This window comes from Bacillus rossius, chromosome 3 (assembly GCF_032445375.1).
Source record: "Bacillus rossius redtenbacheri isolate Brsri chromosome 3, Brsri_v3, whole genome shotgun sequence".
Taxonomy (NCBI): Eukaryota; Metazoa; Arthropoda; class Insecta; order Phasmatodea; family Bacillidae; genus Bacillus; species Bacillus rossius.
The window spans coordinates 94,344,141-94,488,319 of record NC_086332.1 but is presented as its reverse complement, the minus strand read 5'-3'; the positions used below and the strand labels follow the sequence as shown (position 1 = coordinate 94,488,319).

General features: G+C 37.4%; 1 protein-coding gene across 1 annotated transcript; it reads left to right on the top strand.

The window, feature by feature from the left end:
- Positions 1-59,256: 59,256 nt before the first annotated feature.
- LOC134531038 (uncharacterized) lies at positions 59,257-137,702 on the top strand. Its single transcript, XM_063366530.1, has 5 exons — positions 59,257-59,431; positions 65,724-65,810; positions 121,690-121,836; positions 129,070-129,210; positions 134,286-137,702. Exons 1-5 carry the CDS (start codon positions 59,257-59,259, stop codon positions 134,357-134,359), a joined length of 624 nt encoding a protein of 207 aa, XP_063222600.1. The 3' UTR covers positions 134,360-137,702.
- Positions 137,703-144,179: the final 6,477 nt, after the last annotated feature.

Genomic DNA, 144,179 nt, shown 5'->3' with positions numbered 1-144,179 from the left:
GATGACATAGCAACAAACGGACCTTTGAAATATAACTTGTTTTTGGACTGTATATATGGAAAGCCTTATCCGTTCGATGACAAAGTGAAGAAGTGTGCGTTCAAGACATCGGCTGCAGTAATTTACAGTTCTAACGATGTCAAGCAAACTGTTAAACAAGGTATCCAGAAACTCTGTCAAGAAGAGGAGGACTATGTCTGTAAAGGATCTGGTTGGACTCTGTCTTGTATAAACCGATTGGAGCTAAGAATTAGTCATTTCACGCCTATGCGGACCTAAATGTTTGTAAGATTGGTAACATTCGCAGGTGATCCTGTAGTAAAATAGAAATTATGTAATAAATATTATGTTTGTAAAAGAACATGCAGTGTTTTTATTTTCTTAAACCTGTCATTTTTTAGGTATTTTTACATAAAAATTAAGATTATTTGTATCGCCCAGGGATCGAACCAAGTCTCGAATCAATCATTACTTTAATAAGCGATTTTTTCGGTGACTTTTGGAATTTTTCCCGATTTTCTAGCATTAAAATTACGGATTTTCAAGATGGTGACCGTCACGAAAAGTGCAACGGTGGTTTTAAGGATTTTGTTATTATTAAATTATTAGGTTGATTATTTTTTTTAATGATTTTTAAATTTTTTCCCGAATCTCTAGCATTAAAATTACGGATTTTCAAGATGGCGGACATGACGTCATGCTCACTGGCGATATATATGCTTTGAAAAAAAAGTGGTGGGAGTCAGTCTGCAGCAGCCACCACGGGGGGAAGGTTCGGTTGCCATTTTTATTTTTTTGCCCTCACCGGGTTCGAACCGAGGACTCCGAACTCCGTGTCGTAAAAGTATATTTTTTTATAAATAATTTATTAAAATTTTATTATTTTAATTTTTTTATAAATTTTAAAAAAATTCATTAAAATCGGATAATAAATAAAAAAGTTAAAGATGGCGACCGTAACGGAAACTGCAACGGTGACGTCATTATCCATTTTGACGTCAGAGGCTTATCGTAGGCTGTAGACATGGATGCTTAAGCCTACATATAGACATTTCTAGCTGCTGGTATTTTTAAGGAATAAAACGGGAAATTTTCCCTCGAAACGGGAAATTTTCCCTCGAAACGGGAAATTTTTCCCTCTAAAAGAGAAATTTTTAATTTGTGGAATTTTTTGAGATTTTCTGGCGGAATTTTTTTCCACAAAAATGTAAATTTTGGCGAATTTTGAGGAATTTTTGGCAATTTTTGCCCAATTTTGGCAAATTTTGATGGACAATAGTCAAGGTCAAGGTCAAAGGTCAAGTTCACAACCATCCAAGATGGCCGCCGTGACGTCAGAGATGGACGTGACGTCAGAGATGTGGCTCGGCACCTCGCACCTCGCCCCGGACCCAGTTTCCGGAGCCCCATTTACATACTACTTTCGTTGCTCAAAAAAAAACTGCATATTTTAAAATGTGTTGAAATAAACATCCGTGGGTAAGTGTACATATTTTTTATTTTCAGTCGCTCTAATCATAATACTTCTCTCTGGCAATTAAATGCTGGAGAATTATTTTCAATATATTATTATAAAAATATATTTTAAATGCATTGTCATCCAAAAAATTTAGTTTAAGGAATAAAACTAGATAAATAGCAAAACCCATCAATCCAATATTGCAGGATAAGATCCGCCTTAAAAGAAATATTTGTAACCAAGCATATATTCAAAGTTTAATCAGATCCATTTTTTTATTAATATAAATTTGTATTTTATAAAATTTGGCGCTTATCTGCTTTTACTGTTCCTCTCCTCCCCTTTCATTAATAAGGCTTTCATTAATATTGTTATCATATAGCGACAAAAAGTCACAGAAGTGTTATAATTTCATGATTACTCACATAGTAAATCACAGTATGAGAATAACTCATAGTTAATATCTCGTGACATAATCTGCGAACAAAATACTTACACAAAACAAAGCTAAATCCACTGGAATAGTCATAAATAATAGAAACGACAAGGAAGTGAAACTAATCAACATGAAGTATTAAGATTGGTCCTTGTATTCCAATCTCGGACACATGCTCATGTTCACTCGTGACTCAACTCGTACTCTAAACGTAATGACAACGGCCTCTCATTTGTTTGATTGCAGCACGCGTCCTTGTTACCCTAACAATCTATTTAGCAATGTTGCCAGTCTTCCGGGTAAGAAAATACCAAGTTGAATTTGGAAAGGTCTAATTTAGCTGTGAGTTGTCTCACAGCATGGAAATTGGTGGGTTTTATTTTTTTAAATCTAAATATATTTAAAATATTGTTTTCTGAAGGTTCGTGTGTCATGTGTCTATACGCCTACCTCTAGTTCGAAACTGTCGTGTGCGAAAACTGGTTGTGGTAAGTCGTACATGCATATATTGTACTTAATTTATATCTTACTAAAAAAAAACAAAAAAAAACAAAAAAAACAAAAAAAAAAAAAAAAAAACAATGTAGGGTTCTTTGAAATGAACGCTAAATAATACAAATGTGGTAGTCAGATTTTTGAAACAGTTTGTAACTGTTTATTTGTGAAATCCCCGCGGAGCCCGGGATATGGCAACACTGCGGCGTAGCGCGGTGAGGTGCTTGTGTTTCCCGCGCGCTGCACTGTGGGTACGGCCGGGTGGAGGGAGGGAGGGAGGGAGGGCAGCACGCGAGTCGACAATGAGGCACGGCCCGCGGTCACGGCACTGCGGGCAAGAGCGCCGGGATTGGCGGGAATGTGTGACGGGTCGTAATTACCGCCGCTTGCCCACGAGAGGAGCGCAGATGGTATCTCGCACGCGACGCGCCAGCTCAGCGGTCTGTGCCGCGCTGCGCTGGACGACTGTGCAACAGGAGCGCTCGTGAGGCGACCGGTCAGGGACAGAGTGTTTCCTCTGAAGCGACTGACACTCAGGTATGTAATTAAGTCTCAAGAGTAACATGACAATTAATAAATCACAATAACGTTATTGTTCAAAGCAAGGATGGAAAAGAAAAGAAAATATATCACAATTATTCGAGTAAATGACATAATTTACGTAACTGTGTTTCAGCAATTCCTCTGTAGATGCATTAAAAAATACTTGGTGCCATTTCGACAATAAACAGTAGTGACACACGAGAACATACGTCCACTTGTTGACGCGACCACGACCAGACTGCTCCAGGAGCAGTGAGGTCATTGTTGCATAGCACTGCCGCTGGTCACGCGCTCGGGTCGCCGGTCGCCGACGCCTAAAAGAACTACAGTATCCTGAACAGTCACCCGGTCGCTTGGTCGCTGTCGCCAGTCGCAGTCGTGTCAACGGAATCCGACCTGTACTTCCCTGAGTCGTAACTTACAAACAAGACAAACTTGTTAAAATTAAGACTGTTCTAAGTTATTTGGTTGTGATGGTTGTAAGTTACGTGATATGGCGTAATGGGTTTCTAATTTATGACAGTTATAAGTTGTGTAAATGGGCCTACGCCCGTTACGTCTATTCCCGACTCGCCGAGCGGTTCGCCTGACAGAGTCACTGAACGTGCCGCGGGAGCGAGTGCGACACAACAGTGAGACCCAGAACCAGGAATATCCTCGGTCGTGTAAACCCAGACCGCCGGAGCAGAGCACAAGGACGCCACTCACAGCATCAGGAGTCACGACGGCGCCAGAAGTGGCCAGAGCCCAGTGCAGCGACCAGAGGAGGGTGCTGAGAGACTCGCCCTGAGTCGTCACTCGCTAGGCGAGTAGCGTGACCCTCGTGTAGCACCCGGAGTCGACGCCAGAGCTGCCACCACCGTCAACACTCCGACCCGGCGCTCGCTGAACGAGTAGCTGCCCGAGGAGAGACATCGAGAGAGATACCCGGACGAGTGGACAGCCCTTCCACGTCACAATCTGCCAGCACGTCCCAAAGCACGAGTCTGCAGGAAGGGTCATCCCCGAGCCTCAGCCTAGCTCGCCCGGAACCTCCACTCGCTGGGCTCCGTGCCGCAGGGTTGGGAGACAGCGGACAGCCAGCGAGTAGCGGCGCCTGGGAGTCCCAACAGCCGCACTGTTCGGCGGCGAGTAGTGATCCGTCTTAAGTATAGTGTCACAATTCATTTGTTTGCTTTATTTTTGAGACTCCACACAGTACCATAACTTAAAGTGAAAAACTCGCAATGGAGGAAGACAATGAGAATGTCCGTCATAGGTTGCAGTTGTAAGACGATTCACTACGCCAAGAGACATTCGTTTGTTTAACCTCAATTGTATAACATTGATAAGTATGGAAAATGGTCTAATACTGATCACTGTTCATAGAGACGAAACTTCATTTCTTGTAATTAACGCAGGTCAAATTTTGTTCTCAGGATCGTTCACTGCTAACTACCAACACTTCCGAAATCCCCTATAGAAATATGTGCTTTAGTTGCAGCATAATTATTATGTCAATACGTGTTAATTTGCACTTGTATGATAAAGGCATTGGAAAGACTTACTGTTGCTGCTGACTTCCGAACCCCCGTATCCATTAAAGTGTGTTGTAATAACTTTATAACAATTGTTGTGATAATTCAAAGTTACTACGTTTCTTAGTTTTGCGTTTCTAAGTTATGTGTGGATCCCTACCTAAGGATTACTGCCTGAGTGGAGGGACTCTGGTGGTTATGGCTGCGGTCAAACTGTGCTCCAACCTGTGGCCATGTCTCATATGAGGCCACGCACGGTGAACTAGGTACGGGCGTGTAGCAAGTATATGAAGCTACAAGAATAATATTTTTACCTACAGTCTTGTCCTACATGAAACAGTTATAAACATGTCCCCCTTGCCACCATTTAGTAACAAAAATTCGCATCCACATGGATCCTTGGATGTGCATGTGTCATCCATACATGTCTTAGTCACCCGAGTCAAGTTGTATAGGGCACATTTGCCTTTCATCTAACTTCCAACAGTTAGGTACACGAAAAATTTGCATATTCTTCTGACTATAGGCTAGACTGCTGGAAGTGGGGCTGACTCCTGTGGGAGAAGGTATCTGTCGCCAGAGCTGCTGCTAGTTACAGTATCCGAGACATAATCCTACAGGTTCACATAAATTAGGTATGATGTGTCTCTACTAGCCTCTCAACAATGGCAATCCTCTGCCTCCATGCGGCACCAGTTATGTTTACCAATGAAGGTTCTGCCGCAAGATCCTCATTCTACAACTTCCTCAGTGGTCTGAAAGAAGTATCTGGTATGGAAGACGGGCATAATCAGTGAGAAAAAACAGACGATCACTGACAACTTGCCTCCCACCTAGGGGTCCCAGAGCAATACGAAGGTGGGATGAGCACCAAGTATGTTCTAACCAGGGGCTTAGTAGCTTACTGTCACAACCAATGCATTGGTTAACAAAACTGGCCACTGCTATAAGGTTATGAATTCCTACTTCCAGTAAACTGCAACATGACATCAGACACCGCGGTAAGGGTTACACCAAGAGGGATCACTAGTAATGTATTTAGGCTGGTGAACAATTTCATAAAAACTTGTGCACTTTAGAAAGCTAGCTAGGCTGATAACAACGTCACAGATTTTAAATCCTTGGTATTATGTCGCATGTGATTTGCTTTGTGGTCCGATATCAAAGTAAAGAAGTGGCAAGTGTTCATGTCTGCTTTGCTACCGCGTGATTGCGGGGAAATATTTGTACCTCTATCTATTAATAAACACCAGATAATTTTGCGCATTTATTTGGTCGCAATTAAATTTCAAAACTTTTATACTATTATTCTTAGCTAAATATCTGAATTAGAAAAGTATGCGTTTTCAGTGACTTCTAAACACAATGGAATAATTTTAATGTAACTTGTTCTTTGTCTGCTCACGTGATGTAGATGCTTCTTGCAGTAAATGTATCTTACTGGCACAGAAGTGGATCAATCGCAGAATCAGCTGAAATATTATGTGTGTGAATTTTAGACAATTACAAAACGAAACCACCTCCACTAATGCCTAAACAGCATTTACTTTGACACGCCCCATTAAAACGGAGATTCAATAATTGGCAAGTTATCAGCAAAATGAGCGAATCACATTTTGCGTACTAAATGCATCAAGTTTCTCACACATATCTCAGCCAATGGAAAAACAATAATGAGTAGAGTATAAAAAAAATTTATAATTCTAGCCTGACCCTAACGTCTGTCGACAGACACCTGCAGAATCTGCTGAGTGCACTCAAAACCTCACTGACCAAAGAGTAGGCAACAGTTAGTGAGGCACTTAGTAAAGTCCATTTGGCGGTGAAGGAAGCTGGTCATGATCTCAATGCTGACCTTCGTGGCGCAGTCGGAATGACCCCAGCTTTCAGGCCGAGGGGCTTCGGGTTCGAGTTTCGGGTAAGACATGGGCGTACCTTGTTATTGTGTAAAAATAACCTAAAACGCTTACTGCGAAATCCCAAATAAGTGCCATGTAAATAACAATAAGGTATAATTTAAAAAATCCAAATAAAATAACATGCAGCACAACACTGCACTGGCGTTTGTAAGCCCTTGGGTTTCTATCTAGTCTCTTAATTTAATATGGTTTCCCAGCATCACTGCAGGCAAATTTTGGGGTGGTTCTTGAATTTAGATCAGTTGTCGACTCATCACCAGTTTCCCTGTATTATGATAGTTACGTGTCAGTCTTTTGTGTTTTCGCCAAGGAAATGATAAAATAAAACAATTAAAAAATCAAGGTTCCACTTAATTGGGAGATGTGAATGCCAAAGAGATAAATATGCAAGGCCGATCCATCTTCAACACATTAAAATTATATTTACAATAATCATCTGTACAAGCCCACTCGTATACTATAGTCGCATAATGAATAAAAGGGTGATATGAAACAGCACAAACTAACCCTGTGAATCTTGAAAATCACTAGCCGGGCAGACACTGTATATTACAATTTTTTTTTGTAACGAGGTCTAGGGGAGAGCTCGTATGTTCGTGTTTACCCAGGCCCGAGAAACCTGCCTCAGAAGTCACTGCCCTCCCATGTTATATGTAGATAGCTGCTGACCAACAAGTGGACAATGGCTACATTGGAAATATCGTAATGTTTAGTGAGTCGCGCCATTTGAAAAATATCCTTTTATTTAATCGACCTGTGAAATATCACGGGCTTTTCCTTCCAAAACCCGGTTTTTATTTAATTTTTATTTTATTTCTGTTTAGGTGCCATCAAACAGCTTGATGTCAAGTAGTGACCAAGAACATGCGGGATGATAATGATGACGTATATGTTCATGAAATGCACCTGGAGTGAGGGTGGAAAACCACTTTGGGAGGAAACAAACCCCAGTGCAGCCAGACATGCTACTTTTTGAGTCTATTCTATCGTCGTTGTGGTGTCCAGAATTTATTTTTAGTATCGCCGCTGGCCTCGCCTGTTTGTTCGCTGCGTTTTCCAAGGTTGGTTATTGTTTTTATTCATTGTTATTGTTGCAACTATCTCGTCGTTGACAGCCCACTGCGCTCGTATCTGCTGTGATATTTTTTCTGAATAATTTATTTCATGGAATTCTGTGTACGGCCTATGCAATTAAATTAAGGTATCGGCTGATTTTAACTTGTTTTCTGTGTGTTCGCGTATTTTTCCCTCCGTTACTGAGGTTTCTTTATGATACACAGTGTAAGAAGTAATAGCGTTGGTTAAAAAAATAATACATTTTAAATCATGCTACGCATGAATAACGACGCAGTTGATACGGAGCACCACTGAACTTATTTACATTCGCATGCAATGTTCAGAACACATGTGAGAAAGGTACTTCGGTGGATAAACTGAAGTGAGTGGAATGGAGCGAAAGAAAGTGGGAAAGGTCATGCTAAATATTAGAGTGCAACAACCTGTGACCTTCATCATCGTCTACTCAAGTATGCAATCCCCGATAGCCTTCCGGTCTCTCGCACGCCAGACACACGTCCACCTTTGTAAACAAGAGTTACGTCACAGTGATCACACCATATTCACGAGCAGTGGTTTCAAACGAACATTGAGTTGGATTCATTCTTAATAGCATACCAAATCAGTATACAAACGGAGTTCCTGTCACAGGGTGCACGGTGTGTTTCAGGTGCCGGTTTCCGCTATATTTAATTGTGACATCACGGTTCCCATCTTGGATTACCTTGACCTTTGACTTTGACTTGTTGGACTAATAATCAACAATATTGGAAGTAGACAGGGAATGCAAAGACGTTAAAGAAACATCACATTTAAACATTTTATTCATGCAAAAAATAAATTCATACAATAAACAAACAATCACATAATTAATTCTGTGCCAATTACACATTGAAGGAGACTGCTCCTGCCTTCCACAGCAGTTCGCAGCAATATACACATAATGTACAAAGTTTAAACCACTACAAACTGAAACAAAAATTAACAAGTTTTAACGGTAACTTAAAATCTTGAACAAATTCTGTTTTATAATACTGAGCCCTGAGTGTATGAAACTATCTGGGATTCAGTCCAGAAAACGAAGTGAACTGCCTTTAAAAGCAAAGTCATCAATTACACTTAATATTCTAAAGTTAGCAAGCAATCTCTGAACTCTAAAATTATCACTCTTCTCTATTTACTGCCTTTTGGAAAATCTACGAGTTTGCAAAATACTCGTTTCAAATCTGATAGACGACTATTTTAAATAGTGAAGTAGCCTGGCTTCGGGGTTGTAGTCGCCTCTATAGCTAATATATCACCAACGTTTTGGTCGCTGGCGACTGCAATGACGACCAAAACGTCGGTGATATATTTGCCTTTTACGTGGCTACAACCCAGAAGCCAAGCTACTTCAGAAAATGGCTGCGAAAGCCTGCGATCTTTATTATTTTAAAATCTTGAACAAATTCTCAAGTGTTGCCGCTCCGTTCTTCAGTGTAAACAACGAGTTTCGTACTCGCTCTCCAACCATCGTGATGATGCGAATCTCCAACTCGCTGAGCTACCGAAGATTCTTCAGTACTCGCTCTGCGAACGACGTTCTAGCTGCATCGAGTTCCCACGCGACCAGAAACCGTCGTGAAGCAGCGAGTCTCCCACTCGCTCACTATCGTCGTCTCAGTAGCACTCGCTCTGCTACCGACGTTTCAGTAGTACTCGCTCAGCTAGTGCTATCAATGTTTCATGTATACTTGCTCTGCGACCGACATTCTTGCAATGGCGAGTCTTATTCTTACAGCGAATCACCCAGCGAGTAGCTAGTAGTCTGGTCGTAGTGAGAAGTGACTCGAAGAGAAACGGGCGATGTTCTGTGTAATGTTTTACTTTTTTGTTCTGATGTTCACCTGTCAGCTGCGATGACGTTAGATGTTTGTCTGCTTCTCGTCGCTGCACCTTAACCTACTGCTGATACCTGTGAAGACTTAAACTGTTTGGCACTTACACTAGGCGGGAAATTTGTACTTTTAACACAAACCATACCACGTTTCGGTGCAAATACAGCCCAGGGATAGGAAATAAACACTATGGGTGTATAAATAATTACAGACATTTACCTTTGACCTTGACCCCAACCGCCATATTGAATGAACTTGATCTTGGTTTGATTTTGGATTCAGCAATTTTGTTTTGTAGAACTTGCCACTATCTTGGAATATGAGGTTGCAGCCGCCATATTGTTTTCTAGAACATATCGCCATTTTAGATTCTGCCAACTTAATTTCAAGAACTTTCTGCCATATTGAATTATGAAATCACGTCCACCGTATTGAAAATCTATAATTATGATTCACAAAATTGAAAAAAAAAATTATGCAATAAAAATTGAATTACAATTTTAATAAAAATTTTAATTAAAAGGCTCATACCCCAAAGACCTTGGAGACCTCGGTTCTAACCAGGTGAGTGCAAAAATGGAGACAGGTTCTTTCTCCATGGAGACTACCAGCAGACAACCACTAATAGCAAGTTAAAAAAAAAAAAATATGAAAACCATTTTGAAGTTATGATGGCCATCTTGGGTCTACTTTTCGTTTTCGTCTGCTAGAGTTCTATGCTGCCATATTGGTAAATGTTTACTCGCTATAGCGCAGTAATGTCAATAATCGTATTGTCAGCTGTCGTAGCATCCACCATATTGTAAGTGATCTAGGAAACCATATTAAAAAAATGTAATTAATGTATAAATTCAGAAAAGATTCTTAAATAATCAATAAAATCACCTATTAATATTCTGATTACTCGAAAGATACTTGTCCTCTGTTCGGTTCATGGTGGAAGCATAAAAGTTTATATCAGCTAAGAACGTTACTTTTATTAAATATCACCTTAATTTCACAATTTAAAAAAAAAATCAAGTTCAAGAAATAAAAAATATCCGTTTTAACAAACAATGATCAACACATAAATTCTACACTAAAACCAAAAAATTATTAAAGTCTTTAAGCGTTTCTAGATTTCTTCAGTCTTCCTGGATTGTTAAGAATATCGTTTACATGTCTTGGCATTTTTTAGGGCTGTTATACATGATAGGCGATCACTAAATATGTAAAACTGCTGAGAGTTCTCTATTTAGTTAAAATGACAGTAGTTGGAAATGGGGGGTTCAAGCACAGGCGGAGGAGCCAGGAGCCCGCCATCTTGGATGACGTCATCGGCGGCCATCTTGGATGACGTCATCATGACCTTTGACCTTGACCTTTGACCTTGCCAATCTATGCTAATCCATGCCAATCTATGCTAATCCGTATGCCAATCTATGCCAATTCGTATGTCAATCTATGCTAATCCATATGCCAATCTATGCTAATCCATATGTTAATCCATGCTAATCCATGCTAATCCATCCGCCATTTTGTATTTCTAGAAATTTCCACCAACTTCGAATCGTGATGTCACCGTTGCACTTTTCGTCACGGCCGCCATCTTGGATTAGATTTTTTTTTTTTTCAAACTTTGAAATTCGATGTAATCATCAGCCGTCATCTTGTTTCGTCTGCTGGTGGCCGCCATCTTGTTTTCGTCTGCTGGTGGCCGCCATCTTGTTTTCGTCTGCTGGAGGCAGCCATCTTGTGATGTCATATAGTTCTGTTGGTCGCCACCAGATAGCACCAGGGATTATTTTATTTTTTTCTTTAACTAAAATATTTTCAGTGCCGAGGCTGGGATTCGATCCATGGGACGTGAAAACGTCCAGGATGTCGTGGTTACGAGGCGGTCACCTTGACCACTAGACCACGAGACCAATTGGGATATGGTGGAATAAATAATGTATATATGCTACGTACTGACGGCAAGTTTATGATAAATGGGGGGGAGGGTGTTTTTGCCTTCCTTAATGCATACCTAAGGCGCCACATTTGAAATTAAAATTATTATACAGCCGCCATCTTTAATTCCAGCACAGACTACCAGATGGCGCTAAATTCAAAAAATTAGTTGCCAAAGGTGCCACCATCTTGGTTCTCAAGTTGGCTGGTAGATGTCGCTAGTATCGCGCGCCAAATTCAAAAATTAGTTGCCAGAGGCGCCGCCATCTTGGTTCTCAAGTTGACTGGTAGATGTCGCTAGTATCGCGCGCCAAATTCAAAAATTAGTTGTCAGAGGCGCCGCCAATTTGGTTCTCAAGTTGGTTGGTAGATGGCGCCACCGTCGCCATATTTTAGTTAATATAATCGATACCAGATGACGCCACCGTCGCCATCTTTAGTTCCTAGTGTTGCTACCAGAGTGTGCCACCGTCGCCATCTTTAATTCTTAAAGTTACTGCCGGATGGCGCCAAGTGTTATGTAGTCAGTCTAGACAGGTCGGGAACGAGTCGAGACAAGTCTAGACAGTCGAGACAAGTCGGGGGACAAGACGAGACAAGTCGGTAGCCTGTATTCACCAAGTTCTCCGTTGCCGCCATCTTTAATTCATAAAGTCGCTACCAGATGGCGCCACTGTCGACCATATTTAATTCAGGGCATTGTCACCAGATGACGCCAAGTTTGAATTTAAAAACCTACAAGTGTTATGCAATGTGTAACCAGTCGAGACAAGTCGGTAGCCTGTATTCACCAAGTGCTCTGTTGCCGTCACTGCCATCCGGGTATCTGACGAGTCCTAATTAATATACTCGTACACATCCTACCTCTATGACCTCTACAAACAAACTGACCGTACCTACTCCAAAATGACATATATATTACACCCACATGCAAACATTTGATAACCATCAAGAATGCCAACATACAAAAATATATTAACCATCGCTGAAACAAATTTCCCAACATTAATTACAATAAAAAAAGTCCGGTAAGATACTGTATTTTGTCTATAATTCAATAAATGAGGATAGAGTATTAATAAAATATTGGTGTTGTGTAGAGTCTCTCTCTTCTTCTCGTAGTGGCGGAAGACATCTCGAAGGTAGTGTTAGAATTTATGTATTAAAGCAATCACTCTAGCTGAGGAGGTTAATAACTTATAGTTACAACTTTTTAAAAATACTCTGAATTTAGAATAATTTTTAATAAGAGGGACCATTAAACGGTTTTGAAATTAAAGCAAACAACTTAAATGTTAAACACATATTTATTTAAATCTTATTACAAACAGCAAGGGATAAGAAAAAACACTGATTTAAAAGAATTAAATAATGAGTAATAAAAGTACATAATATTCACACACTGCACATCATAGTGACAAAGTCAACATAACCTATTTACATAAACCAGAGACCCAATACATAAATTTTATCATAACTACAAGTTACATAGAGTAAAAACATACTCTGAAATACATAATGAAGAGAAAATTGATATAAATAACATTATACTTTGCTCAATAGTTCCAGAAGTAATGAACGCACTGCTACACGAGCAATTTAAACAGTTCTTTCATCACTAGTGTTTTCTGTGGAACATACTTGAGTGGTGTCTTCACTGATCGGACCTAGATGACTGAGATCTCGGGTTCGACTCTTGCGAGATGTAGGAAGGCGAAGCCAACGCCGGCGTTTAGGCTGGACTGCTACCGATGTAGTAGGTGCTGGCGATGTAGCACCCATCTGGGTACAGGCAGTTGATGTCTGGACTGACGAAGTCTGACCACATGCAGATGCTGGCGGTGACTGAATAGTTGAGGCACTGAATGTTGCAGAGAAATAATGTCATTTTTGCCAGTACTCACGATAACTGATGTGTGAAGCTGTGCTAGCTCTGCAAGGCTGATGCTAGTTCTACAGGTATGACTGCAAGGCTGCAGTGCTGATGTTGTCTCTAGGATGCTGAATGTCAGACTGGTTGTAACAACCTTTGGTGTCGTAGTACACACAAATTTACAATTCGTCTTCATCACTATCCCCCAAGCCACTATCCGTTCCTTCATCCACATCTTCGTTCACCTCTTGCGCTTCCTTTGCAGCCTCGATGCAGGTCATAACAGCCTGATATAAATAGGTAATAAATGCCTCTTCCTCAGGGAACTCAGCGAGAATGTTGAGGGTGGAGGATGTAAGGTGGTAATGTATATCATTAAAGTCCATACCTATGTAGTGACGTACTACCTCCATTACGAATTCCCGAACATCGTCCATCGTAACACTGTTTAAATTACAATCGCAAACACTCTCCGCTTAAACACTGGTGGAAGCCATGATGATAGGAGCGTGGTTAGAAGCAGACTACCACGTTAGCATGGAGATGTCGTCAGAGCCCCCCACACCACTGGGTGGCAGTTACGGTGACTCCAGAACTCGCTCGAAATATCCTGCACAACACATTCCAAAAACATGACGTAGCCTATGGTTGACGGCACAAACACCCTGAGTGGCTCTGTGTGTTTCCTCCTGCCCGAACACGCGCTGCTGTGAAAGCCTCTTCCCAAGCACAGACGTCACTCCCGCAGCAGACAAAACAGGCGTATGCTACAGGAGCTAGAACAATTGAATAACCAAATATATTTAGACTACCCAACTACATAAATGACATGAGATAATTCCTGTGTGATAATCGTACTTTAAATGTTGTAATGTAAGTATAAACATTTATCATTCCGAAGTACAAAAAAAAAATGTAAGTGAGGTGTTATTCACCTTTAGCGCTTCTCGATTTCTGTATCTGCTACCCACGAATTAAATTGAGACGGGAAACCCCACCATTTCACAAAAGACCGGCCATTTCTTCGTTTGAGAACTTTCTCCACCAAATATGTGTTCGGATACATCGTAGGCTGGATCTCTTCAGCATAGAAGCCACCACGAATAGGCTTGGGGTCCAAGTCTTCGAGGTAGTAGGTCCTGGGTTCCGATTCACGAACGTGTGTCACACGGAAAAGTTCAGAACTCCAATTTGCCGTGAAACCTTTCTCAAAGACACCTTTCTGCTTGGAGATTCTCACAATGTCACCAACATTAGCTTTATGCTTGCGTGTATCTTTCTTCTTCGTGTTGGTGAATACAGTCCCAAGTAGACGATCATCCTTTACATCTTTAGGCTTCATTTTCGTGGTAGAATGCACTGTGGAATTATATTCACTTATAAGTTTCGACAAAAGATCCAACCAAAAACACCTCAAAGTCTTTTACAAACATAATATTTATTACTCAATTTCTATCCTACTACAGAATCACTTGCGAAAGCCAGCAATCTTATAAACATTTAGCCCTGCATAGACGTGCAACGACTACTTCTTAGCTCCAAAATGGCTCCAAATGCTCCAAACGGCCTTCAAATGCTCCAACAGCTCCAAAAAAAGGCTCCAAATGCTTGACAGCTCCAAATGGCTCCAAATGCTCCAAACGGCTCCAAATGCTCAAAATGCCTCCAAATGGCTCCAACAGCTCCAAAAGGCTCCAAATGCTTGACAGCTCCAAATGCTGCAAATGGCTCCAAATGCTTCAAATGGCTCCAACAGCTCCAAAAGGCTCCAAATGCTTCAAAAGGCTCCAATATTTCCAAGAGCTCCATCTTCAATTGGTTCCAACTGATTAATGCTCCAAATGGCTCCAAATGCTCCAAATGGCTCCAACAGCTCCAAAAGGCTCCAAATGCTTCAAAAGGCTCCAATTGTTCCAAGAGCTCCATCTTCAATTGGTTCCAACTGATTCCAATTACTTTTCTTATCGAACTTGGCATGATTACTAACATGTCTTTATTAGTATACATTTTGACTGGCAGTGGTAACGTATTTTGCACCTTTAAGTTATAAGTTTTATTTAGAAATCAGATTTCGATAAATGGTAGATACCATTTGGAAAGAAAATATATTAATTTATCTTCAAGTTTATACACATACATTTAATTTAAGCCATTATTGTATGTAGCCAGCTTCCCTCAGTTCTTTGAGTATGAAGGATATTTCTTTAATGTTCGAATAGTTTCCTGCACAAAGCGATCCATGTAGTAGTCGTAGCCTGTCAACCAACATGTTAGGATCTTCCCATGAGGTATAATCAAACTCTTCTGCTGCGTTCATCATCCTTGCATGTTTATAATAAATATTATCTCTGGTGTCTATCGTTTTAACACCAACCTCAAGGTCACTTTCGTCATCGTGCCAGTGATTATCACAAGGAAAAATGTTTGGTGAAATATATTCTCTGGTCAATATCTAAATCATACAGTCGATTTTGTTTGTATTTATTTGATCATCCTTTTTTTAAAAAAAAAAATCAAGTATTATTAGCGAAGCCTTGTTCTTAAAACTGTCTAGACTCAGTATCGGCGACTGTCCGCGACCACAATATTCTTTCGGGAAATTAGAATTCATTTCATAAGTGAGAAGTGATCTTCCAGTTGCACATCCCATGTTCGTGTCTAGATACGGTTAGATTTCGCTGTTTAAAAATATGTTTACATTGCGTATTTGAGAGTTATCGAACATGGAGAGGCTCAATCCAGCATTCATCTGTCTTCGATCAAGAAGGCCAACGATGATGTTTCTTGATTTTTCCATAGTGAATTTGGCTAAACTATACCATTAACCCCTTGACTTTAAGGGAAGCCAGAACAAATTTCCAGGCTCTAGGATTGGAATCGTACATGAATTTTTCTTGCCATTTTCTACAATATATTTACGATTACAAAAACAGTTTCTGTCAGCTTGTGAACTTCTCATTTGTTGAACAAGGTTAGAGTTCTAACACAAACCAGAATTTTTTGTTATTTTTGTAATTTGTTTGCTTTATTTTTTATTATTTTATATATTGTTATTAAAAAATGTGATTTTTTTTAATATCGAAGAAATGTGTTTGTCAGTTTTTCTCCATGTGCTCCCGATTATTCTTGACAATATTTTGATGGTTTTCTCCGTGTGCTCCTGGTTGCTTCTGAGATACCGATCTATTCATGAAGGATTTTTTACTTAATGAGTCATGTCATTTTATTCCGATTTAAATTTAATTAATGGAATTTCTGCTACTAAATCATCACTTGTAATATTTTTATCAGGTGGATTTCAAACGGCAAAACCATTACTCAGTCATATATAATAATAAGCTCTGAGACAACGGAAAATCACTAATAAGCAAGACGAACTTCCTTCTCCTTGGTGCTTAGTGAAGCCATCCTTCTGTTGCGATCGTAAGTGAGCATCCTGCATCCAGCATAAAATAACTAAATAATATTTAACTGTAGGCAGCATGTGGTGTCATATGTTGACAGTCTATCGTGCACAAAGTCACACTCGTGAAAGGGATCGTTAAATATTATCGTGTGAACCTTTCCATTACAAAACTGTGTTTGTTTAACACCGTTTGAATTCAAGTACGCTACTTGTCTATGGCCGATAATTAATTCGCTGTAAATACTAATGTCCTCGGTTTGAACGGGGTCTAGGTTTTCCTCACCTGTGATGGTGTCTTCGTCACTTTCCAAGCCACTGTCTGAGCTGCTCCACCACGGAAGCGATAAGTCGATGAAGGCGGAACGACTCAGTGTCTGGTAAGAGGCCTGTCGTAGCCCGGCGGTTGTAGGCGAACCTCGATGTTGGTCGTGGGTGCAGGACTAGACGCAAGGTCGACGGACGGTGTGGACGCTGCGCGTGGCCTGCCGCCATTAAGGCCTAATATTACGAGTCGTAACAGCTGTCTCGTGGCCAAGTCTTCGTCACCATATTGACCTGATGACATGTTGTGAAAAATCGGCTGCTTGACGCGGGAATCGAACACGACCGGTTGTGCGAATCGATCAAGTCCGACTGTGCGCACAAAGTAAAAGTCCGACTATATGCATCTACTGAGCTGATGCAGGTATAGGTCGGTGTGTTAAACGCAGGTAACTGAAGGCTTCCCGGGTCCGGCAACCGGTATTTATACCCTAAAAAAATTAGGGGTGAATGGGGTAGGGGTGGTAATGACGGTAAAGAGAGGGAGGGAGGGGTGAATTTTTTTTCTTGAAAGGGTGGGAAAACAACTACAGTAGTAGTTGGGGGGGTTTAATTACGATACAAAAATAAAAAAAAATAATAATATTTAAAAAGGAGTGCAGTGAGGAGGGGGTAAAGGGTAGATGATATATGCTATGAAAAAATTGGTGGGGGTCAGTCTGCCAGGAGCCACCGATAAGGAAGGATCGGTCGCCATTTTTTTTGCCCTCACCGGGTTCGAACCTAGGACTCCTAGCTCCATGTCGTAAAAGTATGTTCCTTAAATAATTTTTATTTAAATTTTATTAATTGAATTTTTTATAAATTTTAAAACTTTGCATTAAAATTGGATAATAAATAAAGATTTTCAAGATGGTGGCCGTAATGGAAATTGCAACGCTGACGTCATAATTCAAAATGGCGGAAAACGAAATGCCGGATTGTTCAATAAAACAAAATGACGTCATCCAAGATGGCGGATCAAAGATGGCGGATCCATGATGGCCACTGGGGTCAAGGTCAAGGTCAAAGATCAATGTCACGGTCATCCAAGATGGCCGCCGTGACGTCACAATCCAAGATGGCGGTCGGCACCATGGCACCACCGTCTGGCGCCTGGTGCCGGACATACTATTACATACTACTATTATAGGAGGGAATAAAATATTTTAAAGTTTTTCTAGTGCCATACTATGATTTTAAATATTCATTGATCAGCGATTTAAATTATGTATTCTATAAACTATTATTTTTCCCATCAATGTCCATATTCGTAACAAAACAACAGAAAAACAGGGAAAATCAAAAGGAAACCGGCTGGTGCGGGGCCACGGGTGATCGCCCTGTAACACCCAGCACTTCATACACTCCGCAGCATCACTCCGCCCCGGTCCCCGCGCAACAGGGCATCGTGGTTGTGTCGGCACTGCAGCCGACAGTTGTGTTTCATGCCACGCAACTAAGGGCGCGGTTACACGGGACGCCGAACTACTCCAGGTGAGCAGGTTTAAGTAAACTTGTTTACAAACGCGAAAGTATAAGGTTACACGGCAGTCGGTATTACAGTGTTCAACTCCAAAACCGATTGTCTCCTTTCATCGAACGAAAGTGCTGTGGATGCTATTACTTGAGCAAGTGTGCCTCTGTTAAAGAATTACCGTCAGCATCAATTTTAAAACAATAAAACTTTTACCTGTTGATCCTTTTTTGTTGTTGTTGCAGTCGGTAAATTATTACACAAACAACTTTTGACGCCAGGAACATTCTCCGTCTTGCGTTTTTCGCAAAGGACTGCATACACTCTCAACACTCAACAGCCAGTCAGAGGCTCATGCAGAGAAGAGATGTCGTTCTAAACTACTTTGCCAACCGTTTTAGGTTGAAGGAGAAATGGTCTCGAGCGAAACGTGTTCACCTGAAGTAGTTCAGAGTCCCGTGCAACCGCTACCCTTGTTTCCTCTCGCCAGCGAACAATAAACATTCCATTTGTTCGGGACAACTGCCAAACATCCGGTCGCATGGTTCGAGTTTCATCCGCGGGAGGGCCACGAACAATCACAGTCTCGTGTCTGCCGCGGCCAAGACAGGCGGTGTGTCGGCGGATGGCGTGCGTGACGGTGTTTCATTTTTACCGCTTCCGGCCGCCGCTGCTCGGAAGCTGTTCCCCTCCGCGGCCCCTGACCGTTCCTCGTGTTTCCCGGGGCTCTTCGGCGGACTATACCGGCCGCTGCTGTTAGCTGTTATTCTCGTCCCGACCCGCCTCCTCTTCTTCCAAACAAGGTTCCCTCCTACCTTCTCCACCTTCTCCTAGTTGGCGATTACAGAGGTTAAAGGGTCGTCGTGGGACTCTCCAAACGTATGTCCACTTGTGCATACCTAGTGTTAAGCTGGGTGCTCAACTGAAAAAAAAAAACAGTAACAGTAACAGTAGGTCGTGCGCACAAGATTTGACCGCCATGTGTTCCAACCTACTTATTCATAATAACGCATAGGATGATCTGTGCATGGGAAACAGGTCGTGCGCATAGAAGGGTAATAATTAATATATTTTAGATCTGTTCAGGACGCATGGCGCGACAACCAATGTGAGTAGAGTATGAATGAAGGCATTTTGGCTGGACTAGAGAGCTGTTTATTTTTATCAGTCGTATTGTGGCAATAAATTGTCGAGATATTCCATTGCTCAGGTGTATTTCCTGCTTTAATAAATAATTAATTCTATTACTTATCAAACACAAGAAAAAATTATAATTAAAAAAATTGTAGTGGTTTAAATGGTTAGCTAAAATTTTTATATAACCCTATAGTCCTTTGCTGAAAAAACGGTGCTCACAAATTGCTGGTCAGATGTCACGAGATAATCATTTGGTAGTTAATATAGTTACTTACACTGCCAACAGATGTTGGATTCATCGCAAATTTCATTGGCTGAAATAAACAATAATATTTTAATTGTGAACAAATTTCGCACAATTTAAGTGCACAGTTGTGCGCATGGCCTGCTATGAACTTGCTTATGTTTTTTAATTGTGAACAAAGCCTTAGACTTGAACGTAATAATGGAATCTGTTGTCAGCTCTAATGTCCTTCCCGTTGTGTACAGTTGCTGATACAAAAGATCTTGAGAGGGGTGTGGAGGGGAGGGGACATAAATTGTCCAGGAAACTAAAACGAAAAAAGACAAAAATATCTGAAAAACTTGCCCTAATCGTAATGTTTGCACTGTAATAGAGTCTACCGTGCTTTATTTGGAAGCCAATTCGAAAAAAAATGCATATTTGGAAGCACATAAAAAAAGGATGAAAATTTGAAGCACAATCGATAAAAAGGAATCACATTTAGAAACACAGTCGACAAAAATGAAGCACATTCAGAAAAGGAAGTACATTAGGAAGAATGTAAACAACGTAAGCACACTTGGAAGCACATTTAAAAAGGAAGCACACTTCTAAGCACATTAAAAAGGAAGCGCATTTGGAAAAAAAAATTAAAAAAGAAAGGCATTTAACAAAAAGGACGCTAATCTGTACGAAAATTCAACTTGATATAATATGATCTCATCATCTGAGGGATACGATCTTACAAGAGGGATAGAATCTCATCAGAGGGATACATTCCCATCGGTATAATACAATTAAATCGGTAGGATACAATCTCACTAGTCGGATAAGATACTGCAGACTTGACAATGCACATACGATCATATCAGTAGGATACTATTGCCAATATAATGTAGGCTCCAACTGCCCCAACGATATTTGGCTACACGACTACAAGGCACACGGCTACGCGGCCAAAAGGCTATGTGGCTAAAGGTCCACAAGGCTCCAACTGGCTACAATAGCTTTATTTAGCAGCGAGAGTTATTTATCTCATGTCAAATAACTTGTTGCAAGTAATCCCGATTCTCGCCAACAGATGTCGCCACGAAATGTGTAGAGATACATATATTTTTTTTTAATGTGGAATGAGGAATGCTCACTCTTTCTCTTGCGATCGTGAAGACTTGTAGCCTAATGTCGTTGGAGCAGTTGGAACCTACCACATATTGGAGATAGTATTGTATTGATAGGAAATCATCCTACTGATTTGAATTTTTTTGTAAATGTTAGCACTTTTCGTTAAATGAGCGTAGTCAAATCTGTAGTATCATATCCTATTGGTGGAATCGTATCCTATACCGATGGGAACGTATCCCTCTGTTGAGATTGTATCCCTCTGTTGAGATTGTATCCCTCTGTTGAGATTGTATCCCTCTGTTGAGATTGTATCCCTCTGATTAGATTGTATCCCTATGTTGAAATCGTATCCCTCTGATGTGATCGTATCCCTCTGATAAGCGCGTATCCTTCTGAATATATTGTATCCTACCAAGTTGAATTTTCGTCCAAATGTGCGTCCTTTTCTTGAAATGCCTTTTTTTTTTTAATGTGCTTCCAATTGCGCTTATATTTTATGTGCTTCCATGTGTGCTTCCTTTTTTGAATTTGCTTTTTTTAATGTGCTTCCAAGTGTGTTTTCTTTTTCAAATGTGCTTCTAAATGGGCTTCCTTTATGACTGTCCTTCAAAATGTGCTTCCTTTTTTAATGTGCTTTAAAATGTGCTTCCTTTTTGAATGTGCTTTAAAATGTGCTTTCTTTTTGTCGATTCTGCTTTCAAATGTACTTCCATTTTGTCGATTGTGCTTATAAATATGCTTCTATATTAATGTTATTCTAGTTGTGCTTTCATTTTTAATGTGCTTCCAAATGTGCTGCCTTTTGTTCACTGTGCATCGTCAAGTCTGTATCAGGTCATGATTGGCCTCGTGGTTCGTTAATGCTTGGTCTATACACCTGACATTGGACATTTTCTGGTTGAAATGTATTCAGAGTATCGAAGAATTAGACATCTTGTTTTGGAGACCTTGGCCCACATGTCTGACATTATACATGATCTTTTTAAATGTTCGCCGAGTATCGAAAATAAGACCGCTTAGCTACTGACTGTATGTGCCAGACCACCAAATGGACATACATGTACAATCAATTAATTGTGCCGGCCCTCCGACAAGATGTTTCTGTCCAGCAACTGAATGTGCCTGACACTAACTGTAAGTGCCTCGCCAACAAGATGTGTCTGTCAACCAACTGGATGTGTTTGACCACCATATACCTGGCCACAAACTGTAAGTGTCTATCCTCCATCTGGATGCCCTGGTTATAAACTGGAAGTGCCTGGCCAAAAAAAAAAAGTATGTCCTGACCGCAAACTGGAAATACCTGGCTACCAACTGGACGTGCCTAACTTACAAGATATGCCTGGCCACAGACTGGACGTACCCTGTCACTGCCTAGACGTATCTAGCCAACAAATGGATGTGCCTAGCCACTGAATACATGTGTCTGGCCACAAACTGAATGAACCTGTCCACTGATGTTGTTCCTGGCTACTGAATAGACGTGGTTGGTCAATCGACCTTTAGGTTGAAATTCTCTGAAAAAACATGACAAGGCATACAAAGTACTCGCTTCACTTTCTCAGAAGACTGCAGAAATCTAAAAATGCTAGTAATTTGTTAGTTTTTGTATTTTTAGAATATATGTAATCAGTTTTTATTTGTAATTTTGTTGTACTATTTTTCGAATTTGTTACTACCATTGTAGTTTAAATTTAAAAAAACTTTATTTAACTTTTTTGACTCTACAGTGGATTGAACCAAGGACTTAAAATTTAAAGAATCAAGCATTAAATTAATATGACAATTTTTATTAGTTTTGTAATTTTTTCCGAATTTTATTTTAATAATTTCAGTTTTTTAAGATGGCTGCCAATATGGCAGCTGATTACTGGTAGCTGGAGGTTGAGGAGTTTAAGCCACGTTAAGATTATTGACCATTTTTTATTAAAATAAACATTTTTTCATCAATCAATTATCGAACGACAGGCATCGTTCAAATCAATCAGTATATTAATTGCTTTTTTTTTTATTTTTTCCGAAAATTTAGTTTACTAATTTTATTTCTTTTTTAAGATGGAGAAAAAAACTATTTTTGTAGACTTGACGTTAATCAAAATGACTGCGAGGTCCAGAACATAGGCAATGAGCGGCAGAATCCTCAATATTAGGAAGCCAACAGGTTCTCAAACCATGAAGCCATAGTCTCATAAGAAATACATTAGGCCAGAACATACCAAACATCACCAGATGTGAACTGTTACGAGATGCGTCCACAAAGTAGGTTTCCCTGAAGCAATTTACTGAAACAAACCCCAGTTTTATGGAAATATTTATTGCAACAGATACAAAATGTGTTCTTATCCCTCTAAGTTCGCATCCCTCTCATTAGATCATATACCTAAGTTGAGATCGTATCCCTCTGATGAGATCGTATCCCTCGTATTAGATCGTATCCCTCTGATGAGATCGTATTCCTCTGTTGAGATTGTATCATTAATGAGTTTAATGTGTGTAAAAAAATGTGCGTCCTTCTCGTTAAACGTGTTTCCAAATGTACTTCCTTTTTTTTCTTTTTTTTTCCTTGTGCTTCCCAATGTGTTACCTTTTTTAATTTGCTTCCAAATGTGTTTTTTTAATGTGGTTACAAACGTGCTTACTATTTTTAACGTGTTTCCAAATAGCTTTTTTAAAAGTGCTTCCAAATGTGCTTCCTTTTTAGAATGTGCGTAGTCAAATCTGAACTCAGAACTTATTTCTTAGTTGTTCAGCATTTCTTGATTCTGTTGTAAGCATAAAGCATTTTTGAGGGATATTGGCCCTTTAAAGACATAAAAGAAGTTCAATTATTTACTTTATTTACCCTTAATAGTTTCATTTCATACTGTAGGTCTGACAGTTCAAGACTTTGTCTTGTTTGCTTTAAATATGTCATATTTGTTAAAAACATAGAACAGGTATCAACCAAGAAAGGCTGATCTGGCCTTGTGGTTTGGAGACGTTTGGTCTATATATCTGACATTATCCATGACCTGGCTTGTGGTTCGGAGACACTTAGCCTATATGCTTGTAGTTGGCACTCTATTTTCAAAAATAAATGTGCTACGAATACAGGTTCCATTGTATGCGTAGTAATGCTGAGTAACATATTTTCTGTCTATATATAATTTTTTCGTATTGAGAGTGATAAACTCGAAGAAAGGTGAAGGGTGAATTAATTTAAATAATTATTTTAAGCTTTTATTACTCATAGTACTGAGAAAGAATCAAACCAAGTACTAAAATGAGTTTAATCAATTATTACACTAAAAGGCAAATTTATTATGATTTTTAGAATTTTTCCAAATTTCTACATTTAATTATTATAAATTTCCAAGATGGTGGCCCATATGTCTTCATCGGCTTACTGGAGACTGGTAGATGAGAAATTTAAGCCGCATTTAGGATTTTCAAATGTTTGATTAAATAAGTGTTTTTTTTTTTTTTTTGCCTAAAATAAACATTTTTGGATCGAGCAAGGATATAAACAAAGACATTAATCGATCAAATCAATTTTTAAATTAATGATATTTTTTGTAAATATTGGAATTTTTCCTGAATTTCTAGCTAAAGAATTACAGATTGTCAAAATGGTGGCCAGGATTGCCAACAAGATGGTGGGTGCCCTGGCAATAAATACTAATACACTTTAGCTGGTAAAAACTAAACCAATATGGTGGCAGCGCATTCTGGCAGACAAAAACGGGATGGTGACCTCCAGCAGACGAAAACAAGATGGCAGACCCAAGATGACTGCCATGATGTCATATTGGCTGGCATAATATCTACCTTGGCATTAGTGGTGGGGTGTCAGTCTGCTGGTGGCTTACATGTAGAAAAGATCCGCCGCCATTTTTTTCCCTTCACCAGTGCATTTTTATTAATTTTTTTTATAAATTTTAAATTTTCCCAATTTTTTATATTAATAACAGATTTTCGAGACGGCAGACGTGATGTCATAATCCAATGTGGTGGACATGACATCATCCAATATCGGTCGGGTTCATGACTTCAGGGACTATTTGGACGCTTGTCGATGGAGATTTGAAACCGCATTGGGGAATTTTCGTTCTTTTAAAGGCAAAACTATTTTAAGACATTGAGAATTTCAAATTGTTGAATTTTTTACGAGTTTTTTCATTTGTAAATTGACATTTCAATGTGGTAAAAGTTGGACACATTTGGACAAATTTTGATTTATATTTTTGGCAATTTTCGGCAAATTTTGAGGGTCAAGTTCATCCAAGATGGTGGACCAACAATACAATCCTCTGCCCAGTTCCAGCGCTCGGATGCCCTTTAATATATGAATAGCCCCAAAGTAAAAAATCTCATGGCGTTATGTCAGGTGAACGCGGAGGCCGGCGATAAAGAGCTCTGTCGTCTGGACCATTACGATCAATCCAACAATCAGGTACGTTCAACCATTCTCGTACAAAGAGATTCCTTTGTGGAGGGGGGGGGCTCCATCCTGTTGCCAAATAAAGTTTAGAGGTCCACCCTCTACTAATTGGGGAAAGAGCCATTCATTCGCGCTGTAAGCGAGAAAATCACAAAGAACCTCAAATCTACAACGCATACAGTTGATAATATTAAATTTTATAACTGGGACATTCTTTTATAGACATACTGTATAAGGTTTGCTAGCTGAGAGATGAGTGGGAAACTTTCTTTGTAGAAGAGCCCCGCACGTCCATTAGTGTGTTGGATGGTGGGGTCCTTGGCAGCTTGCCCAGATATTCTTGGCTTGTAGCACAGTTCCTCGTATTGGGTGTGGTCAGTGCTTGTGATGATTAGCTGTAGGGTTATAGGGTTAGTTTGTGTTTTTTTTTGACATTTAAGTGTTGGTTTTTAAGTTGTGGGCTTGTGGATGTTTGTGTAGTATGCTTTTTCTATATTGATGTAATTCAGAGGTTTTTAATTAGTTTACTTTTTATTTATTGTGTTGATTGAGCTTTAAATTTGGAGCCTCTCATATGTACTGCAAATAATTTCTTCAGCAAGAATTTTTTATGGTTTTTCTGATAAATGTAATCGTTCATATGTGATATACTGGAAGTATGTTAATATAATTAGAGATTTTTTTTTAAAGATTGTAATTTGGAGTTGCTACATTTCTGCACTCTACCCTGAATTAATTACTTTTCAATGCTTTGGTGGCTGTAGTGTGGAGCTAGCGAGTACTCTTTAAGGTGAGATTTTTACATATATTTTATCCCTTTCCTAGTGGGTGCTTGTACCCACTTAACTTTTTCATATTTCAAATGTGTTTACACTTAATAGAGTTCGTACTATTAATTTAATATTCCTACATCCCCTTTCCCCTCGTATCCTGCTTTTGTCTCTCGGGTTCTATATCTCTTTTTATATTCCTTTAATTTCATCTCTGCAAATATAACCTTAGGATGTCATTTTTATTCTTCCGTAGTGAATTTACTCACGTTTACTTGTTCACTATTTGGTTTTTCAGAATTTACTATGCATAATTATTGTTCCTCTCATTGTTCCTAGTACAACGACTACCAACATGACCTGTCTCTTGTGAATATTTTTTCCTAAATTACCTGCCACATTGGATATAGGTACTTACTACAGGGAAATATTGTACATTTTCTTTAATTGAATAAGGTGGTGTTCTTTGATTGTGGCATGTAAAATCAGCTAATTTTGTAATTAAAGAAAATTATTAACACCATAGCAGCTACTTTGGAAATATATCACGACTGTGTCGCACTTTGACAAATTCTGCTAGGATTTAAATTGACCCACGGTGGCATGCTCTAGCAGAAAAAGTTGGAACTATTAAAGGTGAAACTGTAATCCCTCTTAGTAGTGGTTTATAAGATATATTAAGAATGTGTCGGTCCCCTTAACTGTCATTGCTCGAATTACATATGCAATCTCTTACTAGATATATATTTTTACAATTAAATTTGACAGGTGTATTGATTGTGAGTAATTTACTGTGTTTTCTATCAGTGGACAAACCCCTCGCATTCAATATAACTATTTGGGAACATATTGATATTATTACTTGAGCTATTCATGTTTATATACTTTATTTATTTTGTTACCAAATAGCTGTGCATTTGTTCGTGTGGCTCGCATGCTTGTCTTTAGATCCCGATCGCTGACTGCTAATTATTTGATACCAACCACTGCCACACACATGAGTATTAAACTTTGAATACTTATATAAAGCAGCTACATTATTAGCTCCTACCAGCGAACTCTAGAATATACCTGTAGTTATCCATAATGGCCGACACCTGCAGTATATGCTAGGAGTAATTACCAGTTAAAAATTAGAATCAATTAAAATGGCGACCATAAAATCATGCAACATGGCCAAAATATAATCAAATAATTTTTATTAATTTAAATATTTTAGTGTTAAAATAGGATAATATTTACGGATTTTCAAGATGGCAGCCATAACGAAAATTTCAACATTCTAGAATCCAAGTTGGCGGCCTAATTAAAAGTGCAACGATGACGTCATACACATCCAATATGGCGACCGTAACGAAAAGTACAGCGTTCTATAATCCAAGATGGTGGGCGTGACTATAATTATAACGTTCTAGAATTCAAGATGGTTGCGTAACGGAAAATGCAACATTCGAAGTAAACTATTTTTTTCCGGACTTTTTTGGTCAAGAATTAAAGAATTTCAAGTTTACAGCCAAGGTCAAGGTCAAGACTTCGGCAGCTTAGGGCGACTAGATGACGGGGAATTTAAGCCGCTATGGGGAATTTACATTTTTTCTAAGGCAAATGTCTTTTGAAGCATTTAGAATTTAGAATTTTTGATTGTTTGAGGAATAAAACGAGAAATATTCCTATAAACTGGAATTTTCCCCTCTAAGTGGGAAGATTTCGAGGAATTTTGAGTCACTTTTAAGGAATTTTGAAAGTCAAGATCATCCAATATGGCCGCCGTGATGTCAAATGTTGGTCATTTACCCCATCCTAAGCCTGGAACCTGCGCCCGAATATACTTTACTATACTATACTACTCCGTGATATAAAGTCTGTCTACTTCTCTTCACTCTCTGTGTGCTTAATAAAACTCGCGGTTGCTGGCAAATTTACAGTGCTAAAAGTCATGTCTCCTAAAATGTCTATGTCGTTGCATTGAAATAATTTCTATAGTCAATTTCAACAAATTTAATACTTTTAATTGCAATTCAATTACATGTACCTATATAATACTAATTTATATTTTATAGGACAATATTCTATGGTTATCACAAAAAAATTACCTACTTGTAGGCCTATATTTGTTTATTGTGCATGAATATATTCCAAGTATACGCGAATAACTAGAATGATTATGTCTGGTAGTTTTTATGGTAAAACTATATATATATATATATATATAAAGAATATTATTAATTTTTGCACAATTTTTGTATTATTTATTGTTATACATTTTGCGCCATTTTCAGGTAGCAATGAATGAATCTAAGAAAGGTTTTGTAGCCAAAATGGATTTTTAAATTGGAAAAGGTACCCATTTCAGAAACTGGCATTTACAATACACTCAACTTTTCATAGTTAAAATCAAAATAGTATTTTATCGCTGTATAAAAAATCTTAAAACTTTATCTTCTAATAAACAACAATGATTATCAAAATTTAAATGTTCATCTGAAAATTTGAATTCGAGAAAACTCGCGAGAGTCTAGCTGAAGTGAATACTTTATTTTAAAATAAAAGTTTAAATTTAAACTGTGAATATAAGTAAATTATATTTCACATAGCGAGGATGGTCGAGTGGCCAGCGCACCAAGGCAATCCGCGGAGCCTCGGGGAGTGACGAGTAACACGTCCCTCGGTCAGGGCCGGCGCAGCCAGGTGTGCCACATTTTCTATCATTTCCATTACAAAGGTGACCACATTTGCGAATTCAAATTCTTCAAGCAGAGCTAGCTTGGGCATCATTATAAAAACATTTTCAATGCTCTGTAAAATAAACTGACAAAAGAAAACCAATGAATTTAATAAACTGAAAATTATAAAAAAGGTTACAGGAATCAATGTTCAAGAGGTACATTTGGAATTTAACTGTTGTGTTTTTTTTACTAACATTTGGATTTTTTTTTCCCTCCCTTTTGACCGCCCTTAATATGTTGTCGCCCTAGGAGGTCGTCTGAATCGCCTAATGGGTTCGCCCGCCCTGCTCTTCGTCCCTGATGAACTCGTCGACGATAACGCCTACACAACCCCGAGCAGCCAGCACACGCGCCGATGTAAGCGACCCCGCGGGCGTGCCACGGCGGCTCCCGGGAGTGTTCGCGTGGCAGTGTCCGGCTTATCAGATGCCCCGGCCCGGACCCCCCGCCCTCTTATTTGCATCGCTTCCCAGCATTTGGCGGGGCGCGGAGTTCAGTGCCACCGAAAGGTCACGCGCGCGCTGGTTCCCCCTCCCCGTCAGTTCTTGCTCCGCGGGGTCGAAGATGGACTGCACCACGATGTCGGCTATTGTTAAACACGGATGATGAACTGTTCGGCGAGTCCGAAGCGGTTGGCATTCTTAAATTGGACTTCAGTTGAAATGGTAGCTACCTAATTTACTTTCCTGGGCTAACTGGAATAAACTGTTTAAGATTCGAAGAATACGTGATTTATAAATTCTCGCAAAAAAAATTGATTATGCATGTTTCTTCTTTAAACAAATTGTAATTCCATTGTCCGGCTCGTATTAAATATTGCCATCCGTCTGCAGTGGGCGCAACTTCTCGAGTCTCTTGACAAATGTATAAGTACTTACTGAAGTTTTCTATTAATGCAAAAGTATTATTGCAATACTACTGTTACTTTAAAGTAATTGTACATGATACAGGATAACAGAAAAATGTACCTTTACAAACCTATGTACTTTTACAAACAATACTTATGTAATGTTTACAATTTTTTAATTTGTAAAGGAGGGGAGTTATAATAAGGGATCATGCTTTGCACAATACACACACAATTTGTCTGCCCTTTACCTACCACCCTTTAAACTCGACTAGTGCTTCTGAAATTACTTATTCTCCTATCCCTACACCTCCTTCACTTACAGAGTGGACGAATGACCAGGTTCTTTGTCCATGCTTGACCACAAATTGTCGATGCCAGGTAACGATTGTAACAGCGCATAGTGTCGAAAGATGAGTGTGTGTATGACAGCAGGTGAGGAAGGGTATAAAGAAGGGTAAGAATAAGTAAGTGGTAGATTTGTCCTGTGGGTATTTAATGAATGCGAGAAGAAGAAAAAAAATAATGATAATGCACTTTACAAGCCCGAAAAACAATATAGTTATCATGAATTATAGGAAATATAAACAAGAGAAAGAAGAATGATGAAGAGAGAAAGATAGTGAGACACAAATAAATTATAAGGATGAAGGAGGAACACTAAACCATAAAAAAAAATTAGTCCATTGGTTCTTTGCTTTAAATTGATAACAGTAAAGTTATCACAATAACTTACCAAAAAATGTTGATGGCCGTTTTTTGGAATTAGATTTGTGAAAATTTGGGTCTCTTTCTCTTTCATGTTAGTAGTAGTTATAACCCCGTCGCTAGATCTGCCAGTTCCTCACTCTTCCATTGCTTCGATCTAATAGTAACGTTTCAGGCCACTTTTCTTCTTGAACCTTAATTGTGACTTTTCCCCACTCAACCTTATATTTTAAATTTTATGAACGCAAAATTTTGTAAGTTTTCAGACTTTATTAAGCTGCTTGTGCCCATCTGGCAATTTTTTCTCAATTTAAAACTTTCGTAGTGTTAATCACCCAAATTAATTAATTATTTTTGTAGAATTTTACTTAGATTAATCGCATTAACATTTTATACCGATATTACAGAAAATATCTTAAAGGAAAACAAGCAAAATAAACATTACAACACAAGTATTGCGCGCTCGCCAAGACCCATTTCCCATTTACACTACTTCATAGCCTGGGAAGAACCCTCTTTCCCACCGGATAGTATTCCCTTTTCTACTTTCTCCCATGACATGCATATAATAGAGGGGGTAACCAAGCACCAAGCACCCTCCACGTTTCAACCCTCCCACAGCCTGGAATGTACTTCCTTCGCCACCAGAGTCACTTCCCTATTATCCTCCTTTGTCACACATCACGCATCAGAGAGAGGGGGTGACTAAGCACTAAGCGCCACATATCCGTTCTTCACCCCAATCACTTCCTGCAACCTGCCCTCTTCACCACTAGAGACTCTTGACTATTATCCGTCTTTTTTCCACAACACACCATGAGGGAGCGGTAACCAAACACCAAGCAGCTGTCTCCGCTCTTCACCCCTCTCATTGCCTGGGATGTGCCTTCTTCCTTTTCCATAAACTCTTCTATTTCATTCCTCTTTTCTTTCTCCAACACACAATGAGGGAGAGGTCACCAAACACCGAGCAACCATCTCCTCTCTTCGCCCTTCCCACTGCCTGGGACCTGCCCTTTTCCTCACCAGAGACTCTTCCCTAACATCCGTCTCTTTTTCACAACATGCTATGTGGAAGCGGTAACCAAGCACTAGGCATCTTTTTCCGCTATTCACACCTCTCATTGCCTGGAACCTGCCCTCCTCCCCACCGGAGAATTTTCCCTATCATCCATTTTTCCACATAAAACACCGAGGGATGGGGTCACCAAGCACACAACCCCATCTATACTCTTCACCCCTCCCACTGCCTGGGGCGTACCTTCTTCCTTGCCAAAGACTCTTTCCTATTATCCTTCTTTTTTCCAAAAAACTGAACGAAGGAGGGTGTGACTAGCATCATGTATCCGTCTCTGCTTTTTATGCCTCCCACTGCCTGGGACCTGTCCTCTTCCCCACCGCATAGTCTTTCCTATCTTCCTCCTTTTTTCCATGAGATGCAACGAGGAAAGGGGTGATCATGAACGAAGCACCCATTCTACTTTCACCCCTTCCACTGCCTTTCTCCGACGACTAGCATTGGAGGAGTGGGTATCCAAGCAATATGTCTCTGTTCGTGGAGGGCTCAGTACCTGTCGGTGAGAGAAATTCATGTTTTTTCGATGCCAAGGCGAGGAATGTAAGTAGTGTATAAATGGGCATACTGAGACAGGCGTCAGTCTGAGGAGCAAGGTGCCGACTGCCATCTTGGATGTTGATGTCATGGCAGCCATCTTGGATGACTTTGACCTGGACATATTCCCCGGATACGCCATTTTGGATCCACCATTTTGTTTTCTAGAACTTTCTGCCATATAGTAATCGAATGCTCCACTCCTTAATGTTCCAATTTTTAATACAGCTGCCATCTAGAAAATACATAATTTTTATGCTAGAAAATCGGAAAAAACTAAAATTTATTAAAAATTAATAAATACTATTTTAATAAAATATTACTTTAAAACCCCGTTGCAATTTTCGTTATGACCGGCATATTGAAAATCCATTATTATTATTATTATTATTATCCAAACAATGCGGAAAAACTTCTAAAATTTATAAAAAGATTGTTATAATTTCAATAAAAATTTACAAAATGCACTTAGATTGAGGACCTCAGTTCGAACCCAGTGATGGCAACAAAAAATTGAGACTAACCTCCCAACACTAATTCCAAGGTACATATATATTGCAGGCTAGTATGATGTAATGTCTGCCATCTTGTTATCGTCTGCTGGAGGCCACCATCTTGTTTTTGTCTGATATTGTGTGCTACCATCATGTAATTTTAATATTTTTCCACTAGAGTGCAGTATTTATTTATTAGGCCTACTGCGGTGTCTACCATCTTGAATTTTGGGTGCCATTATGAAAATCCATAATTATTTGTCTAGAAATTTGGGAAATGTTCCAAAATTCATTAAATAAATATGCAATTAATACTATGATTAAATCGATTGACTCCTATCCTTGGTTCGATCCCTGGGCGAAGTAATGAAAATTATTTTTATGAAGAATAATAATTAAAATAAATTAGATGAAAAGTCCTAAAAGCAACTTAAATTCCTCCACTATCAATCATTGATGACATATTGACCACCAAATTGAAAATTCTTAATAATTAACTTCGGGAAATATTCCAAAAATCATCAAAATTGAATCGTTAGGTTCTGTTCTTGCTTCGATCCTTGGTCAATACAAAAAGAAGGTATTTTAATTACAATTACTACAAAGGTGACAGGTTCAAAAAATAAAACACAAGTTAACTTACAAAAATTAATTTTATTGCATAAATTCTACACTACTACAAAAAACACAAGCTATTGATTTAAAAAGTACATTACCTAAACAAATTATGTTTAAGATTTATTTGCACATTAAATTTTGTGCAGTTCAAGACACTGTATGGCTGTTAGCTCCGATTTTCAAGTTTGATCAACGAAATACTTAAATAACATCTTACACACACAAATCTTTCACTGATGTTTTGTAACTTGAAAAAAATGAAAATGAATAAAAAAAATGAACGAAAAATTACAAAAACAGATTCTGCCAGCTTGTGAACTTCTCCGTTGTTGAGCAAGGATAGAGTTCTAGAACAAGCCAGAATTTTATGATTTTTATTCATTTTTTAATTTTTATTTTCATTATTATTTTTAATTTTAATCTGTGATTTTTTTCTGATATTAAGGAAAACGTGCTTTAGTTTCCTCCGTGTGCTCCTGGTTATTTCTGACAATATATTGTTTTCTCCGAGTGCCTCTGGTTAGGTATTTGTGAGAAATAGATATCTGCATGAAATATTTTTTACTTAATGAGTCATGCAATTTTATTCAGAGTTACTTTTAATTAGTGATTATCTGCTACTAAATCAGCACTTACAATAATTTTTTTATCAGGTGGAATTCAAACAAAAAATATCATTACTCAGTCCAATAATATGTGTTAAGACAGCTGAGAAACACTAAAATAAATGATGAACTTCCTTCTCCTTGGTGTAAAACGAAGCCTTCCTTCTCTTTCGATCGTTAGTGAGCATCCCGCATCCCACATAAAAGAATAAAACCTTTTTTACCTCAACACAACACGTGACGACATTATGTTGGCAATTATCGGGACTACTTGCAACAAGTTCCTTTGCATGAGATAAATGAACTCTCGCCATTGAAAGTATTCAAAGGCAGTTACAGTCAAGTAGCCTCGTAGACTTGTAGCGTCTTAGCCGGTTGAAGCCTTGAAGTCTTGTTGTCCTGAAGTGCTGTAGTCTCGTGGCTTCGTAGCCTCATAGTCTAGTAGCCAAATAGCAGCTAGGCCTAAGACGTTTTGAAGATAAATACTTTTGGCGCCATTGACTGTTGGAGCCAATGACTAATGAAGCCAATCACTGTTGGAGCTAATGACTATTGGAGCAAAAATAATGTTGGGGCCAATGACAGTTGGAGCCAATGACTGATGGAGTCAATGACTGTAGGAGCATTGGGAGCTTTGGAGCACTTGGAGCTGATGTAGCAATTGGAACCGTTGAAACTGTTGCATCAATGGGAGAATATCGAGCTTTGGAGCACTTGGAGCTGTTGGCCAATTGAAGCTGATGTAGCAATTGGAGCAGTTGGAGCTGTTGTAGCAATTGAAACATTCGGAGCTTTGGAGCACTTGAATCTGTTGGCCAGTTGGAGCAATTGGAGCATTGGAGCGTTTGAAACAAATGGTGCTTTGGAGCCTATCGCATATTCTCGAGATCGTATTCATGTGACGACTGTCTTTGGCTCCAAAAGACTTCGGCTTAAACTATCTTTGGCTACAAATAGCTTGAACTCGAACAGTATTTGGCTTCAAAGGTCTTTGCTGTAAACTGTCTTTGGCTCCAAAAGTCTTTGCTGTTAACTGTATTTTGCTCCAACTGTTATTGTCTCCAAGTGCTCAAAGTGTTCCAAAGCTCCAAATTCTTTAATGCTCCAAATGCTCTAAATCTCCAATTGCTTCAAATTCTCCAAAGCTCCAAATGCTCCAACTGATACAATTGATCCAACTGCGCTAAGTTCTCCAGTGCTCCAAAGCTCCAATGCTCTAACTGCTCCTATGCTACAATGCTACAGATGCTCCAATAGTTCCAAGTGCTCCAATCGCTCTAATGCTCCAACTGCTCCAATGCTCCAAATATTCCAAAGTCCCAAATGCTTTAACAGTTCTAAATGTTCCAACTGCTCTGATGCTACAATGCTCCAACAGCTCCGGTTCTTTAATTGCTCCAACATTTTTAAGTGCTCCAAGTTATTCAATAGATAATTGATGCATGAATAGTTCAACTACGTCGCTAACAATTTTATTGCACTGCAAATGTTATGAAGTGTTTTGTGAGTTTTCTCAACGACAGATACTCCCTACACTCCTTACTATTATCAACTCCATGCACCCGAACGTTTTCGTTTTAAATCTTACAAAAATATTCATATGTATTTAAAATTCACAATCACAAATTTTTAGAACACACTGAATGGGGTTATGAATCTGTATAGGCTTATAAATCTGTTTCGGGCTAGAATAAATTATTTTATTCTTTAAAATCCATTTTGAAAAGGTGGTATTTTTTACTTAAATAATTATTACCTTTTTAGTCATGCTTGTGTGGAATATGGCAATCGTTTCGAAACATATTGATGAGATTATGACAGAGATATTTGGCATAATTTCTTTTCACTTCATTATATCAGAAATATAAAATGGTTACACAGACACGCGAATAATTTATAAATCAATTAAATTGCTATATTACTGACAAATAAAAATACAAGCAAGCAAAAATAATTCCATAGGATTTTATTCCAATATTAAAACAAATGTTATTTATATATAATTAGCTGTTATTAATATATGTTATATACTACATATATTGTCTGTCTGTTTGTTTGTCATCCAGTTCTGACCTATGTTCTGAGATATCTTTAGCTAATCGTGAAGTTAGTTTGAAAATCAATTGTAAAATTTGTACCGAACAGATACAAACAAACAGACGGACAAGAAAACGAGTTTTTAATAAAAACTTCGTAAAAAGGACTAAATGTATAGATTATACATCTACCCGCGTTATTATTCTTAAAACATTAAAACTAATGATAAAATTAAAAAATTTAGTATGACTTATTATTACTTATTTAATTTTTTCCAGTTTGCGTTTATTCTTAATTTTATAATTATTGAAATTAATGCACATACTGCGAAATATGGAACTTTAGGCCTGCAACATCTGGACAAAGAGCATAGTCGCTGCAGAACAAAAAGATTCCGTTTTGTTGGATAAAGAAACTGTAAAAATCAGAAAGCATTACTGATTGTCTTCGGAAATAAAGGTAACGAGTGGGCATGACCCACGAGATTATGTCGTCACACTGGAGCCGGGCTGGCAGGAGGGTTTAGGTGGGCACATGTTCGACCACCGCACTACACGTGTCTCGTCACCGAGCGCTATCGGGCTGTACACGTCCAGAGGAGGTTGTGCGCTGCAAGGCTCGGCCATTAGTCGACACCGGCTCCGCTGTGGCTCTGCAGCACGCGACCAGCCTGGCTTGGCCTGGCTTGGCCTGGCTTGGCCTGGCTTGGCCTGGCTCGGCCTCTCCCCTCCCCGGGCAGATCACGTGACACACACGACACTCACCTCGTCCCCGCCCGCGCCCGGCAGACTGGCAGAGTCCGGCCAAAAATACTCCAGATTTTCCTGAGTTCCAGTTTAGTTTCAGACAGATGTGGTTATGATCTCGCGAGATTTCTCACCGCGTTGCAGAGTCGTCGAATCCAGATTTCTCAAAGCTGAGTTGAATTGTTACCACACGCACATAGGGAAAATCATTTTTCTTCGAGTTCACCGCCTTTTATACGTATTTTTGTTCCCTGTTAGGTTGGTAATATCGTCTAACAATAATATCATCATAGATTGTTCGTGGTGCATGAAATATTTTCTTCCTACAGCTAATTAATAAAGGTTTCTTTAATGAATTGTTCAAGGAATATTGACACTATTTAAGGAACTTAATATCATTTACTAATGATAATAAAGCCTGAAAAAAATTGTGAGAAAATATAACATGGGAATATTTGTTTGAAAGGTAAGATTATGTTACAATTTAGAACAAAGACGAAAATTAACTTTATTTTAACAGTTTTTATGCAGGAGTTTACATAAATATTGTCATTAATATCAATTAATTGTTTCTTCTTTAATTTTTCTTTTCGCGACGGCGCAAGCCGCATGTTCATTTATTTGGTTTTGTAAACAATACCCAAAATTATTGTCATTTAGACATTGCTGAGTTACAAAAAGATAAGAATTCAAATGCAAAAATAAATTAGTAGATTATAAAAATTAATGAAATGACCAATGACTACCTATTTGCGAATATTTTAATTTCTATTTTTGTTTCTATTTTTCTTGTTAAAACTTTTGTAGCATATACATACTTGTGTTTCTGATATTCTACTTTACAGTGCTATTTAATTTTTGATACATTTAATAGCACTAAGAAGAAGCTGACTGCAAAATGCTGATAAAATATGCAACTGGGGATAGATCTCCCATCCCAGACGAAGGCAAGGTGGCGGACATGACGTCATACCAGTTGACGATATATATACCTTGGTATTGCATGTGTGAGCAGTGCGCGAACGCTACGAAGATAGCGCCGCTACCGGACACGTTGGCCATATCACTCCGCCGGGTGTGGCAAGGTGCTTCCGCCAAACTACGCAAAAGGGTTCATGTATTTATTTCCAGGGACAGACTTAAACTTGTAACTGCTTTGAATTGCTTTTCCCATAAACACATATTGTTCAACTTGCGACTATGTCGTAAAACTGGCCGCTTCTGTTTTCCCGCGCTCTGTGCTTTTTGGCGGGAGTTAGCTTCCCCCTCCAGCCCGGCGCTGGGGAATGAGTCAGTCACCGCCGCGAGCTGACACGGGCCGGCAGCTTCCACGCTACCCGGGAGCAGCTTTTTCGCGCGCGAACGAGCATGTAAGGGGAAACGTCCGTCATGCCGACATAGTATTTCTCATCGCGCGCACGGGCAGCACAACGACAACTGTGTCATAAGTATATTGTCGGAGTGTCGTGTATTCACATTAATTGCAATCCTGACTAAACGTTAACCAACGCACAACTATACATGGTCTAGTATAATTCCCCGAACCCCTGACACTACAGTCGACTCTATTTGTGCCGTGGAAACAAAAGAAAAAGCAAGCATACAAGACGCTTGTCTTGCTTTGTTACCGTATCTCCAGATACAAGACCGAGATCGCTGCTCAGAGGAATATGACACCTATTCAAGTCAGGCGACAAGGGAGCAAGTGGCATGTCGCGTGCATCGTACAAGCTGTGACAATGGGGCTGAACATAGGGTGGACTAGCACAGAGAGGAAAGGATGAAGGGACTCAAATCAGAGACGAAAAGAGGTGCGTGCAATTTAAAAAATGCTTGTTTTATTTTAAAATCAGTTAAATTTTACTGTTGTGTCTGTCCTACAATAGCACTTAAGAAAACTGTATGTGTTCCTAGCTTATTTAGTGTGCATTCCCCACAGTAAGATCTTATTAAGTTTATTTTAGGAACACTGTAATTTAACCTCTGTGTGTGGCCAACTGTATAAGCCCCACAATAATGGGTGCCACTGTGACTAATGTGCTGCTGCTTCTGTAGTATACGTTGTGTTGGCCCCAAGTTGTGGGCTGCTGCTTCTGTAGTATACGTTGTGTTGGCCCCAAGTTGTGGTAGCCACTCTAACTAATATGTGTTCTTGCGGGGTTTTGGCGCCTATTCTCTTCGCAGTAGATATCAGGAACGCTGCTACTGGATTGACTACCAGACTGATAATCCAGCTAGCACGTCACTGCTCTGTGTTACTCTCCAGAGAGTAATTATTAAAAGGAAATTTGGTATTGTTGTGTGACTAGTGGAAATTTGCATTACTTATGTCCAGGTAATTTTTATAATTAACTGACGTTTGTTATAAATGAAATAGTAATAGCCGGAAAACATATTATTTTAATGGGTTCTTGAATATGGGCGTGAAGTTACTGTTAACATGTAATTAAGCGAGAACAACCAAAATAATATATTTTGTATGTTAACTTCTGTTCAAACCTAGGTGTCGGTAATTAGATGCAAATGACGTCACTGGAACACATTGAATACCATGCCGGGTCTAGCTATACGCTGTCGGAGGCTTGAGGCTCTCTTCCCAGGACCTCCAGGTGGTCTGCTGCTACGCTGGAACACTGGACGCTGTAAGCTGTAATTGGCAAACTACAGAAGATCTGAGGTAGCCGGGTGTCTGGCTGAAGAATCGACTACCCTCTCGTCCTAAAAAGTCTGGTTTAATTTGGATCGGTCTCACCAATCGTCGTGGCCGATCGTAGCTGGCGCTGACATCAGTCGTCCGGAACCACTACGGGACGAAACGGGACCGACGCGGAAGTTGGCACTTCAATGTCGCCGATACTCCCTATCTAAGACTTATTCAGTCTAGATACTATTCTCCCAACTCGTAGAATGGAGAATTCTAGATAGTACACGACCGCGGATGACGCGAATCTTCAATTCCTCGGGCGGCAACCAAGGCTTTGGTTCGCCCCAGCCCGAGAAACGTCTTCCCGCTGCAAGATGGCGATGGCGTCTCTCTTTTTCCTCTTTATAACTATTTACTTTCAGTCCCTAGCAACCAAGGAGCTATAGCTATCAGCAAACCGAATAAACTGCATAGTGAAATAAAACTTGGATGTTAGCGTGTAAGAGTGCTGAACTATGACCAAATGAATAAAGTTTCCAAAGAATAATGCTTAGAAGACCCTGAAGTTAAAAGTGTGTTGTCTCTGGCAATAAGATGTGTAATATCTGTTATACTTTGGTTGTCCTCTTTACAATAAAATAATTAAATACATAATATTGGCTCATGAAATATACAATTAATATTACATAATATTGGCTCATGAAATATACAATTAATGTTATAATAAAAATAATAATAATATAACTGTAAACAGTTGGACTGGTTACAACACGCATAAAACGTGTCTTTAAAAGTGTGATTTTAAAAGCATATTTTTTTTTACACATTATCTTGTGATGTTCAATTTAATTTTGAAAAATAATATTTTAATTGAATTTCTTTGTTAAATATATTATTTTTTGGTAAATCAAAAATAATTAAAATAATTAAGCAGAAGAGACTGAATTTGCAAGTAAAATAACTTAGCATTTTGGAAATTGTGATTTATGAATGATAAATTTGACATTACTGAGCCAGCAAACATTTATTGGGAAAATATTTTGAAGACTTTTTAAGTTAGTTAAAAATATGCAGTTTTGTTATAAAAATAAAAATATATAGCTATGGTAAATAAAATTAACAAGTTAATCCTTCTCGGCACAGAGCAGAGTACATCTTTATTTGCTGCATTTGAAACACACGATTCTTGCACAATAGCATCATTAACGCATGAACCGAATATATTATATTTTATCTTTGTCTCCGGTATTTCATTGGCAAGTTAAGAGTTTTTATATATATATGGAATAAATTTTGCTTGAATAATTTTAAAAGTTAGCTTTTCAAGTTTCAATTTATTAATTGGATCTACATTAATAGCTTTAATAGATGACTATCTTATATTAGACCTTAATATAAGTATACTTTGAAAAAAAATTATTTCTTCAAACTTCTTCACTCATGCTGGCTTGGCTGTATCAAACCTATCTTATGGTATCCGATTTTCACTGTGAATAGACGTGTCTTCACAACCAACCTCAGCAGCATTACAATTATCTTTGTCAAAAAAGTATTTACTGAAGATTGGGATTCAAAATTTAAATCTAATTTTCGTCTGCTGGAGATGGCCATTTCGGATCCGACATTTGGTTTTCGTCTGCTGGAGTGCGGTACCACCATATTAGTTTAATTTTTAGTGTTCTTCGTGTACTCCTGAATATTCCTATCAATATTTTGTTGGTTTTGTCCGTGTGCTCCTGATTATTCATGTCCATATTTTGTTGATTTTATCCGTGTGCTTCAGGTTATTTCTGAAAAGATTGCTGTTTGTGTTCTCCGTGTGCTCCTAATTATTCCTGTCAATATTTTGTTGGGATTTTTTTGGGAGGTTGCTCCTGGTTATTCCTAGTGAGACTTCTGGTATTCTCCGAGTGGTTTTGATTAATCCTGAGAAAACAATCCCTGCATGCAATTTTTTTTGTAATGAGAAAACCAATTTTATTTAGGGTTTCATTTACTTAGTGAATTATTGTTAACCAATCAGCGCAAACAATTTTTTTTTATTTGTGAAACTAAAAACAAAATAGTGATTCATTACTCATTCGATTACTATGCCTTGAGACAGCTAAGAATAACTTTCATGCAAGACGAGCTTCCTTCTCTTTGGTGTCTAGCGAAGCCCTCCTTATTTACGATCGTAAGTGAGCATTCCGCATCCCACATGAAAAATAAATATTTACCTCACGCAACATGTAGTGACATATGTTGTTGAAAAGCAGAACTAATTGACCAATAGTCTTTAACAATTGAAAATAACTTCTCGCTGACGAAATATTACAATTATATTTAAGTAAATGTCACAATTTAAAATTCTCATTTTGTGTCTGGTATTAGTCGCAGAAGCTAAAATGGACCCTGGTGCATTGCCTATATCTGTATCAAAAGGACAATGCTGTAGATAGTGCAGTATAGAGTTTGGCTTGAGAAAGAATGTTAGATAATACGAGAAGAATGACTCTGTAAATACCCACTTCGAAAAATGATAAGATGTGTTCGGGTAGCAAGTCGTTTACACGAAGAGAGAGAGCTTAAAAATACACGGCAGAACTTGTAAGCTAACCCCACTTTTAAATTGACGATATCGATAAAGCCACTACACTAAGGAAGAGTATGCTGCATGATGAAAATACTTTTCCTTGTCTTGAACATGATTATTTTCATTGCTCTTCTGATCTCGACAAAGAACTTAAATTGAAGGATTCTGGTGGTTTAAGGAAGACTGAAACCAATGAAAGTATCATTACCATGAAAAGTGAGAATACGTTCAAAACTATTTCGAGTGGATCCTCTGTACTTTGGATATATGACGAACACTTTAAAAGGAAGCTTGTAGACGATAAAGAAGCTTCAACGTCAACGATTTCGAATTCTTACAGTAATCCAGGTGAAGACACTGACTTCTAAGAAAGATGATGGCGACAGTGACTTTGAAGCTAGTGTCAAGACCAGCACTGTTATGAAGCACCTAAAGTGGTCAAGATCGTATTCTGTGATGAAGCCCCGAGACTAAAACGGTGGAAACGACGTGATGAAATAAATTATTTTGATCATGCTTACGATAATCACTGAGGCGATAGTGATCTCAAAAATATTAAAAACAAACATTCCAGGAAGATGACGATAGCAAAAGAGATTATTATACATCTTGGGAAGATCCTAACATACTGGTTGATCGCCTGAGACTATTGATGGCATCCATTAGTGGCGGAAATTACTAGCACCTCATTGAAGAAGACTTCATGGTCAAAGAACTGAGTAATGCTAGCTACATACAATAATGACGTTTTTTACCTGCATTTGTATAAAGTTAAAAAAAATTATATTTTAACTTCAAAAAATGTTTGTTTTATTTCTCGAAATTTTATTTGTAACTACAATTGAAATCCCCAAATACAGCTACCTTTATTTAAAATGTGTTTCTAAGTGCTTCCGTTTTTTTATGTGCTTCCAAATGTGTTTACTCTTCTTGAATGTGCTTCAAAATCTGCTTCATTTTTGTCGAATGTGATTACAATTGTGCTTTTGTTTGTCGAATGTGCTTCCTTTTTTGAATGTGCTTCAAAATGTGTTACTTTTTAGTCGAATGTACTTCCAAATGTGTTTCCTTTCTGTCGTATGTTCTACACAAATGTGCTTAGTAGTATATAATAGTATTTCCTAGATCAGGGTTCAGGGTGTGGATTAAGATTGTCGGTCCGCCATCTTGGATTTGTGACGCCACGGCGGCCAAAATTCCTCAAAATTCCTCAAAAATGACTCAAAATGACTCAAAATTTCCCGTTTTAAGAAAAAAATTCCCGTTTTCGAGGGAAAAATTCCCGTTTCTTGGGAAAATTTCCCGTTTTATTCCTCAAAAATCCCAACGGCTAGAAATGTCCTGATAGAGGCTTAAGCATCCTTAACTCAAGCCTCAGTTAAGCCTCTATCAGGATGTGACCTTGACCTTTGACCTTGACCCCGACGGCCATCTTGTATCCGCCATTTTGGATGACGTCATTTCGTTTTCTAGAAAATTCCGGCATTGTGTTATACGCCATTTTGAATTATGACGTCATCGCTGCAATTTCCGTTACGGCCGCCATCTTTAAATTTATTATCCGATTTTAATGAAAAAAAATTTTAAAATTATAAAAAATTAAATAATAAAAAATTTAATAAAATATTTAAAAAACAAACATTTACGACACGGAGCTCGAAGTCCTCGGTTCAAACCCGACGAGTGCAAAAAAAGTTAAAGATGGCGACCGATCCTTCCCCCGCGGTGGCTGCAGGCATACTGACTCCCACCACTTTTTTTTCAAAGCATATATATCGTCAGGTAGTATGACGTCATGTCCGCCATCTTGAAATTTGGACACCATCTTGAAAATCTTTATTTATTATCCGATTTTAATGAAAAAAAAAATTCCAAAATTCATCAAAAAATTAACGTATTTGAATTCTGTTTGATTATATCGATGTACGTCCTTGGTTCGATTCCCGACGAGAGTAAACAGTCGATCCTTCCTCCATGAAAGCTACCTAGACTGATCTATCACCACCAATACCAAGGTATATATCGTCAACTGGTATGACATCATGTCCGCCATCTTGTCTTCATCCACTGGAGACCAACATCTTGTTTTCATCTGCTAGAGTGTGCCGATATCATGTAGTATAATTATCTGGTCACCACACCTTTGACCTTGACCTTGAACTTTGACCTTGACCTTGAAATTTGACCTTGACCTTGAAATTTGACCTTGACCTTAAAATTTGACTTTGACCTTGAAATTTGACCTTGACCTTGAAATTTGGCCTTGACCTTGAAATTTTACTTTGTCCTAGTCGACCATCATGGATCCGACATTTTATGTTCAGTACATGCTACCAGGAGCGACCACCTGCTGGAGTAAACCATCTTGTGCGTGTACTCGTATTATAGAGTACATTTCCATCTGGTTAATTTTATTATAACCCGCTACATTGCAGTAATCATTTATTACCGAGGTGCCCCCGCCATCCTGAAATTTGGGCGACATCTTGGAATAGTGTAATTATTTAGCTAGAAATGCGGGAAAAATTCCAATAGTCTCCGAAAAAAAATCAATTAATTCACAAATTGAATCGATGGATCCCTGTCCACGGTTAGATTCTTGACCAGAGCCAGTTGTAACTAATTATTAAATAAATGTTAGGTTCTGTTTTCCATTACCTTTCGCGGAGTTTATTAATCATTCACTCTACGAAAATCAACTCAAGTCATTATACCGGACCAACGAATTAAATCAGTGCCGATTAGCCTATTATGAAAGTCTAATTTTTCAATAATCTAAATTACATATAAGCCGTTCATGTACAAAGCCACACATATAGATCAATTGCCTTCAGTCCATGAGACCGAGTCATGTCATTATCAGACGTATAGGCTAGTCATTTCAGGACCACATGACCTTCGTAATCCATCGTGACATTTTTATATATTCTAAAGGACCAAGTAACCTTGTAAATTATTCTAGTAACACCAAGAGGTGATAAACTAGTAAATATTCAATCACTACATTTTGTACTACGCGCAATCAACAAAAAAGGAAGCACCAACAACAAAAAGACAGCACCACCAACGAAAAGACAGCTCATTTGGAAGCACCGACAACGAAAAGGCAGCACCGCCAACGTAAATACATCACATTTGGAAGCACCGACAACGAAAAGACAGCAGTGACAACGAAAAGGCACCACATTTGGAAGCACCAACATCTAAAAGACAACACCGCCATCGAAAAGGCAGCCCATTTTGGAAGCACCGACAACGAAAAGGCAGCACCGCCAACGTAAATACAGCACATTTGGAAGCACCGACAACGAAAAGACAGCAGTGACAACGAAAAGACAGAACATTTGGAAGCACCGACAACGAAAAGGCACCACATTTGGAAGCACCAACATCTAAAAGACAGCACCGCCATCGAAAAGGCAGCACATTTTGGAAGTACCAACAACGAAAAGGCAGCACCGTCATCGTAAAGGCACGGACCGCAAGACCGGGTCATGTCAATATCAGACATATAGACCATGAACTCAGTACACACAGGAAAAAGGAATGTACACGCAGGAAAACAGAACGTACACGCTGGAAAACGGAATATACACACAGGAAAACGGAATTTACACTCAGGAAAACGGAACGTACACGCAGGAAAAACGGAATGTACGCGCAGGAAAACGGAAGGTACACGCAGTAAAACGGAACGTACACGCAGGAAAAACGGAACGTACACGCAGGAAAAACGGAACGTACACGCCGGAAAAACGGAACGTACACGCAGGAAAACGGAAGGTACACGCAGGAAAACGGAAGGTACACGCAGGAAAACGGAATTAACACGCAGGAAAACGGAACGTACACGCAGGAAAAACGGAAGGTACACGCAGGAAAACGGAACGTACACGCAGGAAAACGGAAGGTACACGCAGGAAAATGGAACGTACACGCAGGAAAAACGGAAGGTACACGCAGGAAAACGGAACATACACGCAGGAAAACGGAATTTACACGCAGGAAAACGGAATGTACACGCAGGAAAACGGAATTTACACGCAGGAAAACGGAACGTACACGCAGGAAAATTGGAACGTACACGCAGGAAAAACGGAACGTACACGCAGGAAAACGGAAGGTACACACAGGAAAACGGAAGGTACACGCAGTAAAACGGAACGTACACGCAGGAAAAACGGAAGGTAAACGCAGGAAAACGGAACGTACACGCAGGAAAACGGAAGGTACACGCAGGAAAACGGAAGGTACACGCAGGAAAACGGAATTTACACGCAGGAAAAACGGAAGGTACACGCAGGAAAACGGAACATACACGCAGGAAAACGGAATTTACACGCAGGAAAACGGAATGTACACGCAGGAAAACGGAATTTACACGCAGGAAAACGGAACGTACACGCAGGAAAATTGGAACGTACACGCAGGAAAAACGGAACGTACACGCAGGAAAACGGAAGGTACACACAGGAAAACGGAAGGTACACGCAGTAAAACGGAACGTACACGCAGGAAAAACAGAAGGTAAACGCAGGAAAACGGAACGTACACGCAGGAAAACGGAATTTACACGCAGGAAAACGGAATGTACACGCAGGAAAACGGAATTTACACGCAGGAAAACAGAACGTACACGCAGGAAAAACGGAACGTACACGCAGGAAAAACGGAACGTACTCGCAGGAAAACGGAAGGTACACGCAGGAAAACGGAAGGTACACGCAGTAAAACGGAACGTACACGCAGGTAAAACGGAAGGTACACGCAGGAAAACGGAACGTACACGCAGGAAAACGGAAGGTACACGCAGGAAAACGGAACGTACACGCAGGAAAAACGGAAAGTACACGCAGGAAAACGGAACGTACACGCAGGAAAACGGAATTTACACGCAGGAAAACGGAATGTACACGCAGGAAAACGGAATTTACACGCAGGAAAACGGAACGTACACGCAGGAAAAACGGAACGTACACGCAGGAAAAACGGAACGTACACGCAGGAAAACGGAACGTACACGCAGGAAAAACGGAAGGTAAACGCAGGAAAACGGAACGTACACGCAGGAAAACGGAAGGTACACGCAGGAAAACGGAAGGTACACGCAGGAAAACGGAACGTACACGCAGGAAAACGGAACGTACACGCAGGAAAACGGAACGTACACGCAGGAAAACAGATCGTACACGCAGGAAAACGGAACGTACACGCAGGAAAACGGAACGTACACGCAGGAAAACAGATCGTATACGCAGGAAAACGGAACGTACACGCAGGAAAACGGAATTTACACGCAGGAAAACAGAAAGTACACGCAGGAAAACGGAACGTACACGCAGTAAAACGGAACGTACACGCAGGAAAAACGGAACGTACACACAGGAAACGGAACGTACACGCAGGAAACGGAACATACACACAGGCTCCAATATTCATTGGCTTCAATATTCATTGGCTCCATCAGTCATTGTCACCAACAGTCTTTTGGTTCCAAAAGTCTTTTGGCTCTAAATATATTTGGCTAGAATTCTTCGAGTCTAAGAGACTATGAGGCCACATGGCTACGAGTCTAAAATTATCTAGATATTTTACGAGTTATACACGGCTTGCGAGGCTAGAGCTACGAAGCTTCTAGTTCACAAGTTTACGTGACTGCGAGGATACAGAACTACTAGTCTACATGAGTACTTGACTACGAAGCTACTCGTCTACATGGCTCCAATTGCAGCATCTGTCTTCGTCAGAATTTTCTCTCTTGCTCCAATTGCACCGCCACCATTATGTTATAAGATTACATGGATACTTGCTTACGTAGCTTCAAGTCTACGAGACTCCATTACATCATGTCTACGCGACTACGAGCCATGAGGTTACGAGACTACGTGACTACGAATCTTCAAGTTGACGAGACTGCGAGGCTACAGATCTACGAAGCCTCTAGAAAACGAGTTTACGTGTCTGCATGGATACAGGAATACAAGTCTGCATGAGTTCTTGACTACGAAGCTACTCGTCTACAAGGCTACAATTACTACATTTGTCTTCGACGGAATTTTCTCTTTTACTTCATCTGCTCCATCACCATTATGTTATAAGATTACAAGGCTACTTGCTTACGTAGCTTCAAGTCTACGAGGCTCCAATGCATCATGACTACGAGACTACGTGCCATGAGGTTACGAGACTATGCGATTGCAAGTCTTCAAGGTTACGTGATCCTGAGGCTATAGGACTACCAAGCTTCCAGAACGTATGGTTACGAGACTGCATGACTAATTGGCGGCGCGGCTACGAAACTTCATGTCTCTAACTGACTACAATAGCACTATTCAGTGGTGAGAGTTAATTTATCTCATGCAAAGGTACTTGCTGCAAGTAGTTCCGCTTTTCAACATCAGATGGCGTCACGTGTTGCTTGCAGGTAAATAATATTTATTACTTATATGCGGGATGCTCACTATCGATCGCATAAGAAGGATGGCTTCGTTAGTCTCCAAGGAGAAGGAAGTTCGTCCTTCCTGCTAGTGCTTCTCAGATTTCTCACGGTCCACCATCTTGGATTGCGACGTTACGACGACCATCTTTGATGGGTGTGACCTTGACCTTTGACCGAAACCGCAGGAATGATCGCAAGCACTCGGATTAATCATCAAAATATTGATAAGAATAATCAGGAGCACACGGAGAATACCATCACAATATTGATAAGAATAATCAGAAGCACACGGAGAAAAACGACACATGTTTTCTTTGATATCATAAAATTACAGGAAAAAAAAATTTAAAAATAAAAATAAATTAATAAAAAATTTAAAAAAATTAAAAAATACATAAACTGATTCTGCTAGCTTGTAAACTTATCATTGTTGAGCAAAGATAGAGTTTTAGTACAAGCCAGAATTTTATGTATTTTTTAATTTTTTTAAATTTTTTATTAATTTATTTTTATTTTTAAATTTTTTTTCCTGTAATTTTATGATATCAAAGAAAACATGTGTCGTTTTTCTCCGTGTGCTTCTGATTATTCTTATCAATATTGTGATGGTTTTCTCCGTGTGCTCCTGATTATTCTTATCAATATTTTGATGATTAATCCGAGTGCTTGCGAACATTCCTGCGGTTTCGGTCAAAGGTCAAGGTCACACCCATCAAAGATGGTCGTCGTAACGTCGCAATCCAAGATGGTGGACCGTGAGAAATCTGAGAAGCACTAGCAGGAAGGACGAACTTCCTTCTCCTTGGAGACTAACGAAGCCATCCTTCTTATGCGATCGACAGTGAGCATCCCGCATATAAGAAATAAATATTATTTACCTGCAAGCAACACGTGACGCCATCTGATGTTGAAAAGCGGAACTACTTGCAGCAAGTACCTTTGCATGAGATAAATTAACTCTCACCACTGAATAGTGCTATTGTAGTCAGTTAGAGACATGAAGTTTCGTAGCCGCGCCGCCAATTAGTCATGCAGTCTCGTAACCATACGTTCTGGAAGCTTGGTAGTCCTATAGCCTCAGGATCACGTAACCTTGAAGACTTGCAATCGCATAGTCTCGTAACCTCATGGCACGTAGTCTCGTAGTCATGATGCATTGGAGCCTCGTAGACTTGAAGCTACGTAAGCAAGTAGCCTTGTAATCTTATAACATAATGGTGATGGAGCAGATGTAGTAAAAGAGAAAATTCCGTCGAAGACAAATGTAGTAATTGTAGCCTTGTAGACGAGAGCTTCGTAGTCAAGAACTCATGCAGACTTGTATTCCTGTATCCATGCAGACACGTAAACTCGTTTTCTAGAGGCTTCGTAGATCTGTAGCCTCGCAGTCTCGTCAACTTGAAGATTCGTAGTCACGTAGTCTCGTAACCTCATGGCTCGTAGTCGCGTAGACATGATGTAATGGAGTCTCGTAGACTTGAAGCTACGTAAGCAAGTATCCATGTAATCTTATAACATAATGGTGGCGGTGCAGTTGGAGCAAGAGAGAAAATTCTGACGAAGACAGATGCTGCAATTGGAGCCTTGTGGACGAGTAGCTTCGTAGTCAAGTACTCATGTAGACTAGTAGTTCTGTATCCTCGCAGTCACGTAAAATTGTGAAATAGAAGCTTCGTAGCTCTAGCCTCGCAAGCCGTGTATAACTCGTAAAATATCTAGATAATTTTAGACTCGTAGCCATGTGGCCTCATAGTCTCTTAGACTCGAAGAATTCTAGCCAAATATATTTAGAGCCAAAAGACTTTTGGAACCAAAAGACTGTTGGTGACAATGACTGATGGAGCCAATGAATATTGAAGCCAATGAATATTGGAGCCTGTGCGTACGTTCCGTTTTCCTGCGTGTACGATCTGTTTTCCTGCGTGTACGTTCCGTTTTCCTGCGTGTACATTCCGTTTTCCTGCGTGTACGTTTCGTTTTCCTGCGTGTACGTTCTGTTTTCCTGCGTGTACCTTCCGTTTTCCTGCGTGTACGTTCCGTTTTTCCTGCGTGTACGTTCCGTTTTTCCTGCGTGTACGTTCCGTTTTCCTTCGTGTAAATTCCGTTTTCCTGCGTGTACATTCCGTTTTCCTGCGTGTAAATTCCATTTTCCTGCGTGTACGTTCCGTTTTCCTGCGTGTATTTTCCGTTTTTCCTGCGTGTACGTTCCGTTTTCCTGCGTGTACCTTCCGTTTTCCTGCGTGTACGTTCCGTTTTCCTGCGTTTACCTTCCGTTTTTCCTGCGTGTACGTTCCGTTTTACTGCGTGTACCTTCCGTTTTCCTGCGTGTACCTTCCGTTTTCCTGCGTGTACGTTCCGTTTTTCCTGCGTGTACGTTCCGTTTTTCCTGCGTGTACCTTCCGTTTTTCCTGCGTGTACGTTCCGTTTTACTGCGTGTACCTTCCGTTTTCCTGCGTGTACGTTCCGTTTTCCTGCGTGTAAATTCCGTTTTCCTGCGTGTACATTCCGTTTTCCTGCGTGTAAATTCAGTTTTCCTGCGTGTATGTTCCGTTTTCCTGCGTGTACCTTCCGTTTTTCCTGCGTGTACGTTCCGTTTTCCTGCGTGTACCTTCCGTTTATCCTGCGTGTACGTTCCGTTTTCCTGCGTGTAAATTCCGTTTTCCTGCGTGTACCTTCCGTTTTCCTGCGTGTACTTACCGTTTTCCTGCGTGTACGTTCCGTTTTTCCTGCGTGTACGTTCCGTTTTTCCTGCGTGTACGTTCCGTTTTTCCTGCGTGTACGTTCCGTTTTACTGCGTGTACCTTCCGTTTTCCTGCGCGTACATTCCGTTTTTCCTGCGTGTACGTTCCGTTTTCCTGAGTGTAAATTCCGTTTTCCTGTGTGTATATTCCGTTTTCCAGCGTGTACGTTCCGTTTTCCTACGTGTACATTCCTTTTTCCTGTGTGTACTGAGTTCATGGTCTATATGTCTGATATTGACATGACCCGGTCTTGCGGTCCGTGCCTTTACGATGACGGTGCTGCCTTTTCGTTGTTGGTGCTTCCAAAATGTGCTGCCTTTTCGATGGCGGTGCTGTCTTTTAGATGTTGGTGCTTCCAAATGTGGTGCCTTTTCGTTGTCGGTGCTTCCAAATGTTCTGTCTTTTCGTTGTCACTGCTGTCTTTTCGTTGTCGGTGCTTCCAAATGTGCTGTATTTACGTTGGTGGTGCTGCCTTTTCGTTGTCGGTGCTTCCAAAATGGGCTGCCTTTTCGATGGCGGTGTTGTCTTTTAGATGTTGGTGCTTCCAAATGTGGTGCCTTTTCGTTGTCACTGCTGTCTTTTCGTTGTCGGTGCTTCCAAATGTGATGTATTTACGTTGGCGGTGCTGCCTTTTCGTTGTCGGTGCTTCCAAATGAGCTGTCTTTTCGTTGGTGGTGCTGTCTTTTCGTTGTTGGTGCTTCCTTTCTTGTTGATTGCGCGTAGTACAAAATGTAGTGATTGAATATTTACTAGTTTATCACCTCTTGGTGTTACTAGAATATTTTACAAGGTTACTTGGTCCTTTAGAATGTATAAAAATGTCACGATGGATTACGAAGGTCATGTGGTCCTGAAATGACTAGCCTATACGTCTGATAATGACATGACTCGGTCTCATGGACTGAAGGCAATTGATCTATATGTGTGGTTTGTACATGAACGGCTTATATGTTATTCAGATTATTGAAAAATTAGACTTTCATAATAGGCTAATCGGCACTGATTTAATTCGTTGGTCCGGTATAATGACTTGAGTTGATTTTCGTAGAGTGAATGATTAATAAACTCCGCGAAAGGTAATGGAAAACAGAACCTAACATTTATTTAATAATTAGTTATAACTGGCTCTGGTCAAGAATCGAACCGTGGACAGGGATCCATCGATACAATTTGTGAATTAATTGATTTTTTTTTTCGGAGACTATTGGAATTTTTCCCGCATTTCTAGCTAAATAATTACACTATTCCAATATGTCGCCCAAATTTCAGGATGGCGGGGGCACCTCGGTAATAAATGATTACTGCAATGTAGCGGGTTATAATAAAATTAACCAGATGGAAATGTACTCTATAATACGAGTACACGCACAAGATGGTTTACTCCAGCAGGTGGTCGCTCCTGGTAGCATGTACTGAACATAAAATGTCGGATCCATGATGGTCGACTAGGACAAAGTAAAATTTCAAGGTCAAGGCCAAATTTCAAGGTCAAGGTCAAATTTCAAGGTCAAAGTCAAATTTTAAGGTCAAGGTCAAATTTCAAGGTCAAGGTCAAATTTCAAGGTCAAGGTCAAATTTCAAGGTCAAGGTCAAAGTTCAAGGTCAAGGTCAAAGTTCAAGGTCAAGGTCAAAGGTGTGGTGACCAGATAATTATACTTCATGATATCGGCACACTCTAGCAGATGAAAACAAGATGGTGGTCTCCAGTGGATGAAGACAAGATGGCGGACATGATGTCATACCAGTTGACGATATATACCTTGGTATTGGTGGTGATAGATCAGTCTAGGTAGCTTTCATGGAGGAAGGATCGACTGTTTACTCTCGTCGGGAATCGAACCAAGGACGTACATCGATATAATCAAACAGAATTCAAATACGTTAATTTTTTGATGAATTTTGGATTTTTTTTTTTCATTAAAATCGGATAATAAATAAAGATTTTCAAGATGGCGTCCAAATTTCAAGATGGCAGACATGACGTTAAACTACCTGACGATATATATGCTTTGAAAAAAAAGTGGTGGGAGTCAGTATGCCTGCAGACACCGCGGGGGAAGGATCGGTCGCCATCTTTAACTTTTTTTGCACTCGTCGGGTTTGAACCGAGGACTCCGAGCTCCGTGTCGTAAATGTTTGTTTTTTAAATATTTTATTAAATTTTTTATTATTTAATTTTTTATAATTTAATTTTTTATAATTTTAAAATTTTTTTTCATTAAAATCGGATAATAAATTTAAATATGGCGGCCGTAACGGAAATTGCAGCGATGACGTCATAATTCAAAATGGCGGATAACACAATGCCGGAATTTTCTAGAAAACGAAATGACATCATCCAAAATGGCGGATCCAAGATGGCCGTCGGGGTCAAGGTCAAAGGTCAAGGTCACATCCTGATAGAGGCTTAACTGAGGCTTGAGTTAAGGATGCTTAAGCCTCTATCAGGACATTTCTAGCCGTTGGGATTTTTGAGGAATAAAACGGGAAATTTTCCCTCGGAACGGGAATTTTTCCCTCGAAAACGGGAAATTTTTTCTTAAAACGGGAAATTTTGAGTCATTTTGAGTCATTTTTGAGGAATTTTGAGGAATTTTTGCCGCCGTGGCGTCACAAATCCAAGATGGCGGACCGACAATCTCAATCCACACCCTGAACCCTGATCTAGGAAATACTATTATATACTACTGTGCTTCCTTTTTTCGAATGTGCTTCCTTTTTGTTGAATGTGCTTTAAAATTTGCTTATTTTTTGTCGAAATGTGCTTCCTTTTTGTCGAATGTGCTTCACAAATGTGCTTCCTTTATTTTGTTGAATGTGCATTCTTGTCGAATAAACTTCCAAATGTGAAATTTTCCTTTTTAAAAAAAAACTTACCCTTGTAATAAGGACATTTTTAGGAATTTTGAAGATTTATTGAGGAATTTTGAGGAATTTTGAGTCCAAGATGGCCGCCGTGACGTCACAATCCAAGATGGCGGACAGGGTTTCCGCCTCCACACGCAGAACCCAGGCGCATGACCGTCAAACATAAACTACTATTAAATAGTGTAAAAGGTATGGATTTTATGAATTTTTTGTTATTTTAAAACCTTTCTTTTAACCCCTTGCAGCAATAGTTCGTTTAATCAAAAATTGTTTCACACAAAAGTTTTATATAAAAATTATAAGATTTACAAACACTTTAAACGAATTCTATGGTGTGCCAACTAACAGAGTTAGATTTGTCCTTCAACCTTGGTTTTTTTTACCCCTTGCAGTTATGGTTGGTCGTATCAAACATGTATTTAGACAAAAGTTTTTGTGTTGCTCCGACGAGTTATAATACTTTCAAACTGATGTGATATTTTCCATTTTATGAGAATTACAACGATTTTTAATTTTTCAAAAAACCTTACCCATTTCTACCCCTTTGGTTGGAATAGCCCATTAACGAACTCGACAGCATTTTTCCAAAATTAGTTGTATTGTATCAGTTTAGAAGAGATTTTGAAAAATTGTGTCAGTTATTGTGTCCACCAATTGTGATGTTTGTGTGTGTGGGGGGGGGGGGGGAGGGGGGTACTTTTTAGTTGACGATGGTTTGGGGGGTCTATAGACCACGAAACTAAAAACTATATAAAATTTTTCTTGAAAGTCGCACCATGGTAACGGCTACAATAGGTAATGTTTCTTCGAAATCTACCTAATTAATGTTTAATGAGCTTTTGTTTTTATTTTTCTCAGCAAGTCCTATGGCTTTCGGGGATAACGCCATGAAACAATAGAATGTCGTTAACTATTGACTGGGTAAGCAAAATAGTTAAAATTACTTACAAGAATCAAAACCTACAACATTATTTTGCACACTCGTAACATAGTCCTTTGTTATATTACTGGGCTTATGAAGCCACCAAAACATTCATTATTTTAACTTTGACATTTGGCTAGCCTTTCTAACATCTAGGCAAAATATTGAATTTAATGTCAAAACAAATTCTGTACAATGGGGGTACAACTGAATTGAGACCTAAACGATAAACATGTTAAAACTGTACTTTTAGTTGAATAGCGATCTACATAGGCAACTAATGTTCAAAGCTCAATTTCTTACATGATAATTTTATTTTGTGTTTTTTTTTGGAAAGTTTGCATTCCAGTAAAAACTTATCTAATGAAGCAAGGTTTTTTTTACTATATGAAATTGTGGGTTAGATCCATATTCGGGGTAACTATTCAAATGGTGTTTACACACCGTGCGAAGTTTTACTTTAAGTCGTGTCCTTTTAAACTAAAGTAACTGTCTCATTACTCAGTTATGCTTGGAGTGACACGAGACCAACTGCTCGCACTCTCTTGCGGGCTGATTATGAACACACATTTAGCGATAACACCGGTAAGCATCGCAGGTCGTGGAGATCACCACAGGAAGAGGCTGAGTGATCACGAACACAGCATTTTCCCTTAAACCCCGACCATATATGACGTTTTCACCGTATTTAACGTAACCTTTGAGCACGAACACAACATTTCGGACGGTACTTACCGCATCGGTGCTATGTTATATACCACATGTGTATATATGTTGGTGGTGTGTAACGAATAAGAGGTTAGCGATGTAATTTAATTATAATAAGAATTAAATAATGTGATATTTTAGTTGCAAGATTTTTGTTTTATCATATCTGGGTGTATTAGGAGCCAAACCTATCAACAATTAAGTATAACGTTAACAATTTTTGAGGTTAGAAACTGTTACCGCAGTTTTATCTATTTTTATGTTTGCTATTGCAAAACACAGGTATTGCAACATTGACAACACAAATTTATTTTACTTCGTGTTTAAATTAAATAATTTTCAGCAAATCACAGATAGTTTTAAGTGATTGAAACAAAAATTATATTTAAAAATGTATATGTAATTGAGAAAAGTAGTTCATTTAAAGCACACATTCAAATATTAAGTGGTTGCTTGCCTTTGACATCACTGAATTTTACCGCGGCTCATCAGTCCCGCGGGTCATAAAGAAACCGCAATAACCAAATAATACAAGTGTTTCGATAGCGCGTGGAGGATACGGCATGTCGGCGTGAGTGTTTGTAATCAACCCGCTGGACACCAGATCACTCCGCGGCTACTCGTGGGGTCTATACTGGCCGTTTACTCGCCTGGATGAGCGCTGGTCGCTTGGTCCCCACGGGAGTCCTGCGGGCGCCCTTCAGGAGGTCGCTGTCGGGTGGGCTCCGCCCCGGCTCGCTGGACGACCCTGTAGCCGCTCGCTCGGGACCCAGCTGACTCCTCTCCCCTAAGTCTCCCGGCGAGCAGCTCCTTGCGCCAGTGTTCATGTGGGTAGCTGGGACCTGCAACCAGCCACTCCCGCCTGGCTAAGTGATCGTCGGACAGACTGCCAACTCTTGAGTGGTGGATGACTCTGGGCTCTGGGAGACTGTCCTCAACCTGCCGAGGTGGGCCTGCCCCCGCCCGCGCCGCGGCACCCACCCCTCTTGCGAACACACGGCGGCCGGAGCAGTGGGCTCACGAGCTCAGACTCGGAGTCTTGGACAGTCCGCGTGGCGATCTTCACGTCTTGAATGTACACCTGTCACAATTTACCATGCACATTTGCTACACTTTCATTGTTGCTGTTGGCAGAGCATAGATTAGTGATGCAGGTTCGTGTCCTCCCAAAGACGTAATTTTGGCGTCGTGTAAGGCGAGAGCAGGCAAAATTCAGGAGTTCAGGGTTAGAGTTTCCGGCTAAGACATGGTTGTACACTTGCATTTGTCTTACGTCAACTCTTGTCAAGCAGTCAGTAAATTTGTCAAAAAAAATAATAATTTAAGGGGGGCAGGCAGTTTCAAATGAAAATTACCAACAAGCCATTATTAGAAAAAATTACAAAAAATCCTTTGTAGATAAAGTCGTCTCTTTTCCGTGACAGAGATCCAAATATTATATAATTTCAAAATATGCTATATTAAATATTAAATACAGGGCACATGGTACCTATAAGGTTCGTAATAACATTTGAAGGTAATGGAACATCAATCTTAGGTGTAACTCTAGTTATTCTAGGAACAAACAACAGAAACGAATATGTCATAAAAACGAACAGAATAAAACAAGATGGTGACTACAAGCACATGGATAAAAGATGGCCTCCAGCACCAGAGAAATTAGACCAAAAGGCGGACTTTAGAATTTCTAGAATTAAATATGGTGGCTGAAATATGTAACTTTTATTACTTTTGTATACTCATATTGACAAATAGTTTTATTGATGCCAAAATAAATAGTGTATTTCAGAACCCAACAATTTTTTAAGTTATCTTTTCTATTTATTTATTTTTTACTTTTAAGTTTGGTTTTTTGGCTTAAAAGTGAATCGTAAAGTCAAGGTGTTCTGAGAAGGAAAAAACAAAGTGTAAAAGCTTTTTAGCAGCAATATAATATACACAGAATTCTTTCCCTAGTGGGCTATTCTGTGGTAAAATAAATTTATTTATCAATCTTTAACTGATATGCTTGAAACACTACGACATAATAATAACAAGGTTCCTTGGAAATTCTAACTTATCGTTCTTTGCGTTTATTTCCAGAAAAAATACAGAGATAAAAACATCGCATGCAAAAACAAGCAAATATGCAAATATAAAAAGAAATGGAATGAAACACCAGGTTCCTATTTTCCAAATTTATTCCTCTTTTATTCTGATCAGTACGCAACTGGAACGAGTGTACACTAGGTCAAACTCTATTTTTCTGGGGTCAATGTTTCTCGCGCTGCGGTAATAAAAAAATACTTGTGTGATTTAATTGAGCCGTGATACTCATAAAATGCTTAAAATACAATACGTATGAGAATGTGCCGTATGTAACCTTACGACTATCATGTCCCGAAACAAGGTACAACGGCTCGCTTCTTGGAGTACTTCACCGAGTTCACAACCTCACGGTTCGCAGTTAAAAATGTTTTTTTCCCCCTTCATATTTGGTCACTTTTAAGCTATGCCTTCCTCCTTAATGGGGATTAAACCTTGCCATCTTTCAAATGCAAATATTTTGATATTTTGCAATAAAGTTTCCGTGCTATTTTTTTTTGTTTGCACGGCACATGACTTAGCTTTGACTACTTGTTGAAGTCCACATTGTGAACTGGTGTGTTTATTTCGATAGTTGTAGTCGCCTTTAAGAAATACTAAGTTTTTTCCTCGCGGCGCTTACTGACTAGAGCCTGTTAGTAAATTTGTAATTTCAACAAGGCATATAGGGTCTGGGAGAAATTATTTATGCATTGACATGCCAAAAACGGGGATAAATTGTTCAAAATTATAGTTATATCAAAAAGAGGGGAAAATCAAAGTTAGCGTGGCGTAATCCTTCATAACTCAGCAGATAAAAGTTCCAACGTCAACGCGTATTGATCTCAATGTGAAAGCTTGCCGAAAATAAGAATAAAAAAATAGAAAATAACCCTTCAACACGAGCATTGGCCGCTGTGAATGTTAAAGATATTTTAACGGGATTGTAGTTATGCAAACCAGTGGCGTGGTAAGGGGAGGGGGTAAATCTGCGATGAACGTCCCCTTATCGCGGGCACATTCCCAAGGACGAGCGCTATCGGCGGCTCGCCGCAGGTGGTGTGGTTACTGCCCCTGTGGGGGGGGGGGGGGGTGGCAGTTTCGGCGTCAATTACACGAGGCACGCGATCCCGCCCCGGCGGCGGGGGAGGGGGTGCTCGTGATGACGTCACGGCTCGCGTGACCGCCGCCCGGCGCCGCGACGCTAGAGCGTCTTATCTGGGAGAGAGAGAGAGAGAGAGAGAGGACTTGCGAAGAGAGGTGTCCGCCAGTTGGGTCGACCCTCGTGTAACAACGACGCATGTCCACACTTCGGGCCGACATGCGGGAATAACAAGGCCTTGTGTGGAGGCGCTCCGTGCGCGTACATGAGGCACATACATCTACGCCATATAAACAACAATAGATAAAAATTTATACGTCTGGTTGGGGATAAAGTATCTCAAATTATTGTGTCTTCAAAACTGTAATGCGATCCATTTGACCTGAACATTTCGGAACTGAATGTGACTCTCACTCAAGTCAAAAACTTCAAAAAAATGTTGCACGTCTCCAAGCGTATTCGACCGAAATAAAAACATTTGACAAGAACTCAAAAGTGATGAAAGCACGGCATGTCGGTGGAAGCACTGGAGTATGTGTTTACAACGCAGATCAGGCCGGCTCGCACGAAGACGAGGACATGAATGTCTCGCGGTTTGTCGGGAAACAGCGCATAATTGCATGCGTGCTCCCCGCTCGTGGGCTCCACAAGAAAGTGCACGGGACGTAAGGCGAGATGGGCGGATAGAGAGGAAAGGAAAGGGAAGGGGAGGGCTGCAGGTCCATATTTCACCGCGGGGGCACGCGAGCCGTGCGGGGCCCTTGTTGCGCATGCGCGGCGGGGCGAGAGGTCAAGACGGCGGCGAGGCGAGGCGAGGCCAGTTGAAGAGTCCTCGACGATGGCGGCTCCCTGGAGGCTGGTGGACGCTCCCTGGGCGTCCCTGGTCGTGCTGGCGGCGGTGGCGGCGGCGACCGCCCACGGCTCGCACACGGCGCGCCTCACCTTCGGCACCACGTTCGGCAACACCAACGTCAAGCCCAACAACTCGTACACGCCGCCCACGCGGCCCCCAGGTAGGTGCGCTGGTGGCCCGCGCGCCAGGGGCAACAGACACCGCGGGTGCTGTCCACCAGACGACTCGGACAACAAATAACGGTTCTTGAACTGAATCTCTAGGTTTGACTCATAAAATACTTGCTGTGAATTCCCTTGACAGTCGTGATTTCGGGAGAAACCTCGCACAGTAAGGACCCTACAGGAATTCCCCGAAAGATTGTTCCGAATTGATAACTACGGTAAAATCTCCAGGGTTTCCAAAACCAAAGCGTGTTGATAATTCATGGAACGACGTCCGGGGTCGCACAAAATTTTATCCTGTGCGGCGATGAACTCATTTTTTTTTTTTTTTTTTTTTTCGTACTGTGAATTTCACGAACGCAACTGGAGACTAAGCTATCTCAAGCCCGTGGTATTAAACTAGTGCGTTGCAGTAAAGACGTAAATATGCACTTGGTTCAAATCCTCGCTCACGCCATTCCTTGTAAAAACTTATCGCGAGTCAGGCTTGAGCCGGACAAACACACAAAAAGGTCTCACCGAACCAATAATTCGTCTGAAATTCGTATCGTTATATGAAAATCCAGGAACTTTAACTGTCACTTAAAGTTCACTTATTTTGTAAAGTAATTAGTTGTCAAGCTTACGTAATATTCATATATTTTCGTTATTTTCTGTCAGCTTTCGCCTTTTATGTAGATAACCTTATTGCAGATGGTTTACATTGACAACTAACCAAAACTTTAAATAAATATAACGAACATATTTATGGCTCACTTTGTAATTTCAAACAGAAGTTTTTGAAGACTTTGATACAAAAAAAGACGTCATATTCATTTCCATCGTTTAAACTGACAATGTTAAACCTTTAGTAATCTAGTTTATCGTTAAATATGATCAATTAAAAGCAGCAGGTTTTTAAAATTAAATCTCTCATGTGAATGAAAACAAACTGCATGCCCACATTTCTTTATCAGATACTCATCCGCATCCCAACTATTGTTTCAAATATTTCTTACCAACAGCCAAATTGTTTTTCTCACCACAGAAATGTAAATTTGTAGCGTAAACTAAAAAGTTCACAGAAATCACTAACACGGTTGCCGATTTCCGTCAGTGCCTTTATATTCCGAAGCTGCGCACAGGCCAAGAGACAGAATTTCCCCTAATCTTGTTTGTTTTCTTTCATATTTTCTGTGCTTAGAACCGAGACTTCTAGTATTTTCCTTTCTATTCCACAAAATAAATATTATATACAGATGGCTGTGTTCTGTTGAAGTGCCCCAATGATTCCCCATCACGTCTCACTGAGAGATATCTTCTATCAGTCAGGTAAATTTGACTAAGAATCCATAAAAATCTAAAGGTAAATGTAGAAATTACGTGGCACGGTTTTGCAGACGTATATTACTACAACGAGATTCCAGCTAGTCGTTCACTGAATCACTGTGCATAATATCGAGTAATGGCGGGGGATAGCATCACCGGACCCGACACCTCGCTCCCTGAGCACGGCGCGTTGGCGCTCAGACCACCGATATCGCACCAATCAGCGAGAACCTTTCAGGTTGGTACCGGCTGGGTCACTTGTAGGTCTGGGCGTGTGAAGGAGCTGCGCAGTAGAGACATTTTGACGTGAAACGTCTTTAAAATCACACCGAAACATACGGGTACCATAACATAAATTTGTACCGTAACGAAAAGGTCTATATCGTCTTGCCTTTAATAATTCCCTAACTATTAGTCTTAGAAACGTAAATGTGGTGTCATTATTATACGTATATAGTCAGCTCACTGATACGACCTTGAGTTTGCATCGCGGACGGGCGGGTTGGCGGTGGAAGGGGAACCGCGCGTATTGGTCACAACCGGCGCTCTCGCTCATTTCTACTCAGTGCAGCTCACGACTCAGACGTGATAGCGCGGTGATTCGTGTGTTTGTGGATAGAGTTTATTTAGATATAGCTACTTGAGCCAAAAAAAAAATAGAATTTTTTGAGAATATTCATTTGTAAAAATGTAAAGTAAGCCTATAAAAGGTATCAAAATACACTCCGCCAGCCTGAGCCCGTGCAAGAGCCAGCAGGAATATCGCTGCGGGCCAGGCACAGTGGCCGGCACAGAGACTGTCTCTGGAGCGGCGCAGAGCTGCCAGGCGCTAGTGGCCCGACCACCTCCACCGCTGCTGTGCTGCTCCAGGGGACACATCGAGGAAGATAGCACACACACATCTGTCTCAGTAGGCGGCCAATGTCTCGTTTACATTTCAGTCCATCACACCAAGAGTGACTCGCTGACATAGACGTTTCACGTTAAACTCAACCTGTTTATTAAAACTACAAGTGGTGACAGTATCTTCGAAAATATTTTTTTAATATTTTATTTTTATTTTTTACATTGCCGTAAGTGGTGTTAAATTTCCGTGGAAGGTATGTTTTTGTAGGAAGGTTTATATTTTTTAAAGGTCTTAAATGATCATAGCTAAAGCTTAAGTATGGTTACATAAATTACAAGTAAAATCGTTGTTAAAGTACTTAATTTTACGCAATTATTTTTGGGAAATTTTCACTCGTCTAGGGAATGGGAACATAAGTGAAAGTTTGAGGTTAGATCAGTTACATGCACAATAGCCTACGGATTGTCGTTTGAAGAGTTAAATACTCGGAATTTTTTTTTTCCGGATAGTGTATTTTTATATTTAGTTAATAGTAACTAAATAAAACTGTGGGTTAGGTTAGTTAGCGACACCAAAAATTTTCTAAAATCGTGAAAAACCTTGCTTTTTCTTTCTTTCTGATCTCATTCTAGAAATGTTTGTAGTTTTAAAGGACTCCGTAGCCAAAATTTAAGTAATTTTAAGAATAGTAAATTTTGATAAAAAAATTTACAGGAAAGGCTGTTAATTAAAAGTAAGAGCAATTTTAAAGATATCAATATTTAATCATTTTAATTCGTTTACCCCAAATTACCTTAGAATTCTTTACTCAGAGCTAACGGATTATTTTAAATTCCAATGGTAATTTTAAAACGCTTCTTACAGGAAAATCAGGCAATACACAATTTTAGGATTTTTTTACTAAAAAGCCTCTCTCGTCAAAAATAACCTTAATATATTATAATGTTTCGTCGCAAACTCATTTGCCCGTATGGCTGCCGTTACGCTGACATGAAGGTCTTCTTCGTTGCACTCGCGTGCTTGCTGCACAAGCGCAGTGCAGAAACTGACCCCAGCGAGAGCTGCCAGGAAACGTGCTTTGTTGGGAAAAAAAATACCGTCTGCAAGGCCCAACACCACGGATTGTTGTACCTTCATGTATACCCATTAGTCAAACAGCGTGGGGCTAAACACTGCAGTTTATAAACATTTCTACAATCTATTCACGAAGTACTTGTGATTTACCTAGCAATGCCGTCATTGCTGTTCTTACCGTCGGGACCTTAAAAAACAGTTTTAGGATACTAATTTATTTGAAACTGAAAGTTAAAATAAAAAAACTCTGTGAGATCAATTTTTTAGAAGAGAAAAATTTTTTGTTCTGTTATTTCCGATGAATAGTTTGGAAAAATACAAGAAAAATATTGTAAATTTGTATAATACATTTCTGTTGTTATTTTTTCATACATCATTTATGTTATTGAAAATTTTATGTACGAAGTCGCTATTCGCGTCTGTCCGTTTGTTTGCTGACCTCTTCTAAACTGCCAATGTATTTCAATGAGGTTTTCCCCATCATTTATCGAATTTCTTCCAAAAGGTTCGTGTGAATAATACATTCATATTAAATGTAAAGATAGGAGATCAATTTCGATGTTTTGAAATAAAGTCGCAAAGAGGCGCTTTTAGAGCGCTTAGCCTACAAGGCATAAGCTGACTTATACATGACTAATAAATCGAATGTTACAAAATTTTTTTAAAAAAAGTGAAGCCTACTAAAGCTTAGGAAAGCCTAAAAAAAAACATCTGCGTCTATTTTCTAAGGATGATTCACAGTAGTCTTTTTAATAATACAGAATTGGTTTAAATATAATGAGTTATTTGCAAAACTTTCTTGACTGACATAGTATTAATCCTTGTCCAATTCAATATGTTAGTTACGGTAGGCATTAAGTTCAGATCAAAATTAACCTTCAACTCATATCATATGCTACATATAAGTACTTATTAAATCTAAATGACTCTTCATTAGTAGAGCGCATCCCTGCGAGGCCGGGGCAGGTCGCTAGTAATGAATATTTATTGTCACGCTTGCAAAAATTGGCAAGTAATATTTAAATTTTATTGATGTTTTGTACAAGAATATTTTTATAACCATTAAAAATATAATCGAATACTGAAAAAAAATGCGACTATATTTTCTTTTATAATGCCTAATATTTTGCGCAGTTAATACTGAAAAGTCATTATGTGAACGGTTTACAAACAACTTTAACTAATGTAGATGCTGGGACAAATCACAGCATAAATGCTCGGGCAAGAATCCTAATCCATCCAGTATTACAGTGAATTTTATTTTGTAGAGATAAAGTTCCAGTCATGTAAGTGTACAAATTTGCCAATATACTTAAGTAATTTTACATGATTATTTCAATTCAATTAAAAAACAATTCACAGTGAGCTGTAACCTCCAGAAACGCGCTAGTGGTGTCACCTCTGGCTGTGAAGGTGCGTACAATCGTGAGTATCCCCGTGAGCTGGGATTTGGACCACTCGCAAGGACCGCACCTAAACAGAGACAGCTGTCCCCTCTGGCACCTCTCTAGGGAAACTATTACAACTGCAAAACTGACAATTTCTCACAACTGCGCAAGTGCGTGCTACGTGAAGTATCGCACTATGACGTGACGTTTCCACTGTGTGAGAGTGGTTTTGAATGCATTAAACGTTTTAACACGAGATCACCAAGAATAGAGTACCGTGAAATATTACATACCTGAGATATAAAATATCTGGTCTATGCGTGTTCGTTTGTTTTTAGCAGGCTGTGGATCTGTGCAGTGAAATGTTTATTAAAACCTTTAGATATATTATTAGGTATACAATTTTTGCAGTTAAGGTAGATGTACTTTAGATACCCTTGGGTTTAGGCAACTCACGTAGGAAAATTACGCACAGAGTGATTATGTGACGGTGTTTTCTTGGAGCCAGTTGTTTCGATATGTTTACCTAAGTTGTAACACATATAATATGGAATTCTACGAAGTCTGAAACTTGGCTATGATATAGTAAATTTAATACTGTCTTGTTGCCTAATCCTTTAGGATGTTTTTTCCTATGCTAAGTTTTTCTAGCCTATTTAAAAAAATGTACGCTTGTTAAAAAATACTTTAAACTTCCGGAACAATCATGCTGATTTTCTTAAAATTCAACCTCAAAACATACTTGATGGTTTAGTTTTTATGTATAGATACATGCACACAATTCAGTATTAATAATCCATTTTCACCTATTGTTATTGGGCATATGAGTTACATGCGTTTGAACAATACGTGTACTAAATGGTTCATTTAACTGATGTATAATAAAGTATTATTTATTAATTGAATGACAAAAAAGACTAGAAAAACTTACTAGCCTACATGTTACATGCTATAGTAGTAATAATAGGTAATTGTAATTTTAGTGTGTTCAAGTGATATTTGTTTTCATATGTGTAATGCATTGTTTAGATAAAATGTCCTTGACAAAGATTGACTTTACAATTTAGGAACACTGTAAAATATAAATAATTCATTTAAAGTATAATCTGAACATACGCAATAATACTTATAACTTATAAAAAATTAATACTTCTTAAAATATATTGCAAATAAGTAATTAAATTAACATCATTGTGCATGTAATTAATACTGACATCTGTAAATTTGTTAAGAATATTAAATTCTAAAATTGTTTGATATTGCACATTTAAAGCATTATATTTAAATTACATAACATATATGTGCCTTTTTACTAAAAACTTTGCACTATACGCACAGTAGATTTAATGCTTCAAATAAATCTTTTCTTGTAACAAAAAGTAAAAAAAATATATATATAAAATACACATTTTATACTATGCACCAAATTTTTGGCATGTTTTCGTAAACATTTTTCTCCTTCACTAGTTCATTGAAAGTGAATTTTTTTAAATATTTCTAGTGTACTGGCCGTAAATTCCATTCCGTTTAATTCAGTTACAACATTAAAAATAACGTACTGCTGTAGATGAGCTGAGTGTTGTTTGTAGTTGCTCTGTAATCCTGCCGGAGGGCTTGGCTCCGCGTGTGGCCGCCAACTGCCGGTGAATGTTGGTGTCTGAATGTTGGTAGTGCTAGACGCGCCGGAGGAGGCTCGCTCTTCGAGGCTCACGACGTTCGGCAGCATCAACCCCAAACCCCAGAATAGCACTAGCACCGGTAAGAGGCCGCCAGTTGGACCGTGTGGTAGTGAGTGCTTCCCGGGCGCGGCGCTGCGTGGAGGGTCGCTCCGGTGCCCTCGGGTCGCCCGCAGGAGACAGGAGGCCGCGTCACACGGAGCCCGGCACGGAACTACTGTCTCGTGCGCGCTTGCAAGGCCCACAGTTCTAACGCAGCTGACTGGCGCGTGCCCAAGGCTCGTCGAAGGTCATAAACGACCATAATCCTGCAACATTAGGTCGCAGCATGTTTGGTGAAGGAACCAACCTTCTTTTACAACCGTTTAATTATTTTGTTTCGCAATAATCCACTTTATTCCTCTATTTTTCCTTGCTTTGTACTGTCCAAAAAGTTAAGCACTCCATATAAATCTCATCTTCTGTTCTTTAAACTCTTGAAAATTCATCTACAATCTATAATTTGAGATGACAATGAGTGTGTCTTGTCACGTGTTATCACTTTCCTGCTACATTACTTATCGTGCCTCAAACCCGCGTCTTTAGTCCCTCGATCGGCGCACTTGGTCGTTGACTTTGTCCAAAACCACACGTCAAATACTAGTGATTCTCCTTCCTACTTAAGCCCTTTCTCCGCTCCATGCCGAACAACTCTCCAAGTGTAACATTTCACTGGTTCTTCGTCGTATTCATGTCCTAAACGTTAAAATGATGGACTTGATAAAGACTGCATTAGCTATGGCTATGCTTGCCTTTACACCTTATATGCATTGGATGTCTCATGATTTCACTCTGCTTTGATGTTTACTCCATGTACACTTTGCCGATTGTCTCTTATCTCACCAATCAATTCCAACTATCTTGAAGATCCTCTCTTTAGTTTTTTTTCATTTTACTCTGTTTAAAACAACCTGCGTTTTTTTCCCCTTTATATAGGTGTTACATCTACATATGTGACTATTATCAAGACTTCTACGACATACCTATCACTTTCTTTTTCCTAAACTCAAATTTGGTGCATGATATTCGTGGGGTTGCTGTACGCAATAACATACAGTCGTTCTGTAGTGCGATCATAATTATTTTCAGGAAAATTGTTGAACCATTCATCGGTTTATTTTTAGAGGATCTGGTTACAACCTTCACTCCATTATATTTAAGGTTTTTTCATTAATTCCGTAGAGATTTAATCATATTCTATAGATTTACTTTCTTTTAATCACCTATGACCCTGCAACACCGCTCTCAAGTATTTCGTGTTCTCGTTATTATCATTATTATTCTGACTCAAAATCCATCTCCAGCATCTCAATTTGGCCGAGCTTGTGGCACTCAGCTATTCTGTTTACTTATCCGATATAACTTGGATTCATTTTTAGTTTCTGACGACCTTAACCTTTGTTATAATTTCATAGTATGACGATTTCATTACTATTAGCATATATTTGTGATCATTTCCTATGACCTAGTTAACAAGACATGAATAACAGCTAAATAAAATTCACTAATTTTTTTTTATTTTTTCAATTTTGTTTTCACAACGTCACTTGCCCCGATTAATTTAAGCAAGGCGGCATTTCTTCTTCCTCAGTTTTCCTTTACCATTTCCCTGTCCTCAGAATTACGTTTGCTGCTAACGGATTCCTATCAGAATCATTGAACACTGTTTATATTTAATTATCTATATTAATTCTAAATCACCATAAGGTAGCTAGTGGTTATACGCTACAAATTATGTAATGGTTTTTATCATACGCGATAGCTGATTTTTTTTTCATTTAGAATGAATCGTACAATATATATATTTATGTCTAATGTCTTAAATTTAAAAATATATATTCATTAACGTCCCTGTATGCAGCCTCCTGTTGTTCTAACAAACATGTTGGCGCAGAGTAGGTTTAGCACACAAGTGCGACACTCGTGCCGGAGTGCTCCCTGTCTCTGGGCGACCAGCGAGGGCATGCCTTGTGGCGCTGGGTGTTTGTTCGATGTCTAGAACTCTCTGTGGTTCGCTTTCGATGTGCCGTTCAGGGTCCTGTGTATCTGTGTAGCGGGCCCTTTCGGCCGGACAATCCTGTAGCACAGGCTGGCTGGCCAGTAGCTGGCGTTCGAGCCAACACGATAGTTCCAAATAGTGTAGCTTGGTTCATGTTCGTTACTGACTGTTTTACTGTACATATTTACTTACATGTATAAATTAGTGATGATGCTTTCTTAGTGCCAAGTAAACGTTAGAGTATGCTAGTGTTTTACTTCTGCATTTGTTTCATAACTAAATAAAAGGCCGTGCTACACTTTTTTCGAGAGAGAATGGAATTTAATTTAAGTTTTCTTACGAAATATTAAAACTACCCGCTGGTAAACGTCATCGTGATACTAAATAAACAATAAATTGAGCTGTGAAAATCTTACTCCTCTAAAACGGACACTAATAAACTTTTTTTTAATGTGTTTTTGTGAAATGTCGTCATGTATTTTTGTTCATAGGCTGAAATGTTCTCTCTGGTATTTTTCGTATTGACTTGACAATCGTTTGGGTAAGTTTCTCTTTTTCAGTCGTTTTGTTGACAGACGATGCACAGTTGATGCCCAATGACCTGGAGACTCTGTCCTACTTGGGCTACAGCAGTCACAAGTTGAGTAAGTCGCGAGATGTTTTACTGACGACTTAACACACTCGACTCCCCTGCCCACACGTACAGGTGGACAAACACTGTTGTTAGCGTAGATGTCTACACCCACCGCTACCTCCTCCCACTCCTCGCCCGTTCCCGGAGTTGCTCGTGCATAGCGGCAAAGGAGACCGCCGCCCAAACCCCTCCGACTCGTCACATAGATGCACACACACACACACCCACACACTGCTTCCTCCGGCGATGCGAGCATGCAGTCAGGCAGGTCTTTGTACCAGGTATGTTTTGTGCAAGTTACATCAACGGCAACTCTGGCGCTTGAGGTTCCCCTCTTGGGTTCTGCTCTTGAGTTACATTTCGCAAGAATGGCTGGATGGTTGGTAACAGCCTAAATCCTCCAGAAGTAGATCTAAAATGTCAAAATGAGTAGCAGGCTTGTTCTCTATCATCGTAGGGACGAGAGACGGAATAGGCGTCTACATACACTCTGCGCAAGTATTTACAGAGTCACTTTCATTATCACAGATCTCTGATTCGAAATCCTCTAAACCTGACTCCTCGAAGAAAAACTGTCCTCGTGTACGTTCCTCAGAAAAATGAGATGGTAATTAGATCTAACTGTTTGGTATCATTTGGTAATAAAATAAGTGGACAACTCAACTAAAGTAGGACAATTCTCTAAAATTAATTCTAGTGTTGCCTGTAATATCCAAATTCAGAAACATTATTTCAAAATGGTTGTTGGATGGTATATTTTGGGGGGACGTTTGCTATTTGTTTATGAAACGTGCCAAATACCAGCGTCACAGCACTAATGGCAACTTACAAACTAAACTAAACGTAATATTAGTTTAAACCAAAAGTAATATTTACGCCTTACCCAATATAGCTACAAACCCAAAATCCAACGTACATAGGCCATGGACTAGCTCAGCATTCCTAGTGAAGTAAACTAAGTGTATATTTGCTTGCTATCTGGTCATATTCGTCTGCGCATAGCTTTTTAATTCAATGTATAACAAATATTGTATGAAATGAATAATGGCGAGATTAATTATTAATCATAATTAAGTTTGCGTGAGCGAATTAATAAAACACCGAGAGATAGTGGAAGAATTAATTTTTAAATATGACAGGTAAAAGTAAATCACACCCAAAAACTAAATCATAATTTGGTATAATGCAACTTATTTATTGGGATTATATTAAAACAATTGTTGCTCATAGATTATTTAGTACGTAGTGTTAAGAATCCTGAAAGAAATAATGCTTATAAACGATAATATACTTATAAAATAAATTGTTGTTATAATCTAGCTCTGATTTACGCATTTACATGTTAATCTGATAGCTGTTTATTGTGTTTATTGCAAATAATTATTCGAAGTAAGCTACAATAGCAAAAATAAGACGTAAATACCAGAATTAATCAAATATATCTAGAACATTTTAATGGGTTTCTTTGTTTTATTTTAAAAATCACTGAACTTTTGTCAGCTTCTTTTCAATATTGGCTGGAAAGTGTCCGTGGATAAAAGATCGTCTGGTAGTCCTAGATTAATCGGAAATATATAATGTAAACTGTTTATATGAAAATCGTAAACAGTACAAATGAAAATAAGGTCATAGACAATTACGTGTTGACTGTACGCCTTAACTATACTAATCATGGCAGTTTTGACTATTTCCAGCTTATTTAAAAGATTAAAAATGAAAGAGGAGTATATATTTAACACAGAAAGTGTTAAAAATTGTTGAATAAAAACAAAACAAGAGTGAAAATGCAGTAGGTTCGTTTTAATTCAATACTGATCAAAAGCTAGTGTTGATATCCACACATATCCACACGTACATTAGTTCCTAGCAAGTAATTAAAGTTATATGCATTCAATTAAACTTCTGCGTACTTCACTTGCTTGACTAGGAGATCGAGCAGATCTAATATTTGTAATTAGTAACAGCACTGGCGATAGTAAGCATCGATATCTGTGTAGGTACTTTCTAGTTGTTAAAATCTTGTCTGTGAGATAAAATCTAGCCTCGTACATTCTTTTCCGTGGCCCATTTATAACCCGAAGCACTTACGTAGCTGATCGTACAATGTTTTTATAATATTTCTATAAGCGTACAGTACAGTTACTTGAACAATGTAGGCCTGGTTAGTTATTCTGTTATGTATAGCTACAAAGAAAACTCTCTTAAAGGAACATCGTGTCAATGTGAAGATGTCCAACCAAATTTATTTTACGTTTTAACTGTGCCTGCTTCTTCATTCAAGTGTAATATAGGACGAGTGATTGGTTCGTACATGTTAGTCAAATATACTTGGCCAGATTAAACGCGAGAACCTCGTATAAGAAGTATAACTTCAAAAAGACACATATTCATACAAAAAACATACATTCAACAAAGTTGATGCACATATGGCAAGTAATTCTTTAAAAAGGACACACATTCATAAAAAAGGATGCAAATTTATCGAAAAGATACACTTTTGGACAAACATTCATCAAAAAAGGCACATTCGGATGCACATAAAACAAAAAGTACACATATTTAATTAAAAGGACATATTCGTACATACATTTGTATGCACATTCGCTGCCTAGGACACACAATTCGACGCATATCCACCATCATTATCACTGTACATATTCGTAATCACCTTCGTAAATTCACGGAAATCTTCACAATCAATCTTCGTAAATCTTCGTATATCTTCGAAACATCAAAGTACATTAACGAGCATTCACATAATTTTTATATCTCATTATAATGCATAAATAAGCATCCACATAAATCTTCTCAATTATCTTCGTAAATATCATTCATATTCGTACTCACCGCAATACATATAAAACTTCATTTTTTTTCATCATTGTACATCAATGAGCATTTATGTAAAACTCGAAAAATGTCATCAAAAATCTTCGTACATTTTGGAACTTAACATATTACATTAACGAGCATCTACATAATTCTGCACAATAATTTCAATTATCTTCATGTAGCTTCGGACAATTCATATTGCACCAAACTAGCATCCACATAATACTTCATAATTATTTCCGTAAATATTCGTACCTGTTCAATCACATCATATTACATCACAAACACTAATGTTATTCTATCTACCTTCGTTAATCTTCGTACATCTGCGTATTTACCGTATTTCATCAACGTGCGTACAAGTAAGACTTTGAATTTTCATCATCGTACATTACTATACATCTACATTATTATTTACAATTATCTTCGGAAAACTTCGTACTTCATCGAACACATCATAGTTCATCAGCATAAATCTTCGTACCCATTTTAGTAGATAAACGAGTATCTACATAAAAACTTCGATTTCTTTATCACTATACATACAAATGCATCCACGTATAATTTCACAATCAACTTTGTGAATTCATATTAAATTTCGCAATCATATTCGTAAGTCAGTGTCAAGCTTCGCTATTATTTATGTAAATCGATATAAAACTTCCCAATTATCTTTGTAAATCTATCTAAAACTTCGCAATCATCTCTTTAAATCAATGTAAAACTTCAATTTAATAATAGTAATCAACAAGCCATGTAAATCTTTGCAATCATCTTCGTACATCTATGTAAAACTTCGCAATCATATTCATTAATCTCCGTACATCTTCGAACTTATAACAGTATATTAATGTACATCCATATTAATCTTCATTATCATATTTGTAAATCTACGTAAAAATTTTCGATCACATTCGCAAATTTTCGTACATCTTTAATGTCAACAAGCATGCACATAAAGTTTCGAACTCATCGCCGTTCATCAAAATGCTTCAAACAGTTTTACAGGTCTTATATGATGATGAATTATTTTCTTCGACTAAAACTTTTTTTATATTGGCTGCTACTTCATGTTTTAAGGACATAATATACACTCAGTCATCTAATGACGCTTAGCATTCTTTCTCGAGGTTAACTCCTTCCGGAAGTGACAACACCGAGTGAACTTTCGATACCGCTGCAAGCAACGATCCATGTATTCAAATTAGTTTCTGCGACAAAAACCAGATATAAGACAACGCATTTTTGTACTTATGTCCATCTGTAGCCAACCTGGCTGCAGATGCCTGCTGTTATGCTGACGAAACATCGGTAAAAGAGGCTCAACCTCGAAAGCCAAGATAGACTCATATTCGTGACACTTGAGTACGCTGCCGATCATATTCCATGGTATCCTGCTAATCTTATTCTACTTTACCCTGTCGATCGTATCCCATCGTATCCTGTTGATCGTATCCCATTGTATCATCCCGATCTTATCCAATCATATCCTGGAGATCGTAAATATCTAATAATATCTCCCCATGGATTTTTTTGTTGGTTTACTGCCTGATTTAAATGTTGTAAGATATTATTTGGTAACATAAGTAAAACAATTCTCAAAATAAATCAAGTGCAATAAAGACAATAAAGCTAATCTTTCATAACTCGCCAGAGATGTGTAAAATTCTAACCTCAGTAACGAGCCAATTCGCGTGTTCTTGTGTTGCAGATAAACTTATAATACGAAACTCGGACACGAAATTTAACGTAGATTATTTTTAAAAAATTATGCTAAACGTGATTTTTTTTACTGTGCGAAAGTTCATCAAAAAGATCATGTTTATAATAAAAAACATCATCTTAGCCTTCTATTCACATATCTGCGTCTTTAAAAGTTTTCGGAACACTTCACTCCCAACATGGCCGTTGAAAACGCAAAACAAAACGCAAGAAAGTTGGAAGTTGAACAGTACTTGCGTTGCGTTATTGAACCTTGTGTAGTACATAAACCAGAACTTTAAAATATGGTTGTTGAATTTTTTGCATCTTGCGTTTCTTGCGTTATTGCGTCTCTTGCGTAGTTTCTAAACCCGGTGAGTGACTGCTCTGTGGCTCGATACACGAATATTGCTCGATGTCGCAGGGTTTCTAATACTGGTTACTGATGGCAGCAACAGCGTATGATTTCATTTAATTTCAAATACTTTTGTAAACTTTCTCATACTTTTGCATTTTTTTTGCCTACTTTCGCACATCACAACTCGTAATTCGCAAATATAAACTCTCAACTCTGAGATAAATAATATTTAAAAATATTCAGCAAGTGACTTCATTTAGACTTTATCAAAAGTTAAATGTTTACTAATAAACTACTTGTTAAAACTTTACATGATTACGATAATTCTTGGAAGCATATGTCAAGTCACATTTTTTTCTTTATAATTTTATTGTTATACAATTGGCACACTAACTTTCTACTATGCATATAAATCATTTATTATTTTTTGTTAGTTAATATTTTTTAAATTAATTATTTCATTTTTGATTCTTCAATACTTTCGGAACATAAGCTTTAAAATAAGATATCGTTTTATTCACATAAATGCATACGAAAGCTTTTTATATAAAAAGCATGATCTTCACTTGCATGGTTTAAACTAAACTCTATGAATACAACACTATTTTTAAGAATAAAAGTAAAGATTAAATCATCTACCATAATTTAAATTCTCTGGTTAACGTATTAAACATTAAAAGGAATGTTTAAAGATATTTATAAATTTAATCTTGTATGTAAATTGATTGCTTGATAAAATTAATATTTAAAAAATTTCAATTTTTTAATATTATTTGTTGTCACTGCTCTCAAATAAAAAGTAAAATTTTATATCAACCTTGTTTTTATACATTTTCTTTAAAATTTTGGGAAAAAATACGCTAGAATAAAAAAGCATTCGAAACATGGTATGATACTTAGATTAAAATAGATAGTATCCAGCATAAAACTGATTCCACAAAATTAGTCAATTGTGATAGAAGCATTTGCAATTTTTTGTTTAGCTAAACAAGATTTTTGTTGTATTACCAACTCTATTAAATTCTTTGGACATTATTTGTAACGTTGTGCAAGCTTAAGTGGTAGTATTAAGTGCGTATATTTTATGCAAGTTTTAATTGAAAATATTAACAAAGTCTTGAGGATTTTTCGAACAAAATTTCAATAACATTAACATTTAGCTTTCTGATTATATAAATTTTTAGCAGTTAAAAAAATATAAATTTAAGTTAGAAGTAAAAATGGAGCAGTCTGGTACAATGTATTTGTTATGGGACAACGGATTTGTGGTGGCTTCTGTGGTGGTTTGCCATTCGTGAGGAAAAGGCTATTTTCAGCTGTGCTCGCCTCTCGATGCCTATGATCTGGACCTCGGCGACCATCTTGGATGATGCCACGTCCATTTGTTTTTCTGCTATTATGAAAATTTGTTATTATTTACTTATAAATCAGGAAAATGTATAAAATTCATCAAAAAATTCACTCAATTAACTGATTGGTTAAATCGACTTCCGTCATTAGATCGATCCCTATCCGATACAAAAAATTGCTTTGAAACACTTAATTATTAGAACGTAATCAAAATCCTAAAATCGGCTTAAATTTTGCAGCAATCAGCCACCATCTTGTTACCTGTCTTGGCTGCCAACTTGAAAATCTGTAATTATATAGCTATAAATTCGGAAAATTTTTCAAAAATCCTTCCAAATCACTTATTAAAATAATGATTGATTCAATCGATTGCTGTCCTTAATTTTATCCTTGTTCGATGCAAAAATGTTAAATACTTAGGTGGAAAAAAAAACTTTTTAATAAAATAACATGAAAACTCCTAAAAGAGGATTAAATTTCTCAACTAGCAGCAACTAGGAAAATGATAAAATATTAACCACTATATTGAAAATCTGTTTTATTAAACTATAATTTCGAGAAAAAAATTCACATATTAAAATAACGATTGATTCGATTTATTGTAGTCATTTGTTCGATCATAGAGCAATACAAAAAAGTTATATAATTAAATAAAAAATCAATTTAACACAATTAGTGGCAGGTTCAAGAAAGAAAAACACAAGTTTTGTACAAATAAAAATTTATTACCTAATTTCTACAAGTACAATAAACAAGCCAATTACTAGCATTTCTCGATCTCTGCAGTCTTTCAAGAAGGCGAAGCAAGTCTTTTGCATGCCTTGACATATGTTTTCAGGGCAGTTCTACATAACAGTCGATTAATCAGATACACATAATCAGTGGCTACGTACAGTCAATTTTTGGCCACGCATGTCCTATAGTGGCCAAGCATGTCCAGTCAGTGGCTAGGCATATCCAGTCAGCATCTAGGCACATCCAGTTATTGGCTCTAGTTGGTGGTTAGGAACTTCCAGTTTCTGGTTAGGTTAACACGACAGTTTGGTAGCCAGGCACATCCGGTCGGTGACCAGGCACATCCAGTTGTTGGCTAGACACCTCAGTCTGTGGCTAGGCACGTCATATAGGTTGGACAGATACATCTAGCAGGTTGGCCAGACACAGCTAGTAATGGCCAGGCATGTCAATTTGGTGGTCAGGCAGTCAGTAACCAAGAAGTTTAATTTTTCGACATTTATAATATCTTTCAAACAGGTCATGTACAATTTCTGGCGTGTAGGTCAAGCTACCTCGAACCAAGAAGCCATCGTCGATTACAATACCCGGTATTCATTTCAGAAAAGACATCTTTGGTGTCATGTGTATAGACCAATCGTATCCAAAAGGCAAGACCTTCTTCGTAGAAACTTGTTATATATTTAAAACAATTATGTTATTTTTCAATCAAACAAATCAATTGTCTTTGAACGTCTTGCCAATTGACGTTTTCGCCTACAGTATGGGTGGGATCTATTTATGCTTCCTATAGAACCAAGATTTACTGAAAAATGTTTTTTGCATACTACACGACCAAGAGTTTTCGATCCAATAAGCACTTAGTCCTGACTAAAGACTGTACTATATACATTTTACGAAAAGGACACTCAAAAAAGAAGTACATTTGAAAGAACACTCAAGAACACTCAATAAAGGAAGCACATTGGGAAGCAAATTTGGAAGCGCACTTAAAAAAATAAATATCGTTTAAAAAACTAAAGAAGCATGCTTTTAAAGATTATCAAACTAAAAAGTTAAAAATAATTTTAAAATTTAATTTATGACAATAGTATATAAGCAATACTAGTATAAATGAGAAAAAAGCTTGAGGCGCTTTGTGCCATATTTTTTGTTTATTAAGCGCCCCATGCTTTTTTCTCATTTATACTAGTATTGCTTATATACTATTGTCATAAATTAAATTTTAAAATTATTTTTAACTTTTTAGTTTGATAATCTTTAAAAGCATGTTTCTTTAGTTTTTTAAACTATATTTATTTTTAACTTTTTAGTTTGATATTCTTTAAAAGCATGTTTTTTTAGTTTTTTAAACTATATTTATGTATAATTATCATAGGGAAATGTGTTACCGACACTACCTATTACCATCTGAGATAACTATTTGGAGTTGCAACGTCACAAAGAAATGGTAAAGTCTCTCCGAATCATTTACAGTTATATGTATGGATATAATCTTAGAATTTACTGGAAAAAAAAAAAAAAATCATTATTTTTTTCGGCGTGGCCGGGAGTAGAACCCACGATCGCTGAATCCGAAAGCTGACGTCTCAGAAGTCAATTCAATTCAAAATATTTTTATTGTACATTTTTACACTTCACAGTTATTTGACAATGGTTTACAAGACACGCCAGCACACAGTGCTCTTTTGCCTAAAAATACATGATTATTAAATACAAGTTACACTTTGCTGGTATATACAAAATTCACAGAGGTTAACAGAAAAATATAAGCGGTATATACAAAGGAAAAGTTTAAAACCTTGGGTTTTGTCTGGAGCCCCGGGGCTCTATGTTTGGGGTATGGAAGTTATTCTTCACTCATATACACTATACACATTAATTAAATTTGAGAAAAGGGAGGAAAAGATAAAAGCATACAGGTAGATAGATAACTCAATATATATACACTTAATTTCTGGCAATGTCGCTATGGGCGGCGTTCATTGGTAGTGCGTCGCACCGGCACTGTGGTGGGCGTCCGTTGCACTGCACTGATCTTCTTGACCGATGTTAAGATTCTTGAGAACTGCCCAGTCAGGGTGGCCTGCCTGGGTTCGCGCGCCTTAGACCGCTCGGCTAACGAACGTAATGAAATTGGTGGGACATTTTACAGTCATAAGCCACTCACTCTTAGTCGAAAGAGTTACAGACGGACAGACAAACAAACATACAGGTGAAGCTAATATAAAGCATGTAAAAAGGAAGCACATTTAACGAAACGATGTACATTCACACGAAATTTAAAATCGGTACGATACGATCCCATCAGTATGATACGATACTACATGCTTGACTTCGTGCATTTAACGAAATTGACAAGGCTGCATGACTACAAGGCTAATAAACTACGAGGCAACAGGACTACGATCCTACAAGATTACAGAGCTATGACACAAAAACACTACAAGGCTATAAGGCTACATGGCTACGAGGCTGCAAGCCTACCAGTGACATGGGTATTTGGCTACTAAGCTACAAGTCTACGAGAGTAAAAGGCTACATGCTATGAAACTACGAGTCTACAAGATTAAAATGTCCATGAGGCTACATGGCTACACGGCTACTTAGCTACCTAACTACGAGACTACAAGGCTACGAGTCTATGAGGCTAAGGATAACGAAACTACCAGACTACAAAGCTATGAGACTTTGAGGCTACGAGCCAACATTTTTACAAGGCTACATGAGTATCATAGCCTTGTAGCCTCTTAGTCATGTTGACTTGTAGCCTCATAGTCTCATATCTTTGTAGTCTTGTAGTTTTGTAGTCCTTATCCTCATAGTCTTGTAGTCTTGTAGCCTTGTAGCCTTGTAGCTTCGTAGCTAAGTAGCCTTATAGCCACGTAGCATCGTAGCCATTTGAACCTTGTAGGTTCGTAGTCTCGTAGCCTGTAGCCTTGTAGTCTTGTAGACTTGTAGTTTAGTAGCCAAGTTACCACGTCACTTTGTAGATTTGTAGCCTCCTAGCCATGTAGCCATATAGCCTTGTAGTCTTGTTTTGTAACTCTGTAATGTTGTTTTGTAGCTCTGTAGTCTTGTAGAATCGTAGTATTGTTTCCTCATAGTCTCTTAGCCTTTAGTCATGTAACCTTTAAGGTTTGTAGACATGTATCTTTGTAGCCAAGTAGTATTGTAGCCTCGTAGATTTGTAGTTCCGTAGCGATGTAGCCTTAGAGTCTTGTAGCAACCTATCATTGGAGTAGTTGAAGCCAAAGAGAGTTGCTGCCAAAGACAGTTGGAGCTGAGGTGTATCCTACTGACGGGGTTGTACCCTACTGAGTTTTTGTTCGTGTAAATGTACGTTATTTTCGTTAAATATGCGTAGTCAAGTATCGTCTTCTACTTATGGGATCTTATCTTACCATTTTTAAATTTCGTGTAAATGTACATCCTTTTCGTTAAGTATGCTTTCAAATTCGCTTCTGAAATTGCTTCCTTTATTGAGTGTTTTTTCAAATTTATATCTTTAATTTGAGTGTGCTTCCATATTTATGTCCTTTTCGTTAAATTTACATAGTTAAGCCTTTAGTCAGAACTAAATAATTATTGGATCAAAAACTCTTGGTCTTGTAGTAGTCAGGAATTCTTGGTCCCATAGGAGGTGTAAAACAATCTTGGTTGCTTCTTCTATAATCTTGTAATAGATTTTATCCATACTGTAGGCCAAACAATTCAATGATCTTGTCTTTACTGCTTGAAATAGGGAATTATTTGTTTTATATATATAACAAGTTTATACAAAAAAAAGTTATTGCATTTTTGATATGCTTGGTCTATACACCTGACACTGAACATGACTTTTCTGAAAAGAGTAAAGGTTGTATTCGACGAAGAAGGCCTCTTGGTTCGGGGTCGTTTTACCCGCATGCTTGACATTGTACATGGCCTGTTTGAAAGTTATTACAAGTATATAAAAATTAGTCCTCTTGGCTACTGACTGGCTGACCACCAAAAGGACATGCCTGGCCAACCTACTATCTGTGCCTGGCCAACATGCTAGATGTGTCTGTCCAACCTATATGATGTGCCTGCCCACAAACTGGATGTGCCTGGCCAACAACTGGATGTGCCTGGACAACAACTGGAAGTGTCTGGCCACCAACTAGATATGCCTTGCCACCTACTGGACGTGCGTTCTTGGCCACTGAATAGACATTCCAGGCCACCGACTGGGCATGCCTTGCCACCAACTGGATGTGTCAGGCAGACCACCCAACAGATGTGTCTGTTCAACCTATCTGATGTGCCTTGTAACTGACACGATGTGCCTGGCCACTATCCTGTCGTGTAAGCCTGATCACAAACTGGAAGTGTCTAACCACCAATTGGACATGTCTAGCCAACAACTGGACATGCCTGGTTGCTGACTGGATATGCCTGGCCACTGAAATTGATCGTATCACTATTTATGTTAAATTTATGTTATATTTAATTGCATTATCTTTTTGTATTTCTCAAGAATCGAATCCAGGATGAAAATCTATCGATTCAATGGTTATTTTAAGAGGTTAATTTTTATATTTGGAATTTTTTCGAATTTCCAGGTTAATAATTAGAAAATTTCAAGAGGGTGGTTAAATTGTTATCACCTGTTGACTAAAGGCTGGTAGATGAGGAATTTAAGCCTCTTTTAGGATGTTTCACCATATTTTCTTAAATAAGGTTTTACACTTAAAATAGACATTTTTGTATGGAGCAAGGATCAAACCAATGACGGGAATCGATCGAATCAATCATTATTTTAATAAGTAATTTTTTGGAAGGATTTTTGAAATGTTTCCCGAATTTATAACTAAATAATTACAGATTATCAAGATGGTGGTATCAATATGAGCGATAAGATGATGGATTGTAGATTCAGAATTTAAGCCAATTTTAGGGATTTGATCATGTTTTATTAAATAGTATGTGCTTTTACCAAAAAAAATTTTTGAATCGAGTGAGGAGCGAACTAAGGATGGAGATTGATTTAACTAATGAGTGAATTTATGGGGATGTTTTGGTGAATTTTAGAATTTTTCCAGAATTTCTAGTTAAATAATTACTAATTTTCAAAATAGCAGAAAAACAAAATGTGGATGTGACATCATCCAGGAAGGTTGCTGAGGTTCTGATCATAGGCATCGAGAGTCGAGCACATCCGAAAAGTGCAATGGCACGCGAATGGCAAGCGACAACCAGAAGCCACCACAAAGCCATAGTCCCATAAGAAATACATTGCACCAGAATTTTCCATTTTATACTATGTACTTCAGTTATTTGTAGTTCAATTTATGGACCATAAGGAAATTTCATTTTATTGTGAAGATAGGTTAAATTAAATTGCTAATATGTCGTGACTTCTTATACCCAAGATAAAATGCATAATTAAAAGTATAAACTAACTGTCACATTCCATAAAATAAATTCATGGTAACCAAGTTGCTCTGGGTCAGCTGATCAATCATGCGTATTCAAGCAAACAGGTGTTTTAAAATGTGCTTGAATATAAAGTAACCCTAAATTTCCACCAGCTTAATGTGACTGTATTTAAAACTCTGTAGGTTTGCAGAGAATGTGCCAAAAGAAGACGGTCTGCTGCGCGGCTCGTAGTGACGACTCGACTACGGATGACGGCTGTCCCTGGGTCGCTAGAAGGGTGCACCGGCAGGAGAGGAGAGAATAGCCCGAGAAATTGACCACCCGTCCATACCGGATATTTCCGAATTAATACAATTTCTTGGATAAATGCCATTGCAGTGTTGTTTGTCATGAGGAAACTTCTTAAATGCAAAAAAAATTAAACCAACAAAAAACAAGCCTAAATCAACTGATGCCAAACAGATAAATCCAACTATGAACCTAAACAGGTATTATTGACAGCATAACGACGGCAGAACAGACGAACACATTCAAGCATAATTAACGGACAACACAATAATAGAGGAAAATGTGCAAATATGGGCACCCTCTTTTATTATTGTCTTAAAAATACTTTATTTTGGAAAAAATTCTAGATTTTTCACTTTCATTAACAACTATAACAAACTGATTCTGAAACATTATTTGTCAATATAGAGCAAGTTTTTCCTGCAACCAACTCAGCAGCTATAAAATCAGCATCGGTGAAGATGTAGCGGTTCATAGGGTATAATCAAATTGAACCCATTTATTGCTATCTCAGCAGTTTGGGCACGAACATAGGCTTGGCCAAAAAACCTCCATAATATCGTAGGGTGTGAGAGAACACCTATTCTGTTGCAACCATACTCTTACTCCCTAGCTGTAGTACGTTTTCAGAGGCCCCATAAAAGTCTTGTCTAGGGGCAGTAATTTGTGGGTACAATGAGAAGGAAGCGTGGTTCTTTCTTGCCAAGTAAATTAAATCTGGATTACGAACATGGCTATAATGACCATCCAAGATAAGTATAACAGGCATTTGTTCAGTAGGGCATGTTCTCAATGAAGTGAACGAACCATTCTGTGAACAAATTGTTGTGAACCCATCCTGAAGGATGTGCTCTTCCAATAATTGCACCATCAGGTTTCCGTCTCATTACAGCATGAGTCATTTTTGTTCTAGGGAAAATTATCATTGGTGGAACATAATGACTCGAAGCACTCATGCTTACGATAATTGTGATTTTAGTCGCTCTTTCTGCGGATGTTAGAGCTGCAATTTGTTTTTTGCCCTTCATCCCTATCACTTTGGGGATTCTGCTCTGGACAATGGACAGGCCAGTCTCATCTACGTTATACACTCGGTCTTCTGGAAATTATTGTTTGTTGAAAGTATCTTCCAATAGATAAAAATGCAGCTACATTTTATTTATTGATACCCAAAGCTTTAGCATAGAATGTACAACAAGGTTTGCGAATTTACAGTTGATCCTTGTATCTTTCAAGAAAAAGGTCAGCCCAAGCTCGTCTTGCTTCTCTATTTTTGAAAGAGGTTGTCAAGTCATTTCTCTGGGCAAGAAAATATGGCATTCTTTTCAGGTCTGCCAAAATGCACACAAAGAATTTTTGCTCAATCACATGGAGTTAAGAAACTAACTTATTTTTGAGATCTGCATTTAAGAATGGTTTCCTTCCAAGCCTTGATTCTTGAACAGCTTGCTCAGGGGTTTTATCAAGTTTAAGATATCTCTGCAGAGAACTGCGAGGTACTCCGAACCTTCTTGCAGCACCTTTCACAGAAACCTCCTTTGCTTTCACAGCTGCGATAGCATGTATCATCTGAGATTTACCCCACTGATTCCATTTATTCTCGCATTCATATCTCTTCTTAGTCCTCGGAATTCTGCAACAACCAGAAGAAAAAAAATACTAGTAAATTTTGAAGGGAATGTCCTTATACTGCAAATATTTGTAGATCTTTCTAAGTGGATAACATGATACATAGAATGTTATACGATGTACATTACCAAATATATATTTAAATAGAACTAAAAAATGATTGGAGGTAAGAGAACTTTAAATGGTCCTTATAATTATCTGATAAAATTACCATCTCATGAAAGAAAATTTTAAAGTAGTTTTGTCTCAAAAATTAATTAAGTTTATTTTATAACTAGCTGCAGTACCCGGCGTTGCCCGGGCTGAACACAGGGTGAAGGGGTCCTTTTTCGAAATCAGATGTAGACAGTAATTGTCTTCTTGATTTGAATGTCAAGCGTACAAAATAATTTATATCACTGACAGAACCCGGTAGACGTTATTCTGCCAGTGTTTAGTTATTTACCTCTACATATCTAACGATTGGTGGTCTCTATGTAATCTAGACTCTATAAAGAACTATAGACAAAAGCTGAAAAATAAAAGATTACTATATTGAAAAGATTCCATTATCTAGCTAATGCTCGGCATGCGGTGCAATGCCTCATTCAGTTTTGTTTTGTAATATGTTTGAAGTAGTGGCACATATACAAAATCTACCCATCCATATATATATATTTTTTTCTCTATCTACATCTATATATGTATCTATGTATCACTCTATTTATCTCTCTATACCTACATATATACATATATACCTCCCACCATCTATCTCTTATCTATCACTATATAGCTCTATACATCTATATATCTCTTTATATAACTCCATTTCATTCCCTATACCTATATCTATCTCAATCTCTCTCTCAATCTCACTCTATATCAATCACTCTATCTCTGTCTCTCTTTTATATTTAATCAAATTGTTATGCGTGCGACTTATGCAACGAAAACTGACGCAGTGCCGCTATATAATATGATATAAACACATTTATTGGAAAGACTCTCGGGCTTCCTATTGTTTATGTCACACATGAACTGAAATGTCTGTGTTTATATTTTATTCAGTTCAATTCTGTGAATTATCGCTGTTTATATTTAATTCAGTTCAATTCTGTAATGTGTACGCACTCATACACCGAAAACACATGAACTACTGCTAAAATATAAATACACACATTTTTTGAAACGATTCGTGCTCCAACTATTGTTGTAACCTCTCAGAAACCTTCGTGGGCATGCGCATAACAATTCACCAAAATTTCATCGCAATCGTATGAATGGTATAGGAACGCATACGGCACAAACAAAAGATAATTCAAGACATGACAAATTCAAGGCAACTCTATCTATTGACGAAATTAAGAACTGAACTGTTATTAGCGCTGTTAGTTCGCTAGCCGCCGCGAGCTCCACTAAGCGGACTGGTCTCACCAAGGAGAAGGATATGAATTTGCCAGACCTTAATATGTATACGATCGTGTGGAAGACATTGAGAAATGAAACTCACTCACTATTTGTATGTCTATGAACTATGATTTTTTTCTGTTATAAAATTAAATTATCACACTTTCAATCCAATATGGAGGGAATTTCACATGAATATGTAGCCTATGTGTTAATCCAGGTTATAAACTATCTGTGTGCCAAATTTCATTAAAATCCGTTCAGCCGTTTTTACGTGAAAGAGTAACAAACATCCATACTTACCAACTTTCGCGTTTATAATATTAGTAGGATATAGTTGGTAGATAATGTACATAATGCAATATTTTATTCATCCAGTTATACACTAAAAATAACTAAAACTATAACTCACTGTAAGAACACTGCAGAGATGTTTACGCATTTTTAACCACGAGGGAAAGCTGGATTGGGTCGAAAACTTCTAAATACTTATTTTTCTATGTCAGTTGTGCATATCAAATTCCATCATAATCCGAATAGCTGTTTACCAACAACAAATTTATTGAAACGTTTAACATTGTTTAAAAGAACAGTTGGTGTAAATATGGGCCTCCATCTAATTGGTGGCCCGTATTTACACCAATAAAAGGTGCCCATAACTACAACACCATCAAAGAAAGATGGCCACTATCTCACATAACCTAAAGGCATGAGCGACTAATGGTATGCTTCTACAAGTAGCGTGGTATATCTGATTTCCGGATATCACTGTAAAATTATTTTCAACTTAACACATGTACATTAAAGAAAAATATTTCACATACCCTGTAAAAGATTTGCAGTCCAGAACAAACTTCAATTCGCACAATAACTGAAACTGCATCAACACTACTTGAAAGAAAGGTTGCAACTGCTCACGTCTATCAAATATCAACAAGGGGCGCCGTTATCATTCCTGGCCACCAGTCTGCAGCACCTTCCATACGCCCTTCGAGAGGGGTGCCCATATTTACACCTGTGCCCGTTTTTACACCATTTTCTATACTGTGGAAGGAATTTAGTCTTTTAAAAAATTGTACAGCACAACGAACACAGTGAGCTAACAACGACGAGACAGTTTAAACAATATCAGTAAATGCAGATAGGAAACAAAACCTTGACAACGCAGCAAATATACGACAAGCATATTAACAAACAATGCAAAAATGCAGTGGCGTATGTCTAAGAAATTGTATTAAAATAAGATTCCCGATTGCATGAATCATTTAAATAACGACGGTTATTTCCGTAGTTACAAATCCGTAAAATTATTTGCAAATAATGGTTAGAAAATCAAAGCGCATCATGGTAGTCAGAATAATTTAACTGTGGTTTATGTACTTGCGCAGACAGCGTGACTTCCTTTATAACTCTTGTAAGACAAAATGAGAGAAAACAGTTAATTACTTTTAAATATAGTTATAGATGTGACAGTATCTACCGCTGCTAAATATAATGTAGGTAATTTAGAACAGTCAATATATTATTTGAATCCTGGTGGGAAGATAGTTTAAAATTTAAACTATAAAATAAAAGTTATAAAGGGAAAATATAAAACTCCAAGGTGTAACACAAAACTGTTCAGTCCACTAAGTCTCCTGCGACCACTAAAGGTGGATAAAGCGACAGGTGGTCGGCAGATTGGGAGGACTGCTAGGAGCAAAGGGGTTCTGCCTGGGTTCCGAGCCACCCATGCGCGCTGATGACAAGGGAGTGAATGTGTGTGTGTGTTGTTCACACGTAGTGGCATCGCTGTTGGCCGAGCCGCCGAGGCTGACCGCCCGGGAGCTGTACACTTCCAAACTGTCCACCAGGGGCGGCAAGCCCGGCAGCCCAAACAATGCCACCCAGTCGCCGCCCGGTAAGACCTCCTTAACGCCAGCCACGACAACACATCCGCAGCCTCTCTCTTAAACTTACTGTCTCGCTACCTCTTTCCTTAAGGCATATCAAACAGGTTCTCCCATCACACTGCAACTGTTTTTTTTTGTTTTTTTTTTCTTTTTTTTATGTGTTAACATCTTAGCTCTCGGTATGTGACATTTGCTAAGAGTAAGTTTCGTGAAAATGTAACTGAAGTCCATAAACGGAAATGTGGGACAAATATGATGGACCAATGTCTAGCAACATAAACCCGCATAGGATTGTAGCAACCGTATTGGTGTGCCAAACGAAACTTTATGAAATTAAAACTACTCTGTTATACATTTGGTAAAGTAAAATAGTCATATTAAAAAGTAATTCCAAGTTTCAAAATACGTACTTTAGCCAAATGGCATTCTACTATTGATAGTCTCCTCCCTAAACTTAAGTTGTCCTGATAGCTTAGTGGTATAACATGCACTTGTAGATGAACAAGGACGGAGTTCTAATCTAACCACCGGGAGTTTTTTTGAAGTTATACTTATTTAGGCGCGTTATGAAAAAACGTTGAGAGTGAAATTTTAAGATGCGCGCGCATCACTGTAACACAAAATTAACAGGTTGAAGCTGCCCGCTAAAGCGTTCATTAAGTCTCGAAAAAAAGCTACCAACAAAATGGAAATAGAACCTCTATTAGTCGCGCATGTTGGCACGTTCGTCGCCTCTGATCACTGTTTTCATATTTACAATATTTATCCACATGTTTCTAGTTTCTACAATCACAACACGTGTTTTAGTTTCATACAAGTGCGAATTATATATGTGCTAATAAATTATATTCATTAGTGAATTAAATTGAATATTTTGATTAATATTATTTACTATTCGTAAATATTAGTAAAAATAATTGTGTCTTTATACTTTTTCAAGTGCTCCAATATAATTGAGGTTAACTATCCGTATGTATTATTTATTGATATAAATTAAATTATTATTATTGAATATAATTAATACTAAATATTATTAAATTATTAATGTTAAATATTTATTATTGGTTATTTAATATTTACCAAAAAAAGGAATAAATAAATTTATTAAAACATTTAATAAAATATTTGTGATGAAAAATAAAATCGAACATAAAATTAAAATATTAATTTTTAATATTTATTATTAATTTGAATAAATAATAAATATTTATTAAAATAAATGAACACATTTAATGAAAACTTTTTGTTAAAAATGAAAAAGAATATTTATATTAAGAAAATAATAAATATTAAAAAAATTAATAAACTTAAATTAAATTTTGAATATTTATTTTCTTTTAAAATATTAAATCATCAATAATAAATTTTTTTTAATTTAAGAATCTTATAATATTTAGTACAAATTATGTCATAAATATTTATTATTACCTATCTAAAAAAATTAAATAATTTTTTCCAATTTAAACTGAACTTTATTCAATATCTTTTTCCAGCCCTTTTATTATTTTATTGTAATTAATTATTTGCATGCAATTAAAAACTATTTTTAATGATGCCAAAGAAGTATAACTTCTCACGCTCCCATTTTTAATTTTTTTAATAACATTATAATATAATAATTTTTAATCAGCTAAATAACTTAAACATTTTTTGTAGGAAGTATTTATCTAATGGATTCAGTCGTTTTAACAAAAACAAATATTAAAAAATATACTCATATATAATATGAGTATATTATATATGAAATCCATATATAATATTGGTTTCAAATTAATATTTTAGTAACACCATAGAAGTATAACTTCTAACTGTGTGGAAACGTTATCGTATTAACTGCTTATTGAATTTTAACAATAAAGACAGTGTTTAAAATCAAATTCATTGTAGAAAATCAATTCCAAAGCTGGGATCTATTACACTTAAAACTTTTAATTTAAAAAAAAAAAAATACTTTAAAGATAGCACCATGTTCTTAATGCATCAGAGAACCAACATAATATAATTATATTTGTTGCCAATTTCGTCTTTTTTCCTGGCTAATAAATTGTAGTTATTTTTAAGGTTGCTATTATATTTTTATGACTATTTAAGTATCCAAACAATATTTCAGAATAATTTCACTACCATAGTGTTTACACTGGCATATCAATAAGTTAAAGTTAATAACAACACATTATAATAATGCATAAGAAGAGTGGGGTAGTCAATCTCTGTCCCCTCCCTCCTCACCCACCCCATAGGGGGTGTATTTGGAGGATCATAATTTTAATTAAATCTTCCCAGCTGTTACATTAATTATCCCCTGACCCACACCCCCCCCCCACAAATTTCTGAGGACAACCCACCCTGCAGGTAGGCTAGCATATCACCCCCCTACACCTGCCCCACCACCCCTGGGGGACCTTAGGGTGTCATAAATCCCCCAGCTCGTGTCTTCCCAACCCTACAATTCGCCACCCTGCCACACCTACCCTCAATCACTTGCCAACATTTTTTGTCCCCTCTCCACCTTCCCAGAGTATTCTTTCCTACTACAGAATAACCCCCCCCCCCCCCCCCCCCCCTTCGACGGGCCAACCACATGTTGTCTTCAATGTTGGTTCAGAAACCTGAGAAGTTAGATAGGTGACATCAGTGATATTTATTTATTTTATACAACAATATTGTAGCAACCGAGCAACGAATTAAGGGTCGCATGCATGTTGAGATTTGTAAACATATGCCTTTAACCGCATGACTAGCAGATCAGTTGGAGAATAAAAATAATATATGTATTTTTCAAGGTATGTCTTTAAGGCAATAGTAGTGTCCTATGGTAGGGAGTGCCAAATTGAAATTCCTATAAACTTCGCAATCCTTGTTCCTTGATTCCCGCTCAGGATTCCAGAGGTTCCAACTTTAATTCATGTTATGGTTGTTAGAGAGCACCAAAATAAAATTTAAAATACCAGAGGGTGCAAACTTTATTTCTGTGCATTGCTGGTAAAGTGAACCAAATTTAAATCAAGGCATTTCTGTCAGATATTGCCATATGAAGTTTCAGTAATGGTGGCTAGAGCACACCATCATTTAAATGTAAAAGAAAATTAGTTGGCAGATAGTACCACTGTCAGCCATCTTAGTTCTCAAGCTTTGAAGTAGGTGTCGCTAGTGTCACTTCACCCAACCATATCGGATTCAATACCCCACTATCTTGGATGTGTGTTTTTATGTGCTAGGACTTATTACTTTACACGCATAGAGTGCAAAAATCAATGCACCAGATACCCCACCATTTTGGTAGCACTCGTTCCTTTATGTGCATAGGGTGCACTAAGCAAAGCCTTAAGCATGTAGCCACCATATTATATTCAGTACCCCGCAACATATTGGATGGAGATGTGTAGGCATAGTGCACCTATACACTTATTCCTTTAAGTGCATTAGAAACACGTTAGAGAAACATAAGATTCCATTTTATTTATTAAGGTTCTGTGATATTATAAACTTAATATTTAAAAAGTTTAAGTACTATCTCTTTGTCCTTTTGTTTATTAAATAGTGTTGTTTAGATTCTCTCTCTTCTTCTCGAAGTGATAGAAGACTGTAATCATGTAAGCAATACGAAAAAATCATATAGAATATTTTTTTTTGTAAAATTAGGTAGGCAACACTTTTTCATATTAAAATATAATTTTTTTTAACATTATTTGTGGGAATTGATGAGGGAAATAGAAGCGATACCCCACAAACTTATCTATCATGAGCTCTCATCCCCCAGGACAAGACCCGCTGAGCCAGCCACCACCTCTTCTACTATTAGCACAGGGTCCTCTGCTGCTGGTGATGGTGGTTGTGACCATCACCATTTGACCGACAATGTGGCACAACTTTTGTCGCTCTCTATAATACATGAAATTGCTTAGTAAACTCGCGAAATAAATACAAACCAAAACACTGCAACTCTCCTGAATGGTTGTTATAAATGCAAACAAAATATTAGCAGACATTATAAAAATGTATGTTTATATAGAAAGTCATTAGTGCAGCCATAATATAAATGTTTATGTTACATGCTGCAAAACATGGCCAATCTCCCTAACTCTGTTCTGATTTTCGATTATGTGAGTTGCGACAAACAGTCATGCAAAAATACTATTCTAAGCGTCGCCACTGGAAAGTCGACTGCTTCTACTTGGTGCAAATGTACTCCCAAATGAGGAAACAATTAGTATTGTTTAAAAATGACGATTTTAATTTAAAACATGTTTTTTCCGACCATGACAGCTCGGATATGGGGTTTGGGAATTTAAATATATTTGGAGTCACTGTTGGAACAGTGACAACAAGCATGGCTTCATAGTAATTGTTAAAGACTTTCCTTTACATAAAGGCCATTACAGATGTAGTTTCGATCAGTTGATCGTATTATGTTCATGAGTCATGATGTCCAAGTTTGCCAGCAGCTGTCTTAAACAACTTTTACTTGTGAAGGCAAATGCGATTCAAGCTGGATAATTTTAAAGAGTTAGGGCGCTCCTAAAGGAGATGGTGATGCTGTGAATAAAAAGTACATTGATGCTCTGAGCATAGTAGTCACACATGCTTTGTATTTGTTGACTGACGAAATGATTTGAATGTTTACAGAGCTCAAAAGGTCTCTTGCTGGAATGAGAGACATGAAGGTAGGGATTATTGAGTCTTTGTGGAACATACAAGTCAAAGAGCATGGTTGATGAAACAATTAAATGAGTGTCTCTGTCCTCCACACAAAACTTAGTGAAATGTGTGTTACTCTGCTGCAAAATAAACTCTATTTGTTTAAAGATGTACTGTCTGGCAGGATTCAGAGTATAAGCAGTGCTCAATTAGTTGAGACAATCCTAGCTTAAAAACCACAGCTCCAAAACATCAATCTTCTCGATGTGTGAATCCGAGCTCCCGCTCTACAAAGTCGGGGCCTTAAGGTGTGATGTAAAATGATGCAGTTAACATATTGCCTATTCAGTTATGGCTCTCGAAACAGGCCGGTTGGCTCAATTGAATGAGAATGTCCGTGCCAAATATCTACTTGCTAAAAGGTCGCGTTTGGAGCAAGATTCGGGGAATGAAGAAATTTTTAAAACAATAACTTCAGGAATTGACAAGATAACACAGCCTGCTGTGACCACAGACTTTGTTAAACACGGAGTTACAAAGCTGGAGAATCTGGAAACTATTTTAAATGCTCTATATCTGAAGATGAGTCTACTGTTAGCGAAATAGCGATATTCCAGGTCGAGCAAATATCTTGCTGGTGTGCCGATTGCACCCGAGGAAGCTCACAAGTATTTAAGGACCTACAACCCCAGAACGAGTGATATTATATACTGAGTTTATAAGTGAATTGAATGGTGCTCTTAAGGGAACACAGAAGTATTTTTTTTCATCCTAATAACATTATTCCCAGTAAAGTATTGTCTAACAAATTAATACAGACTGCTGAGGGGTCATTTGAACTTTTGTTTTGTCGGGAACCACATTTTACTCAGGCTCTGCTTTGAAACAGTTACAAAAGTTTACTTGAGTTAATGAATGCATATTTTAAAAGAAAAAATCCTACAATCAATATAATAACACATCACATGCGAAGTTTGGTCTGATTAAAATATGTTTCCTAATGTTGCACTGACTGAGAGTGTGGGTTGCTTCAGAAAATATTTGATTTCAAATACTGGCTGGATTTTATTTATTGGGACAATGCTTATTAAATTGATGATCACTCAAGGCTGTTCTTTGCCAGACAGTCTGCTTGACATACAGAACACAGTAATGAAGTTCTTTCTATAAATAAATAATTACAGGAGTCAGGGTACATTTCAAAATTAAATAGTCGTCAAGGCATAGCAAATTAAATCCATGGAGGACATTGTAGAATATTTCCGAGCAGAAGAGTGGCAACATATGATGTTAATGTTCTTTTACATGTGGACTTGATCAGAATGATTACATATGTATGTGATTAAGGGATATTGATATATTTTAACCGCCATTGATGTATATACCAAAAGGATGAGCCTGTTAAACGCAAGTTGGCGAGACTTGTGACTGCTGCAATGAATGTATTTTGAAAACCTCGGGCCATTTTAGAATTTTTCAGTGTGATTCTGGCAGTAAAAATTTGTATCAAATATCTGTAATTTTACATGATTATTTCAATTTCATTTACAAAGAAATTTACAATGTACTGTTTAAGTTGTTCTCCTATTTATGTTAATGTAGGGTATAATAGCTTCCCGCCAATTTTATTTTCGGTATATTTCTTGAATGATTGGTCAAGCGAACTAATCTCAATTTTTTCTAGGTATTGTTGATGTTAGCGACAAAATTAATGAAGAATCATTCTATTAATAATAATTATTGTACTTAGGTGAAAATAAGGGTATTTTTATAGAATTTTTTGACAGGAAGTTGCGAGGTATGGTTTTTCGTAAATTAAACACTCGTGGCAGCCACAAGTGGCTGGCTTTACTACTCAACATTTTCAGTGAATATAATAATAGGTATCACAGGATGATCAAGATGGTGCCTAATGAGGTTACTGCCTGTTGCACTGTGTTTTTTAACATAAGAAAGAAATCTATACTAGGCATCTTAAGACCCATGTTAATGATTATGTTCACATCTCGAGAAAAAGAGTGTGTTTATGAAAGGGTACACACCTAATTGGCCGTTTGAAATTTCAAAGTGAAGAATATTCGGAAATATAAGCCACAAGTGTACTACTTGGTGAACCCTTAATGGGAATGAAATGTATGGTGGCTTCTATGAATGCGAAATACAGATAATCAAGTATCAAGACACATATTTAATAAGCAAAATTCACAAACTTAACAACTAGACAATTCACACATCCCTTGAATGAAATTCTAATGACAGATTAAGTGAATAATTATAGACTATACAAACACTGCACTTGTTAGTTATTTGCATATTAAAACTATGGCTTCTCTGACTCATGTTGTCTGGTTGGAGGGTATATTACGCCAGCGGGGTAATAGTACTGGTCGGTTGGGGACCAAGCTATACTGTCGTAGGAAGTATGATGTCAGTTTCACATAAACATACTTTGTATTCATCACATTTAATACTTGGCAAATATATGCACGTTTTAGGCTGAATTTTATTATTTCATATACCTCTCATTTTCAAATTGTAATATTACTTTTTTTTAAATATTATATATGCTTAGATCCACATTACGTGTTCAGGAAAGTTTTAAGACACATACTTAGATACACTACACATGCTGGAACAATGAGATCTGCACAGAGGGACATCTACATGTGTGCAAAGGTTAGAGAGGAAAGAGGCAAAGGAAGGTGGTATTCGTCCAACAAACAATCCTGTACTTAACTTTAGAAACAAGTTTATTTCAGGGGTGCCCACAAGGGGGGGGTAACGACGCAGACTAAGTCATTAAAATTTCAGGGGGGGGGGGTGGTTAAAATACGAGAAAAATGTATATATTATTTACATAATTATAGCTTCTAATGTGAAAATACGTTTCTGGTGCTTTGATAATTGAAAGGGATCTTGTAAATCAAATTGGCAACCCCGCACTTTCCTCAACAAAAGCAGTTTGGCATCTGTCGGTTCAGGATGGAAATATTACCTGATATGACCAAAATTATTATTAGAAAATCAGTTTTAATTAATGCAAAATGTAATAAAATATAATACTAAAAAAGTATAATAATATAAAATAATTGAGTAAATCATTGAGAAAAAGGCATAAAAAATGTCGGGGGGGGGCGCATCATAAGTTTTGGGGGGGGGGGGGTGAGTCATAGTGTTTGGGGGGGGGGGGCACCTCTGTTTATTTTATATGTTTTCTTATATCTTACACTGCTGAGATTATTTTACAACTTCGAGAAGAAGAGAGAGAGTCTTCACAATACTAATTAATAAACAACAAAAAATGGATGTCTGTAAAGTCGGTTTACGGACGATAATTTAACGTGACAACGTCATAACAAAACATTGATGAAATGATTGCATACTTTTATGAATAAAATTGAATCATTTTTATTGAATTATCACTATTTTGTATGGATACAAAGAAGGAGTGAAATTAAATCTACAATTTAATTGATAAATTTACTTTTTTTGCACTCATTAATTCAAATATGTTTATTACTTTAACGAAGAGATTATTTTAACTATAACTTTTATACATGTTTGCTATTTAACTTCTTCCAATCTGTGTTATTCTGTTAAGGATAGGACGATGATAGGAAAAGTAGGAAACGAATGGGAGTGTTTGAAGTTTAATGTGCCTCGAAAAAGTCAAATCGATGGTTGTTCCAATCGAGTGGAAGAGAGATAGATGCGGCGCAAGCGTACAATGAGCGTAACGGGACAATGTGCGTTACGGGACACATTTTTGTGCGTGCAGCCGGCGTTCATCGATTTATTAGACGTTGTCACGTCAAAAAAGATAAAGAGAGGCCCCAAAACATTTGAAATATTAATTTTATAACAGCATAGAACCTTAATAAATACTTATACTGTAAACTTATGAGTATCTAGCATGTTTTTAATGCACATAAAGGAATGAGTTGTTAGGTGCATTATGCCTACACATCTCCATCCAATATGGTGTGGGGTACTGAATATAAGATGGTGGCTTCATGCTTAAGGCTTCCTAAGCACATAAAGGAACGAGTCCTAACAGAAGACAAGAATCACCAAAATGGTGGGTGATCTGGCGTATTGCTTTTCGTACTCTATGCATGTAAAGTAACGAGTCCTATGAGATTACGAACACATCCAAGATAGGTGTATTGAATCAAAGATGGTGGGATGGAGTGACTAGCCTAGCAATACCTACTTCAAAGTTTGAGACATTGGCACTACCTATCAACTAATTTTTGAAATTAGAATGTGACATGTTCTAGCCACCATAATTAAACTACATGTATTACCATCTGGCAGCAATACCATGAATTAAATATGGTACCCTCTACTAACGATGTTAGAACTAAAGTTGGCACCCAAAGGTATTTTAAATTTAAATTTCGTGCCTTCTGGCAGCAATACCTATAATTAAATATGGAGCCCTCTGGAAGCCTGAGCGGGAATCAAAGATGACGAACACAACTTTTTTTTAAATTTTAAATTTTGTGCTCTCTATCATAAGAAACTACTACTATTGCCTTAAATGCATTATTTAGTTATTTATTCTCCAACTGCTCTGCTAGTTGTGTGGTTAAAGGTACATGTTTTCAAACCTCCACATGCATGCAGCCCTTAGTTCGCTGCTCTCAGTTGCTACAAGATTTTTGTATAAAAGAATTAAATACCACTGGTTCCCCCTACCTACCTTCAAGCTTCAGATTCAAGATGGACGACATCTGGGAAGGTTGTGGAAACACACTGGGGTATGAAACGATACTCCTGAAGGTGGTAACAGGACTCAAAGAAAATGCTGGAGAGTGATAGAGGGGTGGGGGTGGCAGGGTTGCGAGTAGTAAGGGTGGGGGAATACGAGCTGGAAGACATAAATAAGTGGGAATGTAACTGGACTTTAAATTGGAATTTATAATTGGACTTTATGACCCTCCATCCTCCCCCCAGAGGGAGTTGAGCAGTTGAAGGGGGTTGATATGCTAGCCTATTTGCAAGGTGGTTGGTCCTCAACTATAGGGGTGTGGAGCGGGCCAGGGGATGATTAATGTGGCAGCTGAGGTGAGAAGGGAGTGGAGGTTACAGTGATTGATTACCCCACTATAGATTATGCTAATATGGGGTAGAACCGACACAGCTTCCCTACTGATTTTCAACCTGCCAAATTTCCGTTTTGTAATGCACGCTTATTTCATTGTATTTCTGGTTCCTACTAAATCTTTTCGCTCTCAACGCACATAAAGAAGTATAACCTCTAAAACGCAGGCAATAAGAATTCCTGTCTAGGGGGAAATGTCACATGTTCAGCGTTAAGGTTTTTACATGCGACGCGTTCGGTACTCCTGTTGTTCTGCCAGCCCTGAGAAATAAATAGTACCATCTTGTAAAACATACTTATAGATAGATTCTAATTAAGGCGAAAATTGTTACAATTGTTCTCTAAATTAATACTTTTCGTGTATTTATCGCGCTCGGCGTTATTTTTAAGAATCTTACGTTTAATTTGGTTACCGAGTTCCTCATTGTAAGTTCATTTACAACATGAAAACACATGAGTTTGCACGTTACCGAGGTTGTATATTTACACTGGCGAGTACTGAAGAACTAGCTCGCTTTTTTCTGTTTATTAACAGTCTTCATTTTATTCAGGTAGTCCCAGATTGTGATTTATCTATCAAATAAGTTTTTTTCAAATGAAACTGCTATCAGGACTTTTAATGGACAAAATACATTGAGCAGTCGTGAAACTTATTGGTTGTAATTATACTGCCATTCTTCATTGACCTTTTCTTATTACCTTGTTCTTACTTATTTATACGAACTTGTCCTGCAAAATTTAGGTTATTAAAATTAAGACTACCTTAATGCTGAAGGTTTTCTTAATTGTCTTTCTGAAGAGATGATTAAATATCAACTACGGTAAGGAATAAGATCAAGTGGCGCGATCTACGCTTTTGCTTTGTGTAACTCTACCTGCCTGTTACCGTCAAACTTGTATTCCTCTACTGCCCGGTACTAGGGCAGGTTCCTAAATGCACCTTTCACCTAGTTCTAAAACAAAAAAGGCCGATACGACACGCTTACACTTGGTACCACCATCATAACATCCAATGACAAGAACCTGCATACGCCAATTCAAGCAGTCACGTGAGAAGTATTCTCCAATCAGCTCGGCGGGATGTTGCCGCAGAAACCGTTCCGACGAGCTTAAATGATTCGGCCAAGCTGTGTCCGATAGTACAATGACACGGAGTCGGAGATGAATCACGTAATCGGAGACGTATCTCACGGAACCGGTATCTATAATGGCACGCATGCGGAGCCGCAACCGTACGGATTTGTTCGGCAATGCTCAGCTCTTCCGTTTACTTTAATCCGTGCGACCAATAGAGACTTAGTATTTTTGGGCGTGGTGTTAGCCATTTTTGTTTGCGTTTTAAATAGGTTGTAAATTGTTTCAAATACAAGAATATATTTTGTTCTATAATTATTTTGTTTCTTAGGCCTACATCTTTTATATTTGCACATCGTGATTGCAATTAAATTAATATTTTGTAACCATTAAATCCAATAATATTGGTTGAATTTGTTACGTTTTCTTGTATTGTGTAAGTGACAGACGGATAACGAAACGTAAATATATTGCTGGTATGAATCCGTTTCCGTTTTTAAGATTACGCAACATTGTGGAACAGGCCTTAGACCTTCATTGCCAGTACGATGGTTCATTGTATGAGTCAATCCCAAAAACAAAGTTCCTCGACTCACCGGCAGAAGTGATTAAAATGTCTTGTTTTTCTTGCTGTCATTTGCAATTGCCACACAATTTTTTTACAATTTGACCGTACCCTTCCTCTACAAGCCACCAAATGTAGCACAAAATATACATCAGTAAATTTTAAGCATGGAAAATGAAGAAGCTCAAGCGCAAATAAAAACTAAGAGCTGATTTTATATACTGCCTATCATAAAACACGAACATATAATAAAATATTTTTAACTAGCTAATTAAACAATTTATATTTTTTGTGATTGTGTTTGAAGTAGGTACACATATACAAAGCATTTCTCTCTCTCTAATCCTCTATCTATTTATCTATCTCACTGTGTATATCTCTATATCTCTCTATATCTCTATCTGGATACACAGTATGTCCGTAAAGTCAAGGAGCAATTATGACGCTTGTAGTTAACCATGTGTGGGCAGAACTACAATATCGTTTCTATGTGTGTACGGCAACAAATGGAGGCCACATCTAACTGCACTGAACTGTTAGGAAAACTTGGAGAGTTTACCTTTTATTTGACGAAGATTTCACATTTCTATCTAAGTAGTATAAGATAGCCGGTCCGGGCACAGGTTCCAGGTTGTGGATTGTAGATTTGATCAATAACTAGCCGATCTGATTTCACGGCGGCAAATTTTGGTGTTTAAATTTCATCAAAATTCGTCAAAAAGTCTTCAAAATTCCTAAAAAAAAAAATTCTGTTTTGAAGGAAAACTTCTTGTTTTTATTTTAGAAAAATTAAAAAATTCGGAATTCGGAATGCCTCAAAAGACTTTTGCATACAAAAAAACAAATACCTAAAAACGACTTAAATTTCCCATTGACAGCCTCCTTTAGCGGTCGGTGCCATACATTTGACCTTGACCGTAAAATTGATTTTTTTTTAATTTTTGGACAAATAATTCTAAAAAATTTCCCAAAAAATATAAAAATATTGCTTACTTCAAATGATTATTTACTTAATCGATTTCGATCCTCGGTTCGATTACCGGCGAGAGTAAACATGTCATATATATATAGAATTAAAAATCTTAATTACAATTTAAATACAATTTCAATAAAACAATGGTTACCTACGTTTACCCGCTATCTTGGATTCTAGAAATATAAATTTTACTTAAGCTCAGTAAATTTAAATTTTGTGATTTTTAAGATAGAAAATCCGGAAAATAATTAAAAAATTAAAAAATAACTATAAAAAACTTCTGCCACCTTGAACTCAGCTATCACGGTTGAAATTTTTGTTATTCCCGCCATTTTGGAATCTATAAAATTACACTTTTCGTTACAAAAACCGCTTGTATAGGTATGATATCATAATTGCATTATTCGTTATGGCCGCCATCTTGAATTATAAAACCTGCAATTATCGCATAAGGGTCGCCGTAACCATTGTTTTATTAAAATTGTATTAATATTGTAATTAAGATTTTTAATTCTTTATATATTGCATGTTTACACTCGTCGGGAATCGAACCGAGGACCGAATGCAATTAAGTAAATAATCATTTGAAGTAAGCAATATTTATATATTTTTTGGGAATATTTAAGGATTATTTGTTCAAAAATTAAAAAAAGAATCAAGGTTACGTTCAGGTGAAATGTATGGCATCGGCGGCTAAGGAAGGCTGTCGATGGGGAATTTAAACCTCTATGAAGAATTTTCATTTTTCTGAATTTTTTTGGAATTTTTTGGTCAAGGTCGTGACCTCGGCGGCTTAAGGAGGATTGCCGATGGGGAATTTATGTATTTTTAGGTATTTGGATTTTTTCATATGCAAAAGTCTTTTGAGACATTCCGAATTTCGAATTTTTTTAAAATTTTTATGAAATAAAAACTGAAAATTTTCCTCCAAAACGGAAATTTCTCCTTCGAAATAGTGAAATTTTTAGGAATTTTGAAGAATGTTTGAGGTATTTTGATGAAATTTAATACTGAAATTTGCCGCTGTGATGTCAGAGCGGCTGGTTATTGACCAAATCCACAATCCACAATTTGAAACCTGTGCCCAGACCGGCTCTCCTCTACTACTTATGCATCTTGTTTCGTTGCTTTCCTGTGACCGGTCGAAACTGCACAATGACTTTTCTGAAACGTTGTTTATATAAATATATTCCTCTATCTCTGTTTCTTTATCTCTCTCCATCTCTATATGTTTATCTATATCAATATAATTATAACCCTCTAAATCTCTCTCAATTTATACCTATAGCTATATATGTCTATAACTCTATATACATTTCCCTCTATAGCAATAAAATAATAAAAGCTATATTTTTACCTATCTATATTTTTATCTATGTTCATACCTGCCACAATGGTCGACATAGGTATACAAAAATATACGCGCGTATTCAAATTCAACGTTGTGTGAAAATTTCGAAGCAATCTGTGAAGACCTTTCGGAGATTTAAGATATTGAACGAACATTTAAATTCTTATGTATATAATATGTGTGGTATCCAACAATTTAATTCAATGTTTAAAAAAAATAGGTCTTCTCCTCCAAATACCGGGAAAAGCATGCCAACTCACACACAACACCACTTCAGTCGCTGCCCACGACTCTCCTGCCCCATGGCGCTGCCTGCAGTGTTGCCACATGCCACAATCCAAGCACGGTGACCAACACAAGGGCCATCTGTTCCAGCGCACATTCGACTCGACAGCCCCGCCAGGCGTGGAGCTAGGAACCGTCAGGAGACGGTATGCTGTGGCGCAGTTAAAGTCACCTTTAACCCCGCCATCGCTATATTGTCCCCTCCCCCCAAACATTGCGGAAATGGTGCTTGATAACGTCTGATTATATTAAGTATGATTTAGAATCTCCGTCGTTAAAAACTTTCATACGTTCTTTAAAAGAAAAGAAAAACATTCACTTTTAAAATATTAAAAATTTTAAACTGTGTCCACTATGCAAACACCACACTTCAGCCAATGTTTTGGGCGTCTAACCAATATGGCGCAACAGTGAGCTAAAGAATAAAAACGGCTTCACACACTTTCCACGTAATAATGCACACGTGGCCACCCCTTGCCAAGAGGTGCCACACCTGACAAGCAAGGCAGCAAACAAGTAGCAAACCGCTGTGTGTACACCACCCACGCAACAATGATAAAAGGAGGAGAACGTCTCTTCTTTCAACAACCAATGGGTCATACCTAATTACATACGAAACTGAATTTACGAAAAAATAAAATACGTTTAATACATGATTCTATAATAATTGTCAAAACATAAAAAAATTATTAATGCTTGACATAATATGTTTGTATTGTTTAGAACATTTGTATGAATTTATTTATCTTAGACATTGTTGGAAATTTCTGCAACATTTTAACTACAGAGAACACTCAAGTTTGAGATGCCTTCTCCTTTACCCTTGCACACGATGAGATAATTGTTTTTTTTTTTTTACTTCAAGTTTTCTCAAGCATACTGAGGGAGTTAGCATATGTGCTTATTTATATGATTCATCATATTGACAGCGAAATTTTTTTTATGAAATCTCATAAAAAGTCACATTAACCAAGAAGTTAAAAAATGGTGTGAGTAGTAGAGCTACGCCGATTATAGAGCAGCATACTTAAGGGAGACTCATTTGACCTTACACACTATCGTGACCTCAACTTTGACTATTCACGTCAACATTAATTAAAATTAAATTATCTTATTGAAATTTTACAGTTAGTTTGCATTTTAATAAACAAATTAAATATCCTCAATTTGATAGTCACTTTTATACTTTAAAGTTCTTGTACTATTACCACCATCTGAAAAAACATCCTGACTGGAATCTTAAAAAAACCTACAAATAAATAAAAGAACATAAAAACACTAATGCAAAACCTAAAGTCGTCTTGATCTAGTGTCTAGAGGAAGTTAAATGATGTTTTAACAAGATGTAAAGTAATTAATTTTGCTAAAAACATTTCGTCTATACAAAAACTTTGTTGATAAACTTAAAATTTATGAGTTTCAATTGAGCCTTATTTGCAATTTACTCCACTCACGATAAAAGTGTATAAAAGAAAAATTATGAACCTTGATTTTTACAGCGAGAATTCGTCAGCAGACTGGCACAAATATTTTCCAAGCAAGCAATATTAGGTGATACCATATTCACCAAAAAATTTCGAAACACGGGCTTACAAAATAGTCAGGATATAGATAACATAAAGCAGAGCAAACACCTAACTATACCTCATTGTAGGGTCATGTTACCTGACATAGACCAGTAAACTTTGCGGTGTGCTCCACGAAGGAGCTTACTTTGTATCTTTGAGTTTAACTAGGTGTATATCCCACATAAAGCTTGAAAAAAGTTCAAAAAGAATATTTTATACCAATAACTCCAGTAAAAGAAAGTAGTATATATTGGTATGTCCTGCGGTAGAGTCGAGGGTCCGGATTGTTGATTGTCAACGCCATATTAGATTGTGAACTCGTGGCAGCCATCTTGAATTATGACGCCACCGCTGCACTTTTCGTTATGATCGCAATATTTAATTATGATGTCAGGCAGCCCAATTTTATGATCTTGACCTCTACCGCCATCTTGAATTCCAGGAATTTCTGCCATCTTGAATTCTATAAAGTAGGAATTTTCGTTACGGTCGCCATTTTATATATGTATCATGTAACCGGTGCACTTGTCGTTACGGATGCCATATTTGAATATCCATAAATATTATACAAGAAAATCGAGAAAATCTTAAAATTGATAAAAAAATGTATTAATTTAATTTTAATAAAAATCATTCCGCCATTTTCAAATCAGTCAGCCATTTTTAAAATATGTATTTCTTAACTATAAGTTCGGGGGAAAATTTGAAATTTATAAAAAAATTACTTAATTAAATTGTTTATTATAAAAATCTATAAAGAAAGTATTGGCTTCGGACTCGATAAGGAAAAAGGGGCCACGGGTGCAATGTATTTCTTAAGGAACTACGGTTTTGGTTTTGATGGTGGCGGCTGGCCAATCGTAGGGATTCGGCCATCTTCGATTCAAAAATCCACAAAATTCCTCATAAATGAATCAAAGTGACTCCAAATTCCTAGAAACGGTCCTATTTCGCGAGAAAAAAAAAATTCCCATTTTTAGAAAAAGATTCCATTTTATTCCTCAAAAACTCAAAATTTCGAAATTATAAATGCCTCAAAAGATGTTTGCCTATAATAAAAATTTCTAAAAATTGCTTAAGACTCCTAAAACCAAGCCACCCTAAGTCGTCAATGTTACGACCTTGACCTTGACTGTAAACTTGATTCTTTAATTTCTGACCAAAATTAAAAAAAAATTAATAATACGCTTTTATTATATCGGCAATAAAACACGAATTCTAAACACAGATTTTGTAACAAGGGCCACTTTCACAGGTGGATAACATATTAACAATACATATTGAGGGTCATAATTATTATTCCATTGCCCTATTATAAAATAAAGCCTTTAAATCAAATTGCATTAGGCCTACATATAATATGTAATGTGAAGCAGTAGTAGTTATGATACTTATAACATACAAAATACAAAACAGAATGAGTAAACATACATGACACCGTCACAAACACGTGACGTTATTTGACTAATTTCAGTGTTAAGTAAATAATCTCCGAAAGTATTCATTCGCCTAAGATAAAGCGGTCTATCTCTTAACTGCATACGAGAGCAAACAGAACTTTCAGCTGTGAACATTCATAATGTATTCATTAGAGTTGTGAGGGGAATTTCGGAGCCCCAAATCTGAAAATAATTAATATAATAAGTTTTTTGACTGCAAAGTCCCTTTAGTTGATCTGTGAAGGTTGCATTTAAATGTCTCCTATTGGGTTGTATATTTAGTCAATAGAATATTGCAATACAGCATAGGAAAAAAATTGTTTGATTTCCAAAATAATGCATAACACTAATCAAGAATCAAGCATTATTATTTTTTAGTGGTTTGGACATAACGATTTTTAAGATGTTTTATAGATATGCGAAGCTGTGCAATACAGATTTACTCCATAGTCATTTTAATGGTTGGTTTGACTGAAATCTTCTCACTTTAAAGCAGATAAATTTTACATGAAACTGGAAACCAGGGTGATAACTTCTTTAGCCTTATTATTGAGTTCCACAAGTCACTTTTTAACTTCATTTTTATGTCAATTTGTGGGTTTGTTTAATAATTTTTCGGCACGTTGTTTAATAATCACAGAAAAATGACTCAAGTGAAATTGAAAGCATTGTGGTTTGTTAATTAAATAATGGGGATAAGAATGGCTTATATAATGCACATGACTTAATTCAATGAAAGATAATTCATTTTTTAATGAATGTGGGTCATGATAGAGGATTTTTACTGAAACATTATTAAGTTTAAACTTTCCCAATTACATTTACACAATATTTGCTTATCTATCAAGCTTTAATGTTTATAGATAAGTATAAATTCGCAGCTGGGTTTTATCAATTGTGAATTGAAAGCGAGAATTTATTTTTAATAGGTTTTGTAGACACAATAAGGTATTAAAAACTTGTGAAGACTTGTGAAATTTTTTATAACCAGATAACTTTTACATTTCTGACTGCTAACACATTACGAGTGGTGAATGCTTGGCGCGGCAAAATAGGAACAGTGATTTAACGCTACCACGTCAAAATGACTCAGGCCCTTCTCACACTTTATCTTTCCCATCTTTGCTGGGATAAATTTTCCTATAGTCGTTTATTGTTCCTAAAGTATGTATAAACTCAAATATGTATAAAAAATATTGTAATGTAAAAATTTTGTCAACATTTTTACATTACATGTAGTTTCTGCCCGCATAAGAAAATTTTGGATTTGAACACTTCAGATTTTACTAAATGTTAAGATATCTTAAGTAGTATGTTTTGGGGGCTCCGGGCACAGGGTTCAGGGTGTGGAGCCGAGAGCCGGTCCGCCATATTGGATTGTGACGTCACGGTGGCCATATTGGATGGTTGTGACCTTGACCTTTGACCTTGACATTTGACCTTCAAAATTCGCCAAAATTGGGCAAAATTTACCCAAAATTACTCAAAAATCGCCAAAATTTACATTTCTGTGGAAAAAAATCCGCCAAAAATTCTCAAAAAATTCCTCAATTCAAAAATTAGGATTTCGAAAATCCTCAAATATTAATTTGTCTTAGAAAGAACCCAAATGCCTAAAAGCGGCTTAAAACTCCTAAGAGCTAGCCGCTTTAAGCCGCCAACCTTGAAAATAAGGATGTCACGGCAGCCATTTTGAAATATGACGTCATAGTTGTAATTTTCGTTACGGCCGCCATCTTTAAAATCTTTATTTATTATCTGATTTTAATAAAAAAATTTAAAATTTATAAAAAAATTCAATTATTAAATTTTTAATAAAAATATTTTTAAAAAAACATACATTAACGACATGGAGCTCGGAGTCCTCGGTTCGAACCCGGTGAGGGCAAAAAAATAAAAATGGCGACCGATCCTTCCTCCACGGAAGTCACCTACAGACTAACCTACCACCAATAACAAGGTCAACTAGTATGATGTCATGCCCGCCATCTTGTCTTCATCTGCTGAAAGCCATCATCTTGTTATCGTCTGCTAGAGTGCGCTGACGCCATGTTAGTTGAATTCTCACCCACTAGAGTGCAGTAATCATTTATTATTGATGTGTCACCGGCCATCTTGTCATTTGGCCGCCATCTTGGAATCGTGTAATTATTTAGCTAGGAATTTGGGAAAAATTCCAAAATTCATTAAATAAATCACTCATCATTTTACATATTGATTCGATCGATTCCTGTCCTCGGTTAGATACCCGATCGATGCAATAATGTTTAATTTTATGTAAAAAAAATAATTTCAATAAACCATGTTAAACATTCGTAAAGAGACTTTAAATCCTCTACTACCATCATCCTATCAGACATCAAGACCACCATATTGGAAATTCGTAATTTTAATGCTAGAGATTCGGGAAAAAGTTCAAAATTCATTAAATTAATTTTTTAAATCTATATAATGATTGATTAGATCGACTAAGGTCCTTGGTTCGATCCCTGGCCGATACAAAAAAAATTAAATATAACATCAATTTAACATAATAGTAACAGGTTCGAGGAATTAAACACCGCAAGTTCTTTTACAAACATAATATTTATTACATAATTTCTATTCAACTACAGGATCACTTACGAAAGCTAGCAAATTTATAATCAAACATTTAGTTCCGCATCGGTGTGAAATGACTAATTCTTAGCTCCAATCGGTTTATACTAGACAGAGTCCAACCAGAACATTTACTGACATAGTTCTCCTCTTCTTGACAGAGTTTCCGGACACCGTGTTTAACAGTTTGTTCACATCGTTAGAACTGTAAATTACTGCAGCCGCTGTCTTGAATGCACACTTTTTCACTTTGTCATCGAACGGATATGGCTTTCCATATAGACAGTCCAACCACAAGTTATATTTCAATGGACCGTTTGTTCCTACGTCATCAGTAAGCTGATTGATTATGTCCTGTCTGATATCATCAAGAAAAGTACAAATGTCTTTCGACTCACCGAACGTATTTAGATAATAGTGTTCCACGAAACGCAGTCTGCGCCAAGTAGAAGCCATTATCGTTCACTTGTAATGCTCCGAACACAGTCTTAGGTTTATGTCCATGATCAGACGTCATACCAATCGGTTGCTGCGCATCTGTTTTTTTGATTGTACGCTCACGAGCCTTCAATCTAAAGCGAGGAGTCGAAATGTCTGCAGGTAGTTCAGCAGTAGGCACACGGACTTCACCTTTACATATTTTCGCATGTCGTCGCAAACTATCAATTCGAGTAAACCATTCATGACAATCATCACATCGAAACTTTATACGAGAAGAATTATTTTTGCATTTGCTCCGCTCATGTCTTCGTGCATCATGGGAATATGTGAACGACATATCACAGTAGCTGCAAGGATACCGTGCTGATGTAGACGAACCTTTCAGACCCGATCCAGATATATACGTTGCAACAGTAGTAGTAGTACCATTTCCAGGCATACTCTTATGAACATCGATGCATCGCTGTTGCACTGAAACCTTTACTTTCTGCCGCACAGCAGGACCTTTAGATGTCTTCAAGTGCGTTTTCATATTATCTTTTCTGGAAAACCGCTTATGACACTTCTCACAACCAAACATGTTGCGAGGAGGATTCTTAGCACATTCTCTCTTCTCGTGTCGACGAGCATTGCTGCTGTTTGAGAAAATCTTGTCGCAGTAATGACATCGATGTTCGTTAATTGATGTCGATTCGCCATCTATTGAGGTCTCCATCAAGGGCGAAACAGCGTTCGGCGAGGTTTCCTGTACAGCCAGCACTACCGACATTAAAGTCTCTTCTGCTGGTGGTATCTCGACTGTTGAAGTCTCCTCCAGTGTTGACGTCGACGTTGCTAACGGGATCTGTTCCACCATCGTCGTCGCTGACGTCATGGTTCCCGTAGTCGATGGTACAACCTCCATCGAGTTCGACGTTAAAGACGGTAAAGATGCCATCGAGGTCTCAAAAACAGCTAATTGACACGACTTATGCACCAGAAGAAACAAACTAGGCGATCCTTACACCGCCGACGTCAGTAACAAACTGAGCGACCTGCTGTCTAGGACTCGCTTATATACATGCACCGTATGGAATAATACGCTAGTCAAATCAAGAACCATTTACAATAATACTAGAGTCAAATATACAATTAAAAAAGAGGATCATATGATCGAAAAAAAATTCGATGAGTTATGGTACGTTCTCGTCTCATTAATTCGATCTCTCCAATATACGCTAGGCTCCAAGAGCTACAATTCGCGTCATCAGATCCATCTACATTTTGCTCCTATGCTTCAATTGACCATTAGCTTCAAGTGCTCCAACAGCTCCATCAGCTCCAACACGTAATGTAAGCAATGTACGCACAATACATGCAATTTACGTGCAATAAATGTAATGATCACACAGTACACACAGGAAACGGAACGTACACACAGTATACACAGGAAACGGAACGTACACACAGTACACACAGGATACGGAACGTACACACAGGAAACGAAACGCACACACAGTACACACACAGGAAACGGAACGTATACACACAGTACACACAGGAAACGGAACGTACACACAGTACACACAGGAAACGGAATGATCACACATACAGTAGCGGAAACACACTGGCTTAGTTGGAAATCCGAATACAAGAAATAAAAACATTAAATTTTTACTTTCAATATTTAATTACTTCTCAACATTACACAAATACCAGTAAAAGAAGCCATTATTGTATGTAGCCAGCTTTCCTCAGTTCTTTGAGTATGAAGGATATTTCTTTGATGCACGAATAGTTTCCTGCACAAAGCGAGCCATGTAGAAGTCTTAGCCGGTCAACCAATATGTTTGGATCTTTCCATGATGTGTAATCAATCTCTTATACCACCATCTTACTTGCTTGTTTATTATAAATACTTTTAATATCACAATCGTCCCAGTGATCATAATAAGCATTATCAGATTTATTTATTATAACACGACGTTTCCATCGTTTCGGTCTCAGGACATCGCCACATTCTCCGATCTTGTCAGCTCTAGGTGCTTCATCACAGTCTATGCCTTTGTCAACAGCCTCAGAGTCACTGTAACAATCACTGTAGAAGACATCCTCTTCACCCAGATTACCGTATGAATTCGCTATCGATGATGTCGAAGTGTCTTCATCGTCTTCATGCTTCCTTTTTAGGAGTCCATCATTTTTACAAAGAATTGAGGATGTACTGAATATAGGCTTGAATGTATTCTCACTTTTCACGGTGTTGATACTTCCATTAGTTTCAGTCTTCCCGAAGCCATTAGCATCCTTCAATTTATGTTATTCCTCACGATCGGGTGAGCTAATACCATCACGCTCAGGACAAGGAAAATTATTGTCGTAATGCAGATCACTCTTCTTTAGTCTAGTGGATCCATCGGTGTCCTCTATGCCGTAAGTAGTCTTGACTTTACATGTTCTACCATGTCTTTTTAAGCTGTCAATTCGTGTTAACAACCTGCTACAACGATTACAGCTTAACATGTTGCGTAGTGGGTTTCTAGCACAATCATTCTTCTCATGACGTCTAGCATTCCTTCTCATGACAAAATTCTTGCCACAGTATCTACAGCGGCTTCCTTCCGATTCAGCTGCAGATAACAAACCATGATCCATGGTAGCTTCTGTGACTAATGTTAGATTCAAACTGTCAGTTTTCTCCAATTGGAACCATTTCTTAAATAGAATTTTTCAAATATTTTATCAGCGAGAGTTAAGTTATCTAATGCAAAGCAAATTGATGCAAGTAGTTCTGGCTGTCATCAACAGATATAGCCACGTGTTGCTTGCAGGTAAATATTAATTAGTTATTTTATGTGGGATGCGGGATGCTCACTAACGATCGCAAAAGAAGGAGGGCTTCGCTAGACACCAAGGAGAAGGAAGTTCGTCTTACATGTTAATGCTTCGCTGATGTCTCATGGCATATTATTTGACTGAGTAATAGTTGTTTATTTCTTTAATTCCACCTGGTAAAATTATTGCAAGTGTCAATTTATTAGCAGAAGTTCACTAATTAAATGTAACTCTGAATAAAATGGCATGACTCATTAAGTAAATATCCTTCATGCAGAAATCGATTTTCATCAGTAGTCAGAAGCACTCGGAGAAAACCATCAGATGTCTAGTCAGGAATAACCAGAAGCATCCAGAGAAAACCATCAAAATATTGTCAAGAATAATCAGGAGCACACGGAGAAAACCACCATAATATTGTCAAGAATAAACGGTAGCACACGGAGAAAACCACCATATTATTGACAAGAATAATCGGAAGCACACGGAGAAAACCGCCACAAGTTTTCTTTGATATCATAAAATTACAAAAAAAATATTAACAAAAAATAAAAACAAAAAAAAATACAAACATTCTGCTGGCTTGTACTAGAACTCTAACTTTGCACATCAAAGAGAAGTTCATAAGCTAGCAGAATGTTTGTATTTTTTTCGTTTTTTTATTTTTAATTTTTTATTAATCAGCCCCAATTTATCATACCCTCGATGATATACTCCCTGCCTTCAATCATGTATTCACTGCATTATTCAAGTTTATTCACCAAATACACTTCAATGACGATATTTCTAATGAAATAATTCTGAATTTGAATTTTAATATTAAAACAATGAATACCTTCTTGTTTTGATAAAATTTTACAGATCAATATAGTTACTCGTTTGGTCAGTTTTTGAATTAAAGTTTCAAATTCCAACTCTTGGTTACAGGTTTAAATTATAAATAGAACTCTGCTTAAAATATGCGTAAAAAAATATGAATAATTCTCAAATCGTATTTACTTGATTAGAAGATAAAAGTTCTAAACACATGTAACCCGCCTTCCGTCCAACATGGAAGGTGGGTTGCGCCCCCGACACACTTAGGGTAAATACAATTAAATATATGAAATACCAAAAAAAATTTAAGGGCTCAAAAAAATCAACCCTTCTATTTACCCGAGTTGTCGAGCCAAAAATATAAATGTTATCAAACAAATTATAGGCTAGTCTTTAGCTAATATTAATAAAAATGCAGAGTACCTACAAATATGCAGAGTTTTACTGAATCATACTTCATCACGATACTTCAGATGGTAATACAGTTATAACTATATGGCAGTTACTTGGTTTTAGTATGAGTATAAGCATATATTACAAAGATAATACCTGGTATGCAATATCTAAATAAAATTTGCCCTTTTAAATTCCCGTATAAACAACCACATTGAAACATTATAAGTCAGCGCTAATTAATATAAAAATACAGTAATAACACCTAATGATATAAAAAGGATAATTTATATATATAAAGTTTTTAAGTCCTACTGGGGCCGGATTTAATCGTCGCCACACGCAAATACGCGATTTCTCGCCTTTCTGGTATATGACGAACAGCTGTGTCCCTGACCTTCACCAAAATAACACTGTCCAGTCAAAATCGCCGTGTGCCGCCACAGTATATGCAGGGAGCCGAGACAAAAATATTGATTTCCGTTGACAAACCTATTTCCAAAGACAAAGTTCAAATTTTAAAGATTCTTGACGTAAATTTAAACTTCGTACGAAATTTGCGGACTGCTTAACTTTGCTCAACGTAATTGTAGATAGCATAGACACAGTTATGTTTTGCATACAAAATGAGTACGTATAATTAACACACACTTTCAAGATGGTAGTTCGTTCAAACTTTTTAAACCAAACTTTTACTTATCATGAAAATTAGTTTTGTGCCAAATCCAAACAATACTACGTGTCGCCTCTTTATCTTAACGAAGTATTCTATTGCGTGGCACTTCCTTTTGTACCAGCTCAAGGTACGGCCCCATCCATGCCAACCTAGGCACGGACTGCCTGGCGCTGTGTCGAAGCATTATACAGCTCTGCCCGCGGCGGAGTTCCTCCGCACGTCCGTCGGCGGCGACTCGCAGTCCATCACTCCTCGAGGCTCACAGCTGACTCCCACACCCGCGCTATGGCGCTGGTGACGTCAGACTTGAAAGTGACGATAGCGCGCCCAGTAGCCGGCCATAGAACCAATATCGATATACAGTATTAAAGAAACTGAATCAAACCAAACAAATAAAAGAACTATTCACAAAAATTAAATAATTAAAAATACTGCGACTGACTTTTAAAGATTAAAACGGTAATTTCAAATTGAAATAATTCAGAAAAATCAGAATAGCCAAAAATAAAAAAAAATGTAAATGTGGCCTGGTGGCCACACACACATACAGAATAATTATTTGGTGGAATCGTGCATATTTTAAAGAAGTTAAACTATTAAAGCTAAACTTAAATTAAAGTGGCTCATTAGACATGATGTAAAAATGGTATCATTTTACACCGATATACGTTTATTTTTACCCTTACATTTGCGAATGTATTTTAAACCACACATGTTGTTTAAAGAACAGGGTTTTGTCAAAAAAGTAACACGAACAATGTGGATGTAAATTTACCCAGCACTGACAAATAATTTAACCATGTAATATTAAATATCACATACACACTGCATGCGTAATCTCACACATTTGAATGATTATTTGTGCTAATTAAAATGTAAATTTACACATACATTTTCTAAATAATTATTGCTGTATATGTATGTGTAACATAATATTTTCTAGACTAAAATAACACTTATTTTATCTGTTAATAATTAAACTGCTTTATAGGTGTTGCTATCATTCATTAAGTAAAATTTCTATGTAATATTGTACTTTCGATGACGTCACGGAAGGTTCCGAAGCTCAATATTAGGTGTCGCTAGTGTTGATTATTGTAGGTTCCTAATAAAATTCGGAGTGCGGTGGCGCGGGCTTGAACCATAATAGCAAATGCTCACCTCGTGCTCCGAAATCAACAACCTTTACCATCAAGCTAAATAAAAAATGTAGATAAAGGAATAATTAAATAAGGTATACAAAAACATAATATTTGTTCAAATTATAGATAAGTTTCTGGAAAACCATTGTGATTACTGGGGTGCGTCGACTGCTACAGGGACTACTGATGTATTACTCATACTCATTCTTTTAGTCACTTTCGGGCTCCTCGCAATCTTTTAATTTCCAAAATCAGCTGCCAGGTGCGCTAGTGTAAACCTGTTTTAGTTCCAGCTATTACTGCTCATGTCAAAGTAATTTCTCACAACGTTCAGTGTCATTTTACCCAAAAACAAATGGAGGATAAATATTGCACTGACCAATGAGTGAACATTTTTGCACTCAAGTAATCAGCATTTCAGCACCCACCGCCAGCCAAAGGAAGTTGCAATCAGCAACAGGCGTTGAAACCTACTAAATGAAAGAAAAATATCACAAGTGACGCGATTTGACTTTGACACAATTGTTCTGTGTTTCTAAGCGATTTTTTGGGCGATGCAGCGAACATTGAACCCGCTTTTTTGATCGTCACCTCAAGGCTGCATGTTAGACACTAACCTCCCTATGTCCACATCTCTTCAGACTGGTATGTCTATATGCTGCGTCGAGGGTGCAGTGCGTATAGGGTGTATGCCCGGTACAGGTAATTATTTTATTTTTACGTTTGACACGGTTTAACATGAAGACTTTTTGAGCGGCGGAACATCAGAAAAATAATAAAAAATATTTATAGTGCGAATTTTTTGTATAATTAGCTTGCAAAGTTAAATTTTTAATATTTCTGTGCATTATGGATAAGGAGAACCAAAAGGATTAAATAACTGATAATTTGTGGGTTAAAGGCATTGTGGTGGTATCTGCTTGGTATGGATTAAAATTCTGTTAGTTTTTTTTTCTTATTTACCCTTTTCAAACCTTATAATTTCTGATGATTTTTAAAATGCCAGGGCAAATTAATTTTTTTTCTAAAAGAAATAAACAATATAATTTAACAGCCGGTAAAATTGACTTTAAAACTAAAGTTCCAGTTTCATTTCCAGTTCATTCTTCTTATCCATACTGCACAAAATAAGTTCAAAATGCAACTTTGCCAGCTAATCATGCGAAAAGGATACGATATGCATATTTTTTTTATTTTTTTTTTTATGAATGTTCAACCACTCATAAAGTCGGTTAGTCTAATCGTGTGGAACATGAATATACAATAATTATCTGGAACGGGAACTACACCCTCGACGCACGTGGCTTGCACCTGAGGAACGTCCGTGCCATTCAGTGCCGCGCCAAGACCAAAACAAAAATATATATATATCCCTAATTTTTCCATCGAGGAGCACATAATCCTAATTTCCTTTCCTTCTCACAATCTTCTCGCTGTCTCTCTCTCTCTCTCTCTCTCTCTCTCTTGCTCGACTCTCGGGGGCAAGTCCCGGTCGAGGGAGCCTCTGGAACACCGCCGCCTGCCGCTGGAACACACGTGTCTCCGTGTCTCGTATCTCCCGCTTGCTCGGCCGGGAAGAAGCAAGAGGACAGCCTTCCCACCTCTGCGTCCCACTTCTCGCTCTTGTTACTTTCAGAACCGTTCACTTACCTTGCCTTTTTCAACAGGATTCTCTTTCATTTTTAATGTTTAATGTAAGCATGTAAATGCATGGTAAACTGTAACTTACTTTAATGCTAAATGATTGGCCACATAAAATTACCACTGTTACGTTTGTTTAGGAAAATAAATAATATGTCTTGAAATGAAAATAATTGTATTTTCTGACAGGAATACCTGTTAAAATCCTTTATTTTAAAGAAAAAAGAAAGTATTTCTTTCATAAAATAACAGTACAAAGGTGGTAGGTACTTAAAACATTACTATGTTATAAAAAGATATTTTAACATTTACTATCTTATCTCTAATCAATTTGCAGCCTGTGCCTAGTAAAAAGATCGTTGGCTGACTTCTAGATATTTCTGCAGTGAGGAAAACTGCTGATGAGGCAATGGTGCCATGCTGTTTCCAGTAAACATTGGTACTCATAGAATACAAGGAAGTAGTTAAAATTGACTTTTTTTTTCCATTTTTTTTCCTTTTGAAAATACAAATATTAGCTATATCATTAAGTGAACCAAAGGTTGCTCTGAAATTGTGCCCTGAAAACTCCGAACAGCGCAATAGTGAGGATTATATAATCTAAATACATAGTCTACGTTAAAATGGCTCTACGTATTCAAACAAGTTTTGTGATTCATATATATATATATATATATATATATATATATATAGCCTATATATATATATTTTTTTTTTCATTTCTAGAAATTATTGCTTTTGCAACCATCTTAAAAAAAATTTAGATGTGTATTTTGTATTTGGGCCATGATTTAGATCAGAAAGAGTTGGCGTGAACAGTTTTGGAGTCATTTGATTTTTAAAGTTTTCAGGAAAACTTAAGACTCCTAACAAAGTACAGCAATCAATCCAAATAAATTTCTGAAGTTGATGATTGAAAGGTACTTTATATATTTGTATTGCTTAAAATTAAAGACTGTTTAATTTATAAGCATGACAGCCCGTGTATATATGTGAAAGTGTGGCCAATATTTAAATTTTTGGGAATTAGGCAGATAAGCGCGTGTCGTTTGTTATAGATATCATAATATTTTGTATTGGAAGTTAATATTAACATCAGTCTCACACGACATAAATAGTTGTCTTGTTTTGGTTTACAGCTGTCAGATTTTGGTTAATATATAATAATTTTTAAATAAAATAAAATAAAATTTATGAAATTTATTTATCAACAGAAACACATAAAACGAATCTTTTATTTTGTCACGTTTAAATAATTAGGAAAATATAAAATTTCATTTTTAATGTCTGACTCTTTGAACAAAAAACATAAAATTCGATACTTATATTGTGAGAAAGCAGTATAAATTTAAACAGTACATAAATAACGACACGATTACAATGATCAGCATAGTAGCTAGACTCGAGCACTTAATATCTTTATAAATTGATTGTAACTGTCTTTCATTAAAATCATTATTTTTGCAAAATGTTAAAGTTAGCTGTATGAGCTCTTAATAAGGGGTTGCAGGTAATTGCTGGTAAAGTAAAAAAACATAACGAAAGCCAGAAAAGAGAGGAATGTAGACATATCGCTGACCACAGCCATGTAGTCATCTTTGGTAATGACTCCCACGAAATTTTCCCCTAATTTCTTTTGGTTCACTGCCGAAATAAAGGAATAACTTCTTGACAGTGAACCCAGCCTGGTGGTGACGAGCTGTCTGGCCCTACTAGTTGCGGCCACGAGCCACAAAGGAGCGCGCAGTATAACAGGTGTTTACCGCTTGAGTGACAACCTAGTGGAACAATACCAAATACAAACCTCGGCGGGATGTGATGGAATGGAAGCACTTGGAGTAAAGCAAGTACCATCTTCCCCCCAGCATTAAGAGTCTTGTCTCATTTGTGTTTCTCATCGATTTTATATCGAAACCCAAGGAACACAATATGAGTGCACCAATCTGAAATAATACTTGAAACAGTTTTTGTCACCTAAAAAAAAAAGACCTAACGTTACAGAATATTTACTTTAGATGGTACCAGGCAACAACTGGGAAATTGTTCAGCAATCTCTCTAACCAACAAAAGTTTTTTTGTTCTTTAAAGCCAAAATATTAATTTTTTTTACTCATAACTTTCTCATTTCCACTGATATGACATCTTTATTCGCCTTTCTAATGGGAGTGATGATTATTATGCTGAAAAATAAATATTAAACTAGGTTTTCAATACAAGAGTCGGACCTTTGGTTGATTTTTGATTCAATAAAGGTAAATGCATTACGCTATGAACACGACCATCAACAGCTTACTAACCAGCATCGCGATAAACAACTGATTGCAAAACAACAACAGCAACAACAACTTGGAAAGTTGTTGTGAATAGTGTCAAAAGAAATCGGAACAAATACTGTTCCGGTTCTTTACGGCGAAAGTGAACGGGAAAGAATTTCCCATGGCACACCGAAATGATTTCATTGTCATTGATTTTCAGAGGAACTAATTCGGTGGCTTAACTTGCTACGACCAGTAAGCATCAACTGAAAAACTTTAAGCATACTCATTTATGTATTTTGAGGCGCGGCGAGAAAGCGTAATCGTCATGCGAGGAAGTTGATACCGCAGTGAGTACAGTAGGTTGGCATGTTCTGTACATAGCTGTAGTCTGAATGGTAGTTCTTGGCATGTCTGCTACCAACGAGTAATGGTGATGTATGCCGATGTGAATATTCTGCGCTGTTCGTCATCACTGACATTTTATTCGCCAAAAAAAACTGTAAAATACAGTCGATGTACACCCCACACCTTTGTTTACAGATAATAAACATGCAACCACAAAAGTATGTTAAAACTATTCAATACGTAGTATTAACTGGACTAAAAGCCTATTTAAAAGCACAAGACACGGATGTAAGGCTTTCCTCGTTGAAACTCGGATACGGAAAGTGATTAAAATTTTATAACCTCATAAAAAGTGCCAACTGCGCCCGCCACAACACGTCAATGACAGTTCTACTGGCGAGTAAGACGTTCAGTGCTGTATATATTGCCGGCGTAGAGTACCGCATGCCGACTCTATGTTGCACGGAGCACGCGGGCGCATGTCGCCGCTTGACGCTTGACGCCGTGCTTCCATGCATGCTGTGGCCAGCTTCACCGCCTGCTTGCACGTGGCGCCTCCATGTCGTGTGTCTGTGTTCCACAGGGCATCGGCAGCGCTGGACCTGGCTCGGTGCACGAGCGTATTGTCGCAGAGTGCCGTGGCCATGCCTCCATGTCAACAAATGTGTACTTTGGTCTGATGACTTGGACTGGAGGTTTTAGGGTCCAGAGTGATTGGACATAATATTTTTTTTTTTGGATTATGTACTGAGGTAGGGATACTATATTTGCAAATATTTCCGAAATTTTTGGCGTTCTCTGTTTTAGCCATTCTCAAGATAACGCCAAAACGTTGGGAAGCAATTGCAGATGCAGACGTGTCATTAGACCAGAAGACAAGATGTGTTTAACACAATTTCTAATGATTAAGTATGAAATTAAACTCTGCGTTGAGTGAATAATTGCTGTCATAAAATACTATATGAACATTGGAATTTTCGTATTTATAAGTTTATGCCAGGCGACCATAGACCTGTGTAAAAGTTTTCAAAATTTCAAGGAAGAGAGAGAAAAAATCCATTGCTTACCTGACTTTAAAAACTTAATAGTAGTGTGTAATTTAATAGATTATCTCATAAAAGTAACTTTTTAATCTCAGTCTCAGTTTTTGAGGTTCTCAAAAATAATGTCACTCGGGAGCAGCTTCCAATACAATTGAAAAAATCCCAGTAAAGTACAAATTTGTTCATCATTGCAGAGTTGTGTAATTTCATACCAATATATGTACATAATATAATATTTTTATATATATTTTAAAGTAATTATTTGAATAGTGTACCAGTTATTTAATACAATCCATTATTTCTTTTTTTAATGAAAATTTCTAAAATCTTTAATCACATGCTTTTTTACCATTCTGCATTATAAATATTAAAATTATTTGCACATATTTAATAAAATACTATATTAGTAAAATAGTAATTATGTGTTGTATACATAAAACAAGTTTAATAATAAACTTAAATTGCCTGGTTTGGATGCCTGCCTATCGGGATTCGAACAGGAACAGCAACTAGAATCAATCACCATAGGTCTGTGGCTTGTCATTCCATTTGACAGTTCCCGAACAACACAACACAGTTGCTATTAACATTTAACAATTGCGTCTGGGAACACAGACATGGCCAACTGAGAACTGTTTCATGCTACGAAATATGTTTTGTTGCCACAAAATACTTGTTAAAGCCAGGGCAATAAACTTTCACAGATGGGTCAGTAGCCCGTAGCAAAACGGTAGGAGTTGGCTGAGATTGTATTTTAGTTCTTCACGAAAAATTCTCCGACAACTCTTTAGAGCAAATTTATTAATGTCACGTTCATTTACAGGAGCTTATTAGGATCTTAAACTATATGGTTTCTGAAATTGTTCCATCATCCAAGATTACAATCTACACTATTATAGTTGCAAACAAAATCTTCTACCGCTCAATACATTGTCAGGCCACAAAATGGTGCTTGATCTAAGGGCTAGCCACCGCTGATACTGACCATCAAGGAAGACATATCACGTCATCTTAGCTTTTATTTCATAAATGACAAAACATTTCAGATTATATTTTATAATGCATCAAACTGCCACTCTTTGAATCAAATGTTCTAGAATTAATTATTAATTCCAGGATTTATACATAAATACACACGGGGTGCAAAGTAACATACATTACAGACGTAAGATAGAATTCGTCATATTAGGATAAAAGGTCAGTTGTCATATTATGTACCATTTCATGATAAATCACCTCCCGAAGTCTGTAACATAAGTTTCATTACATCCTTTAAGTATGTATGTGTGGGTATTTACATTCTGTGCAGGTATTATAGCAATATTATAAATCCTGGGAAGCTGCTTGGAGACACAGACATATGCCAAACCCTGTGTTTATAAAACTTAAATTCTTGAACACGTTTCAGGCACATGTCATGATATGTTTAAAAACAAACACATTATGTTGGTCTAAGAGAGAAATGTTAGTATACTAGAAAAAATTATAATAATTTATTTCATTTTCTTGTATCTAAAATAAAAAATATTAACTCTCACAAAACACTAATAATATACACAAACATACAATTAATTGTTTTTTTAATAATTGTAGTATTTTATTCCTTTTTCACTTCACATAGTATTTTTTTTCTAAGCGATATGTGAAAATCTGCTCAATCCTGTTATTATTTAAGGTTATAAGACCCAAAACCTACTTGGATTTTTAAAATATTTGTTTCAAGTGTAGAATTTTTTGAACCTTTTTTTCCTGTTTTAGGAACGACAGGTATTTAATTACACCATTTCAAGTCAAAATAACTTTTAACTTTTTGATATGTACTAACAAGTTCTAGACTTCAACCACAGGGGGTAATTATTAAATTAAATTATCTTTACGCTGGCAATTAAAACGCTCGTTGTAGTCACACCATTTCACTAATGTCAACTTGAGCATGATTCAAAAACCATGTATGTACAGCAACTGTATTACAACCTGTTTCTTAGTATTTCAAGAAATGTCGGAGACAAGTCTTCATATATGACTCTGTGTCTGAACATGTCACGGTTTATTGGTAGATCATTTTAAATGAATAAAGATATATTTTAATATTTTTACAGGAATATTCAGTAATAGTTATACACTGTAAAATGTTTTGCACATTTCACAAGGATTTATTTTATTAACCTTTTTACTAAACTATTGTATCATAAAACACTGTACAGTTTCTAAAACATAACTGTAAAGTAGTAAGATTATGTAGGTCCGAACGCAAAGGATTGAGAAATCGGATTTCAGATGCGTGACCTTTGACCCCTAACGTCACCTGTTCCCCCAAATTTCCCGAAAATTCCCCTATTTCCCACAAATTTCCTAGAAATTTCCGTTTTTGCCACAAAATTTCCCTATTCCCCCCCCTCCCCATTCCCCCTAAATTTTCCCATTTTCTCAATAAAATTTCCCTATAATTTTTTTCTATTCCACCATTATCTTAGTCACCACTCATATCCGCAAAGCGTTTTGGTATTCCTCATTACTCCACCAGATAACCCACCCAACAAAACTCTAGGGATATGGAATATGCTTTCTGATTGGTCAGTTCATGGATGAAATATTTGTTTCAGGGTTGTCCATTATATCGGTTAATATTATTTATAAATATTAGAGCTATGGTTTTGTATATCCCTGTACTGATATAGTGAATGAACATCTGTTGCCATCTTGGATTATGTCATTTCTGTACCATCTTGGAATCAATTTTCTAATGCTATATAATTCCACTTATTATGTAACCATCTTGTATTATGTAATTTCCATCCCTCATTTTGGTTTACACTATTTTCGGCCACCATATTCATTATTTAATTTCCAGCAGCCATCTTGTATTCAATTTTCTAACGCTCTACCGTGCCACTTATTATGTAGCCGTCTTGTATTATGTAATTTCCGTCCACCATCTTGGACTCTACAACTTCTGACAATTATAATTATGTTATCACACCTACCAACTGGAATCGATTGCCCCACTCCAATGTGTTGCACTTTTCATTACGATAACATCATCGAGTACCCACACACTCCTATGCGTTACACTTTTTTGTTATGGTTATATCGCCATAATGATTTCATCTGCTGGAGGCAGCTATATTAGATTTTTCATCATCACCTTTGACTTATGACATCACTGACATAATTTTGGACATCACCAGCATCATCTTAACCTATGACATCTTGGACTATGTCATCATTACCTTTGACCTCGGACATCACCGTCACCATCTTAAATTACATCATTTACTTCCACCATTTTGTATTACATCATTTATGCTCGTCATCTTGGACTATGTCATCAATACCATTTGACTTATGACATCACTGCTACCATCTTGGACTATGTAGTATTCGCCCATGACTTATCACATCACCACCATCTTGGATTACATCATCATAATTTTTTTACCATGACTTCTCCACCGACATCTTAGATTATGTCGTAATCAACTTTGACCTTTAACATAACCACCATGACATTTTCCTCTACATAGTCATCATGATTTTGCTCCTCCCATACCGCATATTTCCAAGATGTCATAAATCAATATGATGCTAGTATTAATGACATAGTCCAAGATTATGTCAGTGATGTCATAAGTCAAAGGTGATGATGAAAAAGCCAATATGGCTGCCTCCAGTAGATGAAATAAACATAACGATATAACCGTAAAAAATTGTAAAGCATAGGAGTGCGTGGGTACTCGATGATGTTATCATAACGAAAAGTGCAACACATAGGAGTGGAGCACTAGATTCCAGGGTTGTAGGTGTGATCACATAATTAAAATTGTCAGAAAGTTTTAGAGTCCAAGTTGGCGGACGAAAATTACATAATAAGTGGAATGATAGAGCATTAGAAAATTGAATCCAAGATGGTACAGAAATGACATAATCCAAGATGGCAGCAGATGTTCATTCACTATAGTAGTACAGGTATATACAAAACCATAGCTCTAATATTTATAAATAATATTAACCTATATAATGGACAACCCTGTAACAAATATTTTATGCATGAACTGACCAATCAGAAAGCATATTCCATATCCCTAGAGGTTTGTTGGGTGGGTTATCTGGTTGAGTAATGGGGAATACCAAAACGCTTTGCGGATATGAGTGGTGACTAAGATAATGGTGGAATAGGAAAAAATTGTAGGAAAATTTTATTGAGAAAATGGGAAAATTTAGGGCGGAATGGGGGAAATAGGGAAATTTTTTGGGGAAAACGGGAAATTTCGAGGAAATTTATGATAAATAGGGACATTTTGGGGGAGAGGGACGTCAGGAGTCAAAGGTCACGCATCCGAAATCCGAATCCTCAATCCTCTGCGCTCGGACCTACTTAATCTAACTACTCTGTAAGACCTACAATATGTAAGCACCACTGCACATGTATCATACGGTAATAAACGTGGACTGTGAGTGATAGTTGCAGGTTGACAGCGCGGTACTCGGGCGGCTTGTGATGTGGAGTGGCGAGCTGGTTGTAGAGTGGTTGCGTGTGTCCGGCAGTGCGCGGCAAGGACTGCAAGCAGGACCGCGACTGCGCCGGCCTGCAGAACACCACGTGCCAGGTGGACCCGCGCGACCAGAAGAGGCGCTGCCTGTGCTTCGACAAGAGCGGCCCGCAGAACGGCGCCTGCACGCACTCGCGCAAAGGTACGTGCGCGCCGCTACTCGCTCGTCGAGGCCAACAGAGAGAAACCATCTTGGCTTCAGGCTCCAGGCTGTGGAGCTGGTCAGTGATCGACAGCAGATGTTACCCAGAGATTAGGAAAGGATACAGATATCCGTCAGAAGTGAAGCGATTTTTTTCTGATTTTCACATACAAATATGGCGAGCCTTTTTTATATTTGTATTAGCTCTTCTAGCCAGATTTTATTAACGACTGCAGTTAAGCTGTTCGAATGAAAATTTGATCAACGTTTACTGGTTAATATGTTTATATATATATTTAAAGTCTAAAATAATAGTCATAATAGGTACATATGTAATACTATAAGTTGATATTGTTCTCCAATTTAACCTCCAATACAGGTACAGCTGATACATTTGTAAACAAACGGTCGCCATATTGGTATGTGTAGTACACTGAAGTCCCCCTCCCATTTTGGCTTCATCCCCTCGTCTAGAATCAGAGCTTATGCTCCATCTGTATATTTCTCTCATCTCTGATGATGCCAGCTTGCCCTGGAGCAGAAGCAATTGGTTCTCTGACTGGATCCTTTGTTATGGAGCAGCATAATTATTCCCAATAAATTAGAAAGGTTCAGTGAGGATGAGGGGTAAGGGAGGTGCCTGGCACAGAACACCTGCGCTCCCCATACAGTCAGGTTCATGCCGTGGTCGTTCACTGACTTGTTCCACAACTCCACAGCCTGGACCTTGTGCCCGTACGAACATTAACACATTACACATACTGAAATTTTTCCTTCGTTAAAGGTCTTCAATCTAGGATTTCGAGACCACGATCGTGTCGAATTATCGAATGTCAATTAAGTTTCAACGAGAACAATAATAAAAATTAATACATAGTAAAATGTATTAAAAACAAGTTGTAATAAGTTCCTCTATGAAAAGAAAATTTACACATGAGTTCTGGTATTCGTTCAAAAACGTTAAGAAAAAGTACCCGTTAACCTGCTAGAAAACAGAAAACACTATCCATAAATGAAAACCACAGTAAGGATAGACTCTGAGCAAACTAAAACGCCCGCAGCGCAGTCATGCAGCCTGGCACCTGGTCAACAGCCAGCATTCAACCTGAAAAAATTTATCTACGTGAGCGGCTCAATTGGTGCCAGATTACATAATGTGACATAACATAGATTCCGGATTAAACATCTTTCACTGAATACAATTGAGGAATGCTTGGAATAAATATTGACTTGTTTCTACAAGTACTTGTCCTTAGAAGTAATTGCTGTGAAGTATTGATATGGTGTTTTGAGAACGACTACAACTGTGATTATACTGTCCATAGATACCGTAATAATACTTTCCATAGATACTGTAATATTACTGTTCACATATACTGTAATGTGGTTTTTGAAAATCTCCTAATGTTTTATCCTTTCTTAACAAAGGCAAATTTTCTACAATTTTAAAAATTATGGTATACAAACTGTTTAACCAGCCTATCAGGCCTTCTTAAACATGAACAATGACGACTAGCTTACATGAAGTTGTTTTTAATGATATCTTTTTAGCATGTATTTTTGGGTTGTATACATATTTCAAGGCAATTTTCGCGCATTAAAATTTGGTATAGTAGCCTACGTATAACACACGAAACGATGCTCTTTCTTGACACATATTTTTATCAACTCTATTTTCAGTCTGACAGTTGCATATTCTCAATAAGTTCATAGCGAAAAACTGGTCAATGATTGGCCAGCCCAGTTATTTATCAGAGGAAGTGGTAGAAGCTTTTTGTTCGCGATCTAGTGGCGCGCTTCTGATCCTAGAGGTCCGTACAGCTGGGTGGTCTGTGGCTCTGCCAATGCCGTCTGCAACAGTCCAAACCTTTTGGCAGTCCGTGTGATGTGGGTGACGTTGCATGGCGTCACGGGGTAAACTGCCCTGTCTACCATTGCTACGTCAGAAACTTCTGACATCTAAAATTGTCACCAGAATACAGTAGATATAGAGTGCCTAAATAAGTATTTTTGTTACTTGTTTTCATGAATTGTAATTGAGTACGCAGCTACGTTTTGAATATTTAAATAGCTAGTGAAACTTTGTATGAGTTCCAGAATATGTATGTGCTGTGCTATCAAAGCACACAGGCTTGAAAAAAATAATAATAAAAAATTTCAAGTTGACCAATGATTTCGGACCTGGGAAATTTTTACCACTGTCCACACCATCCATGACATCAGATGGTCGCGTGGACCAATCAGAGATCAGTGTACGTCGGACACAATTCAGGGCATTTCTATTGTAGACGGGGCCCTTATGCTCCCCGAGTGTTTCATTTCAACCGAGGTCAAATGTCGAAGTTACCGAAACACAAGACGGCAGCCGGCCATTGACTCTCTCCATACTCCGTAGGTGAAACCTGCACCATACTTCCCTATTTTACACGCATTACATATTACACATTCTACACTGGCTCGAGAAGTTGCTGTCAAAGGCGGTAATTATTCATTTGAGTTGGGGGCTCCGTAATGTAGCATAAATTCAATGATATGTTAATCGGAACAATAATGTTTCCACTATATTATTTTTAAAATAAAAAAATTCCGTAATAAAAAAATTCCGTAATAAAAAAATTAAATACAAAAAGTAGCTAGAAAATAATGTAACCATATTGCATATAATAGTTCCTCCGGCACCTGGGTACGGGTCGAGATGCGAATGCCGGGGTCCGCTATTTTGGATGGTTATGTCACGACGGTCATCTTGGATGAACTTGGCATTGACCTTGACATTTAACTTTGGCCCTGGAGGCCATCTTAGTTTCCACCATTTTGTTTTCCAGAACGTTCCTCAGCTTGAATCCTGGAATTTTTAGCCATCTTGAAACCGAACTCCCCAATACCCGGATGTTGCACATTTCGTTATGGTTACAACACCATCGAGCGTCCCGCTGCTGTATGTTGCTCTTCTTCATTATGGTTAAACATTCTGCCATTTTTAATTCTGCCATTTAGATTTATGATATTAATTCCGCCATTTTAAAGTATGACGTCATGTCCACCATCTTGAAAATACATAAAATTACGAAGAAATTCGGAAACAATATAATAAAATTATCTTTATTATAAAATATTAATAAATTTTAAATAAAAAACGCACATACACAAAAATAGTAATCCTTCCTCTCCACGAAGGTTACTAACAGACTGAAAAGCAGCCCCCCCCCCCCCCCCCCCCGGTCTCATACACCCCTTCATGAAAATATTGTATCAGCCAGTTTTATGTCAAGAAGGCAATCTTGGCCAGCATTTAGAAAATCTCTAAATAAAACCCAAGACATTTGGTAAATTTCAAAAATTATTTTAAAATGTACTCTTTAATATAATGATCTATTTCAGACTATGGTTCAATCCCTAGCCGAATCGAAGGATAATTTAGGTTAAAAAATGTTTATTTGATTATATTACACTTGAATTTACCATTAAATTTATTGGTTTGAACGTTAAAACAAAATATTTCTAAAAAAAATATTATTATATAAATTATACAGTACAACAATTATAAAAACAAGCAAGCTATTAAAGACTTTAGTTTATCGATTTCCTGCTCCTTCTACCCAATAATTAAAGCGAGGTGGGAAGCTCTATTCATGACTTGACGTAGGATAATCCATTTCTTCGTTTAAGAATTTTCTCCATCAAATACGTATCGGGATACATCGTAGGCTGATTCTCTTCGGCATAGAAGCCACGAAGAAGGGGCACGTGGTGCAAATCGTCGAGGTAGTAGGTCCTAGACTCCGATTCATGAACGTGGGTCACACGGAAAAGTTAGAGACTTCAATTCCCAGTAAAACCTATGTCGAAGACACCTTTTGCTTGGAGATCTGCACAATGTTGCCGACGTTAGCTTTACGGTTTCGTGGATCTTTATTCTTCATGCTGTAAAACACGTTTATAAACAGGTGATCGTCCTTTACGTCTTTGGGCTTTATTTTCGTAGTAGAATGCACAGTGGAATTGAATTCGCTTACTAGTTCTAGTCACTTCTAATTTCTATTCGCTGTGAACTGTCGCCACATATAAGTTCTAAAAGTTCTGTTAAATTTCTCGACTACGGAGGCTTTGATATTAATAAATCTAGAGTAGTGTTTGATTTTATACTAGGCTTTCATCAAAGCCTTGAAGGTCGAACTTTAGATTTCTAGGCCGAGATCCATTTGTAGGTGTGACGGCACACGTTCATCGCACAAAATGTCGGTCATGGCTTGGTTACATCAGTTGCTATTTTTCAATTTCAGGTCTGGCCCAAGCAAACTTACTGTACACATCGATGACTGTCCGCATGTACTTGAAGCTCTTGTTCATTCGGGAATATCGTATCATTTCTTACCCTTCAGAAATCCTCGAAACCTAGCTCTGCATCCAACAACAGACACACCGCCTCTGATTGGCCAAACAGCCCAGCCAACCAGAAATGAAGAGGCCACTGATTGGCCAGCACTCCCAGCTAATCACAGAAGCCCAGCTCCGATTGGCCAAACCAACAGGCCAACCAGAAGAAAGAAAGACTGTCATTGCCCCACAGCTGCAGCCGATCGGGAAACACTTCCAACTCGGGTAAGAGTATTTAAAGGAAGAACAACTTGTAATAACTTCAGTAGGTAACTGCTCCCTGATGATGGTGACTGCAACGTCGACCGAAACATCGGTGATATCTTCGCCTTCTACGCGGCCACAACCCAGATACCAAGCAACTCCAGACAATGGTTGCGAAAACCTGAGATCTTTACTAAACAACATGCTACACAAGTTTTCGCCAATATTCCCGCCAGGATATAAACTGGTTGAAGTGCCACAAAGTATCATTTACCTTCCAGTCATCGCGAAGTGCGCACACGAATTCGTCGTCAGAATCATTGACAAGCGAGGATGTTTGGTGAATTTTCGAAAGGAATAAATAACACTTCGTTTACACTTGAAGCGATTGGCATAACATTTGTGAGACCAGACAGTTATAATAGAAATTTTATTGGCATGTAAAGACTAATTTTTTCCCCTGATGTAGGTGCATTAACAACTGATAGAGTTAAAATTTATTCACAGTTATAGACAAGTTACAAACAAATGTGGAAGATGAAATACCCAAAATGGAAGACCCGAAATTTTTGAGGACATCATTACAAATATGGAGCATGAACACCTGCTTGGGCCATACGTGCTATCATCTGAAGTACGCATCGCTGTACAACACCAAGAAATCTGAACTATACCTTCGCAGTCATTTCTACATATAAGAAACAAGCTGAAATGGCAAATTGTAGACATCCAGCTATAATGGATATAATCTGCAATAGTATTCTGCACTTAATCTAATGCATTACAATTGTATTAAATGGTGTCGAGGTAGACCAGAAGAGAGATTTGAGGGTGAGACGCTCCGTATTCTATAACTGCCAAATACGTAATGTAAAATATTTTCAAACAGTGAAAGCTACCCGAACGTTGGCATGAACTTAGACTTTGAAAATCGAAGATATCTGCTTGCATATCAAATGTATACCAAGTTCCAGCAAGCTTACTATGGTCACGGGCAGTCGTCGATACCGAGTCCTGACAGTTTCAAAAACAAGTCTCCGTTAATGGTGTTTGATGTTTCCAAACTGATCATCGAATAAATTCAAACATAATCGGCTATAGGATTTAATATTGACGAGCGGAAATATTCTACCAAAAACTTGTGCATTTTTTCCGATACTTCACTTGCATCGAAGAATTGTCGAGACAAGTTTGTTAAAATTCCCTCATAAATACCGATGCGTTTGCTAGTTTAATTTAGTTAAGACCGAGTATTGCTAGCGTCAATAATACTGCAAACTACAAGGTTTCCAGAGCCAAAATGGATTATTGCTCAAGGAGATTGCTACCACCTACATATTAAGACGATGGCAGAACTCGAACTCGCAGCTTCCAGCCTCTGTATTCTCGGAACTACTAGAAGAAAAAGCAAGAGGACCTACGAATGTCTATGCAAATATTTTAGTAATTTGCTTGTTTTTGTACTTGAAGTAGTGTAGAAATTATGTAAATTTATTTGTTTGAAATTTGTTATGTTATTTCTCGAACCTGTCACTTTTATGGTAAATTGAGGTGATAGTTAATCAAATAAATATTTTTAACCTTAAAAATATTTTTGAATCGTCCAGGGATCGAACCAAAGACTGAAATAGATCATTATATAATAAGTATATTTAATGATTTTTTTTTTAAGTTTTTCCAAATTTCTAGGTTAAAATTTACAGATTTTCTAAATGGCGGCCAATATTGCCACCATTACATCATAGTAGCTGAAGGAATATCTGCGTTGCCATTAGTGGCGGGGGTCAGTCTGTCTCAATGGAAGAATGATTAATTTTTTTTTGCCCTCGCCAGGTTTTATTAAATGACTCAATTATGTAAGTGTTTTTTTATTTAAATTTAATTAAAATTGTAGTTAAAATATTTTTTTATAATTTTTTAAAAAATCAGATTTTCTAAATTAATATTTTGCGGATTTTCTAGATGGCGGACTTAACATCATACTTTAAATTTTTTCTGACATGATGTCATTCAAAATGATGGAAGTGACATCATAATTCAAAAAAAGCAGAATTCAAAATAGCAGAAATAAAAATGGCGGAATGTTCTACTGTAATGAAAGAGTGCAACACACAGGAGTAGAGCGCTCGATTGTGTCACCGTAACTAGAATGTTGATAACCTGGGAGTGAGGCGCTCGATTCCAAGTTGACTGGAAGTTCTAGAATTCAATTTGGCGGAAAGTTATAAAAAAAACAAAATGGCGGAAATTCATATAATATAAAATGGGAAAAAGTTATAGAAAAAATGACGGAATCCAATATGCCAGCCGGGGTCAAATTCAAATGTCAAGGCCAATGCCATCAAAATTGGCCGCCGTTACGTCACTATCACAGATGGCGGACCTAGGCGTTGGAGGAACTATTATATACTACTACTAACTTTGATATATTTTTGCATAAATATTTTCAAAATTAAACATATTTTATATAATCGAAAAGTTTGGCACTATTAAATGACAAGTTATAAATAATTTATAATAATGAATTAGTTATGGTAGTACTAGTAGTAACGTATTCAGATGCAACTGACATGCGTCTGCCTGTGGTAAGGACCGGCCTCTGTCGCCTGGGTGCAGGGTAGGTACCTGCAGGGACTCGGTGCGCTGTTGCAGGGCCCAAGGCGCCGTGCAGCGCCGACCAGGAGTGCATCAGGAACGCCGTGTGCGTGCCGCACAACGCCTCGTCGACCGTCAGCCAGAAGCTGTGCCAGTGCCGCGGCTTCTACGACGAGGAGGACCACGAGTGTGACGGCGGTGCGTCCCCGCGCATCGACCGCCATGACTGCTCGCGAGCTTGACGTAGGGGTCGCCACAGGGGCGCGATGAGACGAGGGTGGAGCATTGACGGAATGAACGGGCGGGGAAGATGGGACCACCCCGAGGAAACCCAGTCGCTCACAGCAACGTTTGTCACGCTTCCACGCGCGAATATCTCCAGGTTTGACCCCGCCGTTAGTCGAAGCTTATATAATCTTACCTTCTGAATAGTTTATAAAATTCTGCAATTAGCGAAAAACCAATTACTCCACACAGCACGACAATAAAATAAAAGAGAAGGTATCAATACCAACTCGTTAATAATGTACCTATTGTGCTTAAATACAACTATGCGTATACATAAATATGCTTATTAAACACAATTATGCTTAGACATAACTATGCTTATTATACACAACTATGCTTATACGCAACTTTGCTTATACACAACTATAATTACTTAATGCGAACAAGTCTTCGTTTTTTTTTACATTTACCGTAAAGACAGTTAGTAAAATTCTTACATGGAATCGTACTGGGGAGGTTGTCTTTAGTGTCGACTCTCGCTTTTCACCTACTGCATCCTCGTCTCCGGGACCGCCGAGCGCAGACGCGCTCCAACACAATAACTCCTGATTAATGGCGGTCCAAGTGCTAATGTATCGTGGCAACACAGTTAACGTATGAAGGTTAAGTGGTTTTGGATTTTTAAGTATGTACTTCTTTTTCAAGTCAACCCCCCCCCCCCCCCCACCCCCTAGAGTGATTCATTTTCAGTAGTTCATGACAACACATGAATTGCCAAATAACTCATGGGAAAGCTTCCAGCCCACCACGCACACGATATACAAAGTAAATATGTCTTAGCTTCATTATCTTACCTTCTCTTCTGGCCCGAGTTCACACATCACGTCTCGTCACTTACTCGGCAATTCTACGCGCACCTTAAACATGCCTTAAACGCGTGTGTGGGCTTTAATTCAAATTATTACTCTAAATGTTCAGCGGGAGTGATATTGCGCAAAGAGATAAAGTTTCGTTTATATAACAGCACTAAGTACCTAAATATGCAAGATTCCAATAGTGATTGGTTCTAATCAACTTAATATTTCTAAAGAGTATTTTTACAGCAGTTTAAATTTAGTCATTAATTATTTTTGTGTTTAACAGTAATAAAAATTACGCATGGGAACAAAATTGTTGTTGCATTCGTAAAAGCACGTTTTCTTAACTTTTTTGGGAGCGCTAAATACATATCTGAATTTATTTTTCCTCAGTAGCTACAGTTTTCTTATAAATAGTTTTTATCACTTTCTTGTACAGTATTCAAAAATTTTACCATTACTTTAAATTAAAATTTTGCGATATTTTGAAAACCAGCGTGATGTTATTTTGTTCATTTATACACAAAACATGAAATAGCATTGATATACGAATACAGTTTCGAAATGGAAAAAAAAAAACTAAATAAACTTATTTTGAGAATAAATATAATTTAAAACACTGCCACTTGAATAATCAGATACAATTTTCAATATTAGCACTACTTTGTGGACTTGCTGAAGTCAATCTCGTTTGATAATCCAGCAGTAATCTGCCATCATATCCCTGTCCATCACCCTTTCTATCTCTCATCCATTGTCTCAATGCTAAGAGCTCCAAGGTTTTCGGGGGATTTACCAGGATGACTATTCGAGAACTGCATCGTAATGCTCATGGTGCATTCAGGATCGCGAAATGCCAGTAGCAACTTTTGAACCAAAACTTCACAGTTTTCTCATTTTTTGTTATCAAGGAAGTTCTTCATAACGGCTACAAAATACATCCATGCTGCTTTCTTCTTCTTATACATCTTCATGACATTTTCCTTGTAACGTACAAGGGTGACAATTTGAGGTCCATCAAACACACCAGCTTTTATTTTCTCAAATGGCACATCAAGAAAACCAGAAACAGTGTACTGGAAACTACCACATTCATTATTAAATGTCTTTACAAATTTCTTCATCAAACAAGCTTCATGTGAAGCGGAGGAAGACGATTCTGTCTCAGCAAACAATAGCTTCATTCACATATTTGGAATCCCTATTTCCAGAGTTTTACGTTTGGCCCACTGATTCTGTCTCCAATATTTCTCCCGAGCAATAGTATCCCATATGCACACGAGGCAAGTATTTCTTGAATCCTTTCTGTTGCCCAAGGAGCAAGTTAATCATTTTAATACCCACACAAATGACGCAGTAATAGTCATAACACTTTAGTAAGTTGATTGTTCATTTGATATTGTTTTCTTCTCTTTAAATATACTGAGTGGCCAATTGTAACTGTTCCATAAATATTCTCATTGTGTGATACAACAAATTCGAGATTGCGCTTAGAGCTATCAAGAAAGAGGCGCCGTTATGTTGAACAATACAAGGTAACAAACGTTTTTCGTCCTCGAAAGACACAAAACCATTGAAAATGGGAAATCGGGAGTGTGTTGGAGTGGTCGTATTTCTGATAGAATACTGAGGTATAATATACCATGCCACGTTTTCTTGCCAATGCACTTAGTATTGGTTAGGCATAAATAGCAGTCACTGCTGTGGTCTTTCGGTTCACGCCAAACCATGGGAACACTAATAGGCGTGCAGTAATGTTTTCATTTTGTCCAGTCACGAGGTGTTTCCTCATTGTTATGTTATACAATATGCGGCGCCCATTTCTTGTCTTGATCGCCTGGTGGCACTTCAAAATAAGCACGACTGACAAAATAATTAATGCATCGCCTTTGACGTTTAAGTGTGTAGGTAACAGTTACATATACAAGAGAAGGCATCGTGACTATTTAAATATTTCTGACGAATTAAAAAAGCCATGATCCAGTCTAAAACAATAGTAATTTATTTTTATATTAAAAATATTTAGCATATTATTAATTTTTATTGATATTATATTAATTTTTTGTATTAATTTTTATAAAAGTGTGTTCTTTTATTCTTTAATTATCTTATAGCTATTCTGAATCAAAATTCATCGTAAAATAAACAATGTGCAAAAATAAAGAAAATCATATCGCATATAAAATAAATAATGTACAAGAAAACTGATTTCATATTTGGATTCAGTCATGCCTAAATTCATAGAAACAGTTCAAAAATCTCTTCAAAAAGAAAACAGCAAAAATTTGTTTCCCTGTTAGTTAAAAAATTTCTTCTGATTATTTTTATTTCGGCTTTAGATATAACATCACATACCAGTGGCTCATTGGATACATCTAATCTGCCTTTTTTTAATAAAAGTTTATCATTGCAACAACCTTTACGGTTGAATAAGATATGAACACGACTTTGGAGGTCACGATAATATCTGCACTAGCATAAGCGTCTAATATTTCTGGTGAAATAATATTAATTTTTTTCTTAACAGCGATTCTCTTACATCAATACTCAAAACCACACTGAAACGTTTTTATAACATTTCGCAATTAGACTTTTAAGTTTTAAACTATTAGTCAATTTTATTGTCAAAACATTGTAGATTATCTTCCCGATGACAATTTTCTTTGTCTGTATTTTTCCCTTCAATGATAGTTTAAAATAAATATGTTTCTGATCCTCTAAAGTAGTCAGAAACCCTGATGTCTAAACTGAAAAATTTCAGTTATGTAATGCTGTCAGTTCTTGTTTTGGTTGGGTCGCTAAATGTTAAAAACTGGGTCTTAAGCAGGAGACCTCTGCAGGACCAAAGTGGGACCCTTGTGGAATAAAAAGTTGCCCTTTGTGTAACCAAAAACTCATCTCTGTAGAATAAAAAATAATCCTCTGTGAGACTAAAACACTTTAAACAATGTATCCAATAAATATGACATGCCAAGTTGGGGTGCAGAGCAGTGTGGTATAGTGTGGATGCAGGTAAGTGTGTGGTGTGGTGTTGAGGCAAGTATTGCGGTATATTGTTTAGGCACGTATGTGTCCATTCATACATCATGTATGCAGTGTGGTGTTGGGGCAAGTATTGTGCGTATTGCCCAGGCAAGCATGTGTGTGGTGCGGTGTGCAGGCATATATCATGTATGCAGTGTGCTGTTGAGGCAAGTATTGTGTGGTGTATTGTGCAGGAACGTGTGTGCGTGGTGTGGTGTGCAGGCATATATAATGTATGCAGTGTGGTGTTGAGGCAAGTATTGTGTGTATTGTCCAGGCAAGCATGTGTGTGGTGCGGTGTGCAGGCATATATAATGTATGCAGTGTGGTATTGAGGCAAGTATTGTGTGGTGTATTGTGCAGGAACGTGTGTGCGTGGTGTGGTGTGCAGGCATATATCATGTATGCAGTGTGGTGTTGAGGCAAGTATAGTGAGTATTGTCCAGGCAAGCATGTGTGTGGTGCGGTGTGCAGGCATATAGTATAATGTATGTATGCAGTGTGCTGTTGAGGCAAGTATTGTGTGGTGTATTGTGGAGGAACGTGTGTGCGTGGTGTGGTGTGCAGGCATATATCATATATGCAGTGTGGTGTTGGGGCAAGTACTGTGTGTATTGCCCAGGCAAGCATGTGTGTGGTGCGGTGTGCAGGCATATAGTATAATGTATGTATGGAGTGTGCTGTTGAGGCAAGTATTGTGTGGTGTATTGTGGAGGAACGTGTGTGCGTGGTGTGGTGTGCAGGCATATATCATATATGCAGTGTGGTGTTGGGGCAAGTACTGTGTGTATTGCCCAGGCAAGCATGTGTGTGGTGCGGTGTGCAGGCATATATCATGTATGCAGTGTGCTGTTGAGGCAAGTATTGTGTGGTGTATTGTGCAGGAACGTGTGTGCGTGGTGTGGTGTGCAGGCATATATAATGTATGCAGTGTGGTGTTGAGGCAAGTATTGTGTGTATTGTCCAGGCAAGCATGTGTGTGGTGCGGTGTGCAGGCATACATCATGTATGCTGTGTGGTGTTGAGGCAAGTATTGTGTGGTGTATTGTACAGGAACGTGTGTGCGTGGTGTGGTGTGCAGGCATACATCATATATGCAGTGTGGTGTTGAGTCAAGTATTGCGTGTATTGCCCAGGCAAGCATGTGTGTGGTGCGGTGTGCAGGCAGGATGATGGGCTTCGCGCCGGCGTGCCTCGCTGTCACGGCCCTGGTGGTCGCCTACCACGCGTGGCTCTAGAGGCGGCGCTGCCACGTGGAGAACAACACGCTCTCTCCGGACTAACAACAAATAGAAGACATATTCCTCTCTCTTTGTTGCTGCGCTTACTTCCAGATCGTTTCAGAGTTTCGCGGCAGCTCCCTGCGTGTTTTGGTGGCATAGCTGACGGTGCTTTGTAGCATTCTTGATGGCGTACGTACTACTTCACCACGAAGTTAAATTTTTTAGAATTTTAAATGTGAAAGTGCATCGTTAACTTTTAAACGAACAAAATCACTTCATTTGTAAACATTCTTTTTTAAAGTCATAACTTTCGTTAGAATGTAAAAATTTCACCTAGTAACTATCAGCTATGCTTCTAACTAATTTTCATTTACAAATAATATGTCAAAGTTATAATCCTTTAAAATTTTCTTAATTTTACCTGAGCCATAAGTACATTTAAATATGTGTAAAAATGTATAGTAGGTGTGGTGTATAAATGTTGTATGTCTATCCAGATATTACTTATCATGCTATTTATGAATGTTATTGACTATTCTTAAGATATATTCGCTTTATATTTGCATGACATGCTGCAGTTACCTGTAAAAATAAATTACATTTTAATGCAATTTTTTAACACAATGAAATTTTTATACGACATTTAGTATTCTTTGTAATACTGGAATAGTTCAATAAACATATTAAAATATAAAACCTTGTTTTCGAGAAGATAAGTATAGGCACTTTCAAATAACTTCATTCCAATCTACATTCATAATATTGTTAAAACATTGAATAAAATGAGAACAAATAATTTACAACTTATTAAGAATTAAGGATTTTCCTTAGCAGTCTCTTTTATTCTTAAAAAGCTGCTATGCAACATTTTGAAATGTATATTAAAATATTTTATGTTAATTTTAATAGACTAATATAAAAACACTAACTTATCTTTCTATTGAAGTTATATTTTGTGTATAATATTTCTGTTAATATACATGAGAATAAATACACAAAATTATTATGAAGACGTAAATAAATTTATTATGACTTGTTAACGTACTTTAGATTAGTTAGCGGTAGGAACTCGTTGGCTGTGCTTGCAATGATAATATGAGATTGTTAAGAATCTATCTATAAAACCGCACTTTCCCAGGAATCAAGTAATCGACAATATCCAAAACATACAATAAACATTAATGGATCAGTTATATTGCATAAAATCACCTATAAAATCAATATTTTGGTAGTCGCCATTTATTTGAGTTATTAATTAATGTAGAGTTATAAGTAACAAGTGTTTTTTATTCACATCTATAAAAAAACGTAGACACCATCACGCAGATCTATGACATACTATTCGCAGGTCATTTAAAGTTCTCTTTGTGAAGGTTAGAAATCGTTAACCTTAAAATATTCTTCCGTTACCCTCTTTCGGCATTATATTACTGAAATATTATTATTAGAAGTGGATATTACAGGTCCGGAAAGGATAGCCCAATCAACTGACTAGAGTGTTATTTGTTACCTAATGTTTGCTGTATTCGTTAAGTTACAATAATTTAATTGTTTGTCTACAAATTAATCACTCCTTACCATAATTTATTATCCCCATTGGAGCTCGGCTGGACAGTGGCTCTCTCTACTGCTTATATCTTACCGGGCACCACTGTATCAGCACCCTGCCTGCACTACTCACTCGTCCGCCGCACACACAACACCCGGATGCACCACGAGGCCTGTCGCTCGCCGTATCGCTCACCAAGGGGCCACCAACTCTTCACTCCACTGCTCTCACAGGTGTCCCCACAGCCTCTCTCTCTCCCACTACTCGCCGCAGGCCGTCCTCCGTCTTAACTACCTGCCAGGTCCCAGCCTGGGAAGGTCTCGTAGCCCTCTCGTAGTGTCGCGTCATCAGAGTCGACCTAACATTCGAAGCCTCGAGAACAATGGTGTCCTAGTTACGCCACTTCACGCAGTCGGGGCTCTGAGAAACACTCGAGAGATAGGAAGAGAGGCGCCGCTCCTTATCGGATTCCCGCAGAGGGACGGGTGCCAATGTCCTGAAGGGAAGACATCCCCTTGAACGCCCTGCTGGCTGGCGCGCCAAGTCGACTGGCCCGCCTCACTGCACCACCTCTAGTATCCCCGTAACAATATCATAGAGTAAAAACTTCTTGATGTGATTCAAAGCGCAGACATTTTTAAGATCGTGAATTCTGCACTCTTGGTTTTGGTCTCATGTACAATTTGGCGCAGATGAAGACACAGAACAAATATTCATCACTGCATGCGTTATATCTTTACACATGAAATAATACGCCCCATCAGACCTCGTGTAGATGCGCTAGTAATTGGGAACCTCGAAGGGGATGAACAACCAAGAGAGCATGTCTTTCTTCATTTACATAAGTTAGAAACTCTCTGGAGCCTTTCAAATTAAATGCGCTATTATTTTTAAAAAAATTTATTCTTTCAACTGCTTCTACACTTGCAATCTCGGACTATAATTGTGACACTACGTGAATATTTAACTTACGTGATATGTATATTAGCAATATCTGACTTTTGGGGCATCACGTCAAATTGGTAACACGAAACAACTTTTGTCGGAAAAAATTATTCCTGGAGACACTTTATTGTGACAGTGCGCGTAATGATCTACTGCATCTTACGCCCGATTAGATCAGCCTCAATACGAGCAGAAATTAAGTGTTGCCTACTCTTCAGAAAGAAAAAAAGATATTCTGGTTAATTGTGTTAGTGTCAGAGTGTTGTAATTATTTAAATAAAGTTATAAAAATGCGTTTCAAAAGTACACACGTATGGTTGGTTCTGTTAACCAAAACTCGTCAATTTTCGTTTAAACACAATTCTACATCGCATTCAAAAATTTATCGCATTTTAGTCTCTCTTTAGTTATATGTAATTTAAAACTAAAGTACAATAATCTATTATTCATATGACAGACGAATATATTTATTATTAATACAAAATACGTGAGTTTCATATACATAAACTTTGAGTTAAAAAAAATGAAAAACCCGCTTTTATCATTGAATAAACTAAAAATAAAATTCAAATTTAAATTTATTCACCAACAGCCAAATAATGCACCACAGCTCTAACTAAAAACGTGGGGTTCTCGATATCGTTTGTCTTAAATTTTCTATCAGTATTAACAATATGATTTGTAATAGATTTATATCACTAACTTTAGGATAACTTATAGTCAATGCGAAAATTTTAGAATATAGAAAATTCGAAAATTTTAGGATAAAGACATTACGAAAATGAATATATGAGCTTTATAAAAAAATTAACTTAAATTAGTAATTGGGTCTTCCAGGTGCGCAAATCTGTAGGATTCGCAAGTGGGGCCTGTGGAAATTCGCTGTATTGGGGGGGGGGGGTGGTGTTTGTCTGTGGCCCTATAATTTTGCACGTGGGGTTAACCGACACGTCATATCTGGATGCAGTACCCATATGCTGAACACTGCCCATGTTTTGGCCTAAATGCATACAATAAATAGAAAACTGTAAAATATACAAAAAGTTTTTCGTAATACATATTTCTGACATTAAAAACGTTTCACAGTCACGCTTTTGCAAATGAAAGCAAGCCCCCTTTAGTGAGGGGCTTCTTAATTCCAGGGTGCCCGGGGCCCCTGCCCCCTCTACCCCCGGATCAACGCCCAGAGGGTGATTGATATCATTTGTCTTAAACTTTTATCACTTATTATTAATATAGTCGTTTTAAAAATGAAAGATAAGAGCACCCCACGTTTTCAGTTATGCAGAGTGGTACATTTAATTGGCTGTTGGACAAATAACTTAAATTTAAATTTTATTTTTTTTAATTTTTAGTTTATTCAACGGTGAAAGCGAGGTTTTCAGTTTTTTAAACTATAAGTTTATTTTTATCTTTTAGTATCAAAATAAAATAACAATATTTAATTTTAGTAATTGAAACAAATTAAAAATACTAAATATGAGTGATTAAAGTATTTATTTGTTAAAATGAACTTAAAATTAGTCATTAATGATCACATAATCTAGTCTTTTCAGATAATGCGTCAGCATTACATGGAAATTTTTTTATTATTTTAGAGCAATCACGTTCTTCTACTTGGAGACCATCCAATGACAATACGCGACTAAGAGTTACATAAGCCAGCCCGGCGGCAAAGAGACGCGATCCCAAATAAACAACTGCATATTCTACAGTGCAGTCTTGCATTTTATGCACGGTAGATACCCAACTTAGTTTTAATGGCACCGTTCGCCTTTCAGCAGTACCATAGTTGTATTTCGCTGTAAACTGAAGAACTATTAGTTTAATTATATGTACACCATCTGTGCCGAAATCAACACGGACTGATGGAATGTCCGTATCATACACTTGATCGCGCCGGAAGAATGGCCAGATAATTTCAGATATAATATCCATATTGTCATTAACTAACCCCGAGTACATTTTCCACCATAACCCAAGCTAAAAAAAAAACACTCTAAATTGTAAAGAATAAATTTTTTTAATTTTCGAAATTTAGGGTCTTCCCCTTTCCTCCCGCGGCAAATTTTTTCACCATGACCCGACCTTTTGTATCAAAAACATTCCAAATTGAAAAAGCATTGATTTTTTTATTTAATTTTCCAAATCTTGGGTCTTTTAACCCCTCCCCCCCCCCCCTTCGGAGTACAGTCGATCACGGGGGGAATTCCCACCATAACCTGACCACATGTGGATACACAAAAAGCATGGTTATTACCCATAGCTCGAAATTAGGTTTTTTTTATCCCCTGACCCCCCCCCCCCAACACCCCCTTAACACTAAGGTCTTAAGTTATCAGAATATTGTAGTGTCAGAGGTTCTTTATATTTATGCAAAATTTCAGCACATTCAGACGTCAAAAGTTGGGTAAAAATTGAATGGAAAGACTTTATTCATTCATACATACAGATCAAGCTAATAAAAGCGTGGTAACAACATCGAATATAAACCTATACTTAGCCACTGCCACAATTTAAAGTGACCAAATTTTTTTTTTAATATTTAGTCTTGATTTTTATGCCATTGCCGGTGAAATTATTGCTAATTTTTATACACAACAAGCTCCCAGGACTGTATATTTTCTCTGACGTTCAAAGATAATTTTCGCAATCATAAACAACAACAATATCATATCTCCCATCACAATGAGAAACTGGTTAGTTTTCTAACAAATAAAATAAATATTTATTTTGTTATTGATTCCAAATGCATTGCTAAATCACCAAACTTTAACTAATGACAGGACTGAGTCTTTTAAACCAACAAAGCTTACAGATGAAGCTTCTTATCTCTCTAATTAGGTGAAACAATGTAGCTTCAGCAGATTATCTCGTCGAAACCATGTCTATAATGGGCTGCTTCTGCTAAGGTAAATATGTTGTTGTTAATACCACAGCCCTAGCGCAGTGTGAACCTATCCACTCTCTTCTCACGGATATCTTATCACATACCCAAACAGAGGCCAAAGTAGTAGCCAGAGATATGTATATCATGTATGAACACGTCTGTGATTTTTAGCACTGATTCAGAATCAATGTGGTAAGAAACTTCACTGACAATGTTTTATTAATAATATTATTCATGTACATAATTGTTTGTCATAAATGTTATCTTTCGAAAGGTAATTAATGTATTTCATAAATAAAAATTTGAACTAAACCAGAATTGTGTTACCCTAAATTCAATTTTAAAGTATATTTTACTTTCAGAAAAAAATATATAGGTAATATCACAAAAAAAAGTTAAAATGTTGATAACAAATATATGTATGGGATGTATCTTCTCATCAGCGAAGATCGTTTATACGGTTTTTTAAATTTATAAGTTAGTCATATTTCTTGAATAATATTTATATTATATATTTTAGTTTAAAATTTTGTCATTTAAATTTATATTGATGTTGTGTATGGCATAATAAATATTTATAAATATTTAGCGTTATAGAGATATTCACCTGGGTGAAATTACTAAGATTTAAAAATTAATTATCTATCCCCGAAATACTTTAAATCCCAAACCCCCCAAGGTTTTGGCTTGGAAGATAAGGAAAGGCGAAAGCTTAATGTACTTGATTTAACTCCAATTTGGGTATAGAATTTTTGACAGTTACATCAAAAATAAATTGCTACCCAGTTGAAATTTTAAAACTTCGCTATATTTTCTGGACAGTAAAAATGACATTAATAAAAATTATAAAAACTTTAAAAAGTAAACTTAGAAATAAATAAAAAATAAATATATTGTATTTTCATTTAATGTATCGTGCTCAATAATATCTGTTCAAAATATGTCTATCATAATCAGCTTAAGCAGTATAATTGTGAGGCTCCAGGCACAGAATTAGCTGAGGTGCAATATTAGATTCCGCCATTTTGTTAATGTAAACATTATACATTTATTGGGTTTGAACCCAATTCCAACTTAATCCAAATTGAAATAAATCCCTTATAATTACCTCAAATATGTATATTATGAGCGGGAAAGTATTGTGTTATTTGAAAATTTCTGTTAAACTTCAGAGAGATCATTTCCCAAAGAAAAGGGCAATTTTCCACGGATAAGTGTCATTGTCCACAAAATACCCCATAAAAAGACATGAATTTTACCTTAAACTTTGGCACAAAAAGAAATCAAAAGGTGCTTACTTAATTGAGTTCGTAGTCTCGGTTCGATCCCGACGAGAGACTTATTTAGTTTTTATAATTTAATAAAAAATTATAATTAATAATAAATAAATTAAGGTCACATACGGCGGAAGTTTGGGGTTCCATCCTCGAAAAATGCACTCTTAAAAATATGGTGACATATCCTACCTCTCCGATGTCCACAAGAAGACTAACGCCCCACTTCCTATAAGAAGGCGTTTATCATTCTCGCCGTTATGTCGTCACAGCAACCATATTGACCCACATATTAGTTTCTCTTGTCGTTTGCTAGAGTGGGCTAGTGTCTTTCGCCATCTTGGTTCGCTTTTTATGCGCTACAGTGCAATAGTGCCGATCACCAGGTAGTCAGGCATGATTGTGGCTGCCATCTTGTCAGCCCTCTAAACAGCAAAATTACAAATTATTTTAAAATTTACCTTTTAGTAAGTTTACTAACTTTATTTACTTCGGTTCTTAGTTTGATCTCTAGTCAGTGTAAAACGTAAATAATGTTTAAAATGCATATTATAAATGTATTGTATTAAACACTACCTCACATACTGAATTTAGACTGATACCATTAAAGTCAGGGTTCAGGTTTCATCTCTAGGCGAGATTACGTACGTACTTCATCACGCCAGACAATCAAAATTCTATTTTTCTACAAGTATACCCACTCATTACACATAGTGTTTTGCATAATAATCAAGCAAACTACTGTGCAGTATATTTTTTCATTGAGAATAGTCTAATTGTTCTCAGTTTAAAGCGAACCATATGCATAAGTGTCCATCCGCTACCTTTTTCCTGGTATTCTTCCCCTTCTAAGAATTATTTTTTTTCAATGCTGAAGTTTACATGCTTCTTTGCGTCGTGTGAAAAGTAAGAGTAGTATTCATCGTATCGAATGCTCGTTTGCAAGTCTCTTCATTAAGCGACTTAAGTTTACAATAAGTTCATTTAAGTCACACTTACATACTTCAAGGTAAGATATATTTCTCTAATACTTCTTCAAACTGATGCAACAGAAAAGTGCAAAGTTTTTTTTTTTTTTTGTTGTTGTTGTGATTAAGTAATAATATGTTTCTGACACCCAAGAAATACAGACGAAATGCCAGGACGAATCCATTTTCATTTGGTCTCACCGCAGTGAGAAGAGTGCGGGCCATGAAGAAGTGGAGGCCGCTTGCTGCGGGCCCGTCCTGCTGCTGGGTCAGTGCGCGCGAGTCTCCAGCCCAGTCTGCAGAGCAGAATGCAGTGTTGGCTGGTCCGCAGCAGGCATTCGAACCTCACCTTGAAAGTTATATACGCCCCTACACCAACTGGCAAACTTTTAACACTGTCAAAAAAATTTCACCTTCAATTCACGAAGAACGCTTGTTTCAAATTATCGTAAATTTACGGCTATCTTCGTGAATTTACGGACACTATGTTCACTAACTTTGAACACGAGTCCAAAAGTATATTCTTGTTATATTGACAAAACATTCAAAAACTGAAAATTCTACAGTAAGAACAAACTTTGCTTTGCCCATGTGTGTGTTTAACATTGTTTAAAACGAAATAAACAACTCTGAAGTCTAAATACGGCGTAGTTTATTCGAAGATTCAGTTATTTGAAAATACGAAGAACTTTTTTTATTTGAGTTTAATTCTTCGTTGAAAAGTTCGCAAATGCACTGTAATTTCTAACAGAGAAGACACATGTGAGACTTAACACAGTGAAATTCCAAGCATGATGGGACAGGAGCTCGATTCTGAAATGCATTTGCGTCGTCTTGTCGTGACTCTCGCTCACGACATCCCGTCTTCCACCAGTATCGGTATTTTCAAATGTAAAAAAACACGGGTAGGCGACATCAAGGCTCCCGCCTACTTGTCGTAGCCTACGAGCACTGCGGTCTACCAGGCGGTAACACTTGTGTTGAATGCTGGGAAATTGCATTATCGTTCCTGCTACACCCACGGAGCCGAAGCTGTCAAGATGGCGGACTTGCGCGTGTGGCAGCACGCACGTGCATATGTTCACATTTCTGGACATCGGGAAACGTAACAAATAAATTGGTGTGTCCTATGAGTATATTTTATAAACATAAATAATTTTAAAATGAAAATATACACAACTTTAATAATTCGTGATTAAACTAGCTTCATTATATTTATGAGGTAACGTCTCAAGGTTGTAGGTTATGTGTGCCTGTGGCACAACGGTAAAGTGCATGATGCCAAAAAACGAATCATGAAGGCCAAGACTTGTTTTAGACTCTGTCATTAGAATTTATGTTTTAATCGTGTATATAATTAATTGTTTCATTATATATAGGCCTGCATTACCTAATGCAAAAATGCTATAGTTAATAGTATTTATTTCTCCAAGTTTTCTAATGACTTTTAATACTTTTCTGCTAATTTGTTCTGTTATTTCATACTACTTAGGCATACAGAAATTTTTAGAATTTATTTTTAAATAAAAATAAAAATAAAATTTTAAAAATTATGTAGGTATTAGTTATTATATAATATATACATATTACTTTATATTAACTTTGTAGCTAAAGAAATTTACAAGAAAGTAAATGTCCGTATATTATTCATATTTAAACAAACAATTGATAGGAATATGAGGTGGTTTTCTTTAACGTAGGGCTTTAGTTTATGATTATGACTTCACTTATCTTTAACTTTGTTTCTAGGTTATTACTTCAAAAAATAATTGTTTATTACAATTACTCAAAGGTTTATAAGTTAAACAACACGTAATAAACTAACACAAAATAAACTATTAAAAAGTAAAATAAGTTTAATAAAAGTAATTACCAACAATATTTCATAAGAAATGGGGGACACACCACAACGCCGAAATACCACAACGCCGAAATGCCAAATTGACCACAACGCCGACAGCTAGAAAACTGCTGTGTGCCACAACGCCGAATTACCACAACGCCGAAATACACTAACGCCGAAAAATTTAATTGCAGGACTGCCACAAAGGTTATGTTAGGTTAGACTAGGTTAGGTTAGACTAATTAGGTTAGGTTAGGCTAGGCTAGAATAGGCTAGGTTAAGTTAGGTTAGGTTATATTACGCTAGGTTAGGTAAGGTTAGGTTTGATTGTGGTATTTCGGTGTTAAGGTACATTTAAGAAACACA

Excerpts from the sequence above, each read along its gene's own strand:
- LOC134531038 (XM_063366530.1), top strand. The coding sequence starts at position 59,257 with ATGGCGGCTCCCTGGAGGCTGGTGGACGCTCCCTGGGCGTCCCTGGTC. Across the intron at positions 65,811-121,689 it reads CCAGAATAGCACTAGCACCG|TGCGCGGCAAGGACTGCAAG; the intron begins GTAAGAGGCCGC and ends TGTGTCCGGCAG. Across the intron at positions 121,837-129,069 it reads CTGCACGCACTCGCGCAAAG|GGCCCAAGGCGCCGTGCAGC; the intron begins GTACGTGCGCGC and ends GCGCTGTTGCAG.